The sequence below is a fragment of the Carassius gibelio genome, chromosome A2 (assembly GCF_023724105.1).
Source record: "Carassius gibelio isolate Cgi1373 ecotype wild population from Czech Republic chromosome A2, carGib1.2-hapl.c, whole genome shotgun sequence".
Taxonomy (NCBI): Eukaryota; Metazoa; Chordata; class Actinopteri; order Cypriniformes; family Cyprinidae; genus Carassius; species Carassius gibelio.
Window position 1 is genome coordinate 11,144,683 of NC_068372.1, and position 127,531 is coordinate 11,272,213.

The window sequence follows — 127,531 nt, forward strand, 5'->3', positions numbered from 1 at the left end:
ACGAAACTAACGCGTTAAGTTACAAATTTCAGGAAAAAAGTAATTAGAGTACTCTAACGCGTTACTTTGTAACGCGTTACCCACAACACTGTTCGCTATCATGTCATTTGTGTGGAAGTATTTTGAAATCTGTGCGCAGGACACAGGCAGCCCTTCAACACTGGAAGTGCAGAGCTACATGTCTGAGGCACAGATAACAGGAAGCACAAAAGACCAAATGAGAGCCCCTTTCCTGCGCTCACTGAAGTTGGGCGAGCATACTGTACCTGCACAAGCGGCAGTGAAGGGATGTTCAGATTAACTTCTCGCGTGTTGGATGAAACGAAACGGACTAAACTGTGACAAAACTGAAATGTGTTTTTTTTTTTTTTTTTTTTAAGTAGAACTTGCATACATGTTTGAAAATCCAAAGTAAATGTCCTATAGCACACTGAAAAAAGTGTTTCATTCATCCATTTAAAAAAAAATAGGGTAATGATTCACATCTATTTTTTTTTTTTTTACTTGAGACAATAGTTATTTATTTTTCACTGGATCAAGTAAAAAAAATATGATGTTTTTTTCTTTTTATTCTTACTAAAATTATTTGATTTTAAAATGTATTTATATACTGTAGCATACTTTTATTTAGTTTCACTGGTAAAGACTTGTTTTTTGAAACCAATTTCCAAAACTAAAACAAATACTAAATGCTGATTTTAAGAAACCTCTTATTGACCTCAATATTGGACTGTAAAACTATGCAGTTGTTGCCTTTAATTTCACATGGTTACAGTTAATCTTTTCATTTAAGGCCAGTTTTATGTAGTTTCAACCCAATTCAAAAACAAAAGCTAAAGTCTGATGTCTGTACCATCTATGTTTGTACTGAATGAAGGCTACTTACTATGGAGTTACTGCTGTTAATTTCAGATGGTTACGGTTATTGTTTTCAACAGCCAAAAGCCAGTTTAGCCCATTAAATACCAAATAAGCATCTTGTTTATATGCATACTCTCCTTGTTTCTTGTTTGTTGCTTAAAGATAAAAAAAAAAAAAAAAATCTGAATCGGCCAGTTTGCTGTAAAAAATCAGTATCAGCCATGAAAAATCATGATCGGGGCATCCCTAAAAAATATCATAATTTGTGCTCTGAAGATGAATTATGGTCTTACGGGTTTGAAACGACATGAGTAATTAATGACATGTTTATTTTTGGGTGATCTAGCCATTTAAACACACCTGTTTCAGCTATTCAAGGTTCTTGGGAATTTTAAAACAAAAAAGTCTTACTAGAAGTTCCAGTCAGGTGTGTTAGAGCTAAACTCCACAGAACACTGGATTTCCTAGAGCAGGTCTGGACACCTCTGCCCTGCATCAAAATAAATTGTTTTTGGTAGGCAAATGCATTCATAATTGAGTCAGTTTATAGTAATACCACATATTTTGTATTTATTGTATTAATAAACCTAATCTTATTATATCTGTCATTTTTTTTGTTAATTTCCATAAACCTAAAATCCAGTGGACAGTGAGAGAATAATGTTTTAATTCAAGGTTGGATTGAGTGCAGTTGTTCTTACCTGTGTAGTGGGCACCAAGAGGGTTTCAGTATTTGTCCAAGGACTCTTCTTCAGTATGCAAACATCTTCATAAGCTTTGCAGTGTGGATCCAGTTTAGCAAAGATTGTTGATTCTAATGGGCCTATGGTAATTGTGTATGTCTCAAATTCTGCACAAATCTGTAAACACATGAAGTGCAATGTGTTACAAAAAAAAAAAAAAAAAAGTTTAACACCAAAAACCAATTCATAGATCAAAATATTAAATTATTTATTTGTGTGAGTGATGAATAGTGTCATGTTTTTCCATTCCAAAAGGGTGGACCTGATTACATTATCTGGAGCATATGTATAATGTGAACAGCTCAGAGTAGTGTCCGGTTTAAAGTCATTGTATGACCACACATCCATGTTCATGAACAAAGCTTTAAATACTTTCACTGTGCTAAGCCAGGGGTCTCCAAATTCAGTTGACATTTCATGGTTACACATTTATTGATTATTCAGCTTTTGCAATTATTTAAAATATACATATTCTAACAAATAATGGTAATTACTTCCTACTTTTGAAAGTCTTTATGTATTACTAGTATACAATTAATTTATACTAGTGCTGTCAAAATTAGCGCGTTAACGCATTCGATTAATTTGAAATATTTAACGCGTTAAAAAAAAATAACGCAATTAACGCGGTTGCAGTTTTTTTTATTTCCAGTTGTGGCCTATGTGTGTTCAACGTGCAAAGAAATATGGATAAGACCAAGGAAGGACTTTTAGACGGAAAGTTTCAGTATAAAACTCTGCCGGATTACTCTTCAGTCTGCCACAAGAAACATTACTCTTCATTTAGTCTGCCACAAGAAACAGCAACATTAAAATCATGAACTCAAATGTCATTGTTTAAAAAAAACAAAAAACAATGACTGTAACAGTGCGTAAATCAGACCTTTCTGTAACGTTAACGTTAATAAGCTTAAACGAAAATAACGAAATAATTGTGTAGCGGAGTATTTTTTTGTACACAGTGCCGCGAACTGTCAATCACTCCTGTACGCGTGCATCATGTCCTCCTCGCAGCTGCAGCAACTTGCGCTCTCTCTCTTCATCAAGCTTTAAAACAAAAAGGGGACAAAAAGATCATATTGTCTTTGTGCATAGGCTATAGATTAATTAGATAAATGAATAACTAAATTTGTGCCTTGCCGTCTACGGTATTTTTTTTAGAACTTAGAAAAAAGATGCTGCAGCCAATGTACAGCCAGCGGGGGCTGCAGGACGACTCAACCTCCGCAGACAGTTTTTAATGTTTATCAGACAATAAATACTCAAGATTTTGCTTTAGTATAACTCACAACGAGTTTCACACACCTTCTCCGGCCACGTTGAGTTGTTGACACTTAACAGTGGGAAAAGCGACACATGCGCTATTCACTTGTGTAACTTAAGGGTGAATGGGTAATGTAGTTTCTGCCCTGGGTGGGATGAATTAGGAAGCTTGCATTGTGAAGGGCGCTCTGAAAATCGGCAGTGCAGGTAAAAGATTAAAACTTCTATTAAAACAGAAGTCCAAATGAGCATACCGGTACGCTAGAAGCACGTTCTGGGCGCACGGAGAGGTGGCGGTACGCTCAAGAACTATATCTGGAAGTGGCGGTACTGAGTACCGGTGTGTACTGGCCCACTTAAAGCACTGGCAATGACTATACTTTGGAATTTTTTTGCAGTCCACTTTTTTATTGGCATTGATTGTTTTGAAATTCAAATGGTACTTACATGCCTGTGTTTTTATTTCTGTAATAAATATGGCTTTCAAGCCAACATTTAATTTGGAGGATATTGATGGTTTATTGCAGGTATGTTGTTTACATGAGAAAATCTGTGTTACAAGTTAAACAAAAATTCCAATAAACAATCATATTTTGAATTTAAATAGTTTCTTTGTCTTGAGTTTACATTAATTATTTACATTTTACATTTACATATCCAAAAAGTTTCAGTCTTTTAATTGCGATTAATCGCGATTAATTTGAAAAAATTGTGCGATTAATTAGTTAATTTTTTTTTTATCGATTGACAGCACTAATTTATACAAATACATATATTTGGCACACAAAATGAGATAAGAAAGAAACTCCTATTCACCATTTGATTAGCTATAGGAGGAAGTAGCTGAATGACAAATCACACTGCCTCTTAACATCTCTTATTGTAAGCTATATGTATAATAAAAGTAAATGTAAGTGATAGGACGTTTTATTTTTGGATAAACATTGTATTGATAAATGCAATCTCTCTTAAAATACCTTATTGGGTTATGATAATCAAAACAGTTTGGTTTGATCTAGCGCAGAACTAAAACTTTAATGAAATATTTCCCCCATTTATAGAATGATTTTATGATTAGCTAGCTCCACACTGGAGAGCTGCTTTATAACAGGAAATCAAGTTATAATTCTAGTGACACTGACTGTACTGTAAAGCCATCTATTGCATAAAGGACTGTTATATAAATAAACGTGACTGGACCTTTCTTTACTGGAGTGCTAAACCTCAGAGTTCGTGCAAACATCCACATCACTGTAATCAAATGTGTTCTTAAAGGGGGGGGGGGGGTGAAATGCTATTTCATGCTTACTGAGTTTTTTACACTGTTAAAGAGTTGGATTCCCATGCTAAACATGGACAAAGTTTCAAAAACTAATTTGTACATTTGAAGGAGTATTTTTGTTCCAAAAATACTCCTTCCGGTTTGTCACAAGTTTCGGAAAGTTTTTTTTTCGAGTATGGCTCTGTGTGACGTAAGATGGAGCGGAATTTCCTTATATGGGTCCTAAGGACACTTCTACCGGAAGAGCGCGCACTGAGAGGCACTGAGAGGCTGAGCACAGACTCACTGATCAGAGCGAGAGCGTCGTGAAATGTCACAGAAGTGTGTTTTTGGTTGCCAGGGCAAGACAACCCTGCAAAGATTACCAAAAAAAAAAAACAGCATTAAGGGACCAGTGGATGGAATTTATTTTTACAGAGCATCAACAGAGTTGTGCAAGTGTTTTTGTTTGTTCCCTGCATTTTGAAGATGCTTGTTTTAAAACAAGGCCCAGTTTGACGCCGGGTTTGCACATCGTTTATTTCTTAAGGATAATGCAGTCCCAACGAAAAGGGGTCACGATCGTGTGTTGGAACCGCATGCGGTGAGTAAAACTGCTTCAAATATCTCTGTGTTGTTAACTTAGCTATCGGCGCGTAAGCACATCAAGTAAACAACATGCGATGTTGTCATCAAACTGCACTTTCCACATGTCCAGCTTAAAAAAAAAAAAAGACGACATAAAGTGGAACTTAGTCATTTTCCAAAACCGCTAAGCAAATATATACAGTTTTAGTACATACCACATAGAGACGTTGTTTGCTGATGCTGCTCTTGTTAAATTTCAGCCTCTGGATCTGTGTCACAGCTTCCAGACGCTCTCAACGCAAAAGCCTACTCGCGCTCGTGATTCTTTAGCTCCGCCCACACGTCACGCCTCCAGCCTGTCGTGTTTTTCCGGGGAAAATCGGTACAGACTATCTTTCTCTTATGAATATAATAAAACTAAAGACTTTTTGGAGTTATGAAGGATGCAGTACTACTCTATAGGTACTCAAGATTAACAGGATATTGAGTGAAAACGAGCATTTCACCCCCCCTTTAAGTGCTGCTTTTACATCGTGGTCAGTTTTTGTTGTGTTTATGCAGTTATTGAGAGGATGGCGTGCAGTACATATTTACATATTCATCCAAGGTTCGGATTGGTTAGGTTTCCTCAAACTGAAGCGCTATCTTCTTCTTTTGAATTGAATCAGGGGAGTGTATTACAGTCTTGCACTACAGCTCCAAACTGGTCAAACCACCTTACATCAAGTAGATACATATCAAACCACTACTCAAAAACATTTGCCGACAATTTGTTTTATCGCCGACGTTCTCAATAATGTCGACTTACTGATTCAGCCCTAGAATATATATATATACTAAAGTCAATACGTTACAGAGAGTCGTGCCTCTTCACATCTCCCAACTGCTCAAAATCATCTATTAACGGTGCAATAAACCAATTACACAATACTAGACTGCAAAACAAAAGCACCCCAAAACAGAAACTCTAAGAGAAATTAAAGACTTTGACATAACACAAGAATAACTTTAGATTTTCTTACCTGACTGGTACTTCTTGCTCTCCTCCGCGCCGTCATCAAATGCATTAAAAATCATGACAACTGATTTTCAGTCTAAGTCTAATGCATAAAGAAAATTCTCTGTTAGCTCATTGCACTCGTCAGAGGCTCATTTGACTACTTCTAAACCCTGCATTAGAGCATCATGAGTTTAGGTTTAAAAAATCAACAAAATTGAATTTATTTGTTTAAACAAGTTATCTCATTGTTAGCATGTTTATTCTTTTTTAAATAATCATACTGCTTTTCATCATCTTGTAGAGATACAAGGTGTGATGGTAAATATTTTTATTTGTAAAAGGTTTGTATGAGACCTCATAAACGTTTCAATGTGATTACTTCCACATGGGTAAACAAAGCATAGCATTTACAAACAGAGCCTGAAGTCTGTGAAAATAACCAGGACTGTCTTTTACAACCACGTCTTCCCGGTTAAACCCAAAACAGGCTCTAAGCTACCTTGATGTTATTCAAACAAGCTTCTTAGAACAAAGTGTAAGACAGTGGCGAAGATAGCCACATGAGACCGGTCTGTAAACATTCCAACAATGTTCTCTGGACCACTTATCTGAAAATTAGATATAGCCTGCTGTAAAACTAAAAACACTGTGAAATAAACGGACCCATCTCCAAATGACGCGAATAAAAGATGAATCGTATTTAAAATAGATGTAATTTTAGCTAAACCACTAAAAATTTTTTTAACCACATTTAAGTTAGTATGTTAGTTAGTAGCCTATGTTTAAGTTAGATACAATGATCAAAACTATGACTGCATAGACCACTAATCCATTCTAGATCATATAAGAATGATATGATTAAAATAAGACCGTTAGTTAAAATATAAACAAGAACCACCGGACAAAAGATGTATTGGGAGTCTGTTTATTTAAACATTAAAGTTATTATCGCTCAGTCGTGAGATAGATAGAGAGCTCGCAATACTGATTTAGTTTAAACACGACAAAATGTTGTAAACCTCTCATTTCAAGAATCACTAGGGAGACTTTCTCTCCTGAAATAATGTACGGGGAAATTATATTTTTGATTTATGCTCAGTTTATTAATAAGTTGAGAATCTTTCTTATAAAATGTCATATTAAATGCACACACACTGATACGAAATCACAATCTGTTAAAATCATTTATTATGTTTGTTCTTCATCAACACACAGTTGTTTTTATCACAGCTCTCTCTCTCTCACACACACACACACACACACAGAGAGAGAGAGAGAGAGGGTGCACTGGGGAACACATCTGGACATAATTCATAGGTCAAAGTGCACATCTGGACATATGTCAGAGGTCAAATTCATCAATCAAAGTGATGTTTGCTGGCATATATAACTACTAATGTCACCACGGCTTGCCATATAAGTAATCATATATATTAAATAAGTATTAGTATATAATTAATTAGTACTAGTATTTAAAAAAAATACATACTAGTTCCTAATGAATAACTACTAGTACATCAAAATTAAGTACAAGTAACCAGTAGAATACATACTAGTCAAAATTTAATAGTTGATATCTCAATGACGGCTACCCATAGAAGTCAATATACATTTTTTTATATTGTTACTAGTTACTAGTCACTATTGAAATAAATACTAGTATCTTATGAATAAGTACTAGTATTTAATCATTAAGTACTAGTATCTAAAGAATAAATACTAGTACCTAATAAATAAGTACTAGTATTTAATGAAAAGTACTAGTACCTAATAAATAAACACTAGCAGTTAATGGATAATTACTAGTACTTAATGGAAAATAAACTAGTATCTAAAAAAAGTACTAGTAATGTTAAATTAGATACTAGTCCAGTTTATAGATTAAATATTAAAACAGCTTTCCATACATCCTGTGTTTATTTGCCTCTTTATGATGAATCGCATGTATTCCTAAAGTGTTAGTCACTTAGGATAAAAGTGTCTGCTTAATGAATAAATGTAGAGTAGAGCAGATTGTTTACTGTTACCAATGTCAGAGGTGGGTAGTAACGAGTTACATTTACTTTGATACATTTACTTGAGTAATTTTTTTGGGTAACTAATACTTTAGGAGTATATTTAAAGATGGGTACTTTTACTTGAGTAAATTTTTTGGGGAAAATATGCACTTTTGCTTTGTTACTGTGGGCGACGCTCCTCTCGTTACTTTATCTTAATGCAATAAATGTTATAAATGTTTCAGTTTATTCCAAACGCGACATCTCCTTTTATCTGGGCAATGAACGATGCTCATTCACAAATGATTCATTCTTTTGAGTCAATTCTGTTCAAAGGCTTTATCAAACCAATTGGCAAACGAGTGAATTGGTTCATGAATCAGTTTGAATGATTCGTTCAGTTCCCTGCCGAACGTGCTGAGCGTCTGAAGCGGTTCACTCAGAGTTGTAATGTTTAAGAACATCAGCAGCGTTGAAAACGTGGCTATGGAACTGCACTGAATTGAAAGCAAATCAGCAAAAGCTATTATTTGCTAGCACTGGAGATCCTTATTAGAGGAACACTGCGTGTGCGGTCTACTGTTCAACAGGTAATAACTTGGGCTGCATTTGATTACAGTACACGATACCACTGTGACATTAGTTTGTTGTATGTGTGGCTTATAATAGAGTAGAGTCAAGTTGAATGCAACTTCCAAAAGACAAAAAATTGCAGATTAAGATTTTATTAATTTTAATACAATCATACCGGTGTATGTTCAACGAGTCATATCATCAGCTGCTAAATTCAGATCTGTGATCGCTTGCTGGCACTGAGCCAGAGATAGATGTGTTTTACAGCACTATGCATTATAACCAATAACACAAGATTCTGATGAGCTTATGAATGCATTGGCCAATCAAAGGTGTTCAGATGGATCATCGCTAAAATGCCGGTGCTTCCTTCACTCGCTCCTGACTGAATACCTCTTTTTGGCGAATCCTATCGTTAGAAACAACAAAGTACAGATGTGTGTACGAATCTGTAAATAAGATATTGATTTCACAATGTTAACAGTTTCAGTGTTTTTAATGGGAGTTTCTTGAACTGTATTGGGAGTGATTGAACTCTAGTCAGTGAAAATGATCTTTGATAATGTAAATGTTATTTGCTCTCTTTCTGAACAATGAAAGATTAGTAGCAGTTTTTATATCACATTAATATTTAATGTTAAATTCACATTTAATATAAAGTCAGTCGTATTAAAAATGTTATGGCATGACAAATATATCTTTTACTTAAGTAAACGGGCAGGGTTTTATAATAAATTACATAATTAGGCTACTTTGACCATCGCATATAATCAATGAAATGAAATGTGAGAATCGATATATTTCATAATATAGTTAATGCGTCTGGAAATGTTTCTAATAACAATGAAAGAAAAAAGAATTAATAATGCTTAATAATAATTTGCCATTATGCTGTTGTGGCTGCTGTGTGTCACATGACAACCTCCATATGCCTAGACACAATTATGATATTTCCACAATATTAACGCTTGCAGAAATATACTTCTGCGAGCAGACAGAAGAAGATCTGTCAATGTGTATTTGGTTTATTGTCAGATGTTCGGTAACTTAGCGGTCATGTGAGGAGTTTTCTCTCTTCTCTGTGTCAGAGGTTATTTCTAGATATATAATGCATACTTTAAAGGGGGGGTGAAATGCTCGTTTTCACTCAATATCCTGTTAATCTTGAGTACCTATATAGTAGTACTGCAACCTTCATAACTCCAAAAAGTCTTTAGTTTTAGTATATTCATAAGAGAAAGATAGCCTGTACCGATTTTTCCCGGAAAAACACGACCGGCTGGAGGCGTGACGTGTGGGCGGAGCTAAAGAATCACGAACGCCAGTAGGCTTTTGTGTTGAGAGCGTTTGGAAGCTGTGACATTACCGTGAGGACAAAACCAACCAAAACAAACCATGGCTAACAGTCAGATTCAGCGTATATTTATGATCCAGAATCCGATCCAGAGGCTGAAATTTAACAAGAGCAGCATCAGCAACGAAGTCTCTATGTGGTATGTACTGAAACTGTATATATTTGCTTAGCAAAGTTCCACTTTGTCGTCTTTTTTTTTTTTAAGCTGTACATGTGCAAGTGCAGTTTGATGACAACATGTTTACTTGATGTGCTTACACGCCGATAGCTAAGTTAACAACACAGAGATATTTGAAGCAGTTTTACTCACCGCATGCGGTTCCAACACACGATCGTGACCCTTTTTCGTTGGGACTGCATTATCCTTAAGAAATAAATGATGTGCAAATCCGGCGTCAAACTGGGCCTTGTTTGTAAAACAAGCATCTTCGAAATGCAGGGGAACAAACACAAACACTTGCACAACTCCGTTGATGCTCTGTAAAAATAAACTCCTTCCACTGGTCCCTTAATGCTGTTTCTCTTTTGGTAATATGTGCAGGGTTGTCTTGCCCTGGCAACCAAAAACACACTCCTTTTGTGTAATTTAGCGACGCTCTCGCTCTGAATCAGTGAATGCCTGTCCTCAGCCTCTCAGTGCTCTGCTATACGGGAGCGTGCGCTCTTCCGGCAGAAGTGCCTTAGGCCCATATAAGGAAATTCTGCTCCACCTAATGTCACACAGAGCCATACTCGAAAAAAAACTTTCTGAAACTTGTGACAAACCGGAAGGAGTATTTTTGGAACAGAAATACTCCTTCAAACGTACAACTTAATTTTTGAAACTTATAGCATGGGAATCCAACTCTTTAACAGTGTAAAAAAACTCAGTATGCATGAAAAAGCATTTCACACCCCCCCCCCCATCTAAAATATAATTTATTTTGTGATGCAAATCCGAATTTTCATCAGCTGTTACTCCAGTTTTCAGAGTTATGATCCTTCAAAATATAATTCTAATATATTGATTTATTACCAGTGCTGGAAACAGTTTTGCTGCTTAATATTTGTTTGGAACCTGTGGCATTTTGTTTAGGATTATTTGATGTATAGAAAGATAAAAAGAAAATCATTGATATTTAATCAACACATTGGAAGGATTTCTGAAGGATTATGTGACATTGAAGACTTGAGTAAAGGCTGATGAAATATATAATTATACACACACATACATTACATACATTTTATCTATATATCTAAATAAAAATAGGCTCAGTATATATGACGCAAAGTAACTAGTAACTAACTATTTAAGTTGATTTTTTTTTAGAGTAGAGTGACAGTTCATCAAGAAGTAAGGCTGCACTGAGAGGTATCAAAGACTATAGAAAACCTGAGAAATGTTACGTATAATTTTGAATGGGGAAAAAATACAACGCTTAGTATGGCTGCTCTATTGAAGGAAACCCCACCTTCTGAGTAAAAGAGCCAATCGCTATTCAATAAAGTCATTGCATCACTGCAGCTGGTGTTAGAAGTTCCAGTTGCTTTAGAAACAGTCAGCATTCTGGAGACATGCACATAAGACTGCGTATGCATATTGGCTTTTTAAAGATATTGGAGCATAAAAACAACATTTAGGAGACAGTTGTTGTCCAATTTCATTAGTGATTACAAATATGACATTTATTTATTAGCTCATCAAAACCTTTGGGAGAATTTTGTTTCCCCATTCAAAGAGATAGGAGCTGCACTGACAGAGAGGTGTTTCAAAGATGGCAGATGAGTAAAATTACTTGTCTTAAAGAGTCTGAAATTATTAACTAAAATAATAAATGAATGAATACAGCATTTATAAAGCACTTTGTGTATTGCTGTACATCCGACATCCATTATGAGGGGTTCTCTACTCAACCACCACCAGTGTGAAGCATACACCTTGATGATGCGATGGCAGCCAGAGTACTACAGTGCCAGTGTGCTCAGCACACACCAGCTATAAGTGGAGAGGAAATGGAGATAGAGCCAATTCAGTGGATGGGGATACACCCCTACTCATTACAAGAAGTGCCATGGGATTTTTAATGACCAAAGAGAGTCAGGAACATGGTTTAACATCTCATCTGATGGATGGTGTTTTTTTACAGTTTAGTGTCACCATCACTAAACTGGGGCATTAGGACCAGCACAAACCACAGGGCGAGCACCCACTGGTGATCTGACTAACACCTCTTTCAGTAGCAACCGAGTTTTTCCCAGGAGGACTCCCATCCAGGTACTAACCAGGCTCAACCCTACTTAGCTTCAGTGGGCAACCAGTCTTGGGCTACGTGGTGTTATGGCTGTGAATAAATGTTTCCCCATTGTGGACACTAACATAAAAGGCAACTCTGGCCACAGAGAGTGATTGAAAATTATTTAGAAATTATATTTGAAATTTAATTCTGCATCTTCTCAGATTCTGTGATTTTCTTTGTAATTCTTCTCACAACGCCTTGAAATTCACCATTAACTATTCACCTCAACAGTTTATGTTGCTGTATATGATATCATGGTAATCACTGACCATAAAACATAAGGGTAGACATCACTTTTTTTTGTGTTGTCATGTTTGGTTGAAGAGGTATCATATAAAATACATGATTTGGTAATGGTGGAAAGTAAAATGAAGCGTTTTTGCGATGGCTCCATTTCTGAAAATGTTCAGGGCTGCATACTGTACAAGTGTACAAAGTGTCATGCTTTTATGAAAAAGTAGGGGGAAAAAATTACAAATCACCTGGACTATGAGACTTGAGTGTCTGTAGACATTTAAGAGATGGATGTTTTTTTTATAGAATTTTGAGGTGTTCTGTTTTATTTTGATTATAGAGAATAAATGTGATTGCTCTCCTCACAAATCAACTTTTTATTATTTTTCACTGACACATCTCTTAAGGCCTGTTCACACCCAAGGATGATAAATATGAACATAAAAATAAAGTTGTAAAAACCATTATCAGTATTAAGGAAAAGCAGAGTCCACACCACATCTGTACCGATAAAAGCACAGAAACCATGTATCTTTTGAATTACTTTCAGAATGTTTTATTTTGTTCTAGCTGATGAATGATAAAAAAACGTACTCGGTTACGAACGTAACCTCGGTTCCCTGAGATACGGAACGAGTACTGCGTATGGGGAAAAGCTCCTTTTTTCCTCGATACTGAAGCCTTTTTTCAATAACGCAGTGCAACTGCACTGCCATTGGTTTAATCTGTAAACTTTTTTAAACCAATGACAGCGCTGCGGCGATGTAGCGCGCCAAAGCCCGCCAGAATGGGCGGGGCGAATGGCTATATAAGCAGGCAATCGCCAGAGGAAATCAGGTCATACGACTGAAGCGACGACAATGAACCCGCAGCCTCGTGGCACGGCATATAACGCAGTACTCGTTCCGTATCTCAGGGAACCGAGGTTACGTTCGTAACCGAGTACGTTCCCTTTCGATACTTCACTCATACTGCGTATGGGGAACGAATTCAACCGCGCCGTGCCACGGTAGGGAACGACAAGACTTAACTTGAACACCCTGGGGTCCAGAGGATAAGTGAGAGGGCCGGAGCCATCGAACCCTTGACGCTACACTGCTGAGAGGGAGCTAGCTCCCTGGAGGTGGTATGATGACAGAGTCTGCTAGAGGCCGTCGTATCAAACCGAAAGGACCCGAGCATGCAAGGTCGGGATATCCAAGTTATAGAACCTGACAAAAGTGGACGGCGAGGACCAGCCGGCCGCCTCACAGATGTCCTTGATAGAGACACCACTAGACCAGGCCCATGAAGAGGCCATCCCTCTAGTAGAGTGGGCTCTAACTCCTATGGGGCACTCAAGGCCCATAGAGGAGTAACATAGAGCGATAGCTTCAACTATCCAACGCGAGAGGCGTTGCTTTGAGACCGAAGACCCTTTGGTGCGGTCACCAAAGCAGACAAAAAGCTGGTCAGATTGCCTGAACGGCTGAGACCGCTCAATGTAAATTCTCAAAGCCCTCACTGGGCAGAGTAAATCCAGCTCTCGCTCACCTGACAACGGAGGCAGAGCTGAGAGGGAAATTACCTGTGCTCTGAATGGCGTCGAGAGCACTTTAGGTACGTAGCCATGCCTGGGTTTTAAAATGACCTTAGAGTCATTGGGCCCAAACTCAAGGCATGCAGGGCTCACCGAGAGGGCCTGCAAATTGCCAACACGCTTGACCGATGCTAGAGCAAGTAGCAGAGCGGTTTTGAGCGTTAGGGGCCGAAGGTCAGCTGACCGCAGCGGTTCAAAGGGAGGTCCTTTGAGTGCTCCAAGGACCGTGTGAAGGTCCCAAGTGGGAACGGTAAGAGGACGTGGGGGCTTCAACCGCCTAGCACCTCTCAGGAAACGCACAATGAGGCTGTGTCGACCCACTGATTGGCCAGCAATAGGAGCATGAAATGCTGCAATGGCTGCTACGTACACTTTGAGTGTGGAAGGGGTGAGACCCTTTTCTAGACGCTCCTGGAGAAATGACAGTATCGGAGATACATCACACTCAACAGGGTCTTTGTTTTGTGCTAAGCACCAGTCAACAAAGACTGACCATTTTTGGGCATAGAGGCGTCTTGTAGACGGGGCTCTTGCCTGAGCAATGGTGTGTAGTACGTCCCCGGGGAGGCTCAGAGGCTCCCATCGAGGGACCATACATGCAGAGCCCAGAGTTCTGGCTGTGGATGCCAGATTGTCCTGTTCGCCTGAGAGAGGAGGTCCCGCCTCAGGGGGATCGGCCATGGGGCTTTCATGGAAAGCCTGAAAAGCTCCGAGGACCAAACTTGGGTCATCCAGAGTGGGGCCACTAGGAGGACTCTGTGTCTGTCTTCCCTGACTCGTCTGATGACCTGAGGGATCAGAGCGATCGGGGGAAAAGCATAAAGAAGGAGGCTGGGCCAGTTGTGGGCTAGCGCATCTGTTTCCTTTGAAAAATAAGTTGGGCAATGAGAGTTGCTTTCTGAGGCTAAGAGGTCGACCTCTGCCTTCCCGAAAATCTCCCAGATTTTGAGAACTGTCTGGGGATGGAGCATCCACTCGTCCGAGGGGACATTGCTCCGTGAAAGCATGTCTGCTCCCAGATTCGTCTTGCCAGGTATGTGTGTCGCCTTGAGCGATCGCAACCTGGGTAATGCCCATTCCAAGAGGCGCTTTGCCAGTGCGCAGAGGCGGCTGGACGAAAGGCCGCCTTGGTGATTTATGTAGGACACCACTGTCATGCTGTCCGACTGGACTAGGATGTGGCGCCCTTCCAAGATTGCCTGAAAGGATTGAAGGGCTCGTTCTACTGCCAGCATCTCGAGGCAGTTGATATGAAGATGGCTTTCTTCGTGCGACCACGAGCCGAAGGCTGGTCTGCCCTCGCACAGAGCACCCCAACCCATGTTGGACGCATCTGTTGAGAGTACCGTCCTTCTGGAAACCGCCTGTAGGGGTACTCCACGACTGAACCAAACAGGGTTCATCCAAGGCTCCAGGGCTGCTAGACAGGCCTGGTTGACCCTGATGCGAAAGCGGCCGTGCCGCCAAGCATGAGGTGGGACCCGGAGTTTCAGCCAGTACTGCAAGGGCCGCATTCGTAGGAGGCCGAGCTGTAAAACTGGGGAGGCGGAAGCCATCAGCCCTAGCATCCTCTGAAAGAACTTCAGAGGGAAACAGGCTTTGTTCTTGACAGAGGCCGCAAGCTGCTGAAGTACAAGAGCGCGCTCTGGTGTTATGACCGCCCTCATATTGACGGAGTCGAAAACTGCTCCCAGGAACGTAATACGTTGGCTGGGGAGCAGTGAGCTCTTGGCGAAATTGACCCTGAGTCCTAGGCACTGTAAGTGGCTCAGGAGCATGGATCTGTTGTGGTCTAGCTCGGTTCGTGACTGGGCTAGAATGAGCCAGTCGTCGAGATAGTTCAGAATGCGAATTCCCATCTGTCTCAGAGGGGAGAGCGCCTCGTTCATGCACTTCGTGAAAGTGCGGGGAGCTAGAGACAGCCCAAAGGGAAGGACTGTATATTGGTAAGCCACACCCTCGAACGCGAACCTCAAGAATCGTCTGTGATGGGGGGCTATCTGGATGTGAAAGTAAGCATCTTTCAGGTCCAGCGAGAAGAACCAGTCCTCGGGGCAAATCTGCGTGAGGATCTGCTTCAGTGTCAACATCTTGAACTTCCGTTTCATGAGGGAAAGGTTCAGGTGTCTGAGGTCTAAGATGGGTCTGAGACCGCCATCTTTCTTTGGGACAAGGAAATAACGGCTGTAGAACCCCGACCCGCTGTCTGAGGGAGGAACTATCTCTATGGCTCCCTTCCTTAACAGCGTCATCACTTCGGTGAGGAGGACCTGAGCATCGTCCGGCTCTACCGAGGTGGGAATCACTCCGCGAAAACGCGGGGGTCTTCGGGCAAACTGCAGTGAGTATCCGTGTTTTATTATCCCCAACACCCACTTGGACACTCCGGGGATGGCCTGCCAGGCCTCGGCCAGCGTGACAAGGGGCTGGATAGTGTCGGATGGCAGACCGCTGATCAGGGGCCTGAACACTGACGAGTGTGGAAGAGGAAAAGTGCTCTCTTTTTGAAAATTAGAAAATTTTTTTGTGTTCGCCATAACAACGGCGCTTTGCGTGGACGCAACAACAGTGGGCCCAGGTCGCACAGCAGACAGGCGAGAGAGCTTCTGGGGTGGTCCGGCCGCGGCGGGACTTTGCCCCTTCCTCTTTCTTCCCCAACGATCAGGAGGATTTAGAGGGCGTCGGGTCCAGCACAATCCTTTGCCGGGGGCCCTGACGTCTAGGCGGTTTAGCGCGCCTAGTGGGGCGAGCTGGGTGCTGCTCCTTAGGGGGTGCCGCCTGGGGGGTAGAAGGGGCAGGTTTGCTCTGGTGCTGAGTCGGCGCAGTCCTGGGGCGACTCGGGGCAGAGGTGGAGCGCTTGGGCAGGAAGTGTCGCATGGCTTGGGACGACTTCTGTGCTGCAGTGAAGCGTTCTGTAAACCCTTCTACCGCTGGTCCGAAGAGGCCGCATGGAGAGACTGGGGCATCGAGAAAGGCCACTTTGTCGCTCTCCTTAATCTCTGTTAGGTTGAGCCAGAGGTGGCGCTCCAGCACAAACAGGTTGGCCATGGATCGTCCGATGGCCTGGGCCGTGGCTTTCGTGGCGCGCAGAGCCAAATCAGTGGCGCTGCGGAGGTCACGGAAAGCAGGTTCACTAGAGCTAGACTCATCCAGGGAACGGAGAAGCTTTGCCTGGAACACCTGCAATATGGCCATGGTGTGCAGAGATGAAGCGGCTTGGCCCGCAGAAGTGTAGGCCCTGCCAGCCATGGCAGAGGTCGTCCTGCAGGGCTTGGAAGGAAGGGCTCTCTTATTTTTCCACCCCACAGCCGCGGGGGGACAGAGGTGAGCAGCCACGGCCTCATCCGAGTAGGGGGCGCGCCACGACTTTGTCAGCTCGTCATGAACCTCAGGGAAGAATGGGGCAGGTCGCTGGCGGGGGGCCTGGCAGCGTCCTGGCAGGTACCACTCATCCAGCCTGCTGCGTGTCGGCTCTTCAGGGGGGGCCCACTCCAAATGGAGTTCCTCAACGGCCTTGGAGAGGATGCGGAGAAGCTCGGCATCCATCCCAGCTCTGGCGTCGATGGGCTCCAGTGACGGCAGGTGGGCGGGGTCAGAATCGCCGGCCCAGTCCTCCGTTTCAGAAGCCGCGAGTGACATGGAGTCGTCAAGCGGCTCGTCCTCCGATCCGGCAAAAGAGACGAGGTCGCTCGCTTCAGCCGAGGGACGCTGATCTGGGCGTGAGAAGAGGACAGGGGACGGCTCTCTCATTGGAGAGGGTGAGGCACGCGGGCGCTGAGCCGGCGTGAGCTCACCCAAATCCGGGCGCTGAGCCCCTCTTCCCCGCTGTCTTTTCCTGGCCGGCTCGCGGGAGGAAAAAGACGGGAGGGCGCGAGGGGCGGGATTACTTTCATTAAAGAAAGCAATCCGCGAGCGCAGAGAGGCGAGACTCATGCTTTCACAAAAGCAGCATGAAGTCTCAGTGAGTGCAGCCTCAGCATGGGGTTTACCCAGGCAGAAAACACACTCACCATGGCCGTCGTCCTCATGCAGAGGGGCTCTGCATGTGCCACAGCTGTGGCGCGGCATGGCCGTCGCCGTTAAAACGGCGTTAGAAACGCTCTTTTAGAGCGGTGAAAACCGCTGGAAAAAGCTCTTTTAGGATCGCCGGATGGCGGCAGGAGATCGCTGAGAAGCGGCCGGAAGCGGGAAGCGGGCGGCCCGAGATCGGCGCTGAGAGCCGCTGTCTGCGAGTACGCCGGCGCTGCAGGCGGTCGGCGGTCTCAGCTGGTCCGCTGCGGTGCCTCTTCGACGGCGAGAGCTCGTTCAGCAGAGATCCAACGAAGTGAAGTCGTCGCTGAAGGAGTAAGATCTGATTTCCTCTGGCGATTGCCTGCTTATATAGCCATTCGCCCCGCCCATTCTGGCGGGCTTTGGCGCGCTGCATCGCCACAGGCTCGCGCAGCTACGCAGCGCTGTCATTGGTTTAAAAAAGTTTACAGATTAAACCAATGGCAGTGCAGTTGCACTGCGTTATTGAAAAAAGGCTTCAGTATCGAGGAAAAAAGGAGCTTTTCCCCATACGCAGTATGAGTGAAGTATCGAAAGGGATCTTTGACATCCAATCAGAAACAATCCTGTTGTAATGAGCTGGAGAATTTAAAACATGTTGAGGACTAGTGGATCTTTGAGCCTACATTCAGTATTAGTAAAATACTTAAGTACTGTTAAAATCAGATGAAGATATGTGCGTTTCTTATAACGAATGCAAGCAGGATAAATGTCAAGCCTTTGAACATGTGCTTATATTTCTCTACACCATATTTTAGATTTTACACATTTAAATCGTGTGCAGTATTATTTATATAATATGAATTATGTGTTATATTATTCAAAATAAATTGCAGTTTACTTATCATCGGAGCATTAAAAGTGGTAGCCTATTGTGAGCTATAGTTTCCATGTTTTAGACTATACATTATTTTCTTTATTTTAGTAAAACGTGAGGCACTGTATAATTTTGCTCCCATTATTTAGGCCTAAATTAAACAAAAAACGAATAAATTAAACCTGCACGATTTAACAAAATCATTGAAACTTTAAAGAATCGACAGATAAATAAACTGTCCTCATGTTTAAACTCAAGTTTTCTCATTATAATCAACAAAATACACACGATGTAAAAAAAAGAGCTTCATTAATTGACAACTTCAGATTTTAAAAGGAGTCTTCTTTACTTGCTTTCATGTAATTTAAGTAAAGTAAAAATAATAATAGTAATAATAATAATAATAAAAAAAAAAAAATGCAACCACATTTAAATGCTGGTTTGTATAATATTCCTTAAAATATCAGTGCAATATTTTCTTGGCGCGCATGATGCTGAGTGCACAGCATTTATTCTTATTTGTCCACATATTTTATCTTCATTACAAATCTTGTTAGCCTTTATTTTGGATAAATGCATGTAAAAAAAATATTTACTTTGTAATGCATATGAAAAATGTGAATTATTATTCATGTTCAAGTGTTTGTGTGAAAATTATTAATGCGCATGCATGACAGGGAGGTGCCCTCTCGATCACGTGATTTTTCTGATAATTAAATAACTGAAAATTGGGGTTTCTCACATACTGTACATGAGACATAAAGTCTACAATATATAATGTCTACCAAATCTAAAAAAGCCTATAAAACATGTTCATAGACAGATATTTTACTGACGTCTGGACTCTGTTTGGGAATTAGAAAAACTTAAAAGGATGGTTTAGTATATATTTTTATGAATAGGCTCCATTCCATTCTTCTAAAAAATATTGTATGCAACCAACAAAAGGTCTAGGCGAGAAATCGATTTTATCGATAAATTTGAATGTGTAGGTTACATCGATTTGTTTGAATGAAACGAGAATTTTTTTTTTTTTTTTTACAAAGGCTCCACTCAGGGCTCCCATAGTTCTGATTGGGCTCAACCCTCCCCCCGTGCGTTTGAGACATGCTGTCGAGCAGAGTATGAGTGGACTGTTTTTTTTAAATGTCGGAGCATTGTGGTTTTCACTCGCTCCACACTGCTCCATCACAAGTACATTTCATGACAACAGCCCATAATATAACTGCATATTTAGCAAGAATTCACATGATAAACATAAATATAGTTTGATACAAATAATCTCTCCAATCAGAAGGTTATTATGACGGCAACAAGTCGAGCATTACAGGCTAGTTCTCAAGGAATTTGTATTTTCCTTTTACTGATTATTTTCGGGTTAAAGCATGATTTAAACAGATACAGCACATTCACATGCAATCCCTATCGCAATAATGCATTCAAACAAACTTACAGTGCTATTCATCTGTAACTGATTTTGAAATCTGTTAGAAATGCATAGATCTGTAGATAAAATAACTGCTGAAAATGTACGGTTGTTTTCAAGACAAACTAAATAAATAATGCAAGCAAAAAGAAGCAATTATACCTTTTAATGCTGACAATGTTATTTTTTTGGCGTTTGGTAGGACAAAAGTTTGTACACAATAGCCTAATCCCCTTTGAATCTCTCCTGTTATTTTATTTATTTTTATTTTATTTTTATAGGCTACGTTAATAACATAACATTTCAACTTTAGCCACGGAGCGAAGGTTGAGCAGTGTGTCTGGTATCAGTGAGCGCGGAGTGGAGAGATTATTAAATGCTCAGAATGTGGAGGGAAATTGTTGCTGCTCCACTCCACTCACAAACTTTGCTGCCCCGATTGAGAGAGATGTTTCGCCCTACCAATGTGTAGACATGGTTATATAGTGTCTGCTATATTTACAAATCATTTATATAATAAATAAAAATAAATACATAATGCAAACCAGCGACATAATAAAATGAAAATATAGACTAGAAAATATATTTACACTTGCTCTGCCCTATGTCCATGACACTGACTCACTGCAGAGTTGACGCCAAATCGAGGTTAGATGCATGATGGGCTAGTATTAAAAAATAAATAAATAAATAAAATAAAGGTCTTTCCAGCATTAAGGTATTAACGTTACTGCTTTTTTTATCAGCTTGTCTCAGTTATAAGTTTGACTGGTAAATTATAAAGAATTATATTAAAACTTATTTTGAACAATTTCTTTGTCATCTGAATATTAGTTGGGAGACAAAAAAAAAATCTATTTAAATCAGATTTTTTGTGAAAAAAATCAGGGTTTTTTTTTTAGGCCACTTGGCCCAACCCTAATGCAACAGTTTGCATCTTTTTTTTTTTTTTTAAGTTAAGGCAACTTCCTCTGAAATTAAGTTATAATAACTAATTAACTTTATTGCACTATACAGTAGTCATCATTTGAAGTGGATAAAACTTTTCTTTAAAGTTGTTCTAAAACCAAAATGTCCTAAATCCGGCTCTGCAAGTTTGAAAACCTCATAAGACACTGTCCATATGAAAGAGCAAGAACACCTTTATTTCAACCCCCACAAAACCCCAACCCCCTCCAACTGAACTGAATTCGGTCTGTTTTTTGGCCGCGAGGAATGGTGTGTTGTTATGTTACTGTGTTGAAACATGCCTGCATTCACAGCAGCCGTTCTCTTTTTATTCATTACTTTCTCGCAGCCCATATTATTATTTTTACTAGACCAAAATAATAACAAACTATCAATTGATAATCATTATTGTATTTTTCGTAGGCATTTGGAAAAGGCTTTAAGACCAAGCGGAATCCTCTGCAGCTGCTCCTGCTTCACAGTGAGTGACTTGCACTAACTGACCCAGCTTCACCATCTGTGGTTTGATTTTATAAAATCAGTTTGAGCGAATACAACTTCTTGATCATGAGCCCAACATTTATCGTGGCAGGAAAACATTGTCTACCTGAAGGAAGACGTATTTCATTGAGCTAATGCTGTTAAATAGAGAGTTATATTTTTTTAATGAACAATTCCTGTATAAAATGTGACTGCAACCTTTATTTCAAACATTTTGAAATCGTCCACAGCGGAGCATCGCAGGAGGTCGAGCTCGCAGAGTGAATGCGCATGCACAAAGTCATTTTCAGATGCAATGGAAAAATAAAGCTGGATAAAAACATACACAAAACTAGTAAATAGTTAAAAACATAGCCTAGATAAAGCACATACTCTGTTCCTAAGTATATAATTTAAATTTGTTAACCCACAATAACAAATTTTAACTGATTAATCGATCGCCTGTTTTCGTTTGCTTCATGTTGTTGTTGTTGTTGTTTTTTTTTTTTACACGCTAAAAAATTAACTAAGTTTGTGAGAGTTGCATTTTATTACATTCAGAATTAATAACAGCAGGCCTAATAATGCTATAGGCTAATGTACCAACGGGATATTTTTTGTTCCCTTTACTTTACAACAAATCCTTGAAATTTAACAAATTTATCAGAACAGAACAAGAATTACAAATATATAATTCTATAGAATCCATTGCCAAATGTAAATAATTTATTGCAATACTGTCTCACTAATGCTCCAGTGGGCAGGCCAAAGGTGCAGTGATCTAGTCTAGACGTTGATCTGATTCTGCAGAGGCAGTCCTTTGTTGCATCATACAGAGACAAAATCTGAAACAAGTCGATCAGTTTATTTACAAAGACAGAACCTATTAAAAAATGTTTCGCCGATTTCAGAGACGATCAGCTCCATATGATTAGCGGGAGCTCAGTGTTCATGTATCCGCCTAGAGCAGTCTCAAATCAGCTAGTCCTTCAGAGATTCGCCACTGACTCTGATGTCTCTTTAGTGGTTCAACAAAAAATATATTTCTTTTTGGATAAATCTAACAGGAAACCTTAGGTCTTTATTGAATTAATCTATTTCTTCCGAGCAAGATCCTTTTTATTCCTGTTTGTGTAAAAGTATGAAGAAGTATCATACAGCTCCAAGTATCCACATACAGCGACGATGACTTTGTCCTCCATTGTTGTTTTGGATTTTCCCTCTGCTTGCTACATAATAATCACATGACTAGAAGAGCAAGCTCCTGATTGGTTAACGCTGCGCAAAATTTTGCCAAAGTTCAGATTTGTCAAAATGCCCAAAACGCTGAACTCGCGCCGCATCTAAAGAAACTCTCACAGTATCAAGTTTTAGGCAAGGCAAGGCAAGGCAAGTTTATTTATATAGCACATTTCGTACACAATGGTAATTCATAGTGCTTTACATAAAAGAAAAGAAAATAATAATGAAGAAAAATAATAACAAAAATAAAACAAGCAATTTTTAAACTTTTACAATTATTTTAAAAATTACTTATTTAAAATGAATTTAAAACAGTTAGAAAATGATTTTACATAAGAAAACAGTGAAAATATAGTGCAATCAGTTCGGACATTGCACAGTGCTTATTCAATAAATGCACAGCTAAACAGATGAGTTTTAAGTCTAGATTTAAATGTGACCAGTGTTTAAGCACATCTGATCTCTTCTGGAAGCTGATTCCAACTGCGGGCAGCATAGTACAGTAGGTAGACGGCCTAATTGGGCTTCACCGCCGCGTGTAACTGTAATTCAGTCGCGTATTAAAATCATTTGCGAAACTACTGCCAGGTGGCGCAAAGGGACGGATTGCGAAATGAAAGTAATTGTAAAATGAGATAAAAGGAAGAAGTAAAACAACAATAACATTATGATATAACATTGTAATGTCTTTAAAAAATATTCAAACATTTACAGTGAGTTAATTTTAAAACGTAAGATAGGCTACAATCTACTCATCAAAAATTAAAAGAAGACTTTTACACAAAGGATCATATGCATGCTATTGTTATTTAACAGTATATAAATATAAAGCCCTATTCAGACGGGACTAGTTTTCTAAACTACATTTGAGTTTCGATTCTTACCACTTAAATGGCTAGTATAGCAAAACCGTGTTAATGTGTGGTTCCTTTAGTTTAACTTGTTTTCCTTTTTTGTAACATATATATATATATATACATATATATATACACACACACACACACACACACATACACACACACACACATATATATATATATATATATATATATATATATATATATATATATATATATATAAACATGCAGCAAACGAAAATAGGTGATACATTAAAATTAAACCTATATACGACTTTTTTTTTTTTCTCACACAAACTTAATTTATTTTTTAGCGTGTTTAAAAATAAATAAATATAGAAAACATGCAGCAAATGAAAACAAGGCGATTAATCCGTTAAAATTTGTTACTCTGGGTTAACAGTAATTATAAGTATTATATACTTCAGAGCAGAGCCTGCATGGGCCTAATCTAGGCTATTTTTTGTTTTGTTTTTTCCATTGCGTCTGAAAATGACTTCGTTCATCACATTCACTTCACGCACTCTGGCGCAGATCCCCCTCTCGCGTTGCTCAGCTGTGGATGATTTAAAAATGTTTGATTTAAAGGTTTCTGTCCCATTTTATACAGGAGTTTTTCATGAAAAAAAAATGTAATTATATTGTTAGTTCTAACTATATTATTAACACAAGTTCATTTAGGCTATTTAACATGCACTGTGGAATTTTATCCTTTTTAATTTATAAACTCCTTCATATTTTAAAGTTAGTTTAATAGTATTTAAATTCAAGTTTAAAAATAGGTTTTAACTGCTAAATACCAACAACCATACTGCATGTGAATAAATAAAATGCATACTTTTCATAACATTTCATTATTCATAAATTGCATAACGTTTCTGGTGTTTGGATTCCTACTTCAATATAATGAGCTCTAAGTTGAATAGCCCTAGACTGGTTCTCTCTCTCTCTCTCTCTCTCTCTCTCTCTCTCTCTCTATTTAACAGCATTAGCTCAATGAAATATAAACGTGCAATATCCTTATATTTATTTGTTAACCCTCCATCCTAGAATATTCCTGCATCTCACTCAATCCTATTCAATTATCATTTATAGCACAATTGTTTATACACTTATTTATTTGCCAATTTGTAGATCTCTCTTTTTTTTCTTTTTTTTTTTTTTTGTCTGTGTGTTGTTGTCTCTGTGTACTGGAAGCTTATGTCACTAAAACAAATTCCTTGTATGCGTAAGCATACTTGGCAATAAAGCTCTTTCTGATTCTGATTCTTCTGATTCTGAAATACGTCTTCCTTCAGGTAGAATGAATTTTTTCCTGCTTGCTAAATGTTGGTCTCATGATCAATAAGTTGTACTCGCCTCAATCTGATTCAGTAAAGTCAAACCACAGTCAGTGAAGCTGGATCACTGAGCGCGAGTCCCGCGCGCTGCGAGGCATAGACAGTAAAAGAAATGGACACAGCAACCCCATTGGAACCCAACTGAGACAAGTGAAGCCTGTTTTTAGCTATTTTAGCACTTCCGTTTCTGACGCGCAGACTCAAACTAAGCTTGATGACGTCAGCAACCTGTCTGACAGATGTAAATCTTCTAGTAGCTGTGCATGCAAACTGCCATTGTTAATCTTGCAGAGACGGCGAGCTTGAGCGGGGAGTTCTTTGGCGTGAGTGAGCAGGAGTAAGTATTCTGATATAATTCTGATGAATTATTTTGTATAGTATTTTAAAATGTAACGCCAGTACGCCATATTAAGTTAATTGCCTGCTAGCTTCTAATCCTGTCTGTACGGTTCTCTACTGTGCGACAGAGAGTCAAGTGGTTATGACGCAATCGTTAGCCTATTTTTACAAAAACTGTTTCTACGGGGCCATAATGTAACATAGAAGGCAATGGAGCCCTTTACACATTGTTGTGTATCTTTAGAAATAAATAATGGACAAATGGTCTTTAAACGCCTCAGATGTAAAGTTATTCACTGTCAAAGTGACGGCAAAATGAATGGGAGGCCAATGGGATGCTAACGCAAGTGAAGTTCTGCTACAAGATGGCGGCACGCGGCCGACTTCAACTTCCGGTCGACTTCCTTGCGGCCTGCTGCGAGGCGGGAACAGAGGAATCCGCTTGGTCTTAAAGCCTTCCGCAAACATCCACGATCACAAATAACAATGATTTTCATAAAATAATGATTAATTATTAAATGATGATTTGTTATTATCATTATGGTCTTGTGAAAATAATATGGGCTGCGGGAATATAATGAATACAAAGAGTAGTGCTGCTGAGTGCAGGCATGTTTCAGCCCAGTAACACACCGTTCCTCAGAGCCAAAACACAGACAGAATTCTGTTCAGCTGGAGCGGGTTGGGTTTTTGGAGTTAGTTATGCGTGGCTTGTGCAGGTCGAGATAAAGGTGTGAATTGCTCTTTCATATGGACAGTATCTTATGAGGCTTTCAAAGTTGCTGAACCGGATTATATAAGACTGTTGTTTTGGTTATAGACTAAAAAATGGTCTGTCCCGACATAAGATTTTTCTAGTTCTAGTCGTTCATTTGTTATATTCAAATAATCAGAGGTTTATATTAAGTTTACATAATCAAATCTTAAAGAGCCACACAGATGGGAAATCAAAAATGACCTGTATTACAGTGTATGATGTAGCTGTCCATCAGTGTAAACAATGTGCAAAGTAATTAAACCAAAAAGTACACGATTTATAAAGTTATTGGCTTCTAAAGTAAGGAGTCGACTCTGAATCGCGGAAACGAGTCGTTATAGATTTCAAATCTTTTGCCCATCTCTTTGTACGTAACGAGAACACTTTGCATAATAATCTCCTCCTACCGTCTTGGGAGAAACAAAACTCTGACATGTCCCACCCCCCACACAGACGCTCTGGTTAGTAGATGGTGTGATAGCATCATGTCGAGGAGACGGTGTGTTTTTAATTGTAAAGGCAAGTTTGTTTTATTTTCACTGCCAAAGAATGAAGATCAGAAGAACCAATGGCTAAAATTCATTTTTACCACAATACCAGAGCAGTACAACAAATCCCTCTTGTTGTGTTCACAACATTTCACTGATGACTGCTTTTCTAATCTCGAGTTCAAGGCGGGATTTTCAAAGCGTTTGGCCATTAAAGAGGGTTCCAACTTTACACCAACTTTATACCAACTTTATTTGGACCAACAAGCATCTCCGAATCACAACCTGTAAGTATGATTATGAAGTTATGTGTTTGTTTTCTCCCGAGCGTCTTATCAGTATGTCGCGCTAGCACTATATGTTAACCCTCTGGAGTCGATTAACGCGGATACACGTTATGAGTAATTTTCCCCTGATAACCCCGAAAAGAACTTAAATTACACTTTCAGTTTTAATCGTACAGATAAGAGCAATACATCAATCGAATCTGTAAAGGGTCTACTTTTTTGGGATACAGACATAATAACAACAAGACTTTGTGCACTTCTAAAATAAAGATAACAAACAAGGTGTGCTGTCTGCAGCCTTTGTCTGCGCTGATCTTCATTTACAAACACGTCATTAAAATGAACTGTAACTCTGTGAATACTCAACTAACAGACATGAGAGAGATATCTATAGAAAGCTTGACATGTCTACTTTAAAACTAAACAAGTGCTGCCGAAAACAGATATTCTGTGATAAAGTAATCCATATGAAAACAACGCGATGTCTGTTTTTTACGTCTCCCTTCATTATATCTAATGTGACCATGTCCCCACGCTGAACGCGCTATTCAGATTCAAACTGAAGTCAAGCGGCTTGAATACGCCCACACAGAAGAAAAAGCAGCGAGACTGTTCAAGTTTTTATTTTATTTTACTGTTTGCTTCGCGATGAGAGGAATAAGACATAATTCACCCCAAAAAGATGCTAACGCATTGTTTACCGTTAAGTTGTGTGGAACAACCAATCAAAACTGACTTATGTCAGTTGACCAATCAGAACACAGTATGCTACCGAAAGGTGGGGTTTAAGGAAACTGAATCTTTTGAACAGCTTCGCAACGAACCGTTTGGGGATCTCTGAGAATTGAGGTAATTTTAAAATGATATTTTGACAAAATGACAATGTTTTTTAACCTTGCATTGATTTAAACCTGTTGTACAGGATAAACAGTGATAGGAAGCTTAGAATTTTCATCTTACTGGCTCTTTAATATATTCCGCATTCAAGCACATGCATTAAGTTTGCCACAAAGTACATGCAGAAGTAGCCTAATAATTATAAAAAATTAGACATTTTTATTATTTATTAATAAACAAATGTTTTCTTGTCTGCTGCAAGATGAAATTCACAGTGGCTCTCTCCAACAGAGAAATGCAACATTCACAGATTGTTGAATGATGAATATTAATGTGTCCTGTCATTAATGCGAATTAATAATTTTTGCACAAATACTTGAATATGAATATTAATTCACATTTTGCATTACAACGAAAATTATTTTTTTCATGCAATTATCCAAAATGAAACCAAACAAGATTTGTAATGAAGATAAAATAAATAAGAATAAAAGCTGCACATCTACCATCACACGTGCAGTGCAAATCTTGCACATATTTTACACACCTGTATTTAAATGCAGCTGCATTTTTTTTTTTTCATTAAATAATATGAAAGCAAGTAGGGCTGGGTGATAAATCGATTTTATCAATTAACTCGAATTTTAATTTACATCGGTTTGTTTGAATGAAAATCTGTTTTCTTTTTAACATCCACCGACGTACCACTCAGTTCTCCCATAGTTCAGAGTGGCTCAACCCTCCACCACGAGTCTGACAGAGACACGCCACCGAGCAAAGGATGAGCGGAGCGGTGTGATTCTGACTGGAGCCTCCATGACGAGTACAATTCATGCCAACAGCCCGTAATGTAACTGCATATTCAGCAAGAATTCATGTTAAACATATTTAGCTATGGCTTGATCAGGTTATAATGACTGCAATAGTTGAGCGGGATGTTAAAGGCTATATGAGTTTGTCTGTTTATATTACTGATTATTTTCGGGTTAAAGCATGATTTAAACAGATAAAGCACATTCACACGCAATCGCTTTAGCAATAATGCAGTGCTACTACATTATCAGTTGGCTATTTGATTTTGAAATCTTGAAGAAATTAATCGATCTGGGGTGCGTTTCCCAAAACCATAGTTGCTAACTAAGTTAGCAACTTTGTTGGTTGCAATGCATTTTCCCATTGCCAACCAACAGGTTAACAGGTTAGCAACTATGGTTTTGGGAAACGCACCCCTGTTTAGATAAAATAACTGACAAAAATGTACTGTTATTTTTCTCACAAACAAAATTTGCACAGCTGATGGGCTAGTATTAACAAAAATAAATAATAATAATAATAAAAAATAATATATAATTAAAGCTGCAAGCAGTGATGAACCCGGGCTCAACGGCAGAGTGTGGCTTTAGTAATGGGTGAAAGTCGAATATATCAATGTTTATTACATAAATGTGTCAATCTTCCTGTTGCAAGCAGGTGGCGCTATCATTATAATGGAATATTGGCCTTCAGATGTGTTCAGGGCAGGACTCTTATCGAACATATGAAGTTTGGGGAAGATTGAACATTTTATGCTTGAGTTACAACAACTTCTCTTGCTGTGGCGAGAAATAACATTTTGTCATGGCGTTATGGACACGCCTTTTAACAAAAACTCAAGATCTCCACAATTTAACATCGCACAGGCCTTTAGATTAGACTGACCACAAAAAATACATAAATGTCAAAAGATTTATTGGAGTAGTTTGTCGCAGCGTAAAACATGTCACTTCCTGTTGCCAGCAGGTGGCGCTATGACTTTAACTGAATATGGGCATGTAGAGCTGTTAAAGGCAGAAGTGTTATCTAACATGTGAAGTTTGGGGCAGATTGGACATTGTATGTCTGAGTTACAGCAACTTCCTTTTTCATGGCGAAACATCGAAATTTGTCAGGCCGCCATGGACACGCCCTTTAACGAAATCTCAAGATCTTCCAAATTTAACATCGCAGAGGCCTTTAGATTTAACTGACCAAGTTTGGTGTTGATCTGAATAAATCTCTAGGAGGAGTTCATTAAAGTACAACCCCTGAAAATGGCAAAAACGCCAATTGTCCAGAGAAAATTCTAAATAACCGACTTCCTGTTGGGATTCAGATTTCGTACCAAGAGACTTTTTTGTAGGTATTGGTGTGTTACATGTGTGTACCGTTTTTTGTACATGTACGTGAAACATAGCTTGAGGCGCACTCTTTTGAATGTGTATAGGTGGCGCTATCGAGCCATTTTGCCACACCCAAAGGAATATTGGGCTCCAGATGTGTGCAGGTCAGGACTCTTATCACACATGTGAAGTTTGGGCAAGACCTGACATATTATGCCTTAGTTACACATTTCATTCCCATGGGGAGACATCAAACTTTGTCACGTCGCCAAGGACAACGCCCTTTATGAAAAACTCAAGATATTCACAATTCACTATCACAAAGGCCTATAGATTAAACTGACCATAACATAATTTTGATTTTATTAGATTTCTAGGAGTGAGTAGTTCATTGCAGCGTAAAGCATTCACTTCCTGTTGCCAGCAAGTGGCGCTATGATTATAACTAAATTTGGGAATGTTGATCTGTTCAGGTCAGGAGTCTTATCAAACGTGAAGTTTGGTGCAGATTGCACATTTTTATAGTTATAGCAACTTCATTTTTCATGGCGAATCATCGAAATTTGCCAGGCCGCCACGGATACACCCCAAAACGAAAACTCTAGATCTTCGCAATTTAACATCGCAAAGGCCTTAAGATTACACTGACAAACTTTGGTGTTGATCTGAATAAATCTCTAGGAGGAGGAGTTAAAGTACAGCCCCCAAAAATGGCAAAAACGAAAATTTTTGATGAGAAAAAAAATTAAAATAACTGACTTCCTGTTGGGATTTGGATTTCGTACCAAGAGACTTTTTTGTAGATATTGGTGTGTTACATGTGTCTACCGATTTTCGTACAAGTATGTGAAATGTAGCTCAAGATGCACTTCGTTGAAAATTTATAGGTGGCGCTGTCGAGCCATTTTGCCACACCCACCTTAGCAAACCATTGCATACCTAATCTTTTGCCAGTTCTGACGTGTGTGCCAAGTTTCATGACTTTTTGTGAAAGTTTCAAAAATAATAATAATAATAATAATAATAATAATAATAATTAAAGCTGCAAGCAGCGATGATCGTGCCTTCGCACCCGGGCTCACCGCCAGCAAGCGGCTTTAGTGAAAAAGGCGAACGCCGACAAATATGCATTTAAAGTCGTAAATATAAGCAGAATATTTCATTTATAGTCATTTATATGTGCCAATTTTCCTTTTGCCAGCAGGTGGCGCTATCATTATTAGTGGAATATTTTCCTTCAGATGTGTTCAGGCCAAGACTCTTATCCAACATTTGAAGTTTGGGGAAGATCGAATATTTTATGCCTGAGTTACAACAACTTCTCTTCCTATGGCAAGACATCAATTTTGTCATGGCGGCATCGACACGACCTTTAACAAAAACTCAAGATAGACTGACCACAAAAAAGTCAAAAAAATTCTAGGAGTAGTTTGTTGCAGCGTAAAATATGACACTTCCTGTTGCCAATAGGGGGCACTATATATCTTTGTTGTTCTGTCCTTTCATCTGTTCACTGCATTTGTTAACTGTGTCTTACATGCGGTTTTTAAAAGTAAAAATTACTTCCATATCCGTCTCTTTCAATATAAGTGTTTATATAAATGTTAATTAAAGCATAGTTAAAATATTTTAATACATTATTAATAATATTTTTTTTATTACATTTTTATTTTAAGATTAATTTAAGCATTGTGAAATAACATAAACAATAATATTTTAATGATAGGATTAACTAACATAAAAAAAGATTAATAAATGATCTGAAAAATAGATTGTTCATTGTTAGTTCATGTTAGTTAATGCATTAACTAATGTAAACCAAAGAGAGCTTATTATAAATTGTTGCAAAACACTTGTTGTGAGTGCACAGGACACCATTTGAGCAGAGGAAACGGGTTTTAAGTGTGCGCATGCTCTCCGAGCAAAAGCAGCATGTATCAGAGGACACGTTTTGTGACAAGGTAAAGGAAATGTGCATGCAAGCGGAGAGAATCATGCTCGCGCATTATTTTAATGTGTTTTTGCATTACAATAACATGCTCTCGCTGCTGCGTCTGCACCACATACACATACTGTATACACTCTGCAAACAGTGAACCTGTATAATGTATAACAAATCTATTTCAACACCTGAAGCATCGCTACAATGAGCTCTATGACCAATGCATGACAAGAAGAAATGCCTAAAAATTCAGCACACTTTTATTTTGCAATTAACATAATTCTTAACCTAATTATATAAAATAATTTTGTCTGAGCCCTACAAATTGTACTAGGTTTTTTTTCGTCCCTAAAACTGACAGAAAATGATAGAGAGATTTCTTAAGCTGTAATGATGAAAAAAATCAACAACACACAATTACTGTTTAATTTCTGGCGATTAAAGAGATGTTAACTCTCTCTCTCTCTCTCTCTGTCAGGCAGACCCTCAAGCACCCCTACCCCTCCCCCTCCTTTCCCTCACACAGAGAAGGCCAGAGAAGTGAGATCAGATGTCTGACAGTTTTATAATTTTCGTTTAATCATACAGTGTTTTAAAGTCGTGAAACTATGCATATTTCCTCAGAATCGCATGTTCTCTAAATGAAAAATGGTTTTGAAATGTTTGGAAGCTGCAATTTAAAAATACAAGACAATTAAGGTTTCCCTTTTTAATGTTATTTAAAAAAATCACCACGGCAAAACCGTTCAAGCTATCCAAAATCCATTCACAATTTAAGTTCCTCAATGTTTTTTTCAACATGTAGACAAAGTTTGGTGTGTATAGTAACCTTCCCCTGTGAGGAGTATGCATTAATTCACATCCAAATTTGCCCAAAAATACATATTCAAATCAAAATAGCTGACTTCCTGTTGGTCGTAGCTTATGACTGTGAATAAGAAAATTGTCCTTCTTGATAAGAACAATCTATGTACCAAGTTTGGTGTCTTTAGCTAAAACTAACCCCCCACTTTTGACAAAAGGTGGCACTATAGAGTGCCTCTTTCACGCCCTTTTAAAAGCTTTTGCCATTGTCTAGATATCATTAATACTGATATGTGTTCTGAGTTTAATGTAAATCTGAGCTTGTTGTCTGCCTCAAAATCACCATAACAGAATATTCAAGTTTGACACGTTGCCATGGCAACACTATATTAGATATCAGTATCCCCACAACAGATTTTCATCGGCCGTGTTTTGTCATCATTCTGCTGAAGTATGAAGCAAATCGAGTAAAAATAAGACGCTGAATTCAAAGCATTTTGAAAATGACACACTTCCTGCTGCCAGTTGGTGGCGCTGTAACTTTGACACCTTATAGTTACATATATGCAAGCAACATATTACAATGAACAAACCGATGAAGTTTAATGAAACTCAGGAAATGTATGTGGATGTTATTAGGCACTTCCTGTTTCAAATTTTTTGCCCTAATTTCAACGCCTCACCACGGGAGAACCGTTCGAGATATCTAAAATCCCCTCGCAATTTTTCATCCTCAATGTCTTGAGATGTTCACCAAGTTTTGTGGCGAACGGATGGAAAACCTCAGAGGAGTATTTCAAGTGCCAGAGCATACTTTTTTTAAACAGCCCTGAATAGCTGACTTCCTGTTGGGCGGAGCCTATGACATAGAGTGCAAAAGTTGTTTGGCTTAATGAGATCTATAAGTGTACTGAGTTTCATTTAAATCCATGCAAGTATTTGTGAGCTATGGTTCAAGATTTCTGACTGTGTTCCACGGGGCACGCCCGGGTCCCAGCCTCTGCGGGGTCCTGATGACCGCAGGTTCCAATGTGTGTGCCAATTTTCAAGAGTTTTTGAGTATGTTAAGGCCCCCCAAAACCCCCGGAAGGTTCATAAAAAATAAAAATAATAAGAATAATCCTTAGGGGAACAATAGGGCCTTGCGCCCATTGGCTCGGGCCCTAATAATAAACAGAGCAAAAACAAGAGGGTCCTCGGGCCCTAATAAACAAAGCAGATACAAGAGGGTCCTCGCAACTCGGTGCTCTGGCCCTAATAAACATAACAGATACAATAGGGTCCTCACACCATCGGTGCTTGGGCTCTAATAAAAAATAATAATAAAATAAAATGAAGGTCTTTGCAGCATTAAGGTAAGGTAATAACATTACAGTTTTTATCATCTTCTCTCAGTTATAAGTTTATAACTACATTAAAACTTGTTTTTAAAAATTTCTTTGTCATTTGAATATTGATTTTAAAATCGATTTAAATCATAAATCTTTTTTTAGGCCATATGCTATCGCCCAGCACTAAAAGCAAGTAAAGAAGGCTCCCTTTAAAATCACTAATGTTGTCAGTTAATGAAGCTCTTTTTTACATCGTGTGCATTTTGTTGATTATATTGAGAGAACTTGAGTTTAATCGTGAGGACGGTTTATTAATCCATCCATTCTATAGAGTTTCAAAGATTTAGCTAAATCGTGAAGGTTTAATTTATTCGTTTCTTGTTTTAGGCTAATTAGGCATAATTAATGTGAACATAGAGAAAATATAAGCACAGGCACAGGCTTGACATTTATCCTGCTTGAATTCGTTCTAATAAATGCACATAACTTCATAAGTACCAAACTTTCATTTGTGAATATTACATATTAAATATTTTAACTATAGTCTTTTTCTTTCATTTTCCGTGACTGAAGCCGTCAAATGTAACACATCAGCGAGGCAAAACTGACGTCTATTTGCGGAAATGTGCTGTGATGCGCTTGTTTGATAACTTGTGGTTAAAGCGCCACTCAGTGGTCAAAAGCTGCAAATGCACTTTACAGACGCCGCGGCGGCGGTACCCGCAGCAGTAAAAAGGGCCTTTTGGCTGTCTACTTAGTGTAACTAAAGGTGGACTCCCCTTGTTTTGTGTGGACCCTTGGTATTTCTAACTGACTCGATCCTAATGATCTGAGTGGTCTGTTAGGCTTATATTCAGTGAGGTCATTTAGTGACTTATATACGAGTAAAAGTACTTTAAAATCAATCCTAAATGTAACTGAAAGCCAGTGTAAGGACCTGAGGACTGGTGTGATATGCTCAGATTTTCTGGTTCTAGTCAGAATCCTGGCAGCAGCGTTCTGGATGAGCTGCAACTGTCTAATGGTCTTTTTGGGAAGGCCAGTGAGGCCTTTTACAATAGTCCACCCTGCTGGTGATAAAGGCATGAACAAGTTTCTCCAAGTCTTGGCTGGAAACAAAACATCTAATTCTTGCAGTTTTTTTTTTTTTTTTTTTTTTTTTTTTTTTTTTTTTTTTATGATAGTATGCTGATTTAGTTACTGCTTTGACATGACTACTGAAACTAAGGTCTGTCTCCTGAATCACACCAAGATTCCTGACTTGATTTTTAGTTGTTTGACCCCTAGAGTCAAGGTATGCATTCACCTTGAAAACTTCATCTTTGTTTCCAAATGCAATGACTTTTTCCTTGTTTAACTGAAGAAAGTTCTGGCACATCCAGCTATTAATTTCATCAATGCATTGTCAGAGGGAGTCAATGGGGAGTCATTTGGAGATAAGGCTATGTAAATCTGGGTATCATCAGCATAGCTGTGATAGGCAATTTGGTTTTTTCTCATTATTTGACTTGTGGGAGCATATACAGGCTAAACAAGACCGGTGCAAGAATTGACCCTTGTGGGACTCCGCATGTCATGGACGTCCACTTAGACTTATGCTCTCCTAGACTCACATAATAGCCTCTCCCTTTTAAGTATGACCTGAACCATTTGAGTACCATCCCAGAAAGCCCGACCCAGTTTTCCAGTCTCTCTAGTAATATGTTATGATCGACAGTGTCAAACGCAGCACAGAGATCTAGCAATACAAGCACCAATATTTTGCCAGAGTCACAATTTAAGCGAAAATCATTTATTATCTTGATGAGTGTGGTTGAAAACCAGATTGAAAATTGTCCAGGTATCCATTTAAGTTTAAGGATTTGTTCAGCTGATTAAGAACTACCTTTTCTATAATTCTGATATTGATGATCTTCTCAGAAAAGAAGGATGCAAACTCATTGCATTTGCTGTCTGAGAGCATTTCACTGGGAATCTGACTTGGGGGGGGGGGGGGGGGGGTTGTCAGTCCCTCAACAGTGGCAAAAAGAGTACAAGTGTTATTTAAGTTACTGTTTAAGGTTTGAGAAGAAATACTGTCTAGCTGTGGCTAGTTTCACATTAACCCTCTGGAGTCGCTTAACGTGGATACGCGTTAATGAATCATTTTCTCCTTATAACCCCGAAAAGAACTTAAATTACACTTTCGGTTTTAATTGTACAGATAAGAGCAATACATCTATTGAATCTGTAAAGGGTCTACTTTTTTTGGATACAGACATAATAACAACAAAACTTTGTGCACTTATGAAATAAAGATAACAAACAAGGTGTGCTGTCTGCAGCCTTTGTCTGCTGCATGAAGGCTGTCTTTATAGATGCTATAGTGAATTTCAAGTTTTGTCTTCCGCCACATCTGATCAGCTTTTCTTCATTGTCTTTTCATAGTCTGAACTGCTGTTGATCTTCTCCAAACTGATGTATGTCTGTTTGTTTTCTTACTGACTATTATTGGAGCAATATCATCAATAACATTCTTAACTTTTGAGTTGAAGGAATCAAGGAGAATATCAACAGAGTCTGCAGAAATGGTTGGTGTTAAAGATATAGGCTCCATAAATAGTACACTTGTGTTGTAGGTTGTAGGACTTTTATGTGGAATGTTTCCCTAATGAACCACTACCTGTATTTCATAACACCTTTAACCTGCCCACAGCTTTAACACGAGGGACCCTTAAGAAGCTCTTATGCAGCTGTGACAATAATTGATGCCATAACTGAGAAACTCATAAAAAAACACCTGTTTGTGTTGGCTGTAAGACAGACTTCAGTGCATAAAATTGGCCAATTAATTTCCATCTGTGATTGGTCTTAAATTTTAAACAGTACTTTCATAACTATAAAGGGTGCATTATTTGAACTGGAATAATCATTCTTTTATCATTTTAATGTCCACTGTGCTTTTTATAGAAACATGTTTTAACCTTCCTGATGCTATAACAATTAAATCAACAACTATTACATCACATCATTCCAGTATGATCAGTATGAGAGTGTTGATTCTCAGTCCATTAGGAGATATTTAGGTGTAAATGATCTACTTTATAGGCCTTGCCCCTATGTGCTCTCTCATAATGAGCTCTCTTTTGTGACTAGGATATCTTTGATGCAAAAAAAAGGCTTTTAGCAGTTAGGATGTTGCAATGTGAGTTGTTATCAATGTCATTTTTTTTTTTTTTTCATTGCTTTACAGTTTCATCCCATTCAAGCAATCAGTCATCCTGGGTATGTACTTTGGGGCCTTCAACTTCATGGATGCTTTCAAAGGACGGGAAAAGAAGAGGGACTAAATTTTATAGAATGGAGTTCTCTAATTTTGATACTTAATATCATTTTTCATTATTAGTAGATACCTCTGCCAAACAGTTAATACATGGCCATAATAAAATGGATTATGAATTTCATACTGTTTTGACTTTTTAGCTAAAAAAAAAAAACTTTTTTTAACCCATTGTTAGGCATAGTAATGATTTGATGTCTTCAAAACCATGATATAACTGTGATAATACCAGTACCGACAATGTCAGATGTACTTGTGCTATATCGCTACACATGAATAACCATGTTTATTGTTATATATTTACTTTTTATTGCATTCAATCCCGATTTGCCAGTAATTGTTCACTGATTCTAAAACCTGATGTACGTTTTCTATAACCTGTCAAAAAGAACAGTATACTGATATAATCTAATAAAAAATATAATAATAATTGTGCTGGAAATACATTACTTTGAGTGTTGAACAATAATTTTTAATGGCTAGAATGACATGAAATGTGAGTCAGGTCCGTTCTATGGACAGTGCAATTATTAAGAATACAACACAGATGAAAATATACATTAATATAGCTATGAAAGATTGAAATAAAAGTAAACAATACAAATATAAGAATAAAATATAAAAAAGATGTATATTGTAGAATTAAATATAGAACGCAACATCATTTGCATGAAAGTAAACTGTATTCTTAAATATTAATATACCCAGGGATGTACAAGAGGCAATGTGCATATGTGCATTATACTGTAGTCTTAAAACAAAATTATTCTAACTAAAGAATTTGAATTGTTATGGAAATTTTTAGTTTTGTTAATTTGGCATTGATTGCATTAATCTCATTTAAGTATCTTTTTTAACAATGTCCATAGGGACATTGAGTTATTTTATGTAACTTGTGCACGTAACTGCTTTAGGTTGAATAACAACATTTGAGGGGAAACTGTGTAGCAGAGACGGACAGTTTTTGATGAGATGTGCATGAGATGTGTATGTGATGTGATGTGCACTGTGCAACATGATTGGCTCAAAGGTCCTAGTCTGTCCTTCAGTGTATCTTTTTACATACTATAAAAAGTGGTCTGTGAGTCTGTGTGTTATCTCTTTGCACACAGACTCAGAAGCTGTGTGTAAACCAGATCATTCTCTGCAGAGAATTAAAGCAATACAAAGGTCAAACTCTGTTTGGTTTTTCATTCTCAGTCTCTACAAATTGTTACTGAATTAGAATTTCCACAACAGAATCTAACCTAGAAAAATAAAAATAAAATAAATTCAAGAAGTTTGTTTATAATACATTTGTATTCCAAACATGCTTATTTGAAGTGCATAAAAATATATTGAATTGCATTTTAACATATGTCTAAAAAGTATATTAGAAGTACTTTTGCATTGACCAGGATTGGAAGACAGGTATTTGTATGTAACGGATATGCAGATCATCGATTCATGTGTTTAATTCAGATTTTCCAAATTAAACTCTTTTTGCACTAAATGCCTGGGCCTGGCGCCAGCCTGGCTGGACCTAAATTATTTTACGACAAGAAATTCCAGAGTCACGTGGGCGAGCCTCAAAGAAGAAATGAAAACCCCCAACCCAAATTCCTCCAACACACTGGAGACAAAGGAAACCTTTCGTATAAGTTCCTTACTTTCATTTTATTATTAATATGTATTTTAAATATGTTTATGGATTGCATAAAATGGTTAATCCTTGTTATGTGAAGAGTATAAGTTGCTAAGCTTATACTTTAGGAAATGTTCTCCTCAGCCTGGCTTTTTCTCAAATAGTCATGTGTATGTAACCCCCACTTTTGCAGGTCGTAAAACTTTACGACCACCCTGGACAAACAGGAGAGGAGAGAAGCCAAATCACTGGTTTCTTTTCCCCAATGCATTCTATGGAATGTATTCATTACCTTTTTGTTTTTATGTTTTATAAATGTATAACGTATTTCCTTTTGGTACATTTAGATGTTTCCCATATAAATTGGGACTATTTGCAGTGTTATCATGTGTTAATCAAATCTTTAAATATGTGTAATTCTGCATTTGAATGTAACTTCATGTTTTGATCATTTATACATATGTTTAGTATCGTTGTGATTGTCATGTTCTGACAAACCCATTTATCTAGAGCAAAGTAATGAAAAATGTATGTAATCTGAATTACAAACTTGCTAGAATAATCCCTGGAATTTGGACAAGCCCTAGATCTCCAGGGGGTTGTCTTCACAGAGACAAAGGAACTTTTCCCTCCGCTTCAGATCGCGGACTTTCATTGGCTGTTTACGTGAAAAAGGGGCGTGAACCATTTCAAGCCATAAGAACGACCGAACAAGGTCCGCTCCTCCTCTCTTCTTCTCCTTCTCCGTTCTCGGACACGCTGCTCTCCAACGTTGCTTAAGGCCGCGCTCATAGCGCAAGCCCCCCCCCTCAGCACAGGGTTTGAGAGGAAAAGCCATTTTAATGGCTCCTTTGGAAGCTTTCGTTCTTTTGTTGTTTCTTTTCTTTACTACGTTTATTCAACTATTCGGCTCTCCACGCAAGGAAGACGAATTCTGGAACATTGTTTGTTGAACCTTTCGAATACCGCGCAAGGACAGAACAAAGGACCACGTGCTCCACGCTCACGCCAAGATCCAGCGAAGCGTGCACGCGCGTCACATGGCCTCCGGCACACGCACGCTGTTTTCAAAAGGACAAGCGCACAAAGTGTCACAAAAAGACCACGCTCACGCGCTGGGCCATGCAAGTATCACTTTTCTATGGAGATTTAAATGCTGCTTTAAATTGTTGCTATGATCTGATTTGTTGTTGGCTTCCAAAAGTTACTGACTATGATTTTCATACCTGAGCTCCTTATGTGATCTCATTCTATTCTCTCTCTCTCTCTCTCTCTCTCTCTCTCTCTTTTATTTGGATTCGTTATGTCTTGTATAAAGCTTACTGTTTGTAGTGTCGTACGTATATTTACTCTGTGTGATGTGTAGTTTGATGTATTACTAGTTGATTTATTAAAAACCCATATACTGACGATTGGCTTGGACTCCACCCCACTCACATTATGAGTCACTGAGATGTCTGATCTATAGCTACAAGCTCTAAATTTAGAAACTAAATTTATCATAAGGATAGGATAATATTTTCATGGCCAGAGAATACTTTTCCTTGAATTATAAGGCGTGATAACTTTATTGAAAATTGATAGGTCAACAGTGGTTTGCTGGACATACCACTGTTTGATTTGCAGTAATTTACAGTAAGAGATATCACAATAATTGGAATGAAGAATGGAATATTGACATATTAATGAGTAAGTTACAGTGCCCTGTGATTAGTTATTGGTATAGGCAATTGAGCTATTTTTCATAATCAATCAAATTTAATGTAACTGTCATCTGAGATATAAATTAATCATATTCCTGATTAATTATTCAAATTCCCTATATATCATTTGAGTTAATTATTCTGTAAAACTCATTGTTGCTACAGAATTGGTGGAGAATGCGGGCATTTCAAACTTCGTTTTGTGAGCAATCAATCTGTGTATATGGTTTTTAATAATTTCTGCACGTGCGCTATGAAATTATGTAACGTTACTTGTGAGATAAGTCGCAAGACGCGAACTCACTCAACTGACTGAGGCAAAAAGCTTGTCAGTCAGCGCGCTAGATATTTGTAGAAACTTAACAGTATAGTCACTGTTATTTTTAATGAAAGTAAACTGCAGTATAATGTTAAAAGTATCCTGTTAAGAAAGACCAAAATCTTTTTACAGTGAGAACATTTTAATATGAATAATTAAAAGATAAAGAAATCTTTTAATAGTTGCAACATGTAAATCTGAACCTGAGCGATGTTCCTCTGATTCAGTTAAAAAGGCCTTGCTTATTAAATATCGTTATTGAATTCGTGGTAAACCACAGTAATATTCAAAAATAAAACGATAAAAACTCCTGGTCTAAAATTGGCTTAGCTACCCGATTTTTAAACCTAAAACATTTAAATCATAAGTGCTATTTTGATAGATGTTTACTGGAGTCAACAGTTGGAAAATTCCTGTTTTTGTTACATTTGTGTTTTGGAAGTGAACGGATCCTTCCTTCACACTATGTTAATATAGCACCTCAGAGATTAAAACCTTTGGTTTGTTACTTGTGATTTTTGATGCAGAAAATCAGCCTGACAAACGATCAGATAATCAATAAAGTCATATTGAAATTGTAATTCCGCTATCTAAACACCAGAGGGAACGTGTGGGTTAGAAATTTCAGGGTACGCCCTGCTTTCTGATTCCAGCTTGCATGAGTGCAAAGTTGCCATCCCGTGGCCGTTTCAGATAATGCGCTCTAATTGCTAATCTTTCCCCTTGATGTTTTTGAATTAGATGTCTAAATTCTCGATAAATATTTGCATTTACAGCTTTGCTCGTGCGAATTATATTACGGGGAAACAAAAGAATGTTCCCTGCCTTTGACTGTTTACATTTACTTTGAGTTTGTTTCAAACATGATTTGAATTAAAATGTGATTGTTAATAGTGGAAATCTAGATGTTTCAGGTCAACTACGGTTTGACCCACTTAGAAGGTAAGCCATCTAGTGGCAGTCTCCTGTTAAATCGACTAACAGACCTCTGTCTTTTCCATTCTGTTTGAAGTGCATGTCCACTTTTACCCTCTTTGATTAACCTCACACTGTTTAATTAATTTCATGATCATTAATAAAACACATTGTGTTTCTATTGTTTTCATCTCATTTCAAGTGTTGTGTTTCACTTTGATCTTTTTCTACCCTCTGTTCTGTTGTGATTTGTTTCTTTCATTTCACATAGAGACAGTAACCTGGGAGCCACCAACGAAGTTAAATAGTAGAGCGACCACCAGCAGCCGGTGTCATCACACGACCCGCTAGGCTACTGCCTGTCAAATCTCCATTTCAGGTCCTTCGTTGACCCAAGTTAATTGGCTACTTAACTGTCTGACTGTTTGCATCAGTCAGCCCCAAAATTCTCATAAACGGCACAGCCCGTATGAATATAGCTCGTTAAACGTAGAACGAACTTGCATTGGTCTTTTTGTGTGTGTGTGCTGTACTTCTCTCGCCGACAGAGAATCAGGATGTTCCAGGCATCCAGTCCAGCAGTCCACGGGGGCCACCTCTCGACATGGTTGAAAGCAGTGACGACCCCCTTCCTGCCCAAGGACGCCAGTAACCTGCAGCACCCAGAGCAACTAGACACCGAGCTAGATGAACCGATGGCACGCGATCCAAACCAAAGCGACTACTACAGAGAACTCGCCAGGATCTTCGGAAGCCTAGTTCACATTCTCGTCGCCCAGGCATGGCTCAGTGAACGGAGCAACATCTCGGAGGAGGCCTGGAAGGACCAGGCCCCAACCCAGAGTCATCTTGATCAGCTCCTCCTCGAGACCCAGGACCAGCGCGAGAAAGAAGACGATACAGATCCAGAGCTACAGAAAGGAGTTGAAAGACTTCACAATGCCCTGCAAGATCTTCGCCTCGACACAGATCAAAGAGAACAGCTGGAGAGAGAAGCCCGAAAAGACCTCAACAAAAAACTCCAGCAAGGTGGCGCTCTCCTAAAAAGAGCAGAGACTGAACTGAAAGAAAGAGATTCTAAAACCTGGGCCTGCAAAACACACTTGCAAGCGGCCCGAGCTAAATTCAACAAGCTTACTCTGCAGAGAGATGAGCCCCAAGATGAACTTGACATTGTTCACACCGAACTGAGACAATCTCACAGATTACAGAGTGGCTGGATCGGAGAAACGCACACCACAAAATTTCTCCCGGGCCGCCACTCCAACCCTTTCAGCCAAGAACCCAGAGCTGGAAAAGTGGATGTAAGCTCACGGCTCAAGAAATCACCAGCCAGCTTACAAGAACATCTGTCAACAATGGAGGGGACAGAACCCTTCCAGAGAACGCATGTCACTAAACCCTGCACTGCTCACAGAGAACTTCACAAGCTAGCCAGAAGCATCTCTACGTTCAATCCATATCCTGCAGGAGGACATGACGTTCATGCTTCTTTACAAGCCATTGACTTTCATTTGCAAACTGTCGCCAACGTGACAGATGTGAACACATTGTACCTGTTAAAAAATCACGGCCAGCCGTGATGTGCATTGCTTTCTGGATCGTCAACCAGAGACTGTCAAAGCGTACTACCAGCAACTGCTACAGACTTTGATTCTTGAATTCTCTGATCCAAACTCAGACCATGGGCTCCTTATTGCTATGGACCTCAAACAGGGCCGATTTGAAAACCCACAGACTTTCTGTAGTCAGCTACGAAACACCCACTTCGGAGCATGCAACGAACCAGGTATGAAACAGGATTTCAACTTAAAAACTCTGTTCCTCCCAAACCTACATGCCAGTTGGAGTTTTCATCTCAGAGTCCCAGCATGTCCCCGTAACAGGACTACACAAGAGTTAAGGAACTTAGCCCACAAAGCTTGCACCAAGCAAAAGACTATTTGTGAAAAGACTGTGAAAAAACCCAAAGTCTCTGTCTCTGAGCACTGCTTGGAGTTAACTCTATATGGCGCCCTACAACACCACAGTCACAGACATTTTTACAGAGAGTCAATACCGTTCCAAGCCAGCAGAGGGCAACACAGTGCAGCCACGTCTGAGACAGCAGAGATCCTGAGGGTGCTGAAATTGCTTCTTCACATGAAAACTCACAAGGAAGATGAGCCAAGCACCCAGAACACTGCCCGTCATCTACAGACCACAGAGCTAACTGTAACAGCACAAAGTGACAAAAACACCCAAGCTCCACAGTCAACAGCTGGACACCCTGAACGAGTCAGCACAGGTCCTCACACCAGGTACCACAAACACAAGGTACCAGAAAATGCTGTTTTGACTACCTGCCTTCGCAGCGAGCTACACAAGACCGGTCCTCACCACCCACCGATCGTCACACCTGCCCTGATGCCAACATTCCTGGGCAGCCTTGTCAAAAAGGGGGTGGGCCGAAAAGGAGTCAACAGGGAAGACCTGATCGACACAGGATTAAACCCGACGGTGATCTCATCTCACCTTTTCAAAAGACTCCAATTTGAAGCTAAGAGACAAGATCGAACTCTTACACCTCAAACTTATGAACTGAATGTACAGGTGTACAGAAAGTATGACATCCAGTTTGAACAGGTTGTTTCCATTCACCTGACAATCGTTCCGATGAGTCTAATACATCCCATGTATGTCCCACCAATGAACACTCATACATTGTTCATCGACAAAGACCTGCTAGAACACTTTGACCCTTTGTGAACTTCAAACAGCTAAAAGACTTTGCTCAAGTGCGAGAACCTCTTTCTCTCCAGCCACACAGGTTGCCAGAGCCAGACTGTCAGGTCGCAGAGGTCACGGGAACTCCCACAGAGCCAGACGGTCAGGTCACAGAGGTCACGGGAACCCCAGCAGCCAGCCATGAGTACAATGCCCTAACGACAGGCTCAAGTTCATACCTCTGTACCTTAGTCAACAAACAGGGTACGGTGGTACCAGCTTACACCAAAGGGGTCGCTGTTCGGCTCAACCTGCAATGTGATCAAACCTTACACCACACGCTGGGTTTCTTCCAACCCTCACCTGAATGTGTGGAACTCGGACTCACACTTGCAAACAAGCATGTCAAACACCAACACCTGTTCCAGCAATGTGATAACATCACAAAAACACACAATGTGATCGTGTACTGGAAGAAGGTAAAAGGACACTCGAAGTTACCAAGTCTAGACAAGGACTTTAAAGATCACACTGACACCCTTGCCAAAACTGGCACACTAAACAACATTCTGTGGTCACTCCCAACCCACCCACCCACATTCAAGGTTGAAGTGATTACACACAGCATAAGAACTTTACTAGCTAACCTGCCTACATCAGAATCGCTTACGCTGGCTCCGTTGTCTACACAGACCAACATAGCGGATATGCGGGCTTTTGAAACCTTGATAATGACTTTGCTTTACCACCTCTCAGACCCCTCCATCCACCCTGGCAACCAGTCTACAGTCACTGCCAACCAAAGCCCCAGACCACTGCATGATACACAAACCATGCTGCGTGCACAGAACAATATTGTGGGTTGTGCACCGTCTGACATCACAATGCCAGGGCTTGTAATGCCACGGAGCAAAAGGGGGATACTGCCAATATATTTCCATGACGCAGCATGTGCTGCACCACGCAGCACCAGAGCCACTGACAAAACACTGAAGCAAGCATCATGCCAGCAGCAAGATGTGGCAAAACATGGGCGAGGGCGAGCTAAACCCAGTCGCCGCCCACTAAGCAAAGAGGCTGCCCTGTCCAACCAAAGACAGCCCTCGTTTGTTTCTTTCTCCCCTTTCTCTCTCTCTCTCCCTATTATCTGTACCAGGATGCTGCTGTGGTTTGCCGTGCCGTGCTGTCAGCCAAAGAGAGGACAGCTGCCACCGAGAAAACCACTGAGACTCCTGACTACCGATGACAGGGCACACTACCCCAGCACTGTAACCGAATACAGCTGTACAAGGTTCCGATGGAGAGAGGACTCCCTCACTCACACTGAGGCCGATGTAAAACACATGTTCAGCCAACATGAGAAAGTGACGGTTACACGAATGGAGTTAGGTGGACACCACCACCGCTCCAAACAGTTCCCGGGAGTTTTGCTTAGAGCCGCTGCTGCCGCCAGAATGTTTAACATTGTTATGTCCAGTGTCAATGCAGCGAACCAGACTGTAAACTCCTTGAAACCACTGTTTACTGTCTTCCAGAAGAACTTTACCCAGACTCAGCTGTTTACAGCATTAACAACAGACATGCTGTGGGAGGTTAGCTCCTCCAAAGACAGCCTAACCACGAGTAAAACCCCACCATACATGATACCCTTAAGCCTTGTGTTAACTGTGCTGTCTTACGCCATCACCATGTCAGCTGACCTGCTACGAATGCACCTGGCCAACTCTCTGGATAGCGCCTTCCTACGGCACGTCAACCCCAAACAGAGAGAAGTGAACGTGCTCCTGAACCAACTCATCAGCGAGTCAAGCCAAGTCTACAGACCTAAAGACATTGTCAGTGTCAGGATGTGGAAAAGCAACACCCACACCAAAACACACATTCCAAATGTGGTGGCCTACCACGACAGTGACACACAGCTGTACCTGGCCCCAAACATGCACATGTGTACTTTAACCAAAGACATTCATTATCTCTGCCTTAGCAAACCCTTCCTCAGACACAACTCTGAAGGAATCTGCGAGCTGCAACCCTGGGTCAGGGATACGCGCTGCCCTGCCGAAGCCAAGCCTCGTACACAAGTCACAGAAACACAAGCAGAGATTGTGGGTAACAGATGGCTCGTCAACACTCCGGTGCGCTCAGCTACGCTGACCTACGACCAGCATGACACCGCCACCCGTGCCAACCTGCTTGACCAAGCACTGAAAGGTACCACCCAACACATTGACATTACTCCTGTCGACACAGCCCTCCAAGCACTGTCTCGACAGCCCATTCTGAACCAGTCATCTGCGGTCCTAACCTGGACTGCTGCCGACACTGCACGGGGCATCTCCACTGTCATTGGTCCCGCCCTGACTCTTGGCGTGACCTTCATCCTATACAGGATACTCAACGAGATGCAAACCTCTACAGCCAAACTCACGACAACTGTGGCTGGAGGTCTCCGATGGAATCCCCGGAAAAGGGACGCAAAGTCAAAGACAACACCGAACCTCATCAAGCTGAATCCTCAGCTTCAGGAACCACCTGCCATCATGACCCACCTGCTACATGACCACCACGATTCACTTGTCATCTGCCCATCCTGATGATTGCCGTCCGATGATGTCCACACAGGGACTTCATCTGACGAAAGGGGGAGTTGTAACGGATATGCAGATCATCGATTTCTTGTGTTTAATTCAGATTTTCCAAATTAAACTCTTTTTGCACTAAATGCCTGGGCCTGGCGCCAGCCTGGCTGGACTTAAATTATTTTACGACAAGAAATTCCAGAGTCACGTGGACGAGCCTCAAAGAAGAAATGAAAACCCCCAACCCAAATTCCTCCAACACACTGGAAACAAAGGAAACCTTTCGTATAAGTTCCTTACTTTCATTGTATTATTAATATGTATTTTAAATGTTTATGGATTGCATAAAATGGTTAATCCTTGTTATGTGAAGAGTATAAGTTGCTAAGCTTATACTTTAGGAAATGTTCTCCTCAGCCTGGCTTTTTCTCAAATAGTCATGTGTATGTAACCCCCACTTTTGCAGGTCGTAAAACTTTACGACCACCCTGGACAAACAGGAGAGGAGAGAAGCCAAATCACTGGTTTCTTTTCCCCAATGCATTCTATGGAATGTATTCATTACCTTTTTGTTTTTATGTTTTATAAATGTATAACGTATTCCCTTTTGGTACATTTAGATGTTTCCCATATAAATTGGGACTATTTGCAGTGTTATCATGTGTTAATCAAATCTTTAAATATGTGTAATTCTGCATTTGAATGTAACTTCATGTTTTGATCATTTATACATATGTTTAGTATCGTTGTGATCGTCATGTTCTGACAAACCCATTTATCTAGAGCAAAGTAATGAAAAATGTATGTAATCTGAATTACAAACTTGCTAGAATAATCCCTGGAATTTGGACAAGCCCTAGATCTCCAGGGGGTTGTCTTCACAGAGACAAAGGAACTTTTCCCTCTGCTTCAGATCGCGGACTTTCATTGGCTGTTTACGCGAAAAAGGGGCGTGAACCATTTCAAGCCATAAGAACGACCGAACAAGGTCCGCTCCTCCTCTCTTCTTCTCCTTCTCCGTTCTCGGACACGCTGCTCTCCAACGTTGCTTCCGCACGGCCTTAGGCCGCGCTCATAGCGCAAGCCCCCCCCTCAGCACAGGGGCTGAGAGGAAAAGCCATTTTAATGGCTCCTTTGGAAGCTTTCGTTCTTTTGTTGTTTCTTTTCTTTACTACGTTTATTCAACTATTCGCCTCTCCACGCAAGGAAGACGAATTCTGGAACATTGTTTGTTGAACCTTTCAAATACCGCGCGAGGACAGAACAAAGGACCACGTGCTCCACGCTCACGCCAAGATCCAGCGAAGCGTGCACGCGCGTCACATGGCCTCCGGCACACGCACGCTGTTTTCAAAAGGACAAGCGCACAAAGCGTCACAAAAAGACCACGCTCACGCGCTGGGCCATGCAAGTATCACTTTTCTATGGAGATTTAAATGCTGCTTTAAATTGTTGCTATGATCTGATTTGTTGTTGGCTTCCAAAAGTTACTGACTATGATTTTCATACCTGAGCTCCTTATGTGATCTCATTCTATTCTCTCTCTCTCTCTCTCTTTTATTTGGATTCGTTATGTCTTGTATAAAGCTTACTGTTTGTAGTGTTGTACGTATATTTACTCCGTGTGATGTGTAGTTTGATGTATTACTAGTTGATTTATTAAAAACCCATATACTGACGATTGGCTTGGACTCCACCCCACTCACATTATGAGTCACTGAGATGTCTGATCTATAGCTACAAGCTCTAAATTTAGAAACTAAATTTATCATAAGGATAGGATAATATTTTCATGGCCAGAGAATACTTTTCCTTGAATTATAAGGCGTGATAACTTTATTGAAAATTGATAGGTCAACAGTGGTTTGCTGGACATACCACTGTTTGATTTGCAGTAATTTACAGTAAGAGATATCACAATAATTGGAATGAAGAATGGAATATTGACATATTAATGAGTAAGTTACAGTGCCCTGTGATTAGTTATTGGTATAGGCAATTGAGCTATTTTTCATAATCAATCAAATTTAATGTAACTGTCATCTGAGATATAAATTAATCATATTCCTGATTAATTATTCAAATTCCCTATTTATCATTTGAGTTAATTATTCTGTAAAACTCATTGTTGCTACATGTAACTTGCGTTTGCAAAATCTTTGCACTCACAAACAAGTGTGTGTGTGTGTGTGTGTGTGTGTGTGTGTGTGTGTGTATATATATATATATATATATATATATATACACACACACACACACAGTGAGAGTACATACACATTTATTATGTAAATACAAACTTTTATTTTGGATGCGATTAATCACGATTATAATCGTCTCAGGCCAAGTTAGAATATAGGTAGCATATCAACCCTCTACACACACCTTGGCAATATAATTGCCATTGGCTAGTACATTTTTTTAGTTTACTCGCCAGACTGATATAATATTTTACACACACACACACACACACACACACACACACACACACACACATATATATATATATATATATATATATATATATATATATATATATATATATATATATATATATATATATATATGATTCCATTCAGCTTATATTTGTAAAATGGCACAGCTTCTTAAATCTTAGCTGCTTAATCAGTCAGTCAAGCATTATATTATGGTATTAAGCACTATTTAATGATAGAATTTTAGTGATTAGAACTCAAACTTGGTAACCATGTATGAATACATATGTGTAATTTTAATAGAACTTAAGACTGGTGGTGATGCTTTAGATATTGTTGGTCATTGAGGGTTTCTGTAAAAAAAAAAAAAGTCAGATTGTGCAGAAGAATCATCTGTTTTCTGTGGTCTTGTCCTGGTGGTCATCTGAGACTAGGTCTTTACAGGGGATCTGTATCTGGGGCTCTAGTTGTCCTCTGCTGTGTCTGAAATTGCTCACTCATTCACTAATCCCTATATAGTGTATGGCAGTTGAGTTCACTATATCAGGAAGGAGTGAACCAATAAATAAGTGAATGGATTCGGACAGTGACGTATAGCCTACACTGCGCGTGAGACTTGGAGCTCTTGCAAAAACATTGCCATATGTACTTTCATATTACATGTACCTAATTTTAGAAAATAAAACTATAGCAATAATACTCAAAATTACTTTATATTGCAGTTATACATACCTCCGCGTCAGCTTTGTGGTTTCGTCGATGGTATATAATTGTTATTTTTTTTGTAATGCTTTTATGTTCATAATCATGAAATGCTATAAAAATAACGTACTGAGAACAAAAATAAACACACATAAACACTCATAATTATGTATTTATTATTTTTAGTATCTTGAGTCTCGCTCATAACATATTTTAATATAAATAATGTAAGAAAAACGTTAAAACAGAAATAATAAAGATGCTAACTTCATCTCTCATTCAAACTCGCTCACTCCCACTCTCTCTTCCAGCTCGACGCTACTCAGCATTGGATTGTGGGAAATAGTGCTTCAGAAACACTGCAACCGAAATCAGAATGAATTGTGGGTAAAATGTAGTGGACAAATGTAGGGAATGAAGTAGTTCACTCAGAATCCGGAGTCGGACAGCACAACAAAATGGCTGACACCCCATATAGTGCACTATATAGTGGATAGGGAGCGGTTTCGGACACAGCACTGGTCTCCGCTCTCTTTCAAGGCTGTAGAGGTCCTTTCTAGGTGCTGATCCACCATCTGGTCTGTATACGTACTGGATCCGGGTGACTACAGTGACCCTCTGATCTGGATACAGACTGGATCTGGTGGCTATGGTGACCTCGGAATAAGAGAGAACACAAACAAAGTTACGGACCGCAGCTCTGATTGGTTGTTTTTTACCGGGAGCGATGGAGTTTCTGCAAATGGCAATAGGACCACTGGAAGGAGCCAGAGGAGCTTGATTTTTTTCAGAGATTATCTGTCTCATATTCTACTGTCAGGACATAATGACAGTTTTAAGAAATATGTAAAAAATATTTTTTTTTTACAAAAGTTCCCTACAGCACCTTTAAAAACAGTATTAGCTTGAGCTGTTACACATACAGTTAGCCCATGCATGTGCTGAAGTTGAGTAGCAAAAATGTCAACATAGATCTCACAAAAGCTAAAGAGAATAAATATTGTATTACTTTAGAAAGACAAAGGCTATATGAAGATTTCCAAGACATTGAAAGTTCCTAGAAACACAGCTCTCAGCCTTATGCCCTAAGTTTAAAGTGTGTTTTACCAGAAAACCTTTGAGGGTGTTGAAGAAAAAGCACAATATGTGACCCGTCACGGAAACCAGTGACACTAGTCGGCAGCACAACTTTCGAGCAAAATGAGAAAGAAGCGTTTTTTTTTTTTTTTCAAAATTGGTGATTTTCGTTTTTTTGCAGAATCTGTTAGTTGAGATCAGGAAGAAGCCTCTCCGTGTTTGAGATAACATTATTGGTATATTTAAAAGCGTACATTTTGACGTTGAAATCGGCTAGTTTTTAGGAGATTCTAGCTCGCAGTAGGGGCGTGTGTATATTTCCATACTGGATAAACCGGCTTTTGTTTCTTTTGTTATTGCCCCCGCCCTCCGAGGGAAGCGTGGCTACTTACTATGCAGTGCTCTGGCCGGCTGTATACGAATGTATTGGACTGGCTTCAGACGAGTTGGACCGTAAGATATCAGAGGCTATATCAATAGCAACATTTGATGGCGATAAAGACAGAGAAATGGGGAAAATCCGTGACTTTGACTGTAATTGCTACACGAGGAGAAAGGTAGCCAGAAGCTTTCTCCAGACATTGTGTACAACATACGGCTGGATTCTTTAGCTGTGGAAAAAGAGTGGCAGGACATGCAACTTATTGGACATTTAGAGGCAAACAGACGCACAGTGCAAACTTTGGAGATGGTTACTTATTTCATTGAAGGCAACGAGATCTGCCAGAATACTTTTCTCTTTCTTCCCTGCTGAAAAAAAACAATAGAAACCATTACAGAATTTGCTTTCTTCTATTGGTATCATGTATTGTCTATTGGATACCATTAAGGACTAATAGAACACCTTTAGAAACGTCTGGTGGTATCTACTGGACACCAGTAGAAACCATTATGATTTCAATAAATTTAGTGGTTTCTTTGGAAAACTGTAATGGTCTTAGTGGGTAGGCTACTGATGAAAAAAAAAATGAACACACAAACAATAGAAACCATTACAAAATTTGTAATGGTTTTAATGGTTATAATGGGAATTATGTTGGTTTTAATGGTCACAGTAATGGTCCCTGTGGGTCTCTATTGGTAAATTGCTTTCTTCTATTGGTGGCATGTATTGTCTTGGATTGCCACCATACGTCATTTGGAAAGGTTATTTTTTAATCTTTTTTATTATTATTATTATTTTTTTTTTATCAACTCGACTCATCATAGCCTTCAAAATTGACTTGAAAGTTGGTCTTTGTTTTGTCTGTCGGATTTGGTCCAAATTTAGCCCAAAAATAGATGTGAAATAACAGTGAAATTCTGCGTGACTGTAATGTGCGCACGCGCAGAACTGGAGCGGAGGACGTCACCATGGAAACGAGGCGGCAGCCCAACCGTCAAGAGGCATCCAGCTGCAGCCCCGCAGACTCACTTCTTGCTAGACACCAGTGGCTGGACACCAGTGGATGGACAGCAGACGTCATTTCCGTATCGTCATTCACTTTTCAAATTGACGTAATTTCCGTACCGTCGTTCACTTTTCAATTTTGACGCACCATGCAGTGTCAGCGGTAAGAAAAAATAATAAACTGTTGATGATTTATAGGTCATGTCAGAATTCAAATGTACAAACTAGCTAGTTAAAAAAATCGTCTTGTTTTCAAGGTACTGAACTCTGGTGTGCCTCAATTCTAGAGCTAACGTTAGGTTGCTACCATAGATTTTCCAATTAAATCGTTCTTTGAGAGGTATGGTTTAATATTGTAAATACATTTTTTTTTTTTTTTTACTTGGATGTGTGAAGATTGTACCCAGGTAACGAGATCTCATAGAACAGTCTTGGTAGAGAATAGTCTAAAATGCTAGGTTGTCTATGCACACGAGAGTTTGCTAGCTAGCTATGTTTTTTTGTTTTTTTGTTGAAGTAGTACTTTTCCCTATGCACGTGTTCTAATCATATTGTACATCTGTTCTTGCTTTAGGTGTGGTGAATGTCAAAAAACTGCCCCAGGCTGTAAGAGACATGTGTGTCCCTTTTAAAATTGTACAATGCAGAAATTGCAGATGTTTTTTCAAAGACTGGGTGGGGTACTGTGGAAACGGAAGATGTGGAGACCTGCGAGGGTTTTATACAGACCCTGAATTTCCTGAGCATTGCCCAGACTGCCAGTTTTAGGGGGCAGGAATGAGGTGTGGTGTGCACAGTGTGCAATAGTCTATTTGGAACCATTCATGTTTTATTTTCTCTTGAAATAGGGCCTGACTGTGGCATCTTCGTTCTGATGGTCAGATTTGACAAGTTTTACTAATTAGATTGTGTAATTTCCAATAAATATTGCAAAACCATGAAGTGTTAATTTGATCTGGATTGTTTGGTAAATTGTCTGATCATGTGAATCTACGTATATTTTCAAAACAGAAGTGGTTACATTTACAAAAAAAAAAAAAGAAGAATTGAATATCCAAATGGGCAAGGCAAAAAACTTTGGTCAATTAACATGTACAAGTCTGTTGTATTGACAAAACGTTATAGTCCATTGATCTAGGCTGAATTAAGGTCACAAAAAATAGTGATATGATCTGAACAATATATATTTTCAAGGTGGTTCTTGTGAATGCAGTTTGCATGAATTATTGATGTTATAATATTAAGTATATTATTGAGAATTGTTTTATGTAAAGAGATATGATAAATATCATATGTCAATTTGCACACAGCTTTTATATTATATATTTTAAGTCATAAAAGTAAAATGACAATATGGAAAAGACGTATGCAATTAAGGCTGCAAAGAATACTGTCTATCCACTGGTGAAAACAGAAAATAAATATGCTGTCTATCCATAGGTGAAAATATAAAATAAATATGCTGTCTATCCATAGGTGAAAATATAAAATAAATATACTGTCCATCCAGAGGTGAAAATATAAAATAAATATACTGTCCATCCAGAGGTGAAAATATAAAATAAATATTCTGTCCATCCAGAGGTGAGAACTAAATATGCTGTCTATCCATAGGTGAAAATATAAAATAAATTTTCTGTCCATCCAGAGGTGAGAACTAAATATGCTGTCTATCCATAGGTGAAAATATAAAATAAATATACTGTCCATCCAGAGGTGAGAACTAAATATGCTGTCCATCCAGTGGTGAAAATATAAAATAAATTTTCTGTCCATCCAGAGGTGAGAACTAAATATGCTGTCCATCCAGAGGGGAAAATATAAAATAAATATTCTGTCCATCCAGAGGTGAGAACTAAATATGCTGTCCATCCATAGGTGAAAATATAAAATAAATATTCTGTCCATCCAGAGGTGAGAACTAAATATGCTGTCCATCCAGAGGTGAAAATATAAAATAAATTTTCTGTCCATCCAGAGGTGAGAACTAAATATGCTGTCTATCCATAGGTGAAAATATAAAATAAATATACTGTCCATCCAGAGGTGAGAACTAAATATTCTGTCTATCCATAGGTGAAAATATAAAATAAATATACTGTCCATCCAGAGGTGAGAACTAAATATTCTGTCCATCCAGAGGTGAGAACTAAATATGCTGTCCATCCAGAGGTGGAAATATAAAATAAATATTCTGTCCATCCAGAGGTGAGAACTAAATATGCTGTCTATCCATAGGTGAAAATATAAAATAAATTTTCTGTCCATCCAGAGGTGAGAACTAAATATGCTGTCCATCCAGAGGTGGAAATATAAAATAAATATTCTGTCCATCCAGAGGTGAGAACTAAATATGCTGTCTATCCATAGGTGAAAATATAAAATAAATTTTCTGTCCATCCAGAGGTGAGAACTAAATATGCTGTCTATCCATAGGTGAAAATATAAAATAAATATACTGTCCATCCAGAGGTGAGAACTAAATATTCTGTCCATCCAGAGGTGAGAACTAAATATGCTGTCCATCCAGAGGTGAGAACTAAATATGCTGTCCATCCAGAGGTGGAAATATAAAATAAATATTCTGTCCATCCAGAGGTGAGAACTAAATATGCTGTCTATCCAGAGGTGAAAATATAAAATAAGTATATCTCAATCCAGAGGTGAAAAGAGGAAATAAAATTGCTGTCCATCCAGCGGCGAAACGGAAATGACGGAGAAAATGGAAATGACGTAGGTTGTCTATCCACTGGTGTCCAGCCAGTGGTGTCTAACCGGAGGTGAGTCTGCGGGGCTGCAGCTGGATTCTATTGGCAACCGTCAAGCAGCTGAAAGCTGACATTCAATGTGGTTTCACTTTTTTTTTTTAGGTATGTTTAGTCTATTAAATTACACAAATAGTACATTACAGACACTTTATTTCATGTAAATTATACGCTTTCGTTTAATATTTACTTTATAGAAATGGTTTAGTGTCGTCAGAAAAAGTCCGTTAGCATCTCAAACGTAAGGCTAACTACAAGAGGTAACGATAGACATGAGCTCTTATTTATTAAGTTTGGGCTTTTAAAGGGGGGGTGAAATGCTCGTTTTCACTCAATATCCTGTTAATCTTGAGTACATATAGAGTAGTACTGCATCCTTCATAAATCCAAAAAGTCTTTAGTTTTATTATATTCATAAGAGAAAGATAGTCTGTACCGATTTTTCCCGGAAAAACACGAGTGGTCGGAGGCGTGACATGTGGGCGGAGTTAAAGAATCACGAGCGCGAATAGGCTTTTGCGTTTAGAGCATGTGGAAACTGTAACATTACCGTGAGGGAAAACCCATCATCCAAAACAAACCATGGCTAACAGTCAGATTCAGCCGTTTATTTATGATCCAGAATCAGATCCAGAGGCTGAAACTGAACGAAAGCAGCAGCAGCAACGACTCGCTCCGAGCGGGAGGGGGAGGGGACGCACTAACAAGAAGGCAGAGATATTTGAAGCAGTTTTACTCACCGCCTGCGGTTCCAACACACGATCGTGACCCTTTTTCCTTGGGATTGCATCATCCTTAAGAAATAAACGATACGCAAATCCGTCATCAAACTGGGCCTTGTGAACAAGCATCTTCGAAATGCAGGGAACAAACACAAACACTTGCACAACTCCGTTGATGCTCTGTAAAAATAAACTCCATCCACTGGTCCCTTAATGCTGTTTTTTTGGGGGGTAATCTGTGCAGGGTTGTCTTGCCCTGGCAACCAAAAACACACTTCTTTTGTGTCATTTTGCGACGCTCTCCCTCTGATCAGTGAAGTCTGTTGTGCTCTCAGTGCTCTGCTATACGGGAGCGCGCACTCTTCCGGGAGAAGTGCCTCAGGACCCATATAAGGAAATTCCGCTCCATCTAATGTCACACAGAGCCATACTCGAAAAAAACTTTCCGAAACTTGTGACAAACCGGAAGGAGTATTTTTGGAACAGAAATACGCCTTCAAACGTGCAACTTAATTTTTGAAACTTTGTCCATGTTTAGCATGGGAATCCAACTCTTTAACAGTGTAAAAAACTCTGTATGCATGAAATAGCATTTCACCCCCCCCTTTAATGCCATCTTGTGTGTAGATGAGCTCTCTCTCTCTCTCTCTCTCTCTCTCTGTGTCTCTCTCTCTCTCCATATAACATTATATCAATGGATGAATGGAAGTAACCGAATTAATTTAACCCTAAAAGTATGCACTGTTTAATCCTAAAATTGTCACAGTGTCTGGGTTGTTTTTCCCTGGGGTTCCACTAGATGTTCTCCTTTCTCAAGGTGTCTGTCACCAGATCATTTCCTGTTTCCTTATTTGGTCACCTTCCTCCTTGTTGTGTAATTGATTGTCCCCCATCTTTCTCCTGTTCCCTCATTATCCTTCTGTCTATTTATACCCAGTCTGTCTTAGTCTGTGTTACGGAGTCCTTGTTTAATGTCGAGTATTATTCATGTCCGTCAACTCTTGCCTTGTCTTGTCTTGTCTTGTCTTGTCTTGTCTTGTCTTGTCTTGCCTTGCCTTGCCTTGTGATCGTGTCATATTTATGTTGTTTGGATTATGTTTGGTTTTGACCCCTTTGGATTATCCCTAAATAAACGACTTACCTGCAATTGGTTCTATCTCCGTGCCTCATTGGATCCTTGCCGTGACAAAAATGTGCACTAACGTAACTGGATAACGTTACATCACTTACATAGAGCGTGAAAATGGACTGAAACCTTCAGGTTCTGATCTTTCATGGTAAACACATGAATACAAACTTGTTCTGTGATTTCAGAAGTGCCAGAAAAAAAACCTATATGACACAGGAGAAGTTCCTGATTTTAACTATTCTGATTGGAGCTGCTGACAGAGAGGATGAAAACACACACATTTTGATGTCCACGCTGTAGGAGCATTACTAAATAAGTAAAACTAAAATATATATAAGTTGTAAATTATTCTGTAAATTATATATTCTGTGAATTATTATTTTTCTTTTCTGCATTTCACCTCTGCTATAGTTTATGCCTTATACCTGGCATTGTATAATAAATATTGTTGTCTCTGTGACAGTATGCTTATGTTCCTAGGTTCGTCCATGCTGATGGCTGTGCTCTAGAGTCATATCTCCTGTCAAAGAACATTTTTAGACATTATGAACCGTGAATAGTAAGCAATTCGTCAAACATACACTACCATTCAAAAATGTAAGGGTCAGATTTGTCTTGTATTTCAAAGACATCTTTTATGCTCACCACTGCTGCATTTATTTGATTAAAATACAGTAAAATTGTGAAATTACCATTTTTTTATAACTATTTTCTATTTAAGTTTGTTTTAATAAGTGATCAAAGCTGAATTTTCAGCATCATTACTCCAGTCTCCAGTGTCACACAATCCTTCAGAAATCATGCTTTGTGAAAACAAGAATAAAATTGTACAAAATATTCACATATAAAGCAGTTATTTGAAATTGTACTAACATTTCACAACATTACCGTTTTTATTTATGATCAAATAAATGCAGTTTTCTTAGTGTACATGAGACTTATTTCAGAAACATAAAAAAATCTCTATCTCCAAGCTACACACTCTCACACCAAAGTGACTGTTAAAAATCATTTAAACTGTGTCAGTACATCATAAATAGGAAAAGGCATCAGATCACCATCTGTGATTTGTTGTGTTGTGCCGCATCCAGTGTAGAGAGCATCACTGATTATAAATGGCTCTGTTGTATTTTGTTGTGCTGTCCAGTGATGACACAGTGTTAGAACTCTTGTTAAATATCATTATCATTTTATTTTGACGTCACTTCCTGTTTGTTGTTGACGGCTGTACTGCGTTTGAGCTCCGTCACTATATTCTTTTCATTGACTATTTTTAACTTAAAAATCAATTTTATACATCATCGTTTCCGTTTATATAACGTGTGAATATATCCTCTATTGTATTCTACAACAAAAACAATCAGAGCGCCTCGCTATCACTAGTTTTATTTTGATCTCCCGGGTCCGCTATTAGCTTTTAGCCAGTTAGCATCAGCAAGCGTGGTTGCTGCTAACTGCGCTTACATTGCTAATACTCTATTCACACACATTGCCACTGCTGTACTCACTGTTACTTGCTTTAAAAGCGGATGAATGTCTCCACTCTGTGCAGCTCGAGCTCGAGGCCGTGGGGAAGCAGATTCGCGACCTGGAACAGAGGCAGGCCCAGCTGAGAGAGCGGAGAGCCGCGCTGGAATCATCCCGGGCTGATGCTCACAAGTCCGGGGTAAGTATACAGCGTGCTGTTAACAGTCCCACCACGTCTACTCCGTGTGTTTCTCTGCGCAGGCCTGGTGCACCCAGGACGCGATCTTCCCAGATGTCCTTCACTGCGACGCCGGGACACCACGGACCCTGGGTGCATCCACAGCGGAGGACACGAGCCGGGTCCCGGGCGACGACTTCTCCCCCTCCTGCCTTCGAGATCTCCATCCAGAACCGCTTCGCTCCCCTCCGCGAGACAGGACGCGACGCTGTGATCATTGGAGACTCCATTGTCCGACACGTAAGTGCTACGTTAGCCGAAGGTAAAGTGCACACTCATTGTTTGCCTGGTGCTCATGTTCTCGATGTTTCTGCGCAGATACCCGCGCTCCTGAAGGACGACGAGAGCTCCAGAGCGGTCGTGCTTCACGCCGGGGTTAACGACACCACGCTGTGGCAGACGGAGACGCTGAAGAGGGACTTCAGGAGCCTGATCGAGATGGTTCGCAGCACGACGCCTGCGGCGATGATCGTCGTGTCAGGACCACTGCCCACGTATCGACGAGGACACGAAAGGTTCAGTAGACTTTTTACTTTAAATGAATGGTTGTTGTCATGGTGTAAAGAACAGAAACTGCTATTTGTTAATAACTGGGATCTTTTCTGGGAGCGTCCTAGACTGTTTCGCGCTGATGGATTACACCCCAGCAAAATCGGAGTGGAGCTTCTCTCTGACAACATCTCCAGGACACTTCGCTCCATGTGACTAGTAAGACAATTCTCAAATAACCATTATGATGAGTTTTGTTCCACCCGCTTAAATGCTAAAAGTACTTGCGCTGTAAAAACTATTAAGACTGTGTCTGTTCCCCGAATAGTGAGGTCAAAATATAAATATAATGTAGGATCTAGAAAAAATCTTATCGTAATTAAACCAGAAAAATTTAAAGTAAATGAACAAAAACAATTTTTAAAGTTTGGGCTCATAAATATTAGATCACTCACACCAAAAGCAGTTATTGTAAATGAAATGATCACAGATAATAGTTTTGATTTACTCTGCTTGACTGAAACCTGGCTAAAACCAAATTATTATTTTGGTCTAAATTAGTCTACTCCACCAAACTACTGTTATAAGCATGAGCCCCGTCAGACTGGTCGTGGCGGGGGTGTTGCAACAATATATAGTGATATTCTCAATGTTACCCAGAAAACAGGATACAGGTTTAACTCTTTTGAAATACTTCTGCTAAATGTTACACTGTCAGACATGCAAAAGAAATCTAACGTATCTCTTGCTCTGGCTACTGTGTATAGACCACCAGGGCCGTATACAGAATTCCTAAAAGAATTTGCAGATTTCCTCTCAGACCTTCTAGTTACAGTTGATAAGGCGCTAATCATGGGAGATTTTAATATTCACGTTGATAATGCAAATGATACATTAGGACTTGCGTTTACTGACCTAATAAACTCCTTTGGAGTCAAGCAAAATGTCACCGGGCCCACTCATCGTTTTAATCATACACTAGATTTAATTATATCGCATGGAATCGATCTTACTGCTATAGATATTGTACCTCAAAGTGATGATATTACAGACCATTTCCTTGTATCATGCATGCTGCGCATAACTGATATTAACTATATGTCGCAGCGATACCGTCTGGGCAGAACTATTGTTCCAGCCACCAAAGAAAGATTCGCAAATAACCTGTCTATCTATCTCAACAGCTATTTGTACCCAAAAATACACATGAATTAGACGAAATTACTGACAACATGGGCACTATTTTCTCTAATACATTAGAAGCTGTTGCCCCGATCAATTTGAAAAAAGTTAGAGAAAAACGTACTGTACCATGGTATAACAGTAATACTCACTCTCTCAAGAAAGTAACTCATAGTCTTGAATGCAAATGGAGAAAAACTAACTTAGAAGTTTTTAGAATTGCATGGAAAAACAGTATGTCCAGCTATAGACAGGCTCATTGGAAATAACCAAAACAATCCAAGGTTTTTATTTAGCACAGTGGCTAAGTTAACAAATTACCAGACGCCACCTGATTCAAATATTCCACCACCGTTGAATAGTAATGACTTTATGAATTTCTTCACTGATAAAATAGATAACATTAGAAATACAATAGCGAATGTAGATTCTACAGCATCTAACACTTCAGTTTCATCCATCGCACCCAAAGATAAACTGCAGTGCTTTACAACCATAGGACAGGAAGAGCTAAATAAACTTATCACTGTATCTAAACCAACAACATGTTTATTAGATCCTGTACCCACTAAATTACTGAAAGAGTTGTTACCTGTAGCCGAAGAACCGCTTCTCAATATCATTAACTCGTCGTTATCTTTAGGTCACGTCCGAAACCATTCAAGCTGGTGGTTATCAAGCCTCTTATTAAGAAACCAAAACTAGATCCTAGTGTACTGGCAAATTATAGGCCTATTTCAAATCTTCCATTTATGTCTAAAATTTTAGAAAAAGTTGTGTCTGCTCAATTGAGCACCTTCCTGCATAAAAATGATCTGTATGAAGAATTTCAGTCAGGTTTTAGGCCCCACCATAGCACAGAAACTGCACTTGTTAAAATTACAAATGACCTGCTCCTTGCGTCAGACCAAGGCTGCATCTCATTTCTAGTCTTACTTGATCTTAGTGCTGCGTTCGACACCATAGATCATGACATACTCATAGATCGATTACAAAACTATACAGGTATTCAAGGGCAGGCTCTAAAATGGTTTAGATCCTACCTGTCCGATCGCTACCATTTTGTTTACTTAAATGGGGAGTCATCTCATTTGCCACAAGGATCCGTCCTAGGTCCCCTTCTATTTTCAATATACATGTTGCCCCTTGGTAATATTATTAGAAAATACGGAATTAGCTTGCACTGTTATGCTGATGATACTCAGCTATATATCTCAACGAGACCAGATGAAACTTCCCAATTATCTAAGCTAACAGAGTGTGTTAAAAATGTAAAAGATTGTATGACAAATAATTTTCTCCAATTAAATTTAGATAAGACAGAGATACTAATTATTGGACCAAAAAACACAACACAGAATCTTGTAGATTACAATCTGCAACTAGATGGATGTACTGTTACTTCCTCTACAGTCAGAAATCTGTGTGTTATATTAGACAGCAATTTGTCTTTTGAAAATCATATTTCCAATGTTACAAAAACTGCATTCTTCCATCTTAGAAACATTGCCAAGCTACGAAACATGTTATCTGTTTCTGATGCAGAAAAGCTAGTTCATGCATTCATGACCTCTAGACTGGACTATTGTAATGCACTTCTAGGTGGTTGTCCTGCTTCGTCAATAAACAAGCTACAGGTAGTCCAAAATGCAGCAGCTAGAGTCCTTACCAGGTCAAGAAAATATGACCATATTACCCCAATTTTACAGTCTCTGCACTGGCTACCTATTAAGTTCCGTATCAGTTACAAATTATCATTACTTACATATAAGGCCCTAAATGGTTTAGCTCCTGCGTACCTAACTAGCCTTCTACCACGTTACAATCCATCACGCTCCCTAAGGTCACAAAACGCTGGACTTTTGGTCGTTCCTAGGATAGCAAAGTCCACTAAAGGAGGTAGAGCTTTCTCACATTTGGCTCCCAAACTCTGTAATAGCCTTCCTGATAATGTTCGGGGTTCAGACACACTCTCTCTGTTTAAATCTAGATTAAAAACACATCTCTTTCGCCAAGCATTCGAATAATGTATCTTTTTAATTGTGAGTGTAGTTGCATCTGATCAAAGGTGCATTTTTATTCATTAGCTTGGGTTAAACTAATTTTACTTTTTTGGATCAGCAGCTATGCTAATGATGTCTGTATTTTGTTTCTATGTTTCGCCACGGGATTTACATCCCGTGGTAACTAGGATTTACACAAGCTCCAGTCTGGATCCAGAACACCTGAGAAGAGATGATGCTGACCCTCAGAGGACCTCAGATGATGCTAACCCTGAATCAACAAACAGAACTAACAATTATTGCTAAATGTGTGACTGAATCATATAATAACTTAATTAATAATATTGATAGTTCATCGTCTAGCTGACTACGTCTTGTATTATTATTATCAATTGTATTTTTTCTAAAATCCTGTCAAATGTGCACAAACTATTAGCTACTACTAAATATTGTAGAAACATAATTTTCTGTAAAGTTGCTTTGTAACGATTTGTTTTGTAAAAAGCGCTATACAAATAAACTTGAATTGAATTGAATCGAATTGAATCATTACATATGATGTATGTGTGATGCCATTCAGCACTGATAGATCTTTTCTATTTCAGAGACTGAAAATCATTGATAAACCACAAGGTTACTGTAACATATTTAAACAATATTAATAAGAATTAATAAAAATGCATCTGTGACTTAATATTGCTTCTTATTTTTCAGTGGGATGAAAGTTCTCATTAAACACATAGCTTTCTTCTCATCTTTGTGCATTTTCAAACGTTGTGCATATTTCTGAATCATTTTTTTTTTTTTTTACTTCATAATATTGGTTGTCTTCTCTTGTTTTAGAGTTTAGCTCCAACCCCAGTTAAACAGACCTGGGCAGCTGATCAAGGATCAGCAGAAACTCTGCAGAACGGTGGTCCTCCAGCCCAGGACTGGACACCAGTGTTGTAAGTCATTCTGTCTCTTTATAGTGCATGTTCAGAACATATTGCAGGAGATCTCAACATTGTCTCTTAAGGTCCACTTACATGCAGACTTTTGCTCCAACCTGTGTAGTGTATTTTCATCTACCATGGCTCTGAGGAATCACACTATCTCAGGGTTTTGTTTCCATAAGAAAGATTTTCAACACATTAATCGAGGTCTAACTATTAGTGTTGTCACAGTACCAATTTCAGTACCAAAGCAAAACACGAAAACATGCTAATCATTATTTTTTTATTATTATTATTAGCCGCACTTATGCTAACAATTAACTACTCTAATAACAGTGTTCATTTCAATCCGACATTCAAATTACAGTTATATATATCCTGATAAATACAGGTGCTGGTCATATAATTAGAATATCATCAAAAAGTTGATTTCACTAATTCCATTCAAAAAGTGAAACTTGTATATTATATTCATTCATTACACACAGACTGATATATTTCAAATCTTTATTTCTTTTGATGTTGATATTTATAACTGACAACTAAGGAAAATTCCAAATTCAGTATCCCAGAAAATGTGAATGTTGTGAAAAGGTTCAATATTGAAGACACCTGGTGCCACACTCTAATCAGCTAATTAACTCTAAACACCTGCAAAGCCTTTAAATGGTCTCTCAGTCTAGTTATGTAGGCTACACAATCATGGGGAAGACTGCTGACTTTACAGTTGTCCAAAAGACGACCATTGACACCTTGCACAAGGAGGACAAGACACACAAGGTCATTTCAAAAGAGGCTGGCTATTCACAGAGCTCTGTGTCCAAGCACATTAATAGAGAGGCAAAGGAAAGGAAAAGATGTGGTTGAAAAAAAGTGTACAAGCAAAAGGGATAACCGCACCCTGGAGAGGATTGTGAAACAAAACCCATTCAAAAATGTGGGGGAGATTCACAAAGAGTGGACTGCAGCTGGAGTCAGTGCTTCAAGAACCACTACACACAGATGTATGCAAGACATGGGTTTCAAACCACTCTTGAACAACAGACAGAACCAGAAGTGTCTCGCTTCAAAAAGGACTGTACTGCTGCTGAGTAGTGATATTTTGGACCCAAGAATGCAGAATAGCTGTAGGCCACTATCAGAGCAACTTGGGCTCTTATAAAACCTGAGCAGTGCTACAGACTGATCGACTCCATGCCACACCGCATTGCTGCAGTAATTCAGACAAAAGGAGCCCCAACTAAGTATTGAGTGCTGTACATGCTCATACTTTTCATGTTCATACTTTTCAGTTGGCCAAAATTTCTAAAAATCCTTTCTTTGTATTGGTCTTAAGTTATACTCTAATTTTCTGAGATAATGAATTTGGGATTTTCCTTAGTTGTCAGATATAAATAAATATATCAGTCTGTGTGTAATGAATGAATATAATATACAAGTTTCACTTTTTGAATTGAAATGATGATATTCTAATTATATGACCAGCACCTGTATACACAGAATGACTAATTGAACTGCTTTTATAGTTTTAATAATTAATTTATTTGTAATGAATAAAGGGATTTTACATTTGATTATTTGTTTTTCTTACTTGAATGCTTTTGTTCGGATGTAAAATAAAAAAAGTGAATTATTATTAAGAAAAGAACTGCAGGAAAAGATGCAATGTTGCTCAGGGATTTTGGTTTGGAACCTTTAGAAAATAGAAAAAAATTGACTTTGCCAACTCTTTCAACTTCAAACGGGCGTAGCTCAGTAATTTGTTTTTGTCAGATTTCAACAAGTTATACATCATTTTGAAGGACTTTTTAATGAGAAAAAAAACTCAACTGATTCTTGCTCATTGTGACTAACTTTGCCAGCACAGGTCACATATGCTACTTAAAGGGGGGGTGAAATGCTATTTCATGCATACTGAGTTTTTTACACTGTTAAAGAGTTGGATTCCCATGCTAAACATGGACAAAGTTTCAAAAATTAAGTTGTACGTTTGAAGGAGTATTTTTGTTCCAAAAAAACCTCTTCCAGTTTGTCACAAGTTTCGGAAAGTTTTTTTCTATTATGGGTCTGTGTGACGTTAGATGGAGCGGAATTTCCTTATATGGGTCCTAAGGCACTTCTGCCGGAAGAGCGAGCGCTCCCGTATAGCAGAGCACTGAGAGGCTGAGCACAGGCATTCACTGATTCAGAGCGAGAGCGTCGCGAAATGTCACAAAAGAAGTGTGTTTTTGGTTGCCAGGGCAAGACAACCCTGCACAGATTACCAAAAGAGAAACAGCATTAAGGGACCAGTGGATGGAGTTTATTTTTACGGAGCATCAACGGAGTTGTGCAAGTGTTTTTGTTTGTTCCCTGCATTTCGAAGATGCTTGTTTTAAAAACAAGGCCCAGTTTGATGCCAGATTTGCACATCGTTTATTTCTTAAGGATAATGCAGTCCCAACGAAAAAGGGTCACGATCGTGTGTTGGAACCACATGCGGTGAGTAAAACTGCTTCAAATATCTATGTGTTGTTAACTTAGCTATCAGCGCGTAAGCATATCAAGTAAACAACATGCGATGTTATCATCAAACTGCACTTTCCACATGTACAGCTTAAAAAAAAAAAAAAAAAACAAAAAAAAAAAGACGACATAAAGTGGAACTTAGTCATTTTCCAAAACCGTTAAGCAAATATATACAGTTTCAGTACATACCACATAGAGATGCCTTTGCTGATGCTGCTCTTGTTAAATTTCAGCCTCTGGATCTGTGTCACAGCTTCCAAACGCTCTCAACGCAAAAGCCTACTGGCGCTCGTGATTCTTTAGCTCCGCCCACACGTCACGTCTCTAGGCGCTCGTGTTTTTCCGGGAAAAATCGGTACAGACTATCTTTCTCTTACAAATATAATAAAAATAAAGACTTTTTGGAGTTATGAAGGATGCAGTACTACTCTATAGGTACTCAAGATTAACAGGAGATTGAGTGAAAATGAGCATTTCACCCCCCCCCCTTTAATTTCCACTTGAGAGGGGTCAGATTTAAAGTCTGAGATTAGTCCATCAGTTCTTGAATTTCAATTTTTGTTTATGTGTGTGTGTGTGTGTGTTCAAAACAAGAGTGTCTGTCTCAGAAGCTGAAGAAAAGAGGCCACACCTTATAGGAAATAAATGCCTCCTAAGTGTACGGAAATACCTGGCTGAGGAGATCAGTGACATAAACCAGATAAAACTGTCAGTGGTAAGTGTTTACATATCCATATCCGAATGGAATTGCTACGACCGCTTATCTAATATGACTCGAAGTGAATAGAGACTATGTACCATAAAAAGTAGACAATGTAATTATTCAAGCCTATTTGTGAAACTGGACCACAAAACCAGTTACAAGGGTAATTGTTTTTATTTTATTTTTTTGATTTTTATATCAATAATAATAATAAATAAGTTTTCCATTGATGTATGGTTTGTTAGGAGGACAATATTTGTCTGAGATACAACTATTTGAAAATCTGGAATCTGATGGTGCTAAAAAATCTAAATATTGTGAAAAATATTTCAAATCCAAAGCAAAGCATTTTATTAATAAAAAAATTAAGTTGATACATTTATGGTAGGGAATTTACAAAATTTATTCATGGAACATTATCTTTTTTTAAATCCTAATGATTTTAAGCATTAAAGAAAAATCAATAACTTTTTTGAGACTGCCATATAAATATATGTATGGATAATCTCACATACTGGCAATGTGGTTTAAGTGGTACATTGTCCTAATGTATTGTCCTTTTTTTTTTTTTTTTGCAGGTCTGAGACAGCTACAATGAAGCCACAAAAACAGTTCATAGTTCCTGCATTTCTATAATGCATTAAAGGTGCCATATGCAGAAATTGAGGTAAAAATATCCATAACATGACCTACACGCATCAAAAGAATGAGAAGAAATAAGGGCGATGATGTCATTAAAAAAATGTCAAGTTATAGTGCTGCAGAGATATCAACCTTAATTAGCATTAGCATTACTAGCCCCGGCCCGGCAGGTGTTGTAATACCAGTTTCGCCCGTGGGAGGCGGTATGCGGGCAACATAACCACCAGCCAACCTGCAATACACGAATAACTCGCAGGGCGTACCTGGACCTGATGTCAATCGTGTGGAAAGTACAGCCCACTACTTTCAGTTCAGAGAAGAGAGCGGAAGGATAGCTGAAGCCCTTGGCAAGAGACCGACACCCGCTACAGGGAAACCACCGCGCTCGGAATCACAAATCAAATCCGATAAGAATACCAGAGTAAACATCGGCACTGCTTTTAATCGCTGGAGACAACTGATGGACCTGAAAGAAATGAGGTTCGACTCAGAACTCCATGTTAGATACTGTTAGTATTTCGCTAGAAGTTTGTTTTATATGTTTGTGTATTTGTTTTCGGGAAGTTATAACATAGAAATGTATCGAGGGCTGTTCGATAAAAGTGCTAATGTTAGCGATGGCTAACCGTAGCTGCGTTTGATAATTAGCTAGCTATAACTTAACGTTACCCATTTTATTATATAGGGCTGTGCATGTCTTTACTCATGTACATCTCATCAGTATAGACGCTCCTGTAATTAGGAGTATATCTCCACCACGTGTGTTCAGATCAGGATTGCCAGGTTTTCACAACAAATCCTGCCCAGTTGCTTCTCAAAACTAGCCCAATCTCGCTTCCAGAAGATTCCCCGATAAAACATTGCTTCCCGGGGTTAAAATATAGTTTTTTTAGCAGGGTTGTCTTGGTATAATTCACATTTTAGGGGCTAAATATCACGTTATTTGTATTGGGGTCGCTGTGACCAGGGGACATGAAAAACAACCACCACAGACTTGGCAACACTGGTTGGCATTTACTACACAGAGCCGTAATTCACTGACAATCTACACAACATCGATGTTAAAATCGCAGGCGATTCTTTGTCGATTTTGAAAGCGATTTTGTGTTAGTTGTCGGTAGACTAAGGCTCTGTGCAGTTACTGCCGCTCCACCTGAACCAGTGTTGCGAAGTCTGCGGTTGTTTTTCATGTCCGCGGTTTGAAGCAATCCCAATACCAATAATGTGATATTTAGCCCCTAAAATGCTAATTTTACTAGGGAAACCCTTCCCCAAAATTTATATTTTAACCCCGGGAAGCAAGTTTTATCGGGGAACCTCCCGGAAACGCGATTGGGCTAGTTTTGGACTAGTTTTAAGAAGCAACTGGGCAGGATTTGTTGTGAAAACCTGGCAACCCTGATCTGAATGCACATGCTGGAGATATACTTCTAATTACAGGAGCGTCTTTACTGATGAGAGGTGCATGAAAATCGCATTTTATTTTTTGCACAGCCCTATGTATCATAACTAACCTGCTCTGTCTAGTCTGTTGGTCTCCTATGTATCATAACTAACCTGCTCTGTCTAGTCTGTTGGTCTCCGTGTCCTCTTTGCTTCGTGGTTTTTCTGTGCGTGAAAAAATTTATGTGTGGCGTGAAAGCGTGTGAAAAGAGTCAATTGCGTGTGTCTCACGGTGAATGCTTGAGAGTTGGCACATTAGTTCTCAAGCAGAATAAAGGACAGGTTGATTATTGCTGTTTAGCGTTTGTATTAATCTATGATGTGTCCCTGTTTGCCTACAGGGACATTAAAAAAAATAAATTAAAAGTGATACTTGGACCAAGGTGTCTGAGATTCGTCCACAACAATATTTAATGAGGTTATAACTCCTTGTGGTTAGTCTGCACGAGATCAACAAGCTTGCTTGCTTTGCGGCCGCTTTAAATACAAAATAAGCATTCGATCTACGTTAGATCTTTTGCAGCGTCGTGAGCAGAGCGGCAAGAGCGTTTTTTGATGTTCTAGACGCCGGCGGTGTGAACGCACAGTTAGGCTTCGGCTATGGCTGTAGTGTTGTTGTGAAAGTAGGGGCGGAGCACAGAGACTATGCCGTTTCTCGTTTGTTACTCTAGAGTAGACCAATTCACTTTATTGAGGCATACTGCCCCCATCTGTTTTGGAATGTAGAGTATGACTTGATTTTTTTTTGCCAAACATTACAGATGGCACCTTTAATGAATAACAATAATTAAAATAAAATGTAACGTCAAGGTTTTGTGTTAATTCCAGCTATGTTGAGTATTCTGTGAATAATTTTGATTTTAGGTGCATATTCTTAATTCTTTGCAAAACAACCTGAACTGTTTGCTATTGAAAGGTCGGTATGAAGTTTAAATAAAATATATATATATATATATATTCTTGACAAAACCTGTGCACAGTTTGTATTAATAATTTAAATTATTTACTTATATTAATTAATGGCCTAATTACCAGCTATCAGTTAAACATTCAAATCAGAACCAATACAAAACTGCAACGAAAACTATTAAATATGTGCAAATAAAGACCAGTTCAAACTTGCAATGGAACCATCAGAACCATTACAAAACTGACGGAAACCATTAAATATGTGCTAATAAAGACCAATACAAACTTGTAATGGAACCATCAGAACCATTACAAAACCGACGGAAACCATTAAATTTGTTTAATAAAGACCAATACAAACTTGTAATGGAACCATCAGAACCATTACAAAACCGACGGAAACCATTAAATTTGTTTTAATAAAGACCAATACAAACTTGTAATGGAACCATCAGAACCATTACAAAACCGATGGAAACCATTAAATTTGTTTAATAAAGACCAATACAAACTTGTAATGGAACCATCAGAACCATTACAAAACCGACGGAACCCATTAAATTTGTTTTAATAAAGACCAATACAAACTTGTAATGGAACCATCAGAACCATTACAAAACTGTGATGCAAACCATTATGTGCAAATCGTGACCAATACAAACTTGTAATGGAAACCAATACAAACCAATAAATCCTAATGGAATATGCCCAAAACACACTACGTAATGGAAACCATTTGGTAATGGTTTTAATGGTTAATTGCTGATGGTTTGTAATGGTTTTGTAATGGAAACCATTAGAATTTCTGTAATGGTTTCTATTGTTTTTTTTCAGCAGGGTTATGGGGTGAGTTTCCATAAACATCAAAGTTTGTCATTTTGTGTTCATTCTAAGAACACATACACATTATCTCATGTTTAGTCCATGTTTAGACCTTACGTTAGTTACTTGCATTTACGCGTTACGTTAAGTGTTTCCCGCGTGAGGTAATTTTTTGTTGTACGTTGCCATGGTATTCACACATGTACAAAACTACTACGGTACCTCAGCATTTCACAGACGCACTGTGAAATGACTGGTTACATGAGCCTAAGCGCTTTTCAATAAAATCCATGCAAAAGTTAATATCAGATCATTTTAGAATACAGTATAGGATGTACCGAATATTCTAAAGTTTTATGCAAAACAGAAATATGACGAATAGAATATCAGACCTCTGTCATATGGCCAAAAATAAATGCAATAAAAAAAATTTTTTGCATAGTTGTCTTTGACACATGAAAACTGTAACAATGCATTTTACAAGGTAACATGATGTAACCTTGCTCTCACTCGAAATGTGTCCCCATATTAAGTCCTTGAATTTTAGTTTATCATAGTTGATCATAACTAGAGATGAAATGGCATGAAAATTTAATTTCATGATTATAGTGACCAAAATGATCACGGTTATCACAGAATCCTGTTCAAAAAGTCCTAATTTTACACAATGAAATCAATTCACCAAGTCTTATGTAGAAAACCAGCAAATAACAAATAAAATTAGCATCAATATGTACTTTTTGTTTACGTAAACATTAAAATAATAACATTTTAAATGATGGCCAGATTTAAATGGAGTGTCATGCAACGTTATTTACAATGCACAAGTTCAAATAGAGTTTTGACAAAAAAGGTTTTATAAAAAGATAAAACTCACATATTTCAGCCTTTAAATCATTTTTATAAAAGTCAAAAAAGATAAATTACTCACATTTACTATGCACATTATGGTCAACTTTTTCCCATTGTGTCTGTCTTTGCTATGCAAACATGCAGCTTTATGGGGGGTGGAGCTTTACAGGGGGTATGGCTTATGTAAATGAGATGTAATTAGATGTAAATGAGCCTTATTGTCACTCCCAGCAGTGAGAACAGGTGAGAACTAAACAATCTTTAGAGGCTACTTTCTGCTTTGTGAGATTTTTTGAGTAACTACCTTCAAATGATCACAACTTCTCCAAATATTATCAGATTTCCATGTGTTACACATCGTTGGAAAGCTTGGAGACTACACTTTCAGAATCGGTGAATAACTCAAAATGCCCCAGAACCGACTTGTGTCCCTACTTTCCGTGATTGGTCACATATCATAAAACGTTTAATCAGAGCAACTGAGAAAAACCTGCAATGTACAGCCAAAGACTTGCAAGATGACCCGATGAAAGGAAGGAAACCATTTCAATGCAGCGTGTAAGAAGAACTCTAGACAAGTATGGCCTTCATGTTGAGACATCTTGCAGAATACCACTCTTGATCAAAAAGAACAAAAGGCAGACTTGAACTTGATAAAAATTTATTTGTGTAGACCTATGGAGCTCTGGAGGAATGTTTTATGGGGTGATGTGACCAAACTGCAACTTTTTGGACCCATGGATCAGCGGTATGTCTGCTGCAAAACAGGCAAAGCTCATAAGCAGAAGAACACCATCTCCATCCTCAAACTTGGAGGTGGATCAGCCCTGTTATGGGGTTTCTTTACTATAGCAGGAAGTGGAAATCATGACTGTATGTAGGAAATCATGGATTCTTTGAAGTATCAGGCCATTTTGACAAGAATAGTGATGCCTTTGTTGCAAAGACTGAAGCTGATGATCAATGGACTTTCCTGCAGGACAGTCATCCCAAAGTACACATTCAAATCTACTACTGCTTGGTTCAGAGATCAGTCATAGAATGTACTTGAGTGACCTGTTCAGTCTCCAGGCTTAATTCTCATTGCAAATATCTGGTTGAATTTGAAGAAAGCAGTGGCAATGTGAAAACCAAAGATTATCAGTGATCTGGAATCTTTTTCATGCGAGGAATGGGTCAAGACTGTAGTAGAGAGGTGACAGAAGCTTCTAATCACTTACAGACAGCGTTTATTGGTGATTTTAAAGAATAAAAGATTCTGCACAAATTGAATAATTTAAAGAATAAAAGATTCTGCACAGATTGAATAATTTTAAACATGAATGTTTAGAGCCAGTTTGAATTTTATCATGATTCATCAATGTCCCATTCTCAGAATCACTCAAAAGTGTATTAACAAACTTTCTGTAATACTTTACTGATGCATTTGTTGAATTGATTTCATAAAATGTTGTTCACCGCAGCAAACTGTCTTGCAGGTCAAGGGGGTTGAATAATTTTGATCGCAACTGTACATAGATAGATATATAGATAGGTAGACAGACAGATAGATAGATAGATATAAACCATAAGCGAACAAAACACACTCACTTCCCTACAGCACAAACTTTCCAACACAGTTTCCATGGGACGGCCCCGCCCACACAAGCTCCTGCCAAACACAGCGACAGACATGCGGCAACGTTTCCAAAAACATTTTCACCGGAGGAAGAGATAAATGCTTGGAAACGCCCATATAGCTAGCATGATGCCTTTTATTTCTAGATGTACAGCTGCGGGCCATCATACATGTTGGTTCTTGCCACCTCTTCCTCATACCAATATTTATCGCAATGTTACATTGTCCTAAAACCGTTTTTCAGCATGTACCACTTGCATAAACACTGCATCCTTAGGCAGTATTATCCGTAGCGGCTGTCATTGTTATTTTGCGAGCTGTGTGTCGGGACTCGGAGAACATCGATCTAGTACGAGTTCACGGATGGAAAGTCACGGGTGTAATGATATAACCTTCGTAATCATCGGGAAGAAGGAGGCGGGAACCGGCGCACAATCAAAACACTTTAATAATTCAAAAATAAATACAAAACGGCGCACCAGCCCCTCACGGACGACTGGTGCGCATAAATAAAAAGCAAACACATAAAATAATGTCCCAGGCCTGGTCCTCTCTCGTCCTTCACGGTCGTTGCTCCAGTTTTATATCCTTCCATCTCCTAAGTGGGACTCGATACTGGCGGTGGGGCGCAGGTGCAGCTCATCTTCAATCACTACACCTGGCCTCACTCCTCGTTCCCACGCCTCTCGGCCCCGCCCCACTCGCCACATACCCCCATCGCCCCTCGCAGGCCGGGGAGTAGTCCCGAGACTGCGCTCTACCCCCCCCCTCCCTTCGGGGGGGGGCTGCTCACGGGGACCTGCGGGTCCTGGGGGTAGGACAGACGAGGCGAGAGAAAAGGAGATGGAAGGAGGAGCGACAAGGACGAGAGAGGGGAGAGAAAAAAAAAATAAATTCCGGTTCCCAGACGCACTGCTGCTCGGCCCTCCACCAGCTGGGTGATCTCCTCCGCGGTGCCTGGCGGTGGCACTGGACGGCGGCACTGGACGGCCCTCAGCGAACGGCACGACACTCCTCCGCCGCCCGATGGATGGCGACGGCTCCTCCGATTTTGGGCAGCGGCAGGAGTCCCCCGTTCCCTGCCCCTCCGGATTCCATCACGGAGGCAGCAGGCTCCGGCCCCCTGGCGAACGGCGATGACTCCTCCGCTCCCTCACGGATGGCAGCCGCCCCTCCATATCGTGGGCGGCCGGCAGCGAGCTTGCCCGTCCCCGGCAACTCGCTCCAGCCCACCGCCTCGAGCGTCCATGCCGGCACATACTTCGCCTGCTCGAGGGCACCGCGGATTCACCACAACGGCGAGGGATCTTCAGCAGCGCGTCCCTCCTTCTCCTGGGCTTCGGCACCACTGTAATGATATAATCTCCATACTCATCAGGAAGAAGGAGACGGGAACCGGCGCACCAGCCCCTCACGGACGACTGGTGCGCATAAATAAAAAGCAAACACATAAAATAATGTCCCAGGCCTGGTCCTCTCTCATCCTTCACGGTCGTCGCTCCAGTTTTATATCCTTCCATCTCCTACGTGGGACTCGATACTGGCGGTGGGGCGCAGGTGCAGCTCATCTTCAATCACTACACCTGGCCTCACTCCTCGTTCCCATGCCTCTCGGCCCCGCCCCACTCGCCACAACGGGTTTGACTGCTGTTCCAGTGCACTTTAATGGGTTTAAGGTTGGAAAAACAAGGGTTACGGGTTGCCTGGAACACGACATCATACTAGGCTGAGGCTACCTTTCCTCCACTTCTCCCTAATGTGACGTCATCACTGAGTTGCATAAAAAAAAAGTTTAATACCAAAAACGTAAAAAGAAAATTTGGTCTTTTAAGACCATTTTTGAGACATTTTAAAAATGATATACATTTCTTGAGTGATTTACGTACCCATTAATCGACAGTGGTGGTTAACCAGCAACATGGCCTTTAAAAGGTGCTACTATGGTTGATTATACGCTGTTGTCCTTTAATGAAACATTAATTGTAATAAGCTACTGGTCTACTATACTCTTTGCTACTACTGAAATAGAATTTACAAGGTTTCGCTGATAGTTTGAGAATCCAATGGCATTATGAAGTTTTACTGACTATTGCTATTGCTATTTGATATTTCTTAATGCTTGTCATTGATTAAATATTTGTAAAACCCTCTGATTTAAAAGAGTAATAACAAAATAAAATAGAGAATTAGAGATATGAAGTTTGGCTAATTTATCATGACACACCAGTTGAGGCTAAGTTATGGCAACTGCCATACTCTGCCATATGGAAAATCTCTGTTCTAAGGGACACAGGAGCAACCCAGTCATTCATTCTAGCTGATGCATTGCCATTCACACCAGAAACATACTCTGGTACAGGGCTCTAGAGTGCGAACTAATTTGGCCTTATTTCTCAATGGTGTAACTAAAAAACAGAGGTCACACCAGCCATTCAAGAGGGGGAAAAGTGCCCCTGAGAACACACTGGGCTATAAAATACCTCGAGACATAGTACAATTGCAGAAAAATGACAATGTAGTTGGTCCCCTGTACAAGTGGGTGGAGGAGAGATCAGTGGCAGGCCAGCCAGAGGTGGAAGGAAATCTTTTGCCTCTGCAATGGGGTCTTTTTCGTAAACGGCACCTGAGCCGCAGTTGGTGGTTTCCAGGGTGGGCAGAGAATTAGTCCTTTCTTTGGGTCATTCTGTACCCTGGTCAGGCCATTTAGGTAGACTTAAGACTGTAACAGACTGTTACGCTATTAAGCGCGATTTGAATAGTTTGGAGGTTGGAGGTTTAGCACAGGGCTAACAACTCTGTCTTGTAAAAACAAGCACGTTACGGAAACAGCAACAGAAGGAATCGACGCTACTGGGCGTGATGGACTTCCAGGGCTATCGTCAGATGCTTGGATGAACGCCATTGGTGAAAGCCGAAAGGAAGCCAGTGACAGGAAGGTGGAAATTCTGAATGCCAAACTTAAGACTAGGATAGGATTTTGGAATGTAAGAACAATGTACGATACAGGCAAATTAGCACAAGTGATATCAGAGATGAGAAGATACAACATAGATATACTTGGAGTAAGTGAAAGTAGATGGACAGGATCAGGGAGACTCACAACAAGCACAGGGGAAACAGTGCTGTACTCAGGAAGAGATGACCACCAACATAGGGAAGGAGTAGCCATCATTCTAAAGAAAGAAGTAGAAAAGAGCTTGATAGAGTGGAAACCTGTCAACAGTAGGCTCATGAAGATAAGGGTAAGGGGGAAGCAAATTAACACAACTATCATCCAGTGCTATGCTCCAAGAAATGACAGCGGTGACACTAGGAAGGATGAATTCTACGAACAACTGCAGGTTGTACTGGAAACTACACCCAGACATGACATGAGGATAGTGATGGGGGACCTAAACGCCAAAATGGGAAACAACAACACAGAACACGACAGGGCGATGGGAAGGGAAGGCTGTGGTGTCATGAATGAGAATGGGGAGAGGTTAGCAGAGTTTTGCACCATGCATGACCTCGTCATTGGGGGAACCTTGTTCCAACACAAGGTCATTCACAAACTAACATGGCACTCTCCAAACGGAAAGGATCAAAATCAAATAGATCATCTCATAATAAATGGCACATGGAGACGCTCTTTACTTGATGTTAAGGTCAAACGAGGAGCAGACGTTGGTAGTGATCACCACCTAGTCACAGCTGTGCTGAGAATAAAGCTTAAGAAAACAGGAAGCAGAAAAATAGCCAGAAAGCAATTTGATGTCGGAAAGCTAAATGACACAAAGGTCAGAGGTTATTTTGTGCTACAACTAAAGAACAGATTTCAAGCATTAGCAGATATGTTGGATCATACAGAGCCAAAATCAGATGATATCAACACTATGTGGGAACAGACCAAAACAACCTATGTGAAGACCAGTGAAGCCTGTCTTGGATACAAGCACAAGGAAAAGAAGGAATGGTTAAGTGATGACACATGGCAAACTGTAGAAAATAGAAGGGCCTTAAAGAAGAAAGTAAATGAGGCAAAGTCTGAACGGCTTAAAGAAAAATACAGGAAACAATACCAAGAAACAAACAAAGTAGTGCGAAGGAAAGCTAGAGCAGACAAGCGGGCATATCTAGAAAATCTTGCAAGTCAAGCAGAAGAGGCAGCTAGGAAAGGGGAGCAAGGAAAAGTCTACAAGATCACTAAAATAGTGAGTGGCAAACACAGACGAACAACTGAAGCACCAATAGTAGACAAAAAGTGTCAGCTATTGACAACTGAGTCACAACAAGAAGCCCGATGGGCAGAGCACTTTCAGGAAGTTCTAAACAGACCACCACCCACAACAGAACCAAATATCCAGCATGCAGATAATGACCTGGACATTAGCATTGAACCACCAACAAAGGAAGAAATTGTCTCAGCCATTAAATCCCAAAAAAATGGAAAAGCCCCTGGCCAAGATAACCTGAATGCAGAGCTTTTTAAAGCAGACCCAGATCTCGCCTCCAAAATACTTCAACCACTTTTCAAAACCATCTGGGAGGGAAAAGAAATACCTGATGACTGGTCAGAAGGAATTATCATAAAGATACCAAAGAAGGGCAACTTGAGAGATTGTAATAAATGGCGCGGAATTACACTCCTATCGATACCAAGCAAAATCAAGGCAAAAATCATTGAGCAGCGTCTTACAGAGGCAGTGGATAAGAAACTCAGGAATGAACAGGCAGGATTCCGTAAGGGGAGGGGCTGTATTGATCAAATATTTGCACTTCGTAACTGTCACGGACAGAAGAGAGAGACAACAGGTGATTCAGGTAAGTAGAGGTTTAATAGGATATAGGCAGGAATTACGTGATCGGGAACGGAGAACAGATGGTGGCAGGCAAGCTGGGTGATCAGACGGAGGATATTCAGATGATACTAGCGAGGTTTAGGTAGTAGAGTCGTTGTTTCTCTGACGAGACCAGACAGAGAGTGACAGGAGCTGAGGGCTTATGAAGAGGTAGTGGTGATCAGGTGCAGGTGCGGTGACTTCAATAATCAGGGGATAATGAGCGGATGGGAGGAGTCAGGTGATCGGACTCTGATGGTGTGGCAGGTGTTACTGGTGGTTCCGTGACAGTAACATCATAGAACAATGCACAGAATGGCAGAGGCAATTATACATCAATTTTATCGACTTTGAAAAGGCATTCGATAGTATACACCGAGAAGGCCTCTGGAACATCTTAAGGTTGTATGGAATTCCACAACACATAGTGGACCTCATCAAGACCTTCTATGCCAACTTTAAATGCCGAGTGGGAAGCAGTAGCCTGGTGTTCCAGGTAAAGACAGGAGTCAGACAAGGATGTGTGATGTCAGCATTGCTCTTTAACATCGTTATCGACTGGGTGATGCGCCGCACAACAGAAGACCAAACAAGAGGTATACGATGGACCCTCTTCTCAGCATTGGAAGACCTTGATTTTGCTGATGATCTGGCTCTTGTCTCACACACTCACCAACACATGCAAGAGAAAACATCACGTCTCAGCTACTTTGCACAGCAAGTTGGCCTGAAAATAAACCAGAAAAAATCTGAAGTGATGGCGCTAAACATCTCAGATCCATTACCAATACATGTAAATGGAGAAGCTCTATTAACAACAAATGAGTTCACCTATCTTGGGAGTATTGTAAGATATGATGGGGGTGCACATAATGACATTAAAAATAGAATAAACAAAGCCAGAAATGCATTCAGAATGCTAAACAACATCTGGAAGTCTCAGCAATACAGAAACAAGACAAAACTCAAATTATATCAGAGCTGCGTTCTATCCACTCTTCTGTATGGCGCAGAAAGCTGGAGAATGACAGAAAATGACATACGTCAACTGTCAGTCTTCCACACAAGGAGTCTGAGAAGAATCTGTCGGATTTTTTGGCCAAGCAAGATATCAAACAAGGATCTGTTAACAAGATGTCAACAAGACAGCATGGCAAACATCATAACAAAGCGGCGCTGGAACTGGATTGGACATGTTTTGAGAAGAGAACACGACAGCATCCCAAGAGTAGCCCTTCATTGGACACCCGAAGGCAGAAGAAAGAGAGGACGACCCAAGATCACCTGGCGTCGCACAGTAGAGGAAGAAATTAAATCTATGAACCTGACATGGGGAGATATCCAGAAAAAAGCCCAGAATCGACCAGAGTGGAGAACCTTCGTTGCTGCCCTACATGCCAGAGGCATAATGGGCAGTAAGTAAGTAGGTAAGAATAGTTTGAGCTGCTTAATTGCGGTTATGCTCCCGTTATTTCTTCTTTCTCCTCTAGGTAAATGATGTCCAGGTGTTTGCTGTTAGTGGGTGGGGCAACCTACTTTAAAGATGCCTTGTTTGATGTACAGCGAGGGGGGCTCTCCTTTCATTCTGATCTGCTCCCGCTGGCAGATGGAGCGCAGCTCCGTGGTGTCTCGCTGGGCTCGCACGGCTTAGCTTATGATCTTTGTGGAGGTTTTTTTTTGTGTTGAGCTAATATTTCCGTTTCCACAAGCACGTGTTCCGGTATGGGATTGATGTTTGTGTTTATAGTTGATTTTTAGAGCGGTGGTGGTGTAGATTCTGGTGATTGGTGTTTTCATGTTATTTAGTTTAGATTAGTTAGTGCAGCGATTAGAGGACCTGGAAGACTCACGGTAAACTTTGTATTTTGTTTTTGGTCGGGAGGTAGGTAAGTTTTATCTTGTGTTGTAGTTATGTGAGATCAGGATTTTCTTTCTGTTTGTTTTGTTATTTTTACCACCACGCTCTGTTTATGTAAAAATTATTATTGCATTAAACTAAATTATTTTTGCAATGTCACTGCGTCTATGGTTTTTGTATGTTATGTTGTACCAGTTGTTACCATGGTCACGTAACACAGACTGTAAAACTTGTCTACAGTCTCAACAGACTTCTCTACGGGTCCCTATTAGGGCTCCTCTTAAGCCTCTTCACATTATTGGGATACCTTTTGAGCAGCTAGGTATGAATATTGTTGGGCCTTTAGAGAAAACTAAAGCAGGAAACGGTTATATGTTGGACATCACAGACTATGCCACATGATATCCAGAAGTTTATCCCCTCAAATCCATTAAGTCTCGAGCAGTAGCTTCTGCCCTCATACAACTGTTTTCTAGAAGTAGGTTTTCCTAAAAGTATAGTAAAAGATCAAGGATCTAACTTAATGTCAGAATTATTAAAACAGGTGTATAAGTTGTTGGGTATAAAGGGAGTAAGGACCACCCCTTATCACTCACAAACTAATGGGTTAACAGAAAACTTCAATCAAACTCTGAAACAAATGCTTCGTAAGTTTGTTGTGGATAAGAGTGATGATTGGGATCAGGAGCTCCCATATCTGCTTTTTGCCTACAGGGAAGTTCCTCAGGCCTCGACTGGATTTTCCCCATTTGAGTTACTATAGAGATGGGAAGTGCGGGGAGTGCTGGTACTGCTGAAGGACATGTGGAATGGAGGACAAGACTGTGTAAGTCTCACTCTGATTGTTGACTTTGTGGTTCAGATGCATGAGAAGCTGGAAGCCATGGGTACATTGGCTCAGGAACATATGGCCGAAGTATAAAAATTGCAAAAGACCTGGTATGACCAGAAAGCCAGGACAAGAAACTTTGAGTCAGATACTCAGGTATTGGTGATGTTGCCCACTGAATCGAGTAAATTTTCTGCCAAATGGCAGGGTTCTTTTGAAGTACTGAGGAAGCTGTGGCTGGTTACATATGAAGTTGCCACTCTGGGTCAGAAATGTTCGAAATAGAATTTGCATGTTAAAAGTGTGCTCAAAGTGTGGTTTTCTATATCAAAGGATGCAGGGGGGCATTTATGATTCGGAAGGTAGAGGATGAGGAAGAGGTAGAGGCCCAGTATCTACCAGTTTCAGCTACTTCTAGTCACTGAGTCACCTGTCTCAAAGTCAACAGTTTGAAATTCAGAGGTTGTTTAGAGTTTTTCAGAGGAGACCAGGACATACAAACTTACAGTAGTTGAGCATGACATTGTGCTCAGAGAAGGAACTTGCCCAAAACGTATGAGCTATAGAATACCTGAGTGGCTCCTAGAAGCTTTGCATGTGGAGCTAGATGAAATGTTAGAAATGAAGATTGTGGAACTATCAAAAAGTGAATGGTGCAGCACAGTTGTTTTGGTGCCTAAAAAGGATGGCAGCCTACTGTTTTGCATTGACTTCAGATATCTTAACTCTGTGTCAAAATTTGAATCTATCTGGCTCCTAGAATCGAGGAAGTCATTGACCGTTTGGGTAAAGCCAATTATTTAACCACAATTGATTTAGCTAAAGGTTATTGGCAGGTCCTGTTGAGAGTAAGGTCCCGGGAGCTGACAGCATTCCGGACCCCTTGGGGCCTTTATCATTTCTGTAAGATGCCCTTTGGCCTTCATGGAGCTGCTGCAACTTTCCAACTGCTCATCGATCAGATACTTTCAAAATTGACTTTACAGCTGCATATTTAGATGACAATGTCATTCACAATTCGACTTGGGAAGAGCACCTGCAACATCTGAATGTTGTTGTTAACCACATTAGATCAGCTATGTGCCATGGCAAAGGCACAAACTGAGTACTTGGGGTATGGTATTTGGCCATGGAGTTATTAAACATCAAGTTCAAAGCATCTAGGCAATAAACAATAAAGAATTGCCCCATACCTCAGACAAAGTCTCAGGTAAGATCCTTTCTGGGAATGGCAAACTGATACAGGAGGTTTGTACCCAACTTTTCTGTGAGAGCAGCTGTCCTTACAGATCTAACGTGGAAAAACTGTCCGAACCAGATTCGGTGGACTGAGGAGGTGGAGCAGGCTTTTCAGGATCTTAAGAATGCTCTACATTCATTTACAATCGATCTGATTATCTGGGGGAAACAAACGGACTAAAGGGAATTAAAACTTTTTAACATATAAAAAAACAAGAATTCAATTCAAGTTTTATTTGTATAGCGCTTTTTACAATACAAATCGTTACAAAGCAACTTTACAGGAAATTATGTTTCTACAATATTTAGTAGTAGCTAGTAGTTTGTGCACGTTTGACATGATTTTAGAAAAAATTAAAAAAAAATAATAATAATACAAGACGTAGTCAGCTAGACGATGAACTATCAATATTAGTAATTAATAGTTTTATATGATGCAGTCACACATTTAGCAATAATTGTTAGTTCTGTTTGTTGATTCAAGGTTAGCATCATCTGGGGTCCTCTGAGGGTCAGCATCATCTCTTCTCAGGTGTTCTGGATCCAGACTGGAGCTTGTGTAAATCCTAGTTACCACGGGATATAAATCCCATGGCAAAACATAAAAACAAAATAGAGACATCATTAGCATAGCTGCTGATCCAACAAAGTAAAATTAGTTTAACCCAAGCTAATGAATAAAAATGCACATTTGATCAGATGCAACTACACTCACAATTTAAAAGATACATTATTCGTATGCTTGGCGAAAGAGATGTGTTTTTAATCTAGATTTAAACCGAGAGAGTGTGTCTGAACCCCGAACATTATCAGGAAGGCTATTCCAGAGTTTGGGAGCCAAATGTGAGAAAGCTCTACCTCCTTTAGTGGACTTTGCTATCCTAGGAACTACCAAAAGTCCAGTGTTTTGTGACCTTAGGGTGCGTGATGGGTTGTAGCGTGGTAGAAGGCTAGTTAGGTACGCAGGAGCTAAACCATTTAGGGCCTTATAGGTAAGTAATGATAATTTGTAACTGATACAGAACTTAATAGGTAGCCAGTGCAGAGACTGTAAAATTGGGGTAATATGATCATATTTTCTTGACCTCGTAATGACTCTAGCTGCTGCATTTTGGACTACCTGTAGCTTGTTTATTGACGAAGCAGGGCAACCACCTAGAAGTGCATTACAATAGTCCAGTCTAGAGGTCATGAATGCATGAACTAGCTTTTCTGCATCAGAAACAGATAACATGTTTCGTAGCTTGGCAATCTTTCTAAGATGGAAGAATGCAGCTTTTGTAACATTGGAAATATGATTTTCAAAAGACAAATTGCTGTCTAATATAACACCCAGATTTCTGACTGTAGAGGAAGTAACAGTACATCCGTCTAGTTGCGGATTGTAATCTACAAGATTCTGTGTAGTGTTTTTTGGTTTAATAATTAATATCTCTGTCTTTTCCGAATTTAATTGGAGAAAATGATTTGTCATCCAATCTTTTACATTTTTAACACACTCTGTTAGCTTAGATAATTGGGAAGTTTCATCTGGTCTCGTTGAGATATATAGCTGAGTATCATCAGCATAACAGTGGAAGCTAATTCCGTATTTTCTAATAATATTCCCAAGGGGCAACATGTATATTGAAAATAGAAGGGGACATAGGACGGATCCATGTGGCACTCCATATTTTACTAATGATAAATGAGATGACACCCCATTCAAGTAAACAAAATGGTAGCGATCGGACAGGTAGGATCTAAACCATCTTAGAGCCTGCCCTTAAATACCTGTATAGTTTTGTAATCAATCTATGAGTATGTCATGATCTATGGTGTCGAACGCAGCACTAAGATCAAGTAAGACTAGAAATGAGATGCAGCCTTGGTCTGACGCAAGGAGCAGGTCATTTGTAATTTTAACAAGTGCAGTTTCTGTGCTATGGAGGGGCCTAAAACCTGACTGAAATTCTTCATACAGATCATTTTTATTCAGGAAGGTGCTCAATTGAGCAGACACAACTTTTTCTAAAATTTTTAGACATAAATGAAAGATTTGAAATAGGCTTATAATGTGCCAGTACACTAGGATCTAGTTTTGATTTGTTAATAAGAGGCTTGATAACAGCCAGCTTGAATGGTTTTGGGACGTGACCTAAAGATAACGACGAGTTAATGATATTGAGAAGTGGTTCTTCGGCTACAGGTAACAGCTCTTTCAGTAATTTAGTGGGTACAGGATCTAATAAACATGTTGTTGGTTTAGATACAGTGATAAGTTTATTTAGCTCTTGTTGTCCTATATTTGTAAAGCACTGCAGTTTATCTTTGGGTGCGATGGATGAAACTGAAGTGTTAGACGCTGTAGAATCTACATTCGCTATTGTATTTCTAATGTTATCTATTTTATCAGTGAAGAAATTCATAAAGTCATTACTATTTAACGGTGGTGGAATATTTGAATCAGGTGGCGTCTGGTAATTTGTTAATTTAGCCACTGTGCTAAATAAAAACCTTGAATTGTTTTGGTTATTTTCAATGAGTTTGTGTATATGCTCTGCCCTAGCAGTTTTTAGAGCCTGTCTATAGCTGGACATACTGTTTTTCCATGCAATTCTAAAAACTTATTTTTTCTCCATTTGCGTTCAAGACTACGAGTTACTTTCTTGAGAGAGTGAGTATTACTGTTATACCATGGTACAGTACGTTTTTCTATTTGATGGGGGCAACAGCTTCTAATGTATTAGAGAAAATAGTGCCCATGTTGTCAGTAATTTCGTCTAATTCATGTGTATTTTTGGGTACAAATAGCAGTGGAGATAGATCAGGCAGGTTATTTGTGAATCTTTCTTTGGTGGCTGGAACAATAGTTCTGCCCAGATGGTATCGCTGAGACATATAGTTAATATCAGTTAAACGCAGCATGCACGATACAAGGAAATGGTCTGTAATATCATCACTTTGAAGTACAATATCTATAGCAGTAAGATCGATTCCATGCGATATAATTAAATCTAGTGTATGATTAAAACGATGAGTGGGCCCTGTGAAATTTTGCTTGACTCCAAAAGAGTTTATTAGGTCAGTAAACGCAAGTCCTAATGCATCATTTGCATTATCAACGTGAATATTAAAATCTCCCATGATTAGCGCCTTATCAACTGTAACTAGAAGGTCTGAGAGGAAATCTGCAAATTCTTATAGGAATTCTGTATACGGCCCTGGTGGTCTATACACAGTAGCCAGAGCAAGAGATACATTAGATTTCTTTTGCATGTCTGACAGTGTAACATTTAGCAGAAGTATTTCAAAAGAGTTAAACCTGTATCCTGTTTTCTGGGTAAGATTGAGAATATCACTATATATTGTTGCAACACCTCCGCCACGACCAGTCTGACGGGGCTCGTGCTTATAGCAGTAGATTGGTGGAGTAGACTCATTTAGACCAAAATAATCATTTGGTTTTATTAATGTATCAGACACATTACTTAATGTTATGACAGTTATATACATCATACGATTATATTAACAGTTACTTACCCTTCATAATCAGGCAGACTGCCACTGATATCCCGCTTAGTCTCTGACTGGACCATTAAAATTTGATCAGGAGTGAAGCGGGAAGCATATTTATAACTAAAAATAACCCAACAAATTTTAAGATAACCGAACACTTTGACCCAATATGTGTAACCCAACGGTTGGGTTAAAAAAACAACCCAACCTTTTTTGCTGGGCACCAACTGCGAAATGCTGCTTCAATAGATCTTTCAGTTGATGGTGCTACCCTAGAACACAGTAAACTAAAAAATCTTGGTGTTATCTTTGACGCCACTCTGTCTTTCGAGCCTTTCGTCCAGAACAGGGTTAAGACTGTATTTTTCCATCTTAGAAATATTGCACGTATTCGGCCAATGTTGTCCTTGTCTGTAGCTGAAAAATATATTAATTATTTAGTTTTCACAAGAATTGACTATTGCAATGCTCTCCTGATTAGAGTGTCCAATTCCTATCGGAACAAATTGCAATACTTACAGAATTCAGTGGCTAGAGTTTTAACTGGGGCTAGGGCTGGCGACCATATAACTCATGTTTTGAGGACATTGCACTGACTGCCTGTTAGACAACGTTTACAATTTTAATGCTTACTTATAAGGCTCTGCATGGACTCACTCCACAGTATTTGGCAGATCTTTTAACATCCTACACGCCATCTCACAATTTACACTCTTCTCAGCACGGTCTCTTAGCTGTCCCCAAAACAAGGTTACGATCCAGGGGTGACAGGGCCTTTTCTTCATATGCCCCAAAATTGTGGAACTCTCTCTCAACTGAAATTAGGGTTGTTAATTCTTTAGCTGTTTTTAAAGCATTGCTAAAACATTCTTTTTACGGAAGCTTTTATTTGATTGTTTTGTAATTTTTTGTTGCTTTGTGCTATATCTTGTATTTTATTGTTGTGTTTTTCCTTTATGTAGTTTTCTTGGAAAGCACCTTGAGAAAGCAATTTTAAAGGCGCTGTACAAAATAAATATTATTATTATTATTAACTGTGGAACACACTACACTATTTATATACACACTTATTTATCTAACACACATACTTAGTGTACACTTAAATGTTGCACATAATATACCTTTACATACATAACTGCTTTTTGTAATACCTGCCATGCAACTGTCAATTTGTATATTGTCATTCCTTTCTTACTTATCTGTGTGTGTGTATGTATGTATATATATATATATATATATATATATATATATATATATATATATATATATATATATATATATATATATATATATATATATATATATATATAGTCACGGGGTGAAGAATCACTAGACAAGGGGTGCGTGAATTAAATGCCCCAGAGGGTGGATTTATTGAGAAGTGTGGGGTGCCTGGTGAAGTGTGCTGATCCGCTTTCTGGTGGCTGGTGCTTCCCGTGTGCTCTCCGTGCTCTACGGTGCCAATCAAGGTGAAAGTGGGTGTCCTGACGTGCTCCAAAGTGTGTGGGCTGTCGGTCACTCGCTGCTTTCTGCGAAGAAATGAGAGAGGGATTAGACCAGCATTACATTCGGTTCGAGACCGTCCTCTGAGTGCAGCATGTCCTCCTTTTGAGTGTGCTGGCTGATGGGGAGCAGCTGTGACCGATCAGCCGGTGACGAGGATGTGCAGGTGTTTTGCTTTGGTTTCCAGGGCGACGCTGATTCCTCTGGTAGTGCTCGTCACAATATATATATATATATATATATATATATATATATATATATATATATATATATATATATATATATATATATATATATATATAAATTGAAATACTGCAAATTTTACAGTAATGCTAATGAGTTAATCATGAATCATTTTATAACATATGTTAATGAAATCTTTTTAGAAATGCAAAATAATGGTTAAGCTTCACTGAATGCATCTAGTATTTAAGTGCTTCAATGGTTATTCCTATTTTAAATTTACAGCCCGGTCAATTGACTTCATTTTTATCGGAGGGAGGAGGCAAGATGGCGGACTGAGTAGTCTATTTTTTATCAGCACCATAAATAGTCTAGATGGAAATAGGGGTCCACGCGCAAAGATTATTTAAAAGTGATTAAAAGTATTCCTTTACCATTCCTTAATATGCTAAAGGGGATTTTAACATATTCGACTGTCATTCCCAAGATTTTGGATCTTAAATTCAAATTTTACAGATGAGAAATGTATTAATAAGAAATTGTCTTATGAAGGAAAGCTATCCTGGTCCATTAAGAAGGAATTATATTTTTCAACATCCAAATAGGATTTCAGTTAATGAATTTAGGTGCAAATATTTATGCAAATATAAAGAAGTACACTTTAAAATTTTGTACGATATTTATCCTGCTAAGGAATTTCTCAGATTAAGATTTAATATCGATTGTAATATGTGTCAATTTTGTAATAAGGATGTAGAAATTGTTGAACACTTATTTCTCAATTGTTGTCTGGTTAATCCGTTTTGGACTGAATTATGTGATTGGATTAAACAAAGAATTTCTATTTTTCCATGGATTACTTGGGACATGTTGAAATTTGGAGTTTATTTGGTGGATAAAAATGTAGACTTTGTGGTAAATTGAAAAGAGGCTTTTTTTTTGTATTCTCTGTTATTCTGTTTTGGTGCTTCACTTAACAGGCAATACAAAGTGCACTCAATCCTAAAAAAAAAAAAAAAAACCCTACATTGTTTTAACATGAAACACCTCTAAAAACCTGCACTAGGGAAGTTTGATACTACATTTTCAGCCTTTTTTGTTTATTTGAGCATGTGCCATGTGCCGCCCATCAAAAGTCAACACCAAATTGCCAACACAAGTCTCCAGTCCTCTTGTCACAATTTCCCCTGAAAGATGGGCTGACTGACACGGCCAGACTCGCCAGTAAATTTGAAGAAGGGCAGGGCGTCCTGGCCCGATGGTCAGATGTCCTCTTTTACCTGGGAACTATCTCCAAGGTTTGTAAGAGATAATGTACAATCAGATGATAATTATATCAAAATATAAAACACAGATGTTTTGAGTGTTAATATGAAAAGAAATGGACAGTATACTTTAAATTAAAAGGATCACAGCTATGTTGTAAATCAGCTGCCTGGTGATAGAACTTTAGTGAATAGAACTAAAACTTGATAACCATGTATGAATGCATATTTGTCATTTTGGGTTTCTGTAAAAAAAAAAAAAAAAAAGTAATAGATCATATTATTTATTATTAAAAGATAATACAACCTTAATACCACCTTTTCCTTAATGCATAACTTAAATGCCACAGGTATATTCTCCATCTGTAAATGTAAAAAAACAAACAAACGATGGAATTATTTCCATTTTGGTGTCAGAAGTGCATGAGTTTCTGCTTTAGCGAATCTCCACTAATCTCCTTTATTTATGACTTTATTTATGAGCGCCTTTGTGCGCAGTCACGCCAAACATACAGACCTCAATGAAATAGGAGCGCAATAGCTTTGACTAAAGTATACATTTTGCTGAAATATTTGTAGTTGTAGATTTTTAAACCTACAAGTAAGTGTATTTGTACGATAGGACTAACTGTAAAGTGTAATGGGTTAATTAAAATAGCATTTTTAATCCGTTGGTCTGTGATTTTTATTATTTTCATTTTTAGTTTAGTAACTTTAACTAATGCTTTAAAAATGTAGAGAATTTCTATTTTTCCAGCGATTACTTGGGACATGTTGAAATTTGGAGTTCATTTGTTGGATAAAAATTTAGACTTTGTGGTAAATGGTTTACTTATATTAAAATACTTTATTCACAAATGTAAAGTTCTGAAAACAGCACCCCAATTTTATGTTTTTATAAAAGAGCTTGACATGTATATAAAGGTCCTGAAAATTATGAGATGTGATAAGGCAAAGAAATTATATGATTTGTTTAATAAATGTGATTTTGTTTAATCCCCTACATTGTTGATGGTTGCATGAATATATATATATATATATATATATATATATATATATATATATATATATATATATATATATATATATATATATATATATATATATATATATATATATATAGTACAGACCAGAGGCGGCTACTGGTCTGTCAGAGAGGGGAAGCTCATTTTCGGCCTACATCATAAAATTGTCTATTTATTTAAAAGTAAATTCTGCCCTACGTTCCTTTTCAAGAAAATGGTCTGTGACCCTGTCGTACCAACTAGGAGTCTTTTCAAGTGATTTGACCAGTGTCCTCTCAATGGCCATTGTGTTTCGGGTGTAGGACTTGAGTCGCTTTAAACAGGAGAAGCTCCTTTCTACACCTGCAGATGTAGCTCCAATTGTTGCCACTAATGAGAACAGTTTGTAAAGCTGAGGCATTGCACTGTCCAACTCCATGTCTTTAAGGAACACCAAGGGTAACACTTTAGAATAAGGTTCCATTAGTTAATGTATTAATTAACATGAACAAACAATGAATAATACATTTATTACTGTATTTATTCATCTTTGTTAATGTTAGTTAATGAAAATACAGTTATTCATTGTTAGTTCATGGTCATTCACAGTGCATTAACTAATGTTAACAAGCACAACTTTTGATTTAAATAATGCATTAGTAAATGTTGAAATTAACATGAACTAAGACTTATAAATGCTGTAGAAGGATTGTTCTTGCTTAGTTCATGTTAACGAAAGTAGTTAACTAACATTAACTAATGGAACCTTATTCTAAAGTGTTACCACACCAAGTAATCACACAGCTTTCCCCTGTTACCCTGCAAGTCCTGATCTGAATACAGGACTTGAAGTTCTGACCTCAGTCTTCCTGAATCAAAGTGATGGCCATAACTTTTCAGGACATTTTGGAAGGCCTCCTCTGGAAATACCTGTCTCATGTCATCAAATTTCCCTGGATTGACTAATTCTAAGAAGAGCATGCTTTCCAAATTGGAAAAACGTTGAGGAATCTGCTCCAAGATGTTATCAAGGATGGCCATGTACAGATTTCTGTATCGCACTTGGGGATCCTGCAATTGGGTCAGACGGCGCTTTCTCATGGGCTCATCTCGTGGGTCTGATGTGAGATCTGCTGTTTTGGCATAAATGGCTTGGAAAGCCCCCTCTGACCTCTTCTCTTTGACAAATGCAAGAAGAGATTCAATTCTGTTCTTGCAGTAAAGAACATCCATCGCCCTCTGCTGGACAATATCAAAGACCACATCAGTCTCAGAGAAGATTTGTTCATATGTGTACAACATGAACACAAACTCAAAATCCTCCAGTTTCCTCACAAAGCCTTTGGCACAATCCAGTGTTTCATCATCCATTGTTGGATCTGCAATGATGTTCTCAAATGTCTGCAGGAGGCCATCATAATTGTTTGCCACAGTGCTCACTATCCGTGATGTGAAATTCCATCGAGTAGGAGCGTTTTTGGGCAACCTTGAACAGCCTGCAGACTCCAGAAAAGATGTCCTCTTTGTGGATTTTGAAAAAAATTTGGCAAATCCAGTGAGTGATGCAAAAAAATTCTGCACTCAGGCAAGCATTTAGCCCCCTGTGACAGCACCAGATTTAGTCGGTGTGCATAGCAGTGCACAAACATTGCACTGGGGGCTATTGCTTTCACTTTGGCCTGCAGACCATTGAGATCTGAAGCCATGACAGCAGCCCCATCATAGGTCTGTGCCACAAGCTTGTCCTTAAAATTGTAGCCCTGCATGTTCTCATTTAATATTTCAAAAACGGACTGGGCATCTCGCCCCCCCGAAACATCAAAAAATCCAATAAAGCCCTCCTGAATTTTACCTGCACTATCCACATAGCGAACAATCAGTTGGGCACGACAGGATATATCAGTTGTTTCATCCACCTGCCATCCAAAAAAGGGAGCATCCTGAATTTCATCTCTGATCTGATCAGAAACGGTGGCTGCAAGAGCAGAGATCAAATCATTTTGAATAGTATGGGACATACCAGAAAACACAGTTGAGGACTCAAATTGTGTGGACAGGACAGAGTCATATTTAGCTAATGTTTCTGTGAACTCCCTGTAATTCCCCTTGTTGGATGATTCACTACTCTCATCATGTCCCCTAAACAGTGTTGGGTATAGTTACTTTGGAAAGTAGTTAGTTAGGTTACAACGTTACCATCAATTAAAAGTAATCAGTTATGATACAGCATTACCTATTCATAAAAGTAACGCGTTAGAGTACTCATGCGTTACCAAAAATTAAAAGCCGTTTGCAGCGGCTCACACACGACACACGACAGACATAGCCCCTGGCCCCTTTAAATGCACCTAGAAGTCGTGACTCCCGACAATGAATAACGTCAGTCATCCGACTAAATTAACACTGCAGAATAACAATAACAGGATAGACAGTCAGCAATCGGCTATTCCACATGGCGTTTAATTTATTTATCACAGAACATATTAATAATTATTAATCAAAATTCGCACCTAACGTTACCCAGCCCGGGTAGCCTAGGCTACTGTATATTATGAGCACCACAAGATAACTCCTGATTTTTCTTTAACTTTAAATAATGCAGTTATCAAAGTACAAGTATGCTTACTTGTAAACACAACCTTAAACAGGCTTGCAGATTTAAATCCATTTAGAAATTATGAACAACCAGCCAGCCAATGATCTAACAGAAATTAACAGCTGCCTGTCAAACAAAAATGATAACAAACCGAATTAAATCCTTCACTGCCACACAGGCAAATGACAAATCGCTTAATAGCCGAACTAATTATTATTAAAGTGTCACTCACAGTCACAAGCCTAAATTCGCTTTAACACAGTCCTCTTACATTTACTCTTCAAAGTAGTGATTAAAACGTAGCGTTAAATTTGAAGTAGAATTTTTGGCGGTCGACAGAAGCAGAGTGTGCATTTTACCGTTATGTTCTTTTCTTTTTCGTTGACAAATTGAAAATAATGTGCGTACTTCCATAAACCAAACGCTGTACTCTCTCTGCTATCTTGCCGGGAGTTCAAAAAAAAAAAAAAAAAAAACACACACACACACACACACACACAGGGTCAGGCGCAGGGCACAGACGCATCACAGCCATTGACTTTACGATCACAGAGCTTCGGCTCCGCTGATACTGTACATCCGCAGGTGGCACAGTAGACCTAGGACTACTGTCTGACAAAAAGCAGGCTGCAGTCGGGTTTTTCCTTTCCTTAAAATAACGGATTACTTTTTTTTTTAAAAATAACGAAGTTACTGATTACTTACGCACGAAACTAACGCGTTAAGTTACAAATTTCAGGAAAAAAGTAATTAGAGTACTCTACTTTGTAACGCGTTACCCACAACACTGCCCCTAAATGACAGCTCCTGGAATAATATATATATATATTATTCCTGTGATGCAAAGCTGCATTTATTCAAAAAAAAAAAAAAAAAAAAAAGAAATTCTAATAATATATATTCTAATAATATATTATTATCACTTTTTATCAATTTAACACATCCTTGCTGAATAAAAGTATTGATTTTATTTAAAAAAGAAGATCATCATATTAGAATGATTTCTAAAGGATCATGTGATAATGATCCTAAAAATTCAGCTTTGCATCACAGAAATAAATGATAATTTAAAGTATAATAAATTTGAAAACAATTATTTTAAATTGTAATAATAAATCACAATATTAAATTTTTTCTGTATTTTTGATCAAATAAATGCAGGCTTGATGAGCAGAAGAAACTTCTTTCAAAAACATTAAAAATAGTAATGTTTCCAAACTTTTGGTCTGTAAACATACTTTTTCTGATTCCAATGAAACAAGTTCTTAAGGCTTTTGAACGGGATGCTTTTATTTGAAGTCACATTGTTTTGAATGAGAAAACTGTTAGCTCTTTCCAGCTATTCTGCTAACAAAAGAGGCTTTTTTTTGTATTCTCTGTTATTCTGTTTTGGTGCTTCATTTATAAGGCAATACAAAGTGCACTCAATCCTAAAAAAGACCCTACACTGTTTTAACGTGAAACACCTCTAAAAACCTGCACTAGGGAAGTTTGATACTACATTTTCAGCCTTTTTTGTTTATTTTAGCATGTGCCATTGATATTTTGTGTGTGTTAGTGTAAGCAAAAGTGTGGTTGAATCATGTTTTTCATGAGGTGTCTTGTTCATTTGACAGAGACTCAGCGAGAGCAGATAAACTGGCCGCCCATCAAAAGTCAACACCAAATTGCCAACACAAGTCTCCAGTCCTCTTGTCACAATTTCCCCTGAAATATGGGCTGACTGACACGGCCAGACTCGCCAGCAAGTTTGAAGAAGGGCAGGACGTCCTGGCCCGATGGTCGGATGGCCTCTTTTACCAGGGAACTATCTCCAAGGTGTGTAAGAGATAATGTACAATCAGATGATAATTATATCAAAATATAAAACACAGATGTGTTGTTTTGAGTGTTAATATGAAAAGAAATGGACAGTATACTTTAAATTAAAAGGATCACAGCTATGTTGTAAATCGCACGTCCTGATTCTGCCGAGTTCGACGCGTCCCTGGGTCAACAAGGGAGGTGCTTAAGCTAAATTTGAGCAACCAATCAGATTACTCACGTCACGTGACATGTACCCAGCCTCAGCTTGCGCGCCACTATTTGAATTGTGTGCTTTGACGTCGCCTTCATTTTACAAAGGTAAGTGCATATTATTTAAAATGTGCCATTTCAAATGTGTCCATCCCTGCTCAGCATAATATATTATTTTTATTAATATATTATTCATAACTGACGCGAACATTCGCTGAACTGCGCATATATTAAGGTCCAAATCGCCAAACCCCGATCCTATCGGACAGGAAGGTGCCCACGATCGTTTTGCCCCGGTCCGGTGTGGCGTTTCCCCCGTGATCGCGTCGTCGGATCTTTTTGTACGATTATTTATATCACTTTTGTCATGTATTCGTTTAGCAGATGCTGATACTAATCCTTCTGTGAAAGAAAGGCTAAAAACTTTTGCGGATGGATTGGGGGTTTGTCGTCCATAAACAACAAGGAAATATATTGTGTTGACCCGGCGACATCATTAACCCGTCCAATATACAGTATGACACACATTTATCAATGACTGTATTTAAATAATAATCATTATTATAATAATACAATATCCAATTTAAAACAATCATTAATCTCTCACTATATTGTAGTAATAATAATACAAATAATAATATCTTGTGTTGACCCAGGGACGTCATATTCTTGTGATGACCCAGGGACGTCATATTCTTGTGTTGACCCAGGGACGTCATATTCTTGTGTTGACCCAGGGACGTCATATTCTTGTGATGACCCAGGGACGTCATATTCTTGTGATGACCCAGGGACGTCATTCTTTATAGCTCATCTAATATGAGACAAACAGTAATTAATCACTTCATTTTATTATTGTTATTATTAATAATAATACAATATCTAATATAAGACCAAGATTAATCTATCAATATACTGCAATAATAATAATAATAATAATAATAATAATAATAATGAAATATCTTGTGTTGACCCAGGGACGTCATTCTTTATAGCTCATCTAATATAAGACAAACAGTAATTAATCACTTCATTTTAATAATAATACAATATCTAATATAAGACCAAGATTAATCTATCACTATACTGCATAATAATAATAATAATAATGATGAAATATCTTGTGTTGACCCAGGGACTTCATTCTTTATAGCTCATCTAATATAAGACAAACAGTAATTAATCACGTCATTTTATTATTATTATTAAAAATAATAATAATACAATATCTAATATAAGACCAAGATTTATCTATCACTATACTGCATAATAATAATAATATTAATAATAATAATAATAATGAAATATCTTCTGTTGACCCAGGGACTTCATTCTTTATAGCTCATCTAATATAAGACAAACAGTAATTAATCACGTCATTTTATTATTATTATTATTATTATTAATAATACAATAATATAAGACCAAGAGTAATCTATCACTATACTGCAATAATAATAATAATAATAATAATAATGAAATATCTTGTGTTGACACAGGGACTTCATTCTTTATAGCTCATCTAATATAAGACAAACAGTAATTAATCACGTCATTTTATTATTATTAATAATAATAATACAATAATATAAGACCAAGAGTAATCTATCACTATACTGCAATAATAATAATAATAATAATGAAATATCTTGTGTTGACCCAGGGACGTCATTCTTTATAGCTCATCTAATATAAGACAAACAGTAATTAATCACTTTATTGTATTATTATTAATAATAATACAATACCTAATATATGACCAAGAGTAATCTATCACTATACTGCAATAATAATAATATTAATAATAATAATAATAATAATAATGATGAAATATCTTGTGTTGACCCAGGGACTTCATTATTTGTAGCTCTATCTATAGATTTTTTTATTTTTTTTACTTGATTCTTGCTTACAAATCTGTCCATTTGTGTTTGCAGGAATACACTCTGTACTCACCAGTGCTTGCTGAGGGAAAAAACTGGGAGAGGATTCACCTTTTGGACCACAAGTTGTAGATGTTGTCATCTCATTTTTAATCAGTCAGTTTAAGTAGAGGTACACTGATCCAGTGAACACAATAACAAATGAATTGTAATTGTTTCAAACATTGTCATCTCAATTAAGTAATGTTACAGTTCATTGATTTAAATATACAATATATCACTGTTAGAGAACGCATTCAGACAGCAGAGTAATGCTAAATGTTCATGGTTTACTTAGCTTAATTTACAATTAAAGATTACATAATTTTTCATTGTTTTAAAACAATACATAGTAAAATAAACAAAACCAAAAAAAACAAGTCTCTTGCACTTAATTTCTCATATGCACACTTACATGTACCTCTTTTCTGTCAAAGCACAGAATGGAGTAAAGCTTATTTTGCTTAATTACACTAGCACGTCCGTTTATTTGATAATTCAAATCAGGAAACTTCTGAGAATCGTGTTCACTTGATCAGTAAGTACAAGTGTTGACCCAGGGACGTCATATTCTTGTGATGACCCAGGGACGTCATATTCTTGTGATGACCCAGGGACGTCATTCTTTATAGCTCATCTAATATGAGACAAACAGTAATTAATCACTTCATTTTATTATTGTTATTATTAATAATAATACAATATCTAATATAAGACCAAGATTAATCTATCAATATACTGCAATAATAATAATAATAATAATAATAATAATAATAATGAAATATCTTGTGTTGACCCAGGGACGTCATTCTTTATAGCTCATCTAATATAAGACAAACAGTAATTAATCACTTCATTTTAATAATAATACAATATCTAATATAAGACCAAGATTAATCTATCACTATACTGCATAATAATAATAATAATAATGATGAAATATCTTGTGTTGACCCAGGGACTTCATTCTTTATAGCTCATCTAATATAAGACAAACAGTAATTAATCACGTCATTTTATTATTATTATTAAAAATAATAATAATACAATATCTAATATAAGACCAAGATTTATCTATCACTATACTGCATAATAATAATAATATTAATAATAATAATAATAATGAAATATCTTCTGTTGACCCAGGGACTTCATTCTTTATAGCTCATCTAATATAAGACAAACAGTAATTAATCACGTCATTTTATTATTATTATTATTATTATTAATAATACAATAATATAAGACCAAGAGTAATCTATCACTATACTGCAATAATAATAATAATAATAATAATAATGAAATATCTTGTGTTGACACAGGGACTTCATTCTTTATAGCTCATCTAATATAAGACAAACAGTAATTAATCACGTCATTTTATTATTATTAATAATAATAATACAATAATATAAGACCAAGAGTAATCTATCACTATACTGCAATAATAATAATAATAATAATGAAATATCTTGTGTTGACCCAGGGACGTCATTCTTTATAGCTCATCTAATATAAGACAAACAGTAATTAATCACTTTATTGTATTATTATTAATAATAATACAATACCTAATATATGACCAAGAGTAATCTATCACTATACTGCAATAATAATAATATTAATAATAATAATAATAATAATAATGATGAAATATCTTGTGTTGACCCAGGGACTTCATTATTTGTAGCTCTATCTATAGATTTTTTTATTTTTTTTACTTGATTCTTGCTTACAAATCTGTCCATTTGTGTTTGCAGGAATACACTCTGTACTCACCAGTGCTTGCTGAGGGAAAAAACTGGGAGAGGATTCACCTTTTGGACCACAAGTTGTAGATGTTGTCATCTCATTTTTAATCAGTCAGTTTAAGTAGAGGTACACTGATCCAGTGAACACAATAACAAATGAATTGTAATTGTTTCAAACATTGTCATCTCAATTAAGTAATGTTACAGTTCATTGATTTAAATATACAATATATCACTGTTAGAGAACGCATTCAGACAGCAGAGTAATGCTAAATGTTCATGGTTTACTTAGCTTAATTTACAATTAAAGATTACATAATTTTTCATTGTTTTAAAACAATACATAGTAAAATAAACAAAACCAAAAAAAACAAGTCTCTTGCACTTAATTTCTCATATGCACACTTACATGTACCTCTTTTCTGTCAAAGCACAGAATGGAGTAAAGCTTATTTTGCTTAATTACACTAGCACGTCCGTTTATTTGATAATTCAAATCAGGAAACTTCTGAGAATCGTGTTCACTTGATCAGTAAGTACAAGTACAAGGTGTTTACAGCGATGTCCTCTGACTCCTATTGGGCAGCTACAGAAACAGTCTTCAAAGAAGCATTTTTCATTCTTCAAACTGTCTGCCTGTAAATCATGAATGACCTGGAAGTATCCATCTGTCTTCTTGATGAGAATGCTGATAAGATCCAGTCTAAGGTTCCTAATGCCAAACAAAAACTGATATTTAGGTGATGGAAAAATCTGATTAGACAAGCAAAGAAAAACAATACATGTTTTAATATGATTGTGTTTGATTTATTATATAACTATATTCCAAATGCTTGTGATTCTATTACATTATTTGCATGAACTCATAATGAAGTTGCATACGTTTAATTGCAAATATCACCTTTCAACAAGATTGTTTGTATCGGAGTTGGCATGGTTGTAGCACTGTCCGACTACGCGTGTCCTATTACCAGCCAGTGATCCTTGAAATATAAGCAAAGAACTGAGAAATCTTCAAACCTGTTGAGGAATTATTTGAAAGTTGATATGAAATCTTAAAGCTATAATGAAAAAAGAAAAATAGATTTAATGTTAAATTTAACAAATTTAATATTTACTTTAAAAAAGTTATATAAATAGTAACAGTACAGGTAACACTTTAGTATAGGGAACACATATTCAGTATTAATAATGACTTTTTACTCAGTAAACTTCCTAAGTAGTGTACTGCTTATTAACAATTAGTATTTTCCTTGTTCAGTTTAGGTATTAGATAGGATTAGGAATGTAGAATAAGGTCAAGCAGAATAATGCATTAATATATGCTTTATTTCATTATTATTATTATCATTATTGTTATTATTTTTAAAATGAAGAGATTAATTACTGTTTGTCTTATATTAGATGAGCTATAAAGAATGACGTCCCTGGGTCAACACAAGATATTTCATCATCATTATTATTATTATTATAGTATAGTGATAGATTACTCTTGGTCTTATATTAGATATTGTATTATTATTGTTATTATTATTAATAATAATAATAATAACATAAAGTGATTAATTAATTTGTCATATTAGATGAGCTATAAAGAATGACGTCCCTGGGTCAACACAAGATATTTCATTATTATTATTATTATTATTATTATTGCAGTATATTGATAGATTACTCTTGGTCTTATATTAGATATTGTATTATTATGATTATTAATAATAATAATAAAATAAAGTGATTAATTACTTTTTGTCTTATATTAGATGAGCTATAAAGAATTAAGTCCCTAGGTCAACACAAGATATTTCATTATTATTATTATTATTGCAGTATATTGATAGATTACTCTTGGTCTTATATTAGATATTGTATTATTATTATTAATAATAATAATAAAATAAAGTGATTAATTACTGTTTGTCTTATATTAGATGAGCTATTAAGAATGAAGTCCCTGGGCCAACACAAGATATTTCATTATTATTATTATTATTATTGCAGCATAGTGATAGATTACTCTTGGCCTTATATAAGATATTGTTATTATTATTACAAGAATATGAATACAAGAATATGACGTCCCTGGGTCATCACAAGAATATGACGTCCCTGGGTCATCACAAGAATATGACGTCCCTGGGTCATCACAAGAATATGACGTCCCTGGGTCATCACAAGAATATGACGTCCCTGGGTCAACACAAGAATATGACGTCCCTGGGTCAACACAAGAATATGACGTCCCTGGGTCAACACAAGAATATGACGTCCCTGGGTCTTCACAAGAATATGACGTCCCTGGGTCAACACAAGAATATGACGTCCCTGGGTCATCACAAGAATATGACGTCCCTGGGTCAACACAAGAATATGACAAACCCCCAATCCATCCGCAAAAGTGTTTAGCCTTTCTTTCACAGAAGGATTAGTATCAGCATCTGCTAAACGAATACATGACAAAAGTGATATAAATAATCGTACAAAAAGATCCGACGACGCGATCACGGGGGAAACGCCACACCGGACCGGGGCAAAACGATCGTGGGCACCTTCCTGTCCGATAGGATCGGGGTTTGGCGATTTGGACCTTAATATATGCGCAGTTCAGCGAATTTTTCGCGTCAGTTATGAATAATATATTAATAAAAATAATATATTATGCTGAGCAGGGATGGACACATTTGAAATGGCACATTTTAAATAATATGCACTTACCTTTGTAAAATGAAGGCGACGTCAAAGCACACAATTCAAATAGTGGCGCGCAAGCTGAGGCTGGGCACATGTCACGTGACGTGAGTAATCTGATTGGTTGCTCAAATTTACGTTAAGCACCTCCCTTGTTGACCCAGGGACGCGTCGAACTCGGCAGAATCAGGACGTGCGTTGTAAATCAGCTGCCTGGTAGAACAGTCATTCATTCAGTTTAGTGGCCGGTATACAAAAATGTATGACCTATCACAAACCTCTACACACACCTTGGCAATATAATCGCCAGTGGCTAGTAAAATTTAATAAGTTTACTCGCCAGACTGATATACTTTTTTCACAGACACACACACACACACACACACACATATATACAATCAATCAATCACCTTTATTTATATAGTGCTTTAAACAAAATACATTGTGTCAAAGCACTGAACAACATTTATTTGGAAAACAGTTTCTCAATAATGCAAAATGGTGACAGAATGGAGAAAAAAACCTTGGGAGAAACCAGGCTCAGTTGGGGGGCCAGTTCTTCTCTGACCAGACGAAACCAGTAGTTCAATTCCAGGCTGCAGCAAAGTCAGATTGTGCAGAAGAATCATCTGTTTCCTGTGGTCTTGTCCTGGTGGTCTTCTGAGACAAGGTCTTTACAGGGGATCTGTATCTGGGGCTCTAGTTGTCCTGGTCTCCGCTGTCTTTCTGGGCAGTAGAGGTCCTTTCTAGGTGCTGATCCACCATCTGATCTGGATACGTACTGGATCCGGGCGACTGCAGTGACCCTCCGATCAGGATGCAGACTGGATCTGGTGGCCACGGTGACCTCGGAACAAGAGAGAAACAGATAAATATTAGCGTAGATGCCATTCTTCTAATGATGTACCAAGTACATAGGGTGTTATGTGAAGTGTTTCCGGTTCCAGTTTACCTAATTAATGCAGCCTAAAAATCCTTTAACGGATTTGGATATTAAAAGTAGAGATGTTCCGATACCCTTTTTCTCTTCCCGATACCGATTCCGATACCTGGGCTCAGGGTATCGGCCGATACCGAGTACTGATCCGATACCTGGGTGTGTATCTGTATATACAGCTGTATATACTACTAGCCCTGTGTAAATTGCTAGAATTCTTTTTATGGTGTGCTTCAGACAGATCCCTCAATAAAACATGAACAAATACATGGTGAACTACTGTATTTATTACAGTATTTTTATTATCTAACATGAATTTGACAGTATTATTTATTTTCATATGCAAAAAAGAACTTCAAATGCAGCCAAAAATCTAACACCGCAAACTAAAAAAGGTATTTAAGTTTTACAATATAACTGTATAAAAAAACTGCAACAAATAAGTCTAGGAATATAAAAAAAGATCTATTAATCAGATAATCTCTTTACAACAAAACAAGTAAAAAACAAGCAACCATCTAGGCATAATTATTATTATTATAGAGACGTATTATTATTACTGTAGGCTACAACAGTAGCTTTATATATTGTCAATTTACTCATGTAAACCAAACATTTATTTTAATGGGCTGCCATGAAGATCTTTGAGTGTCTGTGTTTATGATATGACAGTATTCTCAAATGAAACGGTAAATTCTCATGAAGTGACGGTTTATGCGTTCGTGTCCTCATGACACACAGCAGAGACTACAAAACAGCGAGCTCTCGCGCATCTGTGCCAGTCACCCACAGAGATGTAGATTTTGCGGGAGTAATATTTAAATAGTATTTTGCAGTTTAATATTCACAGACACTAGTATATATTCGGCTACTGTCTGGAGCCCTGCGCTTTGACTTACACGGAAGCGACTGAACGCAGCTGCCGGTACTGAATATACTTGAGAGTCTGTAACTACCGGTACTACAGAGACATACTGCTAACCACTGATCTATAATATAGTAGCGGCTTCACTGTGTTTTGGCAGTTTAGAATGTGATGAGTGATCCAGTCATATATAGATAAGGGCTGCTAACGCGTTTTCATTTCTTCTTCGCTGCTCTAAACAGGGGTTGCTTGTGGCAACACAGCACAACTTCCTGTGTTTTCAATGCATTTTGAGCAGCGAAGAAGAACCGTGCAGCGGTTAGGCAAAGCTTGCGGTCATACCTAGGTATTTTTTAAGAAAATGGTATCGGATCGGTATATGGGTTCATGTACTCGCCGATGCCGATGCCAGAATTTGTTGTGGTATCGGAGATATTTCCGATACTAGTATCGGAATCGGAACAACTCTAATTAAAAGCATATTAGTATGTTATGTGTATGCCAGGTTAAAGAGATGGGTCTTTAATCTAGATTTAAACTGCAAGAGTGTGTGTGCCTCCCGAACAATGTTAGGTAGGTTATTCCAGAGTTTAGGCGCCAAATAGGAAAAGGATCTGCCGCCCGCAGTTGATTTTGATATTCTAGGTATTATCAAATTGCCTGAGTTTTGAGAACGTAGCGGATGTAGAGGAGTATAATGTAAAAGGAGCTCATTCAAATACTGAGGTGCTAAACCATTCAGGGCTTTATAAGTAATAAGCAATATTTTTAAATCTGTACGATGTTTGATAGGGAGCCAGTGCAGTGTGGACAGGACCGGGCTGATATGGTCATACTTCATGGTTCCAGTAAGAACTCTTGCTGCTGCATTTTGGACTAGCTGTAGTTTGTTTACTAAGCGTGCAGAACAATCACCCAATAAAGCATTACAATAGTCTAACCTTGAAGTCATAAATGTATGGATTAACATTTCTGCATTTGACATTGAGAGCATAGGCTGTAATTTAGATATATTTTTGAGATGGAAAAATGCAGTTTTACAAATGCTAGAAACGTGACTTTCTAAGGAAAGATTGCGATCAAGTAGCACACCTTGATGACGAAGAATTGACAGAGGAACCATCAAGTCTTAGACAGTGTTCTAGGTTATTACAAGCAGAGTTTTTAGGCCCTATAATTAACACCTCTGTTTTTTTTCTGAATTTAGCAGTAAGAAATTACTCGTCATCCAATTTTTTATATCGACTATGCATTCCATTATTCTTCAAATTGCTGTGTTTCACCGGGCTGCGAGGAAATATAGAGCTGAGTATCATCAGCATAACAGTGAAAGCTAACACCATGTTTCCTGATGATATCTCCCAAGGGTAACATATAAAGCATGAAGAGGCATTTTTCGGGCTGCTCTCTTTAGGGTGGGGGGGGGGGTCTATGGGGGGTTTGGTTGGTTAGTGCATGATGATTGAAATTGCGCAGTTGGCCTTAAGCTATCACCTAAATAAACTGTGAAAAGAAACATCATGGACGGAATGGTCCTTATAGCATTACACAAGCTTGCGCCACCACCTGCAGGACAGTTCAAATGATTCAAAGAGCCAAACGTGAGCAGAATCAAAGCTTAGGTGTTACTCGACTGTAATAATATAACCTTTGTAATCATCGGGAAGAAGGAGGCGGGAACCGGCGCACAATCAATAACACTTTAATATTCAAAAATAAACAAAACAGCGCGTCAGCCCCTCACGGCGACTGACGCGCACAAATAAAAAGCAAACACATAAAATAATGTCCCAGGCCTGGTCCTCTCTCGTCCTTCACTATAGTCGCTCCAGTTTTATATCCTTCCATCTCCTACGTGGGACTCGATACTGGCGGTGGGGCGCAGGTGTAGCTCATCTCCAATCACTACACCTGGCCTCACTCCCGCCCCACTCGCCACATCAACCCAGTGACTTTTTATGAATGCCGGTGAGAATTTGCGATAGCCAGTGCAACGGTTGTGATGTAATTATATAATAGACTGTAGTCTGATGCGCTACATGTCTGCTGTTACAGTACTGTTTTAGGTTTCGATTCACTGTTAGTGCTGCTCTTGGTTTTAGCTGCTTTAATTAGCATGAGAGATTCACTAAACATTAAATCACACCAAAAGATCTCTGTAGCACCCACCCACTCCCATGAAGCACTCTGAATGATACTGTAGTCATTTTCCCTGCCCTTTTAAACTATATATTTGTTTACTAGGGGTGTGAACCTAAACTTGTCTCATGGTTCGGTTTGATTACGATTGTCATGTCATCGATTCAGTTTAATTCGATATCATGATGCATTTACGATGCACTGCTTACCAGGGGTGTGTTTCTTGTAGAATGACGTCACTCACTACTTAATACTTAGTTAACTAACTACCCAGTCATGCCGGTTTCCCGAACACAGTTGCATCTCCATTGTTTGAACCACAATTAGTTCAACAATTTAGGGCCATTACCTATGGCATCTGTCAGTGTATTTCTTGGTAAAAATTGAACAAAGGCGTTAATGCATATGCATAAAAGAAATGTCATAATTTTGTCTTTAGTTGTTTCAAGTGGTAGTTGCAGTTAAGTATTTCAGAGGGTGTTCACCATCAGTGACGGCTGGCAAATACTATTCCTCCTTTTTTTAATTTTAAGTGGTTTGAACAATGTCCATTAGAAGTTCAAAATATTCTGTAACAACAACACTTTTACACCCAGTAAAACATCACTTTTACACCCAGTAAAAAGCAATCACTGGGTCTCATTCTTTAAGAATGTATGCGCATAAGTTTGTATAAAAATGTTTTCACAAACAAATAATGATTTACCTAAAACTTTTGTATTAAACTTATAAAATAATTTAGACAAAAATACAAATGTATAAAAGAATATATATATATTTGTCTTAAATATTTATTATCATATAAAATGAAAGAATAAGAAAAGCTGTGTAATAGCTTGAGCTTCAAAGTTTCTCTAAATTACAAAGCAGAAATATGTCTATATACAGCTGACAAATGAGAGGTCTGTAATCGGGTATGTATAAAAGGTGTTTATTGTGTTTGAACTTGCTTTTTAGGAAGGCACACTTACTCAAGGATCTTGTTTCTTTAGAGGGTTTAATCTTTGCTAGAGTGACTAAAGGCTGTAAAAGAAAGGTTTTTCGTAAAGCCCTTATATGGAGATGTTTAGAGCGCATTTTATTTTAATGCCCAACCTCTGGCACTTGTATTAACCTGTCGCTTATTTAGAATGCTCCAAATTTCCAAAACATTAGAATGAGGTTATGAACAAATTCATTTGCATAAACACGTCTTGTAAATTAAGTGGAAACTTTTTTTCTCCTGTGCATAAGAATATAAATTCTATTATGCGATTATTTCAATTATGAAAGAATCACAATTATTAGGGAATTAGACCCACTGTTCCCAGTTGTAATGGATAACACAGTCACATACACCTGCACACTTGTTAATTGTCTTTGTGAAATGCCCCCCCCCCCGACAATAGTTATCTGTGACAAATGTGGATAAGGTAAACTTCCACTGTCCTACTAAATGTGAGTCACTTCACTCAGTTATATTAGGGATTGAGTTCCCTATTTCATAGCAGACAATATCTCTTCCACAGAATACCATCAGCTATGCCACGCTCCCATAATTGACCCCAGTGTCATTGACTCTGATGACAAATGGCTGTGCAGACAGTGAGTGTTTGCTACAACAACAAAGGTTTGTTGATGACACATTCACTCTCACTCTGTCCAAAGTACATAAAAGCCAGAGGTGTCTTTTTTCATCATGTGAAGAGTTTTTAGTATGTAGACCAGAAGCTGCATATTTAAACATTCCAAAAACTTCTCCAGACTCTGTGTTTTCATAAATTATTTGATCTGTAGGAGGCCACCAAGCCGCGCATCTTTTAAAGATTATTCCAAATATTGGATGCTTCTCTAACCAAAGGCTGCATCCTAACGAGGCCGCAAGGTGATGATACATGGTGCAACTTTTTGAGCAATGTTGCTGGGCATTGTCGAAGAGCAATGTTGCTTTAAATAGAAATTAGTGGTCCATTCTCAATGTGAAAGTGCTCAAGCAACATTGCTTGGAGACATTGCCCGGCAACATTGCTCAAAACATTTTCCATTGTATGGTCATCTTTATATTATTGGCAGTTTATTGTTAAGAGTAATTTACACCAAAACAAATATAATACCTTTCATGTCGAAAAACATTATTACATTTCATAATAAATTCAGACAAGCTCATTACTGACTTGTTTTCTTTTTTTTCAGTTTATTTTCATGAATTTGAAAGTGTACCAAGGATTGTAGGTGATTTGAGGGTTGCGAAGGATAGATCCCATGCATCCTTCGAATTCAGCTGAGTGAAGTACACAAAAAGGCTGCCTTCCAAGGATCCTTCCAATTGAGATGGCCTTCAGCAACTTTTTTCAAAAGGGTCTGGCTGCAGACTTGCACTCTCAGACACTTGCACTTCCGCTAGTGACATAACTTGCAGTCTTTATTTTTCATTTAGTTTTGAATTTTTTTTTAATTACTTTTTGTTTGAATTTCCCAACATTTTATAACACTAGCCAGGTGGCGAAGACAAGAAAAAATAAACTAAATTACAATGTCACTTGCAATTAGGGCTGAACTATATATCGTTATCGTATCTATATCTAGATATGAACTTTCAAGATATTAATATCGAAAAAAGCAACGATATAGATAATATAGATTCTCCCTGGCAGTCACAACAAACATCAGTTTTACGAGTGCCCTTGACTGCACCGCTAAAGCCAGCGCGCGCGTTTCCATGGTGACGCGTCATTGCTTGTCACGTGACACACCGCAGCAGGAATGAATGATGATCTGCTTTTATATAATTTTTCCTTTTTTATTCAGAATATTCACAAATGTGTTGGTTATGGCATGAAATATCTGAAATTCCGATTGTCAAATACATGCAAATGGAAGTATATTGTTGTTTAAACACCTTTATAACGATCGCGTTAGTAGAGCTGTATGCGCGATGGGCGCCGCCGTTTGTGCCGCAGACGCAGTTCAGAGAATCGGATCTGTTGGATTTATGTATTATGTATTATGTATATCTGTTGGATTTAGTAACCGCTCTACTGGACACAGGAGCACAAGTGAGTATAATCGATCACAAGAGTAAATACTTACCAGAACAAACTGTCAGAGATAGTCAATGGGAGCGATTTCAGTGTTTCAGCTGTTAATGGAGAACCATTTGAGGGATGCCATTTGAGGGATGGGTAGAACTGACAGTGAACCTGCCTGGGAATGATGACCCAAGTTTGGTTATTCAAGTGCCTTTCCTTGTGGGGAAGATACCATTAGAGCGGTTAAATGTCATTGAGGAACTAATAAGAGGAAAGGAGGACACTGAACAGGGCCTATGTGCATTTTCAGAACTACTAAAGATAGCCCTGGACATCAAAGGTGAACAAGTCAACGCGATAGTGAACCTCATTCAGGAACAACCCCATGTGCACCCTGAGGCTGTTGTCACAGTTGGCCCTAGAGATGTTGTCATACCACCAGGCCAAGTTACTCATGTAAAGTGTGAGGTACCGGTTGACTTGGAATTTTCGGAGCCAGTAGTGCTGTTCGAGTCCAATGAGGAGACAATTAGACATTGGAGAAGGTCTTATGGAATTAGAGGGGACAGATCGGCCATATGTTAGGATTCCCTTGTGCAATCCTAACACTTGTGAAGTCACTATAAGACGACATACACCTTTAGGAAGTATACAGACTATAGCTAGTATTATCAAAACGGAGCAACAAGACCTGGAAAAAAATGGTGACCTACCAATGAGCCGGGGAGAAAAGCCAGGTTCCCAAGTACAGGAGGACGACTGCAGGGCAGACAGTTTGTGGCATACGCCGGTCGATTTAAGTCATCTGGAAGAAGAACAGCAGAAAATAGTCAAAGGCATGATTTATGAAGAAGCCAGCGTCTTCTCCCATGGGGATGATGATATTGGGTGTATCCCAAGCTTACAGATGACAATTAACCAGAAGGATGACATCCCTGTTCAGCGAGCTTATGCCTCCGTCCCAAAACCCCTGTATAAGGAAGTGAAGGAATACGTTCAGGACTTACTAGCTCGGGGTTGGGTGGTCAAGTCAAAGTCTCCGTATGCAGCCCCGGTGGTGTGTGTCCGGAAGAAAGATGGCACGCTGAGACTGTGTATAGACTACAGATTATTGAATCAGAAGACAGTTCCAGACCGACATCCACTTCCCCGGATCCAGGACCTTATTGACACCCTTGGAGGCTACCGATGGTTTTCAATCTTAGATCAGGGGAAGGCCTACCATCAGGGATTCATGGCAGAGGGATCTCGACACCTTACTGCATTCACGACCCCTTGGGGACTATATGAGTGGGTGCGCATACCTTTTGGATTGGCTAACGCACCAGCGGCATTCCAGAGGAGTATGGAGGGAATGGTGGATTCACTGAGAGATGAATTATGCATACCATATCTTGATGACATACTTTGCTTTGGCAAAACATTCAGTGATCATGTCCAGGGACTTAGGAGAGTTCTTACAGTACTGAAGGATCATGGGGTAAAGTTGAGGCCAGCAAAGTGCGAGCTCTTCAAGAGGGAGGTCAGATACGTGGGAAGACTAGTTTCAGAGGATGGTGTTCGACCCAAAAGACCTAGAAGCGGTCCTCTCCCTAAAAGAGCAAAAGCCCACCACCGTTGGGGAGTTGCGGCGATTGTTGGGGTTCCTCAGTTATTACCGCAGCTTCATCCAGGATTTTTCACGAATCGCTATAAATCTGGTAAAGCTGGGAAAAGAGGAAATCAGTTACCATCCCATGCAAAAGTAGAGTGGACGAGTGTGCACCAAGGTGTGTTGGAGAGACTCATTGAGGCGCTAACCACTCCCCCAGTACTAGCTTACCCGAACTTTGAACTTCCATTTGTACTCCATACAGATGCGTCCGAACAGGGGCTTGGGGCTGTGGTCTACCAACAGCAAGAGGGCCGACTCAGAGTCATTGTCAATGGTTCCAGGAGGTTGACTCCTGCTGAGAGAAGTTATAGGCTCCACTCCGGCAAGCTTGAGATTTTGGCACTCAAATGGGCGGTCTGTGAGAAGTTCCGCGATTACTTGTTCTATGCGCCACACTTTACAGTCTTCACAGACAACAACCCATTGACGTATGTCCTCAGGACTGCCAAACTCAATGCGGTTGGACATAGATGGGTTGGAGAATTGGCGGACTTCAGATTTGACATTCGCTACAGACCAGGCAAAGTGAACATGGATGCAGACATGCTCTCTCGATGTCCCCTCGATATCGATAAGTTTATAACTGCATGTACTGAAGTTCTCACCGAGGAGGTGGTCCGGGCCACATGGGAAGGACTTCAGGCTGACCAAGAGAAAGATGTTGCCTGGGTTGCAGCTCTTAATGCACGTCAAGAGGATGTAGGATGCCTATTTGGAAAGAGGTTCATGACGCTTGATCACTCTGAGGTGAGAGCAGCTCAGAGGGAAGATCCTGTTGTTGGTAAGGTGATCGAATTAAAAGAGAGTGGTGGGGAGATTACACCTGACGTGATGAAAACTGCAAAAGGAGGCCTCAAGAGACTGTTGTATGAGTGGAGAAAATTGGATCTCCAAAATGGACAGCTCTTTCGTAAGACCAGTCACAGATCTCAACTTGTTCTTCCAGCTAAGTTTAAACAGGTGGCCTTGAAACAGCTACACAATGACATGGGTCATGTTGGGACGGAACGTGTTCTGGACTTAGCAAGGAACAGATTCTACTGGCCTTTTATGAAGAAGGAGATCGAGCACTATGTCACCCAGCAGTGCCGATGCGTGAAGCAAAAGAAACCAGTGGTGAAGATCAGAGCCCCGATGGGAAGTCTTACCTCAAGTTGCCCACTGGATCTGGTGTCCATCGATTACCTCCACCTGGAGCGGAGTCGTGGTGGATACGAATATATCCTGGTCCTGGTGGACCATTTTACCAGATTCGCCCAGGCGTACCCGACAAGAGACAAGTCTGGAAGGACGGCAGCTGAGAGGATATTTAATGACTATATCCCAAGATTTGGTTACCCTTCTCGGCTTCATCCTGACCAAGGCCGTGAATTCGAGAACCATCTCTTTGCAACTTTGCAGCGGTTGACAGGTGTCAGCAATTCAAGAACAACACCTTATCACCCCCAAGCAATCGCACCCTGCTACAAATGTTGAGAACGCTGAAGGAGAAAGAAAAGGACAGTTGGAAAGATCACCTCCCAAAGGTAGTGCATTCTTACAATTGCACTAAGCATGAGGCCACAGGGTTCTCTCCATTCTTCCTTCTGTATGGACATCACCCTCGCTTGCCCATAGACTTGTTGTTTGGTCTAAGATCAGAGGATGACCAATACTCACCTCGAGAGTATGCAGAGAAGTGGGCCCAACGGACGGCTGATGCTTATAAATTAGCTTCGGACAACAGTAAACAAGCGAGTGCACGGAACAAGAAATACTATGACCAGCACCTTCGTGGTGTTGTGCTGCAACCCGGAGATCGAGTTCTGGTTTGGAACCTGAGTGAACGAGGTGGGCCTGGAAAGTTAAGGTCATATTGGGAGAAAACAGTGCATGTAGTCAAAGAAAGAGTAGGAGATGGGCAAGTCTATCATGTGTACCCCGAGTCCAGTGGAGGTCAAAATCCAGAACCGATACGTACCTTGCATCAGAACCTGCTTCACCTGGTTAACGACCTACCTGTAGATCCGCCACCTCCGGGAGCTAACAACCTGTGTAGAACTAAGGGAGGGAAACAAAGATTGTTAAAATCAGCAAGAGAGCCTGAAGAAGCAAATTCAAGTGATTCATGTTCAGATGACAGTGATGCTCCGAGAGCGTACTACTGGTTGCGATCCTCAGAAAAGCCGAGAGCTGAGCAGAGAAGGATTATTTCTGAAACGTACGAAAGAGAAGATCGGAGATGGGGAAAAGGTGAGGATAGACCTGCAAGGAATGAAGGGATTGCTTTAGGAGTACAGGAAGAATACTTACCTGAATTGGAGGCAACTCACCCATCAACTGACTTATCTGCGGCCCTAGAACCTGAGATGATGGAGGATGAGCAGAGAGAGATGGTATCTGTGGAGGGAGAAAGACAAATGGGTAGTTCAATGGGAAAAGCTGAAGATGGATATGTGAGAAGATCAAGCAGAGAAAGGAAACCCACACGGGTCTTTACTTACCCCTCATTGGGTCAGCCCAATTATGAACTCACCACTGAGACCGGGGCTGCTCAATTTATGCCGACAGAGCAGTTACCATACTACTCAAATGGGGTACAGGGACCAGTATATGTGACTTGTGCTTATGTTCCTCCTACATTTCCTTATCAGATAGGTTCCCATCCTCCTTTATCATATTATACTAACTTTTGTGGACACTAGAGAATTAGTACTCACAAGAAAATGGAACTAAGACACGTACACCTACATGACCATGAGCAATTAACACACAGATTACACTTTGACAAAGTAATCTTGAAATTGGTTGCATCTGAGTAGATTGTGTAATTGGGAAAATGTTTATAAGGGTTCAGGGGTCAGTGTTGTGTGGAGCCATTTCTTTTTGTCAGGGAGAGTGTGACACCCTGTACGTGTAGTCACAGGAATAATTTGTTTTATTTTCCCATGTGTTTAATTATTTAATTTCTGTTTATAAAGTTGTTTACTGTTACTAGGGTTAATAGTGATGCGTAGTGATCTTAGTGGACAGTAGGGGGAGACGCTGTGCTGATTAGGTACTGTGTGATTAAAGGTGAGTCGCAGAGAAGAGGCCATTACAAGAGCGACTCCATGACTAAAAGCAGTAAAACTGTGTCTCTCCTTGTTTATTTAAACAGGTGGGTGAAATTGATCACCAAGGATATAAAACATTAAAGAAAATGTCGATTTCATGTGTATGTGGTTGCAGGAGGGTAATATACATTTCCTGGGTCAAGTTAAGATGTAAAAGAGACATTGTTTGTGTTTATGAAAAAGCTGATTCATTCGCGGGTGTTTTGCGTTAGGCCTTGTATTAATATAAGACCATCCAAATTGTTAGAGGCTCCAACACACTGAATCCCAAAGTAATGTAATGTTTATTGTGTTTACAGTCTTATAATTGTGTTTGTAGCATGTACAGTGATGTATTGAGCAATTGCCATACATGTTAAAATATCTATATATACCTTTTGAATATTATATGCTGTTAATGTTTTGATATGATGTTTTAACGATCTTCCTTCTGTTTAAGTATATTTGCTCTATATAGTAATAGTATGTTTATATATCGTGTAATTAATGGTTCGCTCAACTTTTTAGTTATACAGTGGCCTATAACATTTTTGCACATACAAGGGAGACTGCAATGTATAGTGATGTAAAGGAAGGAGATACTTGTTATATGACAGAAATACAGATTGAGTGTAAGAAAACTTGTACAAGCCTTATGCAACATGTTTATTAGTGTTTGGGTTGAGTCACATGCAAGGTGACCTAAGACATTGTGATTAAATTATACAACAAATATATGTAACATGATACAATCTTTGACTTGTTATAATAAATGATTACAAGAGAGACTCCATGACTAAAAGCAGTAAAACTGTGTCTCTCCTTGTTTATTTAAACAGAAAACTTACTGCAGCACCTCCAGTCAGACGGCGGGTGTGCGGCGGGTGTGCTACATTTACAACCTCTATGTTTACAACACGTGAATTCCACTTCTCCCGAAATACTTAAAAGTAAGTGGCTGGTGAACTGGGAATAGAATATGTAAACACTGAAGTTACTTACACAAAGTGTATCTGATATGAATAAAACGTTTCGAATTATAATGGAAAGGATTATTATTACCTCTTCCATAGACATCAGTGTGTATTTTACAAACTCTAAATGTATTGTTTTTTAGTACTTATGTGAATTCATTTGTTTGAAAACTAAAATAAACCGTATGTGGTTGAAAACACTGAAACGTTGTGATATATGACAGGTCTGAGTAGGGCTGTCACTTTTAGTTCGAAAATCGATTGCACAATCGATCGGACCAACCAAAAAAGTTTTCGAAAATGAAAATAGGGAATCGATTTTAACCAAATATGTACACTATTAATTTCAAAATAATTAAACAATTAAAAAAAAAATAGATGTAACAAAACTCACAAACAAGCAGAAAAAGAAAAAGATATCCGAAAGTGCAGAATGCCTTCCGAGAGCTAGACAGAAAATACCAGCAATTTTAAGCTCCTTTAAGACCCAGTGACGTCGAAAGCGACCTCTTCATCTGGCGTGAATGATTTCAGTGTTAGTCAATGTAAAGATGCGTTTACGCGCGTCTGGAGGTCTCGCGGCGCAGTAGACGAGTTATGAGTTATGAAAAGGACCGTTGCAAGCTGAGAGCGACCGGCTTTTGTGGTGGAAATTGGCAGTAATACCCCCACCTTGCGCAGCTGTACCTGTGTGTCCCTGGGACATCAGTGCGGTCGGAGCGTGTCTTCTCAACAGCTGGACATACAGTGAATAAAAAACGCTCTGCTCTGGACCCCGAAAATGTTGATCGACTTGTTTTCCTGTCCAATAAATTTGTAATGGCCTTATTTTGCGCCATTTTGCGCATTACAATATGCCTGCCTAGTGTCGGTTATGTTCAATAAAAAAAACACAGATGGCCTGTTCTCAAGTCCATTTAAAGTTTCATTTTTTGAACAGTTTTTTTAAATGGATTGAATCATTATTAAAAATAATCTTGGAGATTTTTGAATTGCCTAAATCATAAATGCAGCTGGGTTGAAGCCTGCAGTGATGTTTTTCTTTTGTTATGGCAGCCGTCCCCTCTGCAAATATATTTTTTTCGAGAATGTTGCACTCCTGTTGCCATTTGTTATTCTTCAGGAAACTTCATGCCAATAAATAAGAAATATTGCTGACTTGTGCGTTTCCAACCCTCTCTTTACGTTCGTCCGTTATTTGACGTTAAAAAAGGAAACCTTATATTTTATTTAATTTTTTAGACATGGAAAATCGATTTTACAATCGATTCAATTAACACTTATGTCTTAAAAATCGAAAATGATTTTTTCAAGTGACAGCACTAGCTCTGAGCGCGCCTGTCTCTGGCCGCCCCCCAGCCCCCCCGTTCCAACGTCTATGCACACTGTATAGACGGTTTCAACGGCAACAACATAAACAAACGTTACTGCGCATGAGCGCTTTTGTGGACCTAACTTAACTTCCGGTAGACTTCCAAATAGAATCATAACAACAGCCAAGTCCCTCTAGAGTAGATATTTTTTGATAAGAAACAAAATGTTTGCTGCGTGGATCAGGCGGACTTAATGAAAATGCAAATTCATTATTTGCCAACAGGATATGTTTTAAAGCATAGACATAAAGCGCGAGAAATAGAGGTTTCCCCAGTAACAGCTGTAAACAAAGCAGAGCTGGTACGCTTATACGCTGCTATCAGGCATATAACATGCAAGTCTTCCTTCAGAAATACAGCGATATAAAAACACCTGTACCTCGCTTTGATTTTTAAACATATAAATGTAAGGAACTATTATTACTAAACGTGCAGTACTTAACATTACTCAATGAAGCCTTTTTGAAAAAAAAAAAATTACTTTTAAAATTGTGGTGAGTCTCCAAAAATAAATAAATGTATGGGAAACACACCCCGCAGCACAACCACCTGAGCCCAACTTCAGGGCTTGAAAACCATCTATAGAGACCGCGGATAAATTAGAAAGAAAGAAATGAGTGCGGGAGATAATGCGGCCGGTGGCAGTGCAGAATCTGACTTGGTGCCAAAACATAAATCATCTTCAATAATTTGGAAGTATTTTGGATTCAGAAAAGACGATGTAAACCAGAGTGACATGTTGTGCAGGTCGTGCTTAGCAAAAGAACATTGTCATATTTTATCGATATAGAGATATCTGGCATGAAAATCGAGATATGAATTTTTGTCCATGTCATTCAGCCCTACTTGCAATTACTACTTGTACTCTCTGCTACCTGTGACGTCACTTGCAATCAACACAAATCGTGCGTGTTGCCAATGGAGACAAGACGCTGTGGTGGTGATTAAACGATTAAACCTAATTTAGTACTATAACATACAAGGTCCTGCAAGAACAAGACAAGACTGGCAAATCCGTGGCCAGAATATGAACGCTTGTGCAAAGTCTCTCGCTAAGCGTTTTCCTCCCGTAGAAAAACATAAACACTTAACATGGCTTAATGTATTAAGATGCTATTAAAATATCAAATTAAATATACTGTTCATTATTTTAATTAATATGTATATAGTATTTTCCTCACATACCGCAAAATGTGGCATAATGGACTAAGATGATAAAGGCCAAACTCAATATGCTTCTCTACATTATTAAAATACATAACTAAAATGTACAGGCAAGCAGGTGAGCCCAAAATAAACAAAACACGCAAAGTTTCGTGTTAAGCATTTTTCCTTTTTCCATATGGAATAAACTGTCTACAACTCGTTTATTTCACTGTCTTTGTCCATTAAGATACATTGTGTTTTATTTCTATAGGAGGAAAACGTTTAATGTACAATTTAACGCACTGTGTTCTGTACTCGTCTGCTTGCCTTTTACTGAGTTGATCCTTTTAAAATCACTTAATGCATTTCATAATGCACGTTCATATTTGCCAGTCTGTGTATATGTTGAGTCAACAACAAGACATATAGGCTAGGCTTACTGAATTGTCTTTATCATCTTAGTCTATTATTAGGCCGTATTAAGCGTTTTGCTGTATGGGAGGACAAAGTTTCGCATTGTGTTCATTAAATAATAACTATATATCGCATTTGGTCCATTAATTGAACTTAATGTATCTTAATACATTATGCCATAATAAGTGTTTGTTTTTTCTACAGGAGGAAAACGCTTAACGAAAGACTTTGTGCATTGCGTTCATATTCTGCTGTTCTGTGGCCACGGATTTGCCGGTCTTGTCTTTTTCTTGCAGGACCATGTACGTTATAGTAGTAGGCCTACTAATTTAGTTTTAATCGTGTAATCACCACCACAGAGTCTTGTCTCCATTGGTAACACGCACGATTTGTGTTGATTGCAAGTGACGTCATAGGTAGCGGAGAGTGCAAGTGGCGATTGCAAGAGACATTGTAATTTAGTTTATTTTTTCTTGTCTTCACCACCTGGCTACTGTTGTAAAATGTTGAGGGATTCAAACAAAAAGTTATCAATAAATAGAACAAAAAAAAAAAAAAACTGCAAGTGACGTCACTAGCGGAAGCACAAGTGTCTGAAAATGCAAGTCTGAGAGTGCAAGTGCAAGTCTGCAGCCAGACCCTTCTCACTTTTTTATGACATGGCTGCCGAGATATGCAGCCTTCATATGATGCAGAATTCTGTTGAGAAGCACCCATATTTGCAACTCATGTGGACCACAACATTCATTCTTGCATAAGGGTTGTGGATGTGGGATTAGCTATATACCGTAATTCCTCAAATAAAAGCCGGGGCCTTTATTTACATGAAAGAAGGTGACAGGCTTCTATTTGAAGCAGGCTTTTATTAGAGGCAGGCCTTTATTTCTAATTCCATCTGTTTAATAAGTAATTGTTTTAAATAACCCGTTTGAAATTAAAAGCGATCGCGTTTAAGTGGACAGAGATCATAACATTAGCACAGAATCAGTTCAGAATCAATCACCAAAAGAATCAGTTCGGTTCAGACTCGCTGTGAGTCAGTCTGCTTCAAGTTGAATCACACATGCGCAGTATCATCAGCTCCTCGGTTCTTGAATCGGACGTGTCCGACAGAAACGATTCTCGGTTCTGTGTACTGGTGATCCGAAAACCGATGCAATGGGTTCTTGACTCGAGATCGAGAAACGCTCCGGCAGTGGGGGTGTACATTCGTTATCTGGCTGTGCTGCACAAATTTTCCCCTGGCCTTTACTTATCCATGTTGACCACGCCCCCAGCCACTATAAGAGGCCCAGCATTTATTTGACTACCGGTTTTTATTTGAGGAATTACAGTAATATGAATATAAAAACACTGTAATCTTCTGAATGTGGTATAAGGTTAACCTTTTGATGCAACTGCTGGGTGAATTAAAAGAAAAGAAATCACGTTTTGAAAGACATCTCCAGTGCTCACAAAGACTGAATTTTTTTAAATAAAAAGAATATAGGAAAAATGTTAAAGTTTTGAAATATTACAATTTAAAATAACCATTTTCCATTTAAATATATTTTAATTTATTTAATTTATTTATTCCTGGAAAAGCTACATTTTTTGCAAGCATTAGTACTTTGTGTCACATGACTTTTCAGAAGTTTTGGTGTTTAAGAAACATTATTATTATCAATGTTGAAAACAGTTGCACTGCATAATGTTTTAGTGGAAACCATGATACTTTTTTCAGATTCTTTGCTGAATAGAAAGATTAGAAAATAACGTCATTTAATTTCAGAATTTGTTTTGTAACTATCTAAAAGTATTACTGTGTCTTTTGATCGGTTCAGTGCATTCTTGCTTAAAAAAATCATCCTGATTTCAAACTTTTGAGCAGTAGTGTATATTCATGATTATGTGAAGTTTGATTCATTGCGGGTTTCCTCTTACGTCATACTCTTAATATGTATTATTATAGTCTACTATAATTTTATATCTCTAAAAATTAACAAATTCTATCGAAAACAAGAGGGAGTGATAAAGTGGCCAACCAAAGATTTTTTGTAGGATGTTGAGCTGTAGAGTAGAATCTTGTTATGGGGGTCCAGTTTGAACTTTTTTGCCACACCCACCAATTTTAATTTACAATAAATATGACCTTTTTATGCATCCTAGCTGAATAAAAGTATTGAATATAACTGATCCGAAACTTTTGAACAGTAATGTAAAATACAGGCAAAACCATTAGAATCCTGGGACACTGAATTCTACACTATGCTGGAATGACTAGAAGGGATAGGCAAACTGTTATTTTTATAAATATCAAGAGTTCTGTCTCCACCTTAGAATTGAGTTACAGGCAAAGTAGAGGAATGTTATCTGTCATAAATCATTGTGGTTGTATCTATGAAATTGTAGAGAGGCGGTGCACTGAAGAAAGGGCCAAATGCCAAAGCCCTACAGGAAATGAAGCAGTCTCTGCCTTATGCCCTTGAAGATTTAGTGTGGGACCAGGGCCACAAGACCAACATCCAGCAATGTTACTGCTACTGTGGAGGGCCTGGCGAGTAAGTGCCACACATAGACACACCATTGCTGAAAACAGTGTTGCTTGATGTAGTAGTTCTTAGGATAAACCCTTCTAAGAATATATCATGCATTGAATCATAGGTTGCAGAGGAATGTGGGTACAGAATACTAGTCCCAGCAGGAAGTAGAATTGTAATGACTGTCTTTACTCCCTCAGCTGGTATCTGAAGATGTTGCAGTGTAATTAAGTGTAAGCAGTGGTTTCATGAAGCCTGTATCCATTGTTTTCAAAAGCCCATGCTCTTTGGAGACAGGTGAAGTACTGCTCTCCAGTAATTTGATTAAAGTTAAAGCCAGTGTATGAAGTCTTGTCATGTAATTGACGTTTTCCATCTTTAATTCTCAGGTTCTATCTATTTATTTGTTCTGTTTGTAATAGTGGACCAGAGTACCTCAAACGTTTGCCTCTGAGATGGTGAGCTATAAGCTGTTTTCCTATTTTCACACTGTCCGTTCAAGTGATTTTGAATTTAAAAAATCTAAATTAATTGAAAGTGTAGAATGATTGTCAGTTAGCGGTCCAAAGGATCACAAAATCAATTTTGATTCATTTTGAGTCACAAATTGGATCATTATTCAGATCAGAAAAAAACAAAACAAAAACAACAACCCTTCAAGTACTTCTGTACCACAGCAAAAACTACTAGTATAACTAAAGTTAGTAATAAAACAAGAACAATTACAAAAATTACAAGCATACATGAAAACGACAAAACACAGTTACAAATATCAAAATTTAGGTGCAGAAATTTAATAATTAAGTTTAACAAAATAGTGCTCACTGCACAAGTTAAATACAGATTAATCTTTGTTAAAGCTGTGATGCTATTTGATTAGCAGGCAGAAACTGGTATATATTGGCTGCTTTAAGACCAAATGCACGGACCTAATACTGACACAGATCTGTTTTCTTTCTCCCCTGTTTATGTTCATGTCAGGGAAAGAGATAAAAAAGAAGAAACACCTGTTTGGATTACGAATTCGCTTCCCATCAGCCCCCCAGAGATCTGAGCTTCTGTCAGATCGAGAGCCAGAAAAAGCCTCCCATGAGATCAAAATCAAAGGCAGGAAGGCCACCAAACCCCCTCATTCATCCAGGTTTTTCCATCTACTGTGGTGAACATATCTTATGCTGAACTACAGTTTATTTTTATTTTTTTATTTTTTTTTTAATTTACCTTAATTTTTTAATTGTTTTATCACTGTCACTAATGGAGTAAAGAAAGCAAAGAGGAAGCATCACACACACTCTTTAGAGATGTTGGCCAAACTGGGAAGATCAAGTGAACTTTTGGCACAGGTAAATGAGTGAGATTATTTTTGATAATCGTTGGGTTTGTTTTATGGTTTTGTCAATCACCTAGAAAGCACATAGTTGAATTAATGTGAACCTTAACATTTAGTATTTAACTTTTCTTTTTTATTTTATTTTTAAGAATGATGGGAAGTTTCCAATTCTAGACAACAACTCAGTGGACCTGATCGCTTCAAAAAGGTGACACAGGGATTAAAATAAAATACTTTCTAAATATTATGCTGAATTATAAAAATCCCATCTTTTCCCCCATATATTCTTGGTGCTAAAAGTGAAAAATCTTTGCCTTCATCAAGTACCTCTGATGTTGGATCTGTTGGTGCCATCAGCACCAGTGAAACTACCTCATCCACCCTCTCAAGACAGTCCAGGTGATTTATTTTTCTTTTCATTTAATTTTCATGAAAATTTAATTTATTCATCTATTTATTAATCCTCAGTGATGTGATTTCTAGGAGTGTAACGATATTCAAACTAAACCATAAAAAAACACGATACACCACCACGATATGTGATTACGTCACACCATGAGTACTACGGTCCATAAATTAGTGTTGTTTTTTTTCCATCGATAAAACCATCTGTTTACGTAAAATTAATGATGTAGCACATCTGATATAAATACAGAGCCACGAGATCTTGCAATATTACTCCTTAAGGTGAAAAGTGGTCTTGCGGTATTAGTATAAAGTTGAGTTTGTGGTAAAACCTTTGATACTGCTTGCATTTATATTGTTCAGTCTTTTATTGCATGTGCTGTTTGTTTGGGTTTCATTTGGGCATGCATATAAAGACTGACATGTTTTGTGTTGCACTGTTATGATTTACAAACGTGGAGTGCATCTCCATCTTAGCTGCTCAGGACACAAATTCTGACTGCATATACTCTGGGTTTGGGTAAATATGCGATTTTAAAATAAAAGTTCAAACCCTCGCTCTGAGTTTGTATTTGGCCAAATATTAAAATGAGATGAAATTAAACATCCTTGAATCAAGCTGGAAAGTGTATCATTGCCAGGCCATTGGTGGCCTCTGCAGGTATTTGTTATAATACATAATATACTTTTGTGTTTGAACTAGTGTTCCTGTAGCTCAATTGGTAGAGCAATGCTATCAAGCGCAAGGATGGGGGTTCGATTCCCCGGGAACACATGATAGGTAAAAATTGATAGCCTGAATGCACTGTAAGTCGCTTTGGACAAAAGCGTCTGTTAAATGCATACATTTAATTTAAATTGAATTTAATACTTAAATTGGTTATTTTCATATTTTGTGTAGGCATGTTACATTTATGTAGGCATATTTTATCAGTGTTGTTCTATAAAATCACGTAATTGGCTTTGATACTTTATTTAAACCAATTATTATTGCCTCACCATTAGTTTATATATATATATATATATATATATATATATATATATATATATATATATATATAAATAGTCATCCCAAAGCCTGTTATTCGCTTAGGTCTATTTTTGTTACAAAAAATATCAGATTACTCAATTGTCAAAATAATAATTAGTTACAGCCCTATATTTATTAAACTTTTTCCAAATACAATTGCATTGTTTAGATTTGTGTGATTTAAAAGACAATCACACACACACACACAAAAAGATCCCTAAGTTCTGGCTTAGGATTTGAGTGGTTTTTGTTTTGTTTTGTTTTTTAAACCCCTGCATTTAACTTGCAAAGTTAATTTATGAAATAAAATAAAGACAAGAAATGAATCACAACAAGTAACCAAGAAAAATAAATGACAGAATTACTAAATGAACCTTTAGTGAAATTTGACAGTGAATACAGCTGCATATACAATATTTGTGAAAACAACTAATAACACGACTGGTTTTTGAATTCTAGGATTATAACCTTTAGACACCACACACTATGTGATTTTTCTGCAAGCTGCAAACAGCAACTGAGACCAACTGGAACAGACCCGGTCTGAGTGGGCACGATTTGTTGTCAAGACCAAATTACATTCAGAATCAGCATGACAGTTGTGTAGTGTCTTCTCAGCTTTCAGTGAACGTAAACAGTCGAGAAAGACAACGCATGTGTATCAGTGTGCTGAAACTGTGATTTATAGCCTCTTTTCCACTATCGGGCCAAAGGTTCTCTTTGCTTAACCATTCCATTCCATGCCGATCCAGTCCAGTCAGCAAGGATACGGTTTTATTTTCCACTGTGGTACTGATAATGGAGCTCTTTGGAATGTATTACAAATGAGTCAGTTGTTGCCATGGTAATGCAAGTGTAAAGTAAACAGCAATAACGATGATAATCAGTGTTTTTTTTTTTTTTTTTTTTGTGACTCTTGTTTTTTTACTACGTTAAATAACAGAAGGACACAACTTTTTTGTTGTTGTTTAAAGTGCTATATAAATAAAGGTGATTTGACTAACTCTTGACTTAAAAAATAAAATAAACAGAATAAAGCGCAAATGTTTCCTCCACAGACCAAACTGTATCAGACTTTTTAATTTTTTATATTGAATGAAGCATAGCTATTTACTTGGCTATTTGATCAAAAAGCAGTTCCTCTTTGGCTCCTCCGCTTTGGAGAGACTTTGGAATGGAACATCACACATACGCACTCTACCAACATGGTGGTCTAACCGTGCTTAGAATGGTTTAGAATCACGCCACGCCATACCAGAATCACATGTAAATACAACTGGAACCATACCTGACAGTTCTTAGAACCATTCGGCCCGATATTGGAAAATCGGCTTATGTCTAAAAGAACAGCAGTGTATTCCTGCTGTCTGTGTTTTTCAGAATGAGCTTTATTGCCAGGTATGTTACGAGGAATTAGTTTTCATGACAGAAGCTCCACAGTGCAACAGAATGACAGCAACAGAACAAAAAATGAACATAAGAGAATAAAAAAATACAAATAAGTAGGTAAGGAATAACAATATTCAAATTGACAATTGTATGTGCAGGTATATTACAATAGGCAGTTTTGTGTGTACAAGTATATTATGTGCAAATTTGAAGTGTAGACAAAGTATGTGTGTTAGATCAAGAAGTGTATGTGTGTATAAATAGTGTTTCACGAGTTCACATTTACATATAATTAGCTGAAGTATTATAGTGCATATTTGGCGTGCTGTCCGGGGAAGGGGCTCCGAGCTCGGGAATGGCCCGAACCTAGAGTACCCCCCCGTATATGTAAAAGTGTAAAATGAACTATAGTGGAGGAGATGGGGATGGAGGGGGGATGCTGACAAACCATCAATGGAGACAGGTAGGCTAATTCAGCTGTATTTATACCCTAAGGTTGATTATATTAAGTGGCTCCACCTGTGTTAATTAGGCTAAGTATCTGACGTGCTCCTCCCGAACCTTGTTATGAAACTGCATTTCACGAGTTCACACTTACATATAATTAGCTGAAGTATTATAGTGCATATTTGGCGTCCTGTCCGGGGAAGGGGCTCCGAGCTCGGGAATGGCCCGAACCTAGAGTACCCCCCAAAAAGCAATAGCGGAAAGGACAGCCGCCAGACTAAGGACCCCCCCACAATAGCTTTGACATCTGGCGGGGACTGATATTTAAAAAAAGCAGGTCGGAAGGGCCTATACGTACTCCAGTGATTGCAACTTTACCTATTGGAGAAATGGGCCCCACCGGCTGCTTGTGTCAGACTATGTGATTTAGGGCGCCCTGTCGGGGGGGGGGGGTTGGGGGGGGTTCAAGCCGTTGCACAACCGGAGCACCTCACTGCATTGGAACGGATGAGCCCCACCGGCCGATAGCAGAGGAGCGACGTGATTGGATTGCCCGACCAGGAGGGCCTGAGTTGTCTCGACCGGAATAGGTCACGGTGTTGGCGTACGGGCCCTACTGGCTAATGAGCCCCTGCTAGTCAGTGGGCAACCAGGGCAGATACCTAACCGAGAGGACCCATGAAGCCTCCGACTGGAGATCAAGACTCAGGACGACGGACGTGTAAGTCCTCTCGGTTTGAGCAGATAAACAGCTTTGGGCTGCCGAAAAAGAGGACTCTTGCAACACCCAACGGGAGATCAATACTCACGGCATCGTATGGATAAGACCTGTTTGTGAGCAGCAAGAAAAGAAAACCCAACAAGGAGCACTCTCGCCTGTCTAGCCGGGAGGCTCTCGCCGACGTCCGATGGGAGCTCAATACTCAAGGCATCGAACGGATAAGCCTCTCCGGATGTAAGACGGAAAGGTAAAGTTGTGTTGCCAGGAGGCTCTTGCCGGCGTCCGATGGGAGCTCAATACTCAAGGCATCGAACGGATAAGCCTCGCTGACTGTAGGAGGAAAAGGTAAGGGTGTGTGGCCTGGAGGCTCACGCCAGCATCCTGAGGGAGCTTAATACTGACGGCGTCGGATGGGTAAGCCTTTTAGACCAAAGGATGAAAAAAGTTGTCTGGCCGGGAGACTTCGCAACCATCTGACGGGAGCTCAATACTCACGGTGTCGAATGGGTAAGCCTCACCGACCGTAGAAAGGAAAAGTAATGTGGTCTAGGCGGGAGGCTCTCACCGACGTCTGATGGGAGGTAATTACTCGCAGCATCAGACGGGAAAGCCTCTCTGAACGTAAGACAGAAAGGTAAAGTTGTATGGCCAGTATTTGGTGAAGTTTTTTTTTTTTTTTTTTTTTTTTTACACGGAAAAGGCAAAGGTTGGATCAAGCCGGGAGCACTCTTGCAGTGCCCGACAGGGGTTCAATACTAAGAACAATTTGGTTGTCTAAAAGGTAGATGCTATGACGATTACTGCATAATTGTTTAACGAATCCAATGAGCTGGTTCCGATATAAAGTCAGAAAATCTTGGTGCAGTCATTGTATTTGAAAATTTAAGTGTACAAAAAATAAATAGAATTTCCTGTGCCAGTGTACCTCAGATGAGTGCCATTAATCAGTGATATGGCCATTGTCAATCGTCATCTTGTCAGTGCGTGAGATCGACGATACGTATACGCATGTAATCGTGCTTGGGTGGAGGAAGAGAGAGACTCTGTTCTTGTCATGCCATGACTTTTTGCTGTTTCAAACCATCCGGGTGAAAGAAAGAGAGCCTATGGAATCACCGATAGTCTAAAAGAATATACTTTCAGATGCACTGATAAACTGATGATAAATATGAAATTATTATATTTAAAACAGCTAGTTCATGTAATCGGATACTACGATCATCTCGCTTGTCTTGTGAAAAATTTGCCGCATCTGCACACGGAAGTTATCTATCTAAATGATCTGGAAATCGGTCAATGGTGAAACAATAGAGGATTTCATTTAAAGTTCAACAATTAAACCCTAATATGGAAGTAAATGAACATGTTAAATATAGTATTCAAAACCGGTAAATATATTTGGAGTAAGTTTTAGTTGAAACTGATGCATTGGTCGTACGCGGTCCAGACCATGCGCCTCATGATGAGACCGACACAACACCACAGAAACAAAAGAATGAGATACATTCTAACATAACGGAGGCATTAAACTTAGTTAGTGAGGCTTGTGTAAAATATTGCGCATACCAGATTACTTGTTACAGTGCAATGAAATACCTTGTATCTGCAGACGATGTACGTCTGTTTGTGGATTGAGACTTCTTCATCGCCTACAGGCTCGAATCATCCTTGCAAGCACGGGCAAGCGTGAAATGAAATAACGGAGCAGTTTGGTAGCTGAATTCTAGTGGCCGCCTAATAATGATAATAAAATACAATAATAGGAGAATGGGTCTAATATCGTCTTGACTATAATCGATACGTAATACTATCACCACCACCTAGGATGAATAGGCATAACTTTGAAGCGGAGGTGATGTCGACTTATGCCAGAAGAGAACCAACGACCCATTGAATGATGAAAAATGTTTTTTTTTTTTTTTTTGAGGAGATACAGAAAAGGCTCCTGCGGGAGCAGACACTGCTGCAGCAGTGGGGAGATACAGAAAAGGCTCATGCAGAGACACTGCTGCGGCAGATACAGAAAGGCTCCTGCGGGAGCAGACACTGCTGTGGCAGTGAGGAGATACGGAAAACAGATAACTAAAGGGGAGCATGAGAAGAAGAGGAGAGATAGCTGCTTTGGCCTCCTGCGGAGCTTGCTTTGACTGCTGTAGTTGTTGAAAGTGAAAAAAAAAAAATGAAAGTGACATGACATTCAGCCAAGTATGGTGACCCATACTCATAACTCGTGCTCTGCATTTAACCCATCCAAGTGCACACATATGGCAGTGAACACACACACACGCCATGAACACACCCCCGGAGCAGTGGGCAACCATTTATGCTGCAGTGCCCGGGGAGCAGTTGGGGGTTCGGTGCCTTGCTCAAGGACACCACAGTCATGGTATTGCCAGCCCGAGATTCGAACCCACAACCCTAGGGTTAGGGGTCAAATTCTCTAACCACTAGGCCCATCTTCCCCCTCCTTGGCTGTGGGAAGAGTAGACAGGTTAGTAACATTTGATGGGGCAACCTAAAAAATTAATGCGTAGTCTTCTGTGTTGCCAGCTTAGCGATTGGTTGCCTAATTTGACAATTCCTTAAGCCTTTGTCCACATAAGTACGTTCCTGTTGGAAAAGCATCATTCCTCTTGTTTTGGCCTTCCGGCCTTTTTAAGCAGCCTCCAAAACTGATAAATTTGAAACACTGGTTTCACATGGTAGTATAGACTTTGGAAACAGAGGCTTCTGAAAACAATGAACATCATTTAGTCTAGTAAAACATACCAATAGACATGATTATAGCAATGACATTAATTGCAGTTATGTGCTATTTACTTCCAAGCAGTTTCTAAAGATATTTACTTGCATGCTTTTCAATATTATAGACCTAGAAAGACAACAGAATTTTTTACTCACACTTGCTGTCCTGCGGCAAAACGAGGGTAGTGGTGTATTAGATAAATTCTAAGCGATCACGCCAGTAAATGGTGAAATATATCCCTAAATAAATTGATCCTGCCAGAATAATTGCATGAAACTTATGTCTGTGTGAGGTTTAAACATGCACGGTAAGGCAGATAATATCTTTGGACATTTCAGTATGGATGACGACTATGGGAAAAAAGCCTTGGCTTCGTGGTAAAAATTGGCATCGTCATCCAACAGAACTATGTCATAACCTCATTCAACAAACTTTAAGCCACCTTCCATGGCACACGACATTTGGACACGATTGTCATATTTCTCCCTCTAGGCAGTCGTGCAGAACTTTCAAACTGGTCGTGCAGCAACTGTTACCTTGGCATGTTCACCATGGTAAAATTAATGATTTTAATGAATATAATGTATGAATACATCGTCACAAATCAGATGACCCCCAAATAAAACCGTAGGTTTTATGGGGCTAATCAAATAAATAATGGTTTAAAAATCACTCAGTGGTCTGGACAACCCTCTGTAGTCTTCCGAGGTCATATTTGGTAGCTGAGCTGAACCAGAGATACTGAAGTGCAGAGGATGGATTTGATTATGTCGGAGTAGAACTGTTTTAGCAGCTCTCGTGGTAGGTTGAATTTCCTCAGCTGGGCAAGGAAGTACAAACTCTGCTGGGCTTTTTTCACAATGGAGTCAATAGCCGCATTTCCACTGTCGGGCCAGTGCGAGCCAAGGCTTAAAGCGGGCCGGGCGGGCTCATAGCCCCGGGCCAGTAGCACCGAGGCCAGAATAGCGCAGGGTTTCCACAGTGGAGCTTGAAGCACCGCTGCACGTCACTAAAACACGCCCTTTACACGCCTCTCAGAACAACGTCATGCAACCTCAAAATTTCACCATCAAAGAGAAGTTATCAGAAAACTAAGAAATAAGTCACTGGAACATGCGCGATCACAAAACGAAGATGATAAAAGCGGCAGTTTGTTTGCATGCTTTGTTATATAGCTATTCAA

General features: G+C 38.8%; 2 protein-coding genes, 1 long non-coding RNA gene and 1 pseudogene across 6 annotated transcripts; 3 read left to right on the top strand and 1 right to left on the bottom strand.

The window, feature by feature from the left end:
* The first annotated feature begins 73,888 nt into the window (after nucleotides 1-73,888).
* Nucleotides 73,889-78,216, top strand: LOC128026389 (uncharacterized). Its single transcript, XM_052613474.1, has one exon. It carries the CDS (start codon nucleotides 75,897-75,899, stop codon nucleotides 77,814-77,816), a length of 1,920 nt encoding a protein of 639 aa, XP_052469434.1. The 5' UTR covers nucleotides 73,889-75,896; the 3' UTR covers nucleotides 77,817-78,216.
* Nucleotides 78,217-80,026: 1,810 nt separating this feature from the next.
* Nucleotides 80,027-97,635, top strand: LOC128026422 (metal-response element-binding transcription factor 2-like). 4 transcript variants are annotated; one of them, XM_052613562.1, is made up of 4 exons: nucleotides 80,027-80,509; nucleotides 93,417-93,618; nucleotides 95,754-95,824; nucleotides 97,499-97,635. In XM_052613562.1, exons 1-4 carry the CDS (start codon nucleotides 80,493-80,495, stop codon nucleotides 97,608-97,610), a joined length of 402 nt encoding a protein of 133 aa, XP_052469522.1. In that variant the 5' UTR covers nucleotides 80,027-80,492; the 3' UTR covers nucleotides 97,611-97,635. The 4 variants fall into 4 exon arrangements, with proteins under 4 accessions (XP_052469522.1, XP_052469512.1, XP_052469542.1 ...); XM_052613552.1 differs by lacking the exon at nucleotides 80,027-80,509 and adding an exon at nucleotides 88,063-88,233; XM_052613582.1 differs by lacking the exons at nucleotides 80,027-80,509; nucleotides 95,754-95,824 and adding an exon at nucleotides 88,063-88,233.
* Nucleotides 97,636-98,055: 420 nt separating this feature from the next.
* Nucleotides 98,056-100,219, bottom strand: LOC128026461 (uncharacterized). The gene is made up of 3 exons (XR_008186431.1): nucleotides 100,205-100,219; nucleotides 98,391-98,509; nucleotides 98,056-98,201 (listed from the first exon to the last, which is right to left on the bottom strand). It is a non-coding gene; the product is annotated as an uncharacterized LOC128026461 (long non-coding RNA).
* Nucleotides 100,220-105,013: 4,794 nt separating this feature from the next.
* Nucleotides 105,014-119,539, top strand: LOC127939666 (metal-response element-binding transcription factor 2-like; annotated as a pseudogene).
* The last annotated feature ends 7,992 nt before the right edge of the window (nucleotides 119,540-127,531 follow it).

Coding starts and splice junctions, on each gene's coding strand:
- LOC128026389 (XM_052613474.1), top strand. CDS start 75,897: ATGAACGCCATTGGTGAAAGCCGAAAGGAAGCCAGTGACAGGAAGGTG.
- LOC128026422 (XM_052613552.1), top strand. CDS start 88,202: ATGTCCTCTTTTACCTGGGAACTATCTCCAAG. Junction 88,234..93,416: donor ACCTGGGAACTATCTCCAAG/GTTTGTAAGAGA, acceptor TTCATTTGACAG/AGACTCAGCGAGAGCAGATA. Junction 93,619..95,753: donor ACCAGGGAACTATCTCCAAG/GTGTGTAAGAGA, acceptor TTGTGTTTGCAG/GAATACACTCTGTACTCACC.